This window comes from Macadamia integrifolia, chromosome 5, assembly GCF_013358625.1.
Source record: "Macadamia integrifolia cultivar HAES 741 chromosome 5, SCU_Mint_v3, whole genome shotgun sequence".
Classification (NCBI taxonomy): Eukaryota; Viridiplantae; Streptophyta; class Magnoliopsida; order Proteales; family Proteaceae; genus Macadamia; species Macadamia integrifolia.
In genome coordinates, this window is record NC_056561.1 from 21,898,031 (window position 1) to 22,004,882 (window position 106,852).

At 38.1% G+C, this 106,852-nt stretch overlaps 2 protein-coding genes and 1 non-coding gene across 7 annotated transcripts; 2 read left to right on the plus strand and 1 right to left on the minus strand.

Moving 5' to 3' along the window:
* Nucleotides 1-5,441: 5,441 nt before the first annotated feature.
* Nucleotides 5,442-57,105, minus strand: LOC122079291 (phenylalanine--tRNA ligase beta subunit, cytoplasmic-like). 5 transcript variants are annotated; one of them, XR_006140406.1, is made up of 21 exons: nucleotides 56,946-57,105; nucleotides 56,779-56,834; nucleotides 56,581-56,678; nucleotides 56,286-56,415; nucleotides 56,075-56,190; nucleotides 53,228-53,294; nucleotides 49,202-49,243; nucleotides 38,764-38,805; nucleotides 38,447-38,523; nucleotides 37,883-38,009; nucleotides 37,605-37,772; nucleotides 36,736-36,861; nucleotides 36,547-36,648; nucleotides 24,138-24,272; nucleotides 17,988-18,062; nucleotides 14,321-14,428; nucleotides 8,499-8,594; nucleotides 8,325-8,408; nucleotides 7,542-7,631; nucleotides 7,347-7,433; nucleotides 5,442-5,605 (listed from the first exon to the last, which is right to left on the minus strand). XR_006140406.1 is itself a non-coding variant. In XM_042645645.1 (20 exons), exons 1-19 carry the CDS (start codon nucleotides 57,001-57,003, stop codon nucleotides 7,563-7,565), a joined length of 1,776 nt encoding a protein of 591 aa, XP_042501579.1. In that variant the 5' UTR covers nucleotides 57,004-57,105; the 3' UTR covers nucleotides 7,071-7,433; nucleotides 7,542-7,562. The 5 variants fall into 5 exon arrangements, 1 of the variants encoding a protein (XP_042501579.1); XR_006140407.1 differs by lacking the exon at nucleotides 5,442-5,605 and adding an exon at nucleotides 5,744-5,858; XR_006140405.1 differs by lacking the exon at nucleotides 5,442-5,605 and adding an exon at nucleotides 6,350-6,994.
* Nucleotides 57,106-86,450: 29,345 nt separating this feature from the next.
* TRNAH-GUG lies at nucleotides 86,451-86,522 on the plus strand. The gene has a single exon. It is a non-coding gene; the product is annotated as a tRNA-His (tRNA).
* Nucleotides 86,523-86,931: 409 nt separating this feature from the next.
* On the plus strand, nucleotides 86,932-96,635 carry LOC122080399 (H/ACA ribonucleoprotein complex subunit 2-like protein). Its single transcript, XM_042647360.1, has 4 exons — nucleotides 86,932-87,153; nucleotides 87,383-87,452; nucleotides 90,728-90,833; nucleotides 96,224-96,635. The coding sequence occupies exons 1-4, from the start codon at nucleotides 87,027-87,029 to the stop codon at nucleotides 96,383-96,385; spliced, it is 465 nt and encodes a 154-aa protein (XP_042503294.1). The 5' UTR covers nucleotides 86,932-87,026; the 3' UTR covers nucleotides 96,386-96,635.
* Nucleotides 96,636-106,852: the final 10,217 nt, after the last annotated feature.

The following is a 106,852-nucleotide window of genomic DNA, read 5'->3' on the forward strand; positions in this document are numbered from 1 at the left end:
GGGATTCCGAATTTGTATACCACCGCCCTTTGGAAGAAGTCCCTTATGCTCTTTTCTGTTATCGTTGCTAGGGCTTCGGCTTCCGCCCATTTCGTGAAGTAGTCGACTGCCACCACGACGAACTTCCTTTGCCTCGTGGCCAAGGGGAACGGGCCTAAGATGTCCATCCCCCACATGGCGAACGGTACTGGGCTAGATAGGGACGATAGCTCGGTAGAATGTAGCCTGGGCACGGGGGCGAACATCTGGCACTTGACGCATTTCCTGACCAGCGATTCTGCGTCCTTTCTCATTGTCGGCCAGTACAGGCCCTGCCTTAGTACTTTGTGCGCCAGGGCCCGGGCCCCAAGGTGTTGGCCACATATCCCCTCATGCACCTCCCGGAGGGCATACTCGCCGTCGGAAGAATCCAGGCACTTGAGGTATGGTGAGGTAAACCCTATCTTGTATAGAGTGTCGTCTTTCAGGAAGAAGCGCGCTGACCTTATTCTTACTTTCCTTGCTTCGTCCCTGTTCTCTGGGAGCTTCCCCTCCTTGAGGTATTCTATTATGGCGTCCATCCAGCTTCGGCCGTTTTCACCTACGGGTAACACCTCGTGGGGTTTCTCGATGCTTGGCTGTGGTAGTACTTCGAAATACACCGCTCGTCCAAGTTCCGCGAAGTCGGAAGTGGCCAGCTACGACAGTGCGTCTGCGCTAGCATTCTCTTCTCGTGACACCTGCTTTACCTCAAATTCCTTGAAAGCCGCTGACCTTTCTCGCACCGTGTTCAAGTATTCGGCCATCCTCTGCTCTTTGGCCTCGTATTCGCCATTCACTTACCGCACCACGAGTTGGGAGTCGCTATTCACTACCAGTTCCTTCACCATCAAAGCCCGGGCCAGATTAATTCCGGCTATTATCGCCTCGTACTCTGCTTCGTTGTTGGAGGCGTCGAAGCCGAACCGTAGGGCGCATTCTACTTTGAAGCCTTCGGGGCTTACCAACACAATTCCAGCGCCACTTCCATCGCTATTGGAAGGCCCATCCACATACAGCGTCCAAGCCTCCTCTGCTCGTTCCTCGGTAGATTCCTGCGGGTCATCGGGGATCGTCGTCTCCGCTATGAAGTCTGCGAGGGTCTGTGCTTTAATTGCGGTTCTCGGCTTGTACTGGATGTCGAACTCTCCCAGCTCTATGGCCCAATTTACCCGACGACCGGACATATCTGGTCGCTGCAGTATTTTCTTCAGAGGCTGGTCGGTGAGTACGCATACTGTATGTGACTGAAAATATGGCCTCAGCTTTCTTGCCGCCGTCACGAGGGCGTATGCCACTTTCTCCGCCTTTCGGTATCTTGTCTCGGCATCTAAAAGGGTTCGGCTGACGTAGTATATTGGCCGTTGTTGCTTTCCTTCCTCTTTCGTCAGTACGGCGCTTACAGCAACTGCCGATATAGCAAGGTATAGTTGTAGGACATCTCCGGTGTTCGGCTTTGTCAGCAGTGGGGGTGCGGCCAAGTACTCCTTCAATTGCTCGAAAGATCTTTCGCACTGCTCCGTCCACTCGAACCTTTTAGCCCCTTTCAGCGCCTTGAAGAAAGGAAGGCATCTATCAGCAGACCGAGACATGAATCTTCCGAGGGCGGCCACCCGACCCGTCAGCTCCTGGACTTGCTTTACGTTCTGGGGTGACCTCATGTCCCGAATGGCTTGTATTTTGACTGGGTTGGCTTCGATTCCTCTTTCTGAAACGATGAAGCCGAGGAACTTCCCCGAGGCTACTCCGAAGGCACATTTTGCTGGGTTCAGCTTCATGTCGTACCGTCATAGCACTTGGAACGCCTCTTCCAAGTCTTGGATGTGTCTTTCCGCCTTCAGGCTTTTCACGAGCATGTCATCCACGTACACTTCCATGGTCTTGCCGATCAGCCCTTTGAAAACTTTATTCACCAACCTCTGATAGGTGGCCCCCGCGTTCTTTAGTCCGAAAGGCATGACCTCATAGCAGTACAACCCTCCTTCAGTTATGAAGGATGTTTTCGGGACATCAGCCTCGGCCATTTTGATTTGGTTGTACCCCGAGTATGCATCCATGAAACTCAGCGCCTCGTATCCCGCCGTGGCGTCGATGAGCAGGTCTATCTTTGGTAGGGGGTATGCATCCTTGGGGCAGGCCTTATTCAGGTCGGTGAAGTCGATGCAGATCCTCCACTTCCCGTTTGCCTTCGGGACCATCACCACGTTAGATATCCACTCCGGGTACTGGATCTCTCGGATGAACCGGGCCTTCAGCAACTTTTCTACTTCCTCGTCTATCTTCTTCTGTCTTTCTGGGGCGAACGTCCTTTTCCTCTGCTGCACCGGCTTCTTCATGGGGCTAACATTCAGGTGATGTTCTATTACCTCTCGGTCGATCCCGGGCATGTCCGATGCCGACCAGGCGAATACGTCAGCGTTGCTCCGTAAGAATGAGATGAGTCTTTCTTGCTGCGACCTTGGCATGGTAGCCCCAATCTGGAATTGCCGTGTGTGATCTCCTTCTTCAGCTTCAACTTGCACCAAATCTTCGGCCGGCTCTCCTCGTTGATAACTGGCATCATCACGTAGATCCTCTATCGGGAGCGTCTCACCCGCCTTTTCCTTTCCCCAGAGAGTAGTGGCGTAACATCTTCGGGACGTCTCCTGATCGCCCCGACACTCCCCGACGCCATTCTTGGTAGGGAACTTCATTTTAAGATGGGGGGTGGAGACGATGGCCTTTAACAGATTCAACCCGACTCTTCCTAGTATGGCATTATACGCTGATGTAATGCTCACCACCAGGAAGTTGATCATCACCGTCACCTGGCGATCTCCGGTGCCAGCCCGGACCGGCAGCTCAATCAACCCTTCCACCTTCACCGGGACGCCAGAGAATCCCTGCAACGGGTGTTCGACCTTCTTTAATTTTCCTTCGTCGAGGCCCATCTTCCGGAAAGCTTCGAGGAACAGGATATCAGCTGAACTGCCGTTATCCACTAAGATCCTCTTCACTTTGCAATCTCCTATAGTCATGGCGATAACCAAGGCATCATCATGCGGGGTCTGTACCCCTTCCAGATCATCGTCTGAGAAGGAGATTATCGTCCCCGTCTTCGCCTTCTTGTTCGACCATTCTGCCACATGTACGCTCCTCGTGTAAGGCCTTCGCCTTCCTGGCAGAGACCGAACTCTCTCCTGCGGCTGGGCCTCCACAGATGGTCGCTATAACTCTTGTTGGGCTCTTGTTCTCCTCTCGGGGTCGGCGTTCATCTTCCTCTGGTGTCCGGTTCCTCCGTTGTTCTTGATTTCCTCTGCGGGCGAGCCCCCTTCTCTCATAACGACCTCCGCCATCTCTCCGGCGATTTTCCATCCGGCCATTGCCTTCTGGAGCCCGCTCCTTCTCCCGGTCTACAAATCTTCCTAAGTATCCCCTTCTGATCATTCCTTCTATCTCCCCCTTGAGATGCCAACAGTCCTCGGTGTCATGGCCGTGGTCTCTGTGGAAGTGGCAGTATCTATCCACATTGCGTCTTTCGGGATGTCGCCCCATCTTTCCTGGCCACTTCATGGCCCTGGCATCTGGAGAATCTTTATCTGCATTAACACCTCTGTTCGCCTTCGGTTAAGGGGTGCATACCTCTCAAACTTCCTCGGTGGACTTGGGGCCCGACTGCGCTCGGACTTTCGTCTTTTTCCTTCTTCGACGGGTTTGTCGTCAACCCTTAAGGGCCTCTTCCTCGCCGCCTTCCTTTCGACTTCTTCATTTGCCTGGAGGGTTTCTTCCATCTGGATGTACTTATCGCATCGCGCCCTCAGCTCGGTCAGATCTCTAGGCGTATGCTTCGCCAGGACCTCTTCAATTCCTTGTCCTTGACGCCACCTAGCAGGGCCGTGAACTCCTCCTTCAGGTCTAGGCCCCTGATTGTGATCTTTTCTTGTTGGAATCGCTTCATGTAATTCCGCAGCGATTCCCCTTCTTGCTGCTTGACGTTGGTTAGGTTCAACGTAGTCTTCTGGCGGGGCTGGCTACTAGAGAACCCCTTCACGAAGAAGTAACTCAGGTCGCTGAAGCTGTGGATCGACTTCGTCGGTAGTCGGTTATACCACAGCCTCGCCGCCCCCCTGAACGTCAATGGGAGGGCCCGACACAATATTTTCCGAGACGCGATGGAATTGCATGGCGACCTTAAAGCCTTCCAAGTGATCGACGGGGTCCCCCGACCCGTCATAGGTGTCGTACTTGGGCAGGCGAAAACCGACCAGGAGCGGGTCCCTCATGACCTCATCAGCTAAGGCCGTATCATTGGTGAGGTCGGGCTCGCGGTTCCCTGTCTGGTTTTCTGCCACCTTTCTGATTTCGTCCTTCAGGTCTAAGATCATCCTCTTTAATCCCGAGTCCTCGGACCTCTGTTTGTCTCCTTGGTGCTGATCCCCATGCGGGTCTCTGGTGGCTCGTCGCGTCCTACTTCGGGGTGCGGGACTCTCCCTTGCTCGGCTTCGAGGGTCACGATCGGCCCTCGTCGATCCCGTACTGCTTCGGTCTTCTTCTCGAGGCCTCTCAAACTGGACGTGGGGACCTGGGGGTGCTCCGCCGGTCCTATGGGAGACAGCTTTGGAGACCTCCCTCATAGTCTCGGCCATCCGGTTATATTTGTCCTGGAGGTCTTCGAACTGCTGCCTTGTCACGTACTCCTGGGCCGCGGGAGGCTGATGGTCGCTGCCTTCGCATACTGAATATCCAGCCGACCGCTGGTATCTGACGGACACTTCCCGGTTGTCCTGGCCCCTTTCTCGTCCAATCTCCACCGAGGGAGGAAGCTCCCCTGAAGGTTCTTCCCCCATGTCTATGTTGGACGTCGCTCTCGTCCTTTTTCGGTTGTAGGTTCTCCCCACCATTACCGTCGTTCCCACAGACGGCGCCAATCTGTTGCTGCCAAAAAACCCCGCTAGTCCAACCTACACAAACACAGACGATGGAGACCCGGAACTTAGTCCGGGGTTAGTCCTCCGACGCTCAAGTCAGGGTTGGCCGCACAATTCAATAAAGGAGTAATGGTGAGGGTATCAGAGCTTACCTTCCCCTTTCTTCCGTGCCTTCTTATATAGCTCTCCGGCCTTAGGGTTTTTTCCCCCTTCTTCCCTCTTAGAGTCCTACTCGAATATGTCCACCCTTCTGGGGGGAATATTCCCCTCATGCAGACGACGTGATCCCGCGTGATTCTGCGGGCGTGCCTCGGTGATTGAGCGTGCTCGAGTGTGAGTGGTTTCTTGGAGCCTTCGTCTGGCGGAGGACACGTGTCTCAGAGTGACACGTGTCCTTGGCCCCACCGAGAGGTTATTTTGGCTATATCAGGTCGAAGCCATCGAGGCCGGATTAATTGTGTTACAGATTAGTAGCCCATTTGACTCATCTTGTGTTCTGTGGCATTGAAGGGTAGAAAATCAAACAGATAATAAAGAGAACACAAAAGACGCCTAAAGAAAACCAAATTTAGCAAAAGTACTGCCTGCTGCAAGCAACACAGATTCAGATCCAAACATGAAATTGAAAACGATTCTAAAATTTGCACTGAATGTACCAGGTAGAACCATAGTTGTCATGGCTGCAATAACAACAATAATGAAACGGGTTAAGTCCAAATAGTCCCAATGAACAAAACCAGCATAGAAAAAAAAAATTCTAAAGATGAGAACATTAACTGCAGATGAGATTATGTTTTTACAGCCAATTTAAATAATTCTTGCCCGTGTAGCTCACAAAATCCTTGTTTTCTTCCTCTTCTAATTCAGAGATGACTTTATTCTAACTTTGAGTTTGGTTGTGCGACTCCACAAGCTGAAACATTACTTGGGTATCTCAGAGAGAGAGAGAGAGGAGAAGAATGGGAACAAATGAATGGTCTCTTAGACATTTCTCAAATGGGGGCATTTTGGAGAATATAAAAAAATATAACCTGACTTAACAGCGATTTCTAACGGTTGGTGTCGTTAGATAGAATTTTTTTCTTGTAGGGGAGGTGAGTGATATTTTCAAAAAAGTGAGGGACCAAATTGATATTTTGCCATAGTTCAGGGAGGGAAGCGATGTTTACTCTTTATCTTTTGGGATCCCCTATAGCCTAAAGCCCAGCACTGCCCTCGGAGTCCCATCCAATTGCAATAAGGAGAAAAAATTTCCATCACCACATCCATAACCGGCCAGATAATCTTATTTATTTACATCCTCGTCATCAATTTTTCTACCCATCAGGAGTAATTGGAACAATTACTCATTAACGGAATATATATATATAAATATATATATATATATATATAAATATATAAATATATATATATATATATATATATTAAACCTGCACATTAAGCTTGTTTTGTAAGAGCTTTTAAATATTAGTAAACCCACAATGCAAAATTGCTTACAAGAAAATGTTGTGCCCCTCATTTCCTCATTTACAAAATTGGCCCCATTGAGCACCCAATCTTGTTTAGACATAAACACCCAAAAAGTGACAGTACAATGTAGTGGGAGTTGAAATCGAGAGGCTTCATGATAGATAATTGAAACCTTGTCTATAGTAAATAAGACGATACCATCCCCTTTTTTTTTCTTTTTTTTTGTGGGTGGGGGTGGGGTGGGGTGGTGGTGTTTCTAATATTTACATTTAGAACAAATGTAACCGAATAATAGTTTTGTTAGTACACGTTTGTTAATAAGCTGAAACATCAGGCAACATGTATAGAGAAACCATAGACTTGATGATCTAGAATTATGGGAGAAATACAGCTTCCCTAACTACTTCCCTGACTATAGCAATTCTCTAACTAATTACAGCTTGCGAAGACGAAAGGATGGAGCATTGCACAAGCTTGGAGTAATTCAGAGGAGTCAAGTCATCTTTTGGATAAAAAACCCACATCGTAGCCTTGGAGTGTCGCTCCTACTTTTTTGGACGTTTATGAACTCATACCACTAACTACATTTCTGCTCAAGCCTACCAATGAAGTGGTCTTGTTTTTAGCTCATTTGACTTATGCATCTATGAACAGGAAACAAAATATCATCGTCTCTAACAACAAAATGCATATAAAGTTTTATTTAGTATTTAATTTCTTCTTCCTATCAAAAAAAAAAAAAAATCCTTGACTACTTCCTGAAATCACTTCCCTTTTGCCAGGATGAAAGACCATTGTTTAGTCCAAGTATACATAATTTTGTAACGCCAAGACAAAAAATGCCCTTCTAAATTTTCCATAGTTGTGTTAGTCCAAAAAATGAAAAGCAGAAAAGAAAAAAGAACTCCAAAAGTTGGTCCATGAATACATAATATATGTAGTTGCTCTCACCAGATTTCATTTATGTTACTTTTACTCTCCCACAGACTGCCAGAATTCCCATTCCAAAAAACCTGTGATACAACAGTAGCGAACTACCTGCAATTTTCAACATTTTTTATGAGGACGCAAATGCAGAGGAAAGTGTATCAATTGTTATAAAGTAGATAATCGGATGAGAGAGAAGGAAAGAGGAAAGTAACTAACCTCCAGGGCATGGAGCTTATCCTACAAGAAGGATTCAATGTTAACCTCCATGAAGGAACATGGGTCTGGGATGTCAAAGTTACTCGAGACCTAAACCACATTAAAAAAAAAATAATAATAAAATAAAATCGAGGTATTGGAATAACATTAAAGTGATACTCCATTTAAAAACACTTGCATAGAAGTTTCTCTTGATCTACAGGTTTGTCCCATACAAACCTTAACTATAATAAGCAAGGATATCATTTCAGTCAAAGGCAGCAACCTAACAAGTGAACATGAACATAATGCCAAAGATTGAAAATTTACAAAGAAACATATTTTGACCATCATATTTGAGAAATTGTGTCAATAATATGTGAGATTGGGTGAGGGAACATGCAAGAAAATAGTGCATTCACATTCAGTGGTAGAATTATTCGAGTTCATAAGTTGAAGATTGTATAAGATGTCTGTTGGATTGTTAGAGCTCAAAAAGAAGTATACAGGTCTCTCTTTTCCTAACCACAATTTTGGTAAGAGGAAGGAAAATGTAATGCTTCCTTCTGAACTCATGTTCTCGACACGGATCAAGACAAAAGACTAAATTTTCCGATGGAGCATCAAACCCATAGAAGCAAATTATCAGGACATGTTTAATGTGTAGGAAGCTGGAAATAATGACAACCACCCTCCACCTTTTTTCAACAATCCAAAATATGAATCTCTGGATCTACACACACATGCTTGAATTCAATCAGGATAAATTACTGAAGGTGTTTTTTGTTGTTTAAAATTAAATACCTCTGGATGCACAATGCCAAAGGTTCCGATGTGCTTCCCTTTGAAAATTATGCTAGCTTGTCTACCGGGAAGAAATTCAGGCTCCTTCAGTAAAAATTAAGACAATTAATATTGCATGACTGAACACTCCATAGGTAACAAATAGAAAGAATAGAAAGCTAAATAAATGCTTACATCTGACAGCCTAATGTAGTAACCTGTCTCATCTCCAATAGGAACAAAAGGTGTCCCAAGTACTTCCATGATTCTGTCCACCAGGGAATGAATCAACTGGAGAAATAAAAAAGAAGCGATATGGAGATCAAAAACAGCACAACCTTCCAATCAAATATCAGTAGAATGACCAATTTTTTTACGAATGACATGATATTATCCGAGAGATTAAAAATGAAAAAGAAGAAACAAAATAAATACACTGATATCCTACCAGGAAACCACTTAATATGTTTTCCCACTGTTGTTGCATTCATCAGATAACTGTAATGCATTTTCTTGCATGCAAAGGTTCCAAACGACAACTTAGACAAATATAGACTGCGACAAAAGGACCCACTTGGGAGATTGGTGAGGTGTCCCCACCAAGAATACAACAAGTACCAGTGGGGTTTGGGAGATCGGTGAGAGAGTGTAAACTTTAGTCCCACATCGCCTAGGGGGAGATTGCTGAGTTAGTTGATAATCTCTAGCCTCATTAACATGGCACAACACATTTTAAAACCTCGAGACCCATGGATCAAAGAGGACAATATTGTACCAAGGTTAATGAGGCCGTGGCGTTACAGATGGTAACAGAACGGATCCCACCAGCATATGGGGCCATAGCAGGGACGTTGTGCCCAAAAGGGTGAAGAATGTGACACCCAAGAATACGGCAAGTATATCAGACCCACCTAGGAGATTGGTAAGGTGTCCTAACCAAGAATACGACATGTACAAAGGGATTTGGGAGATCAGTGATAGTATGAAAACTTTAATCCCACATCGCCTAAGGGGAGTTTACTAAAGTAGCTAATAGCCTCTAGCCTCTTTAACATGGCACAATGTGTTTTAAAGCTTTAAGGCCCATGGTCCAAAGAGAACAATATTGTGACAAGGTTAATGGGGCCGGGGGCATTACATAGGCCTTGTAAAAAAAATTGTAAAATAAAACACATTTTGATTACATGATCAAGCTTTTCTCAACAAGAAAACTACTTCCCAACTAACTAGGGAGTACTACTTGATGTAGATAAGTCACTTAATGGGCTTATTTTATTGTAAATAAGCCTTAGGTTGGGTTATGTATGTGTTGGGCCTTTGATCCATGGGTTTTCTTTGTAATGGGCCACTTTATTGGGGCCTAAAATATGGGTAGAAAGTAGGAAAACGGGATTTAATTAATTAGTTTAGTTAGAGTCCTGGTTTGAGTCTATTTTCTATGTTATTTCAGTTTTCTAGTCAGTTTAGGTTTCCCAGATAGTTACGGATTGGGTTAGGCATTTTCTTTTTAGTGTTTGAGTCAGTTTTGAGTCTTCTATATAAGTTTGTAATAGGCTACAACATTGAACACGAATTTATTGATTAAAAAAAAAAAAAAGATGGCTTATGCTATTGCGCTGTGGGATGCAGTTGGGTGAGATGCCCTAGGTGAGATGCCTAAACCAGAGGGTGAGATGCCCATTCACTAGTTCTTCTTTCCCTTCTCAACCCTCCATCAAATTCTCTTTCTTTTCTTAATTCCTTTTATTTGTTTGTTGTGAGAGAGCATTTGAGAGCTAGAACCAAGCCTTTGGAGGACATCTTCTTTATTTAGCCAGAATTTCAAATCCTTCCTGGGATTAGGATCAGTTGTGATTCTATCTTACTACTGCTTAAACAACAAAGTTCCACTTGCATATGGGAAAGATAAAAATATCATAAGAGGCAAACATAGCCCGCTCAAATGCACAAGTGAAACCATATACATGATATAGCAAAAAAAATTCTAAGTAGATATTGCAACAAAAAAAATGAGAAACCACTCCTTTTCCAAAGTAAACTACATACAGATCACATTTTACTTAGTGCTATTGTCATTGGTGATAAATAATTGGGTAATTTATAGCACCACCCCTTGGAGAATGCCACAATTATAAGACCACCGCTTCTGTTTCACCAAATTAGACTCAGACCCCCTACAATCACTGTTAAGGAATGCTATGAAATTACGCTTTTGCCCTTATGAGTAAAACACTAGGAAGTTATCCATTTTCATTATCCCAAAAATACCCCTCTTCACCATTTTACCATTTCATTCTCCTTATCTCTCTCTCCTTTTCTCCTTCTCTCCATACCTACGACCAAGGGTTCAAACAAGTTCCAGCCGAGTACTGCTACTTCTGTTGCCAGCGAATACTTCTCCTTTCGTCTCCGACAAAAAGTGTGGTCCCATCGCTGTCGTCAACCACAAAACCATATACTAACTTACACTAACTAAATAATTAAATGGGATGGCACAGTAACTTCAAATCAATACAAAGAACCCAAATAGAACAACATGCCTATCATAGGGAGATTGTAGTCCAACACATTCAAGCCATAGGAGTCGCAAAAACTGTGAACAGTGGTTGGGTGGTTTGATGGAACTAGTGGTTTATAGGTTATTTCTCCTTGGACTCCAACAAAGCAGGTGGAAGAAAACGGATTTTCCTGTTCAGAGGTTTTCGAGATGAAAAACCCACGAGGACTTTGAATTCCAGCTTCTTGTCTTGCCATAATCTGTTGTTCTAACACCATTTTTCTGATTGAATCATCGGAACGGAGTTCAACATTTTGAATCACGGGAATCTTGGGTGCTAAAGAGTGGGTTGAAAAGAAGTGACCAGAATTCTTAATTCTGGCCAAATGGGAGACAGAGGACTCAGTTTTACACAAATGATCACCCAAACCAACGACCCCGTTCATGCAGGTTTTCGTCTCTGTTTTACCTTCCCTGGGAACAACCACGGTTCCCACATTAGGATTTCCCAGTTCAGAGCCAAACCCAGGTAAAGAAGAATCAGTGTTGGGACTTACATACCCGTTATCGTTGCAGACGAATAGCCAAAGAAGGCGAGGCTTGCCGTGAGACAGGAGCTTATCATACTCATCGATCATGCACCTAACATCCTCATCCGTGGTGATTAAAACCAGGTTCAGATTTTAGGTAATTCATATTTAATAAGGGCATTTTGGTATGTAAAATAAAATTTAATTGCTGACATCAGCATATAAGATATATTCCTTAACTGTGACTGACGGTAAGGGGTCTGAGTCTAATTTGGTGAAACAGAGGGGGTGGTCTTATAATTGTGGCATTCTCCAGGGGGTGGCGTTGTAAATTACCCTAAATAATTATTTTGCATAATGAAAGAAAAAGTCATAAACATTATCAGCCATTTCAAGCTGCAACATGACAGTATTTCTTGGTTCAGTATCAACTGCATGCTTTCAAATTTAATTACTATTATTGTTGTAACTAAAAAAGCTCTATTAAGGAAGAAATGCAATGTCCTGAAACTGGGCGCAAGCCCTTCCAAGAGAGCCGTAAAGCAGATCCCACTCATTGAATGATTCTTGTGTACATAAAAAAATAATTCATGGCCATCTTCAGCCTTGTTAAATAAAGCTGCAACATGACTAACATTTCTTGGTTGTCAGATGAAATGTTTCAAACTTTCAGCTCTATTTCGTTAAGTAAATAAAACAGTTTTTCAAAGAGGAAAAGCAATCCCCTGAAAAAGACAGTGAAGCCTTACTACATTATACATGCCTTCCAAGAAAGCCTTTAAATCTCAATAAAAAAAAAATTATCTTAGAAAAAATAACAAAAGTAGCATGCCCTCCGCCTATTTATACCCAAAATTTCTATAAAAACTGACAAGTCCCATGCCTTAGAAGCAACCTAATGCAACCCCAAGTTCAAAAACCCCAATTTTGGTCGCTATTGCCCCACAAGTGACAAATTATTCAAATTGAATGAATAGTGGCAGTTTCATAAATATCCAGAACAGTTCAGGACCCTTATGGTAAGGTGAATCAAAGGAACAGTATATATAATCGGGCAAGTAAGTGTGCTTAGATCAATTACAAAATACACGAATAAGAAGTATGCTACTTAATTATAATAGTTGCGGCTACTTGGCCTATTGGGAGCTTTTTTGTCATGGTGGGAGGTTTCAGAAGTCACTCTGCAGGTCAAGACCGTAGGAACAGAAAAGAACTAGGGAGAAGACCTTATTTAGATGGATTGGTAGTGCAGGTGGCCCTGACGAATGGAGTTTGGGAACAGGGACCAAATGAGAAATAAGCTTGAAGGGAAGGATTCAATGGGAATTTCAGAAAATCCTGGAATAAAACAGAAACCAAATATTGAAGGAAGTGGCTTTGTGTAGTTATGATGGATTCTGTCCTTACTGGTAATTTAGGGAACCATCCATCTCCAACCTCACAACATCACTCCCTAACAGTAAACCAGACTTGATTTCGAATGGGAAATTTCACTCATATGACCACAGATTAACTGAGATTTCGGATAATGAATCACAATCCATAGACCACACACTAAGTTTTTTCTTTGTGACTTAGTCATAAAGTCACAAGTCTATAAGCAAGTTTTAAGGGTATGAATATGATCAAGTCTTATTCAACTTGTATATATTTTAACTTTTTTTAGTTGGGATAAAGCTATGTTGTTGTTTATGTTTTACCCTTTTCCATGAGATTCTGCTACACTTCTTGCAATTTTCTCTTTAATTTTGGGGCATATTTTGGTGCCAAAATGTCCCTGTGTAGTGATAGGCAAGTTTCGAGGATAATCGTGTATTTTACAAGTCACCTATTATGATACTCAGTTGAGAACCTAATATTTGTTCCTTTCATAAGTTTGGTACTCAATCAACCTATACAGTATAGGAAAAAGGGGGAGGGGGCCCATATCTTTTTACTCCCTTCTCTATCTGGGAGTTGAGAACGACTGGCCTTACATTGACGAATCTGAAAGACTAGAGAACCAAATGAAAAGAAAATATTGTACTTGTTTCTATACTTGCTTTGGTCTAATAATTAGTCTAGAATTCTAGATTGTGTTACTCAAATCCTTAACAATGGGCAAAGTATAAAAATGTTTAAATTTAGATTTTCAGTAAATGATTGTAGATCCTAACCTAGATGTCTATATTTTGGTAGTTCTTTAGATACATGTGGAGGGTTCAAATAAAGATCATTGGTTCTTTAGAATTAGTATAGACAAACTTGATTTTTTGAATTACAATAACGGTCGTTGGTTCCTGGTTTTTATTTTTATTTATTATTATTATTATTATTATTAATTTTTTTTTTAAATTAGCCCCCCAAATTGGTGTAGGGTCAAACGACCAAACAATGATCTCTTACCCATTAGTTTTAGTCAACACAATATTTGCCGCAAGTATTGTGCTTCCCTGTATCATTTGTTGAATTGAGCATGGCCTCTCTTCAAATCAGATTCTACTCTCTTTTTATTTGTAATATTTTTTTCTCTTTATATATATCTATATATATATGTATATTGAACTGTTCATAACATAATCAGTTAAGGCAATTTTCCACCAAAACAATAGCATTCATGATATGACAACAACCAAAGATCATTCTCATAGAACAAAATAAAAAAGATCACTTCTGTAACAACATGTTCATAAATATTTTAGGAAATTGGAATGGTAATGGAATTTTCATAACTTTTTAATTATGGCGACATGAATGCTAAATAGCATTTACGTAATTTGTTGGGTTAACTGTGATAGTAATGATATTTCTGTAAATATTCAATTCATTGTATATTTAATTCAGTTTGTTACAAGGGTTAGTTATTAAAGGATAAAATACAATTAATATATATATATATATATATATTTCTACCAGGTAGGCAATAATCAATATATTAATTAGTGAAGGTAAAATTTTCATAGGATAAATAACCACATTAAACACCTCTTAAGGTTCTTACGAAGTAATACCTCGAATCCTGAGTTAGCACCACAATATAGTGCAGCAAGTTGGCGACGATTTCTTGCACCAACGTCTTTTGCCTCATCCAATACCACCACATCACCCACTTCAAATATCTAGAACCCATAATCAATTATCCAAAACTAAGAACACATAAAATGTTATTAAGCATGTTCAACTCAAAACCAATACCAGAAGTAAGAACATGAGCAATTAATTACAAATGACAGTTCAATATAAAATACATGACCAGAAGTGAGATCATGAGCAGTTAATTACAAATGACAGTTCAACATAAACACATGGACTGATAAACAATACACTAGAAACAACACATAAGATGGGTTCCTGGTAAACAATGGACACTTGACTCAGTTACCCTAATCCAATCCAATATAAAGTGGATTATCAAAAACAAAGAATTGCACATTATAATGAACGTGTAATAGAACAAGGTTTTAGTTGGGATAAGGCTGAGCTGTGTTGTTGTAATAGAACCAGGTTTTATATTGAGAAGAAAAATCAAACGAGTACCCCCAGCCAAAAGGGCGAAACTTATTACAACAATCAGAGGCAATGATGGCTCCAACAAGGATAGAATTATAAATGATGATACCATTCCATTTACTGAGATGTTACCTAGACTTATAAGTCTCAAGCACACAGGGCATGAGAAGAACCTGAAAAGGTCCCGTCAGCATGGAGAACGGGATGGAGATTTGAGGTTTGTTTGCTGCCTTCTATGATTGCAATTTTTCCTAGAGGTGTAATGTGAATTCCTCTACGTGGTGGGTGTGGAATGGATTTTTTTCAAACATCATGCTTCTGGTTAAAGAGCATTGGGAAGGATGTCCAGCAGAGGATAAGGCCACAATCATTTGGAAGTTGTCCATTGGCTACCTGGTGGAGTATTTGGAAGGAAAAAAATTTCAGAAGATTTGAAAGCTATGAAGGAAGAATCAAACAGGAAAGTTAGGAGAGCTAAGAAGTTGGCCTCTGGTTGGCAGTCCATTGTTCCAGATATGGGGGTGGTTCTTTCATTTATTTATTTATTCGTGGGGGGTAATACATGTAGAATATGAGATTCTAAGGATGAAATTGTACATGGGTGAGGGATAGATTTTTAAGTTATGTAAAGATTGTGTTTGTTTTTTGTAGAGGGTCCAGCTTGGACTGTTTTTTTATAAAGAATTGGAGTGTACAGGTGACTTTTATTCCAACTATATTAATGAAATCCTTACCTTTTACCCTAAAATAGGAGGGAGATAGACGGAACCTACCATGTGCGAAACCCGTTCCCCTACCAAAAATCATTAGCTACAAAAACCAGATTGCCAACCAATAAAGCAGCAAAACAGAACCCCATTGAACTAGACAGCCCCCAAGAAAGCCCCAGAAGTAAGAAGGACAAGAAAAATCAATCCCCACCAGTGGATCCTCCTAACTGCAAGGTCCACAACATAAATTTGTAATAAACGACCTCAAAACAAGTAAGATCATTAGGCAACCTCACACTACCCATGCTCGACCTTCACACGGCCTCTGCTGCAAATAGTTTCTAAACCCCCTCCCAAAAGTATGAACCTAACTCCTTCCTTAGTCCTAACCACAACTGCATGCTTCTACAATATTATGTTACTAGTCCAATACAACACCGATTTTTCCTGCTACTAATATTGATTTGTTTTGCACTGTCTCAACCCAAATAGTAATTTTCTGCATTCAAACAAGATTTCTCAATTCATTTTCAAAAGGGGACAATCAATCTTACATCCCCAAAGATTTTTTAAGTCCATACATCCTCCTCTCTAGAGGACGGACCTCGGCACAACGGTAAGGTTGCTCCATTACGACCTAGCGGTTGTGGTTTTGAGTCGGTAAACAGCCTCTCCATGAAGAGGGTGTAAGGTTGCGTCAATTATGACCCTCCCCAACATTGCAATGACAGGAGCCTCGTGCATTGGGTATGCCCTTTTTATACATCCACCTATCTGATGTTTATTAACTACCAAAAAGCAACATTTTAAAGTAGGTTAGTAAGTATTCTCGCCCCAACACTGGCTAAAGAACTCACTGAATGAGTACAAATGATGCATGGAGGATTGAAGCTAATAAAGATCATTGAACTGCATTCTCCACGTAAGATGAAACAACATCCAAAACCTTATCCCAACTTAATGGGGTCGGCTACATGGAGATTCCAAGCAAGGACGAGCGTGAGGATCCATGCAAAAAGATGACGGGTTATGGCTAATTATAATAAGTTCTAGCCGTCAACCTAACGCACCACTACAAATCAGCCACATGCTTATAACGCAAGACGAAAGCTGAAGGAAATAAGCAATCCAAAATGTAGTTGCATATGATTCCAAAGATAGATTTCCATTGAAGGTCCCGCAGGGAAAGAATTCTACAAGGTCTCTCCCCACCCTTCCTGGGCCATGCAAAGGAGGACTGGAAGGCAAGAAAGATTACAACGGAAAAATCAAGGGCAATTTGGAAGAACTTGGAAACAGTTTTTGGATCTCCTCATCCTAATTAGTACCCATTTGGCGTTTTGGTTAGCTGGAGATCCTAATCAGTACCCATTTGGCGTTTTGGTTTGCCAGCTAACCATAAGAAACAAAATAAAATAAAACAAAAACTTACTATTCAGGAATGGCTTCAGTATTTGAAAGGCCAGCAAAGATTTCTGGAAATTTGGTTTAGGAGGAATAAGTTTCATTACGTGTCAAAAGATGGTGCATCCAATATTCCAATGTCCCCAATATGAAGGCTAGACATTCCAGACAGGACACACCAGAAAGATAATCCAAACTTTAGGGAACCGAATAGTGAGAGAACAAAAATTGTAAATGTATCCAAGGATTTCTACTTAAGAAGTAAACCTTTCCTATAAAGTCCAGACACATTCAGTGCTTCAATCCGCATAAGCCTCTTCCTTTGTAGTTAAAAGTGTAATTCAATCAATAGCCTATTGTCCCTTTGGTGAAAAAGGGTCATATTTTAGGAAGTTTCACATAGTTTGCTATGTTCTGGAGGTTGTGGAAGGAATGAAAAGAAAGATATTTCAAGAAAGAAGAGAACATTCCTATTAATTTACAAAGACACAATCCGGCAGATCTTGGACAAGGGTTTCAAAGCAGCCATCATTTAGACACCTATTTAGAAATGCTTCCATAGATAAATTGGACAGTCATGTTTTTGAATGAATTTTTCTATGTGCTTTGTGGATTTAATTTTGTCAGAAAATGTACAAATGATTACACCAAACAGTTTTCTACCCCCAAAATTTCCACAAACTGCCTCAGTTATTCCATAAAAACAAGCCATGTGATAAAGCAGCACGCCATATCCATCCCAAAGAGTGAATGATGGTGCAATGTGTTTTCCTGAAATGAAGCCCATACATTCAGTTCAAACTACCCACAAAGATGTCAAAGACTCGACAAATCCACTAAGTTCAAGCAAACATTAAAAAAGACAACATTATGTTTGCTAAAGAATGACTAGTTTTATAGATTTGAAGCATGATAAAACACAAACTAAGCCAAATGGTCGGAAAGAATTTAAACAAAATAAAGGCTATTAAAAAATGTTCAAAAAAAAATTCCACACAGGTAAGAGAAGGCATGTGTCACACCATAAAATAGAATCCTGCATCTTATAGAGTACCTTTATGGGCTTTGGATGGTCTTTGTTGTGCCCCACAGTTTTCAATATGCCTGGCATGAGACTTGTTCGAGACATCTGCAGAAAGCAAAGACTTAGCCGAGCCACAATATTTTCAATACATGAAGCAAAACTTGGTGATACAAACAAAAATTCACACTTACATTCATCCATAGTTGTCAAGGGGCTAGGCGACCCAAGGTGGTTTTGGTGGGGGGGGGGGAACCAAGGCGCCTAGTCGATGCCTTAGTCGCCTTGCTGGTGCTGCCTGGATCCCCCCCGCCCCCAAAAAAAAAATCACCTTGGTTCACCTAGGAGCCGTGGCAACTATGATTACAAATTTGTAACCACGACTTAATGCTGTAATATGGTGACAAGGGCAGAGTTGTCATAGGGGCATTATTGTACTTGTACTCATATATCATCTATTATAAATAAAGGTGGGTTGGTGTTGGTTAGACACAAGTCACATTTCCCAAAATCAACATGTTATCAAAGCAGAAATCCCATTCTGGGTTTCAAGCCTACCGGTTGCCAAAACCCTCTCTCGTCCCTCTCAACTCTTCTTCTTTTGGGCAGCAAGCCCTTCTTCCCCCTTGGTGGTGAATTTATCCCACTGGGCGCCCCTTTCTTGTTTGCTGTTTTATCCCTATAGGTCTCTATGCATCATCAGATATGAAAATTTTTGGTTCAGTTCCATTCTGCTACACTTGGCGTAGCATATGATTTGTTCCCTAAGATTGGTTCGTCCATTCCTTTTAAGATCAGCAAGGATGGTGACTTTAGATGATATTACCGCATCAACCGTTTTGGGTGTAGTGAGTCGTGGTACTCATGGTGACTATCCTTCGTTCCCTGCTAGCTCCATCAAGTTGGATGGGAGCAATTATTTGATGTGGTCTAGATCCTGTCAATCAATTCCCGTGGTTATTCCGGGTATCTTACAGGTGAAACTGAGAAGCCTACAGTTGTTGGTTCTGTTCAGAAGAAGTGGAGCTCTGACAACTCCCTGGTTATACCACTCCTATGGCATTTGATGAACCACATATTGCTCGGGGTTATTTGTTGATGTGTATGGCTTCCTAGATCTAGAAGACGCCTAAGGATACTTATTCCCAAGTAGGGAATGATGCACAGGTCTATGAGTCGAGGAAGAAGATTCATGAGACAGAGCAGAAAGAGTTTACTCTCTCCCACTATTACTCTGAGTTGCAAGGTATGCGGCAGGAGTTGGATTTTTACGATGATTTTCAGACCATTTTCTCTACTGATGCTACCGCCTTCAAGATGCACGAAGACAAGCTTCAGGTGTACTATTTCCTGGCTGGTCTGGCTGTGGAGATTGATTAGATTCGGGCACATATCCTGAACCGTGACCCCTTCCCATCTCTAGAACAGGCCTACTCTATGGTTCAATCTGAAGACAGCAGTTGTCCTGCCATGCTACAGCCTTTAACACAGGAACGATCAGCCTTATATTCTGGTCAGCCCCATCAGGGTAATGGATCTCAGTCCCATGGTGCTTCTACGAGGTCTGGTGATCAATCTACTGCTGAGAAGGACCCTGTGAAGTGGTGATTTTTGTGGCAAGGTGCATACACAAGAGAATTTTGCTGGAAACTTCATGGGTGGCCAGCCAATTCCAGGGGATGCGGTTGTGGTCAATCCAACGAGTCCCAAGAAAGCCAGACTGAGACATTTGCTACTGATTCTGCTACCCCATTAGTGCTTCCCTATAACAGGATGATTTATCTCTTCTGCATCGTCAAATGACCAAGTTGGAGCCCTCATCTTCATCTGCTGTTGCTTCTGCCTCTACGCCGGTTACATCCAAGTCCTACTCTGCTCACTCAGGTATTTCCTTGGTGGTCATTGTGCATTTATTGTATTTCTTCTTTGGATAATTGACTCTGGTGCAACAAATCATATGACTGGTTCTCCTGGTCATTTTTCCCAGTATTCTCTGTCATCAGGTAAAACTAAAGTTAAGAGTTGTTCATGGTTCCCTATCCTCTATTTAAAGAAAGGGTACTATTCAATGCTCTCCCTTGTTATCCTTCTTGTCAATGTTGCATGTTCCACTAACATGTTATCTATTAGTAGCATTACTAGGGACTTGAACTGCAAAGTTACCCTTTTTTCCTTCCCATAGTATTTTTCAGGACTTGGTGACAGGGTCAACGATTGGCAATGGTAAAGTGAATGGCGGCCTCTACTTGCTCGACAGTGACTCATCCACAGTTTCTTCTACTCAGGCTCAGCACACTGATTCATCTTTTGCCTTATCAAAGTTACATCATTGGCATCAGCGTTTAGTACACCCCACCCCCCCTTTGGGAACTTTATCTAGACTTTTTCCTGATTTATTTAAGCAGTGTAATCTGAACCAGATTTTATGTGATGCTTGTGTTTTTGCCAAGCAAACTAGAAGTGTTTACCCCAGTTCAGATAACAGAAGTAATGTGATGCTTGTGTTTTTGCCAAGCAAACTAGAAGTATTTACCCCAGTTGAGATAACAGAAGTAATGTTCTTTGTCATTAATACATTTTGCTGTGTGGGGCCCTGCCCATTGTGTATGGATACCGATGTTTGTCACATTTATTCATTGTCATACTCAGCTTACTTAGATCTATATGTTTTGCCATAAGAATGGATTTTTTCATTGTTTTCAGCTATTTCATTGCTTGGTTCAAAACTAGTATGATGCTATAGTTAAAATATTATGCACTGATAATAGTAAGGAGTTTGGATGTTCAATCTTATTTTGCTGATCACGGCATTGCCCATCAGACCAGTTGTGTTGATACTCCAACATAGAATAGAGTGGCCGAAAGGAAGAATCGGCACTTGTTGGATGTTGCCAGGTCTCTTACGCTTGAGACGCATGTTCCAACACAATATTGGAGTGAGGCAGTCCTAACTATTACATATCTTATTAACCGGATGTCGTCTTGGGTCTTGGAATCCCACTGTCCTATTGAGGTGCTTGTTGGATCTTCCTCTTTTGTGGCTCCTCCCAAATTATTTTGGCTGAGTTTGTTATGCTCACAACCACCACCTCCATGCAAAGCTTGATCTGTGGGGTCTTCAGTGTATTTTTATTGGATACTCTGCCACACAAAAGGGTGAAAGAGTTATCACCCCCTGTCTCAGTGTTTCATCAGACGGAGGCCTATTACCCTGTGTCAGTACCTCTTCAAGGGGAGTTTGAACAATAACGTAAGATGCAAATGGTTGTCTCCATTGATCGCAGCCCAACTATTCAGGAAGAGGAGAACTCGGCTGAGAAGGGGATGATGCCAAATAGTTCTATTCATGGGGAGCCAAAATCTGTTCAAAAGTTTCCATTGTAGGTGTATTCTCACTGAAAGAAAAAAAGTTGACACCCCTACCAAAGTGCTTGGGCAATCATCCTCTGATCCAGATTCCAACACCCTATTAGGTAACCTCGTCCTTCCTGATGTGAGTGATCCTTCTCTTGATCTCCCTATTGTTGTTCGTAAAGGAAGTAGGACTTGCACACAACATCCTATTTTTCCATATCGTATCATATAATTCCCTATCGCCTTCCTATCATGCATTTTTGTCTTCTTTGTCCTCTGTTTCTAATACTCAAAACTGTCAGGAGGTTCTTGCAAATCAATGATGGAAAGATGTTATGGACGAAGAAATGAGGGCACTTGGGAAGAATGACAGGTGGGACTTGGTAGCTCTTCCACCATAAAAGAAGGTTGTGGAATGCAAATAGGTGTTTACAGCCAAACAAAAAGCTGATGGTACAAAGCTAGATCTATTGTCAAATGATTTACTTAGACTTATGGTAGTCTGATGTAGATGCACACCTATGGACCAATCCAAACTCATCTGGGTATCCAAACAGAGTTGAACCGGATCCAATATGGGTCTTTGACTAGTAGGATCTTTTAGGATTTAATTTCTATTTTCATGCAATCTTTTATTTTTGGTAGCTTAAATAAGAGAAAGCTATTAGGATTTAGTTTCCAATTAAGTTGAGTTTCTAAATTAGAGTAGGTTTGCTTTCATGTTGGATTTCTTTTACTATTTATATGCTTGTAACCGATTAAGAAAGATAGATTGTAGAATGAAGTAATGAGTTGATATTGTGGTGGGTGTCTGCGGGCTGAGTGTGTACGATTCCCTTCTCCCCCACCCCCCACTTCTTTGTGCGACTCCTCTCCCACCCTGCAACTCTGAGCATCTCAGGGATTTCTTCCCTTCCCCTACCTTCAGCAACTTGATGTCAAAAATTCCTTCCTCCATAGTAAGCTTGAGGAAGAAGTGTGTCTGGACATCCCTCCTAGTTTGTCTGGCAAGGACACTAAGGGAAGGTATGCAAACTGAAGTAAGCATTGTATATGCTAAAGCAATTCCCAAGAGCATGGTTTGGTCATTTTCACAGGGCTATGGTATCAGTGGGATATAAACAAAGTACGGCTGGTCATACTCTATTTATCAAACAACTTGGTGATCAGGTTACTATCCTCATAATATATGTTGACGATATTGACGTCATTGGGAGTGATTCTACTAAAATAGCTAAATTGAAACCTTACCTGGGCAAGGAGTTTGAGATTAAAAAGATCTGGATAAGTTGCAGTACTTCCTTGGTATTGCAGTGGCTTGTGTCTACTAGAGGTGTAATTCTCCCTCAATGAAATTACACTCTAGACCTTTTTGAGACCAAGATGATAGGGTGAAAGCTGATTGATACTCCCGTTGAGGCCAATACTCGTCTCAAGAGCAATGGTAACCCAGTTCAAGAGGGTCAATACCAAAGACTAGTTGGGGGACTTATCTATTTATCCCACACTAGACCAGACATCACCTATATAGTTAGTTTGATGAGTTAGTACACGCATGATCCCTATTCTTCTCATATGGAGGCAATGTTTCATATTCTCCACTACTTGAAGTCAGCACCAGGAAGGGCATTCTGTTCTCGCCTTATGATCATATGTGTGTAGAGGCTTATACTGATGCAGACTGAGCAGGTTCCCCAAATGATCAACGGTCCACATCAGGATATTGTACTTTTGTTGGTGGCAATTTTGTCACATGGCGTAGCAAGAAGAAAGCGGTGGTGGATAGATCTAGCACAAAGGCTGAGTTTCGAGCCATGGCGCATGGTATTTGTGAGTTACTCTGGCTTCAAGGTCTTTTTCATGATCTAGGTGTGCCTATTCCAATGCCTATAATGCTGTACTCTTACAGCAAATCTGTGAGATACTCTTGCTTCAAGGTCTTTTTCATGATTTAGGTGTGCCTATTCCAGTGCCTATAATGTTGTACTCTTACAGAAAATCAGCTATTAGCATTGCTCATAATCCAGTTCAGCATGATCGCACGAAGCATGTAAAGATTGATAAGCATTTGATCAAGGACAAGCTAGAGTAGGGTATTAAATGCATTCCTTTTCTAAAGTCTGGAGAACAGTTAGCAGATGTCCTTACGAGATGTCTTAGTAGTAAGGTTTTCATCCTATTTTGTGCAAGTTGGGCATATGTAATATCCATGCACCAACTTGAGTGGGAGTGTAGTAATTGAGTATAAGGGTAGTATTGCCTACAGGGGCATTATTGTACTTGTACTCATATCTCATCTATTATAAATAAAGGAAAGCTGGTGTCAGTTAGACACAAGTCACAATTCCCCAAAATCGACACTTGTAACCCCCCTTAATTGCTGCAAGGCTTAGGTGGACAAAGACGTATGTGAACTTTATTTCCAAATTTCTCAAAAACTGTACAAGTGCAGAATCTATGGTCTTATTTCTTAGAAAACTGTAGTGACTGTGCATGTTATTTTTACAAAGTTCAACCTGTACATTAACCCAGGCACTTGTATTGCAAAAACACCAGAAATAATTGATAACCATCCATTTCTTCATCAAATCCTCCCAAAATCATTTCAGAAGACACCAAAAACATCTGGCGAAGCAAGGGGCATTAAGAAACATACAAAGAAATAGATTGAATGAAATTACAACGAGCTCAGAATACATCAGAGGGTTCAAACAAAGATTACAACATACACTTGAAATTAAGATTGAAATAGCCAAGAGAGTTGTTCACAGGGAAAATCAACTTGTGAGAATTTCACTCTTTGCAAAGGTGCGCAAGCAGTAAACTAACCTCGAAATCGGCTGAACGAGGATTTGCAATAATTGAAGCTGTCAATTGGTCATCCTTACGGTTCAACATGAAGAAATTCTCTTTGTATGAGCACAATATCCATGTTAACACCTCTGTATACCCATTCATTGCAATCTAGTAGGAGAAACAAGAAGTGACATGGAATAGAATATCAGAGGCTGCTGTAGAAATGTAAGAAAAGCAGGAAAATATTCTCACAGAAAAATATGACAGAAATTTCATGAGGATGTTCTAAAAACTTAGGACATGTCATGTCATAACATCATCAGGGTTTAAAATTTCATTTAAAGTATAAAAAGAATAAACTGATTGAGAAGCACAAAATTTCTGAATTACAAACTCATTTACACCAAATTTTCTGTTTAGCAGATAGGTGCAGCAAAAGGCTTCTGCCCACCACTAAAAGTCAGGCCATTAGGGTGTGGTGTGATACTCCCAATTGTTCAAATTCTAATTCTCTTAACCCTAGTCGACCTGTGAAAAATGCATTGCCTTCACCAATTTTACAATGTAACTAGGACTCATACCAGCAGGGCAAGATGGGTGGGTATTTGGAACTGGTGTGGCATTGGTGAAACTCACTCCATTACCATATAAGAAACTCAAACTTACTGGGAGACCGGAAAGAAAAAGATAAAGAGGAAAAGAATGACAAAGTGAGAGAGAGAACTACTTGGTCTCTTAAGTGTTTCATAATTGTTGACTGGAAGCATTGGAATGGCTATATACTATATAAAACTTCATTTTGTAATTGAAATCCTCAAAACAAACTCTGCAAAGAATTTCAAGAAAAAGAAGAGCATACTCTCGCATGTAGCGCATAGTTGTCAAAGCGTCACCTAGGTCTGATTTATCATCACTAGATGAATTATGTTTATGGTGTAAACAAAGATGATGTACTTTGCATCTGAAATTTTTGTGGACGGCTGGTTTCGTTTTGATCCCAATGCACATATGGCTTGAGAGGAATTCAAATATGAGGGAAGAGCTCGCCAACAAAAATCCGTTACGCAAGCCAGTCTAAAGGACAATTCTAGATGCTAGTCTGAAATGGAAATGCTCTATCAAATCAGAGGACAAATTATTTGGTATCACTTGTTTTACCACCTCCAATAACCGAATCCATGGTTCAAAATCTCGTCGAAATTTTTGTTTGGCCGAAACGAAATAAGGCCCAAAATAACATTTATACAAAATTTCGGTATTTCAGTATTTCGCCTGTCTTGGTACATTCCATATGTTATAAATATCATATCTCGGTCGAAATTTCGGTCGAACCGAAATTTCGACTCTGTCTCAGTGGTTTCGGTTCCATTTGCATATTTTGAAGGAAAAACACTTCAACAAGCCTCTAATTAGCCACATCATCACACATTTTGACTTCCATTGGACTTCTACAAAGATCTACACATTCAAAACTTAGGAAAGGTAAAGTTCTTTCTCCCAAACTAAGTAAAATTTTCAAAACAGTTCAACGGTTGCTGTCAAACAAAGGTACAACTCTAAAACAATGTCATGTCCTAATATTTTTGCATTTTTATGTTCTAAGCATGTTTATTAACCTTAAAATAAGTTATCCATCAAGTTTCAGGTCAAAATAGGTCCGTTTAACCACCGAAACAATCAACTGAACAAAAAAAATACACCATTTCGGCCAAAATGAAATGAAATTTCGAACATTGACCAAATCACAGAGTTGAAATGATTCCAGATTGGGGTTGGACAACATAAAATATAGATGGATGTTCATGGGGTGATTCGGGTCATGCAAGTGCTGGGGAATCATCAGAAACTCCGATGGTATACCAAAAGGCAGCTTTGCTATTAACCTTGGGATATAATCCAATTATGTGGCAGAATTTTCAGCTTTGTTAATTGGTTTGGAATCTGCAAGAGAAAAAGGAATTCACAGGCTTATTGTTGAATATGATTCCAAAGTTGTGGTTTTGGAAGTATGGAGTCAATCGATCCCATGATGTTTTCATCAAATATGGTGTTATCCATGGTTTGAAATATCGCCGAGATACCGGTGATATCTAGGTCATTTTGGCTTTTTTTTTTTTTAACCAAAACGAAACAGGCTATGAAACAAAATAAGGACATTGTTTAGGTCAAAATTTTGGCATCTCGCCGAAATTTCGTGTAACATTTTGGTATCTTGCCGAAATGTTATAAACACATTCTATTTAAACATCATCTTGTGAGGAGTCATCGAAATTTCGACTCCAACTCGACTGTCTTGACCCATTTCGACTCCTCTTTGCTGTAATTTCACAAAATCAGTGCATTGCCAAGTTTTTTGCCACATCATTGCATCTACTCCATTGAAGATTACTCCAAGTTAAAGATCTACACATTTCCAAGTCTTGGAAATGTAAACATTTTCCCTAAAACCTTTTTTTTTTTAAATAGAACATAAATACATGTTGTTTAAGGATAGATTTTATATATGTTAGACACTAGAGGGGTTTTTGTTCCAAAGTTGCCACCAGTCATTTTTTCTCTCGAGCTAAAGTGGAAATCGAGGTTGGGAACAAGGATTTTACATTTATGGGACAACTACAAACCTTGGATTCTTAGTGTGATACTCTCAATTTAGTGTTTATGCATAATAAATGTTATATATAACTTTTTTAAACTATTTTTTATGCAAAAGTGTTATAAAAAATGTTTCCTATACATTTATGTGCGTATCTCTGACACGATACGATACCCTCTAATACGTATCTTAATCTTGACTGACCGATGCGGTGACCGATACCGATACTTTAATCCTTGCCCATAGGTACAAAAAAAGGGTAGCAAGCAACGTAAGATAAAAGGGATGTGGACTAATATGAAGGCTTATGTTGGGGAAGCTACATCAAAGTGGATGTTATCTCATAGCATCCTAGCAAACACCACTACATGTCCCTACTACCAGCCAATGCTTGATGTCGTTGTTGAGGCCAGAATAGGGTTAAAGGGGCCCACAACATACGAAGTGATGAATGTGTATTTGCCACAGGAGAAGAAAAAATTGAAAGCATATATAGATAATTGACGGTATTATGGGAGAGCTACAGGGTCACCATAATGTGTGATGGTTGGGCAGGGCCCATGAGAAAGTCCATTATTAACTTTATGGTAGATTGTGATGGTAGGACAATTTTTCTGAAATCTGTTGATGCATCCAGGGGAACAAAGGATGCAAAATACATCTACAAACTGTTGAAGGAGGTTGTGCAAGAAATTGGGATAGAGTGCGTTGTTCAGATTGTGACATACAATGGAAGCAACTACAAGAAAGCCCGTCAGAAAATGATGAACAACAGCAGATTCCAACTCTTTTGGACTCTTTATGCAGCACACTACATTAATCTGATGTTGAAGGACATGGGGTCTCATAAGATCTGCCACCAACTATGTTGCAGTCAAGAGTTGTGAGTCGAAGAAAGTCTTTGATCCATGTATTAATCTGAGGAGTGGTTTGGGTGGAGGGAAGCAAGATCACCTGGTGGTAGGGCAGCACAACAAAAATTTCATCAAGTGAGTTTTGGACACAACTACGCAACGTAGTGAAAATATTGTCACCAATTGTTGGCATGTTGATGGTGGATTCTGCGTCAAGCCCACCTTGCCAAGCTTGTATGCTGGTGTGGAAATGACGAAAGAACATGTCTACACTGCCAATCCACGTAGAAGTAAGAAATTTGAGAACATAATAGAAGAACGTTGGGAGCGCCAATTCAAGCATCCATTGCATAAGGCTGGTAAGCAAAGCTGAAGACATTCTTTTATATGATGTATAAATGCATTAATGTTAACATTGAGTCATAAACAATAATATTTTTTGGCAAATTTCAGCATACTATTTAAACTCCAGGTATCAGTATAGCCATAAACTTGCATTGAATCCGGAGCTTCTGGAAGCAATGAAGCAGGTGGTTGCAATGCAACCAAGGCCCGGTCTACAAGCCACAACCAATACTGAGGTGAGTTTTGTAGTATAATAGGAATCTAAATTTCAGTATAATGGTTGTTAACTATTTCCTATTTGTATATTTGTTATAGGCGAAAGAATTCAGGGATGCATTAGGCAGTTTTGGAGCCCCCGCCGCACTTGAGGGTCGTACGAATACTGATGCTAGTATGCAATCCAAATTCCAGTATGTTACTTATACAAGTGTCAAATGTTTTGAGATAAAAATAATATTTTGCACTTGTTGTAACTTGTAATGCAGCTGCATGGTGGGTGTTGTATGGGGGTTTGGCACCGGAATTGAGGAAGATTGCGATCAAAGTACTCTCACAGACATGTTCTACAACTGGTTGTGAGCGAAACTGGATTACATTTTCACTCATTCACTCGAAAAGGCGGAATCTATTAGGTTCAGATCGTCTCACTTACTTAGTGTATGTGCACTACAATATGAGACTAAGGATGCAGCTCATACGCATGGGTATGGAGAATGATAAGGGCTAGATCGAGCTTGCTGACGCTTTTCAAATCGACTCAGATGAAGAGGATCCTATAATAGACTGGATGAGGGACAGAGGCGAACCGTTGATGGATCAGCCAGGAGGTAGGCCGAACGCATATGTAGTGTAAGAGATGGCAGTCAATGTGGATGAGTATATAGCTACAGAGGAAAGGATCACAAACACCCCCGACCATTCGAGCCTGCACCTGGTAGGGATGATTCAGATGGAGAAGATGATTAGTCCACTTACCTCATGTGGTCGTACCCAGGCTCAGACTCAGACACAACATCATGCACCAAGTTGTGATGAGGCTGATGGTGATGGTGATGGTGATGACGATGCCATAATGGTGGAAATGATGATGATGGTGATGATGGTGATGGGGATTGGGGCGGTGATAGATTTGAAGGAGTTCGAGAGCAGTATGAACATGTCGAGCCAGAGCTGGAGCCAATGTGATTCACTGAGGAGTGTCAATTTCAGCATGCCACACAAGATATGGATCACGGTACACATCAACCGAGTGGCAGGAGGAGTGCAGGCTAGCTACACTAAAGGGCCTCGTAGCTAATTCGGTGCAGATGAGCAGCAAGATGGTATGAACGTTGATAGTCTATCTACATCTATCGGCAGAATGAGTTTGAGTAGAGGGGATAGTCATCCTCATAGTCATAGTAAAGGAAGTGGGCATTGGCATGCCCCCAGCATTTACTGAAGAGAGCACCTAATCAGAGTACAATGTTGGTGGTGATTATAGACCCTATGGTCAATTCACTAGGATAGGTTATACATCTAGTTCATCCATTCCTAGTATTGACTATGGCTCCCAGACCTAATCACATACTGGTGGCTTTGTGGACAACATATTATCCTACCCAGCCCAGTCGTACTTGCTGCCGAAAGCATCAGTTGACAGTAGCTCAATGACGGGTTCTTCTTCTTAATACTATGGTGGTTAGCCTGGAATAGGTTACCTTCAGTATATAAATGACCAAGTTTTTTTTGGCAGCTGTGGAGGACTACGTTCAATTCTTCTCTCACAATATGACGTGGCACACATTTGTGGAGCAAACAGAGGAAAATGCACGTCGACTCCATCGTACTAGGCATGGAATCCAGCCAGGCCATCATAGTTCTTTCCAATAGAAAGTTTACAATTAGTATTGTATAACTGATATGATTGGCACTTAGGATATTGTCATTTGGGACTTCGAAACTTCAAAGTAAGACAAGAGAGGAGGACTTTAGCTGGGAGTTCGGAGTTAGGGAGTTGCATACTATTTCTCTAGTACTCTAAATATTAGTTAATTAATGTTGAGGTACGTTTTGATCATGGCATTGATGCATTAGTTACTTGTTTTACTATCATATTATGTCTTCTTCTAGTAATATTTCATAAAATCTCCTGAACAGTTCAATGGTTGGTGTCAAACAAGGGTCCAATTCTAAAACACCACCATGCTTTAATATTTTTGCAAATTTATATTCTAAACATGTTTATTAACCTTAAAACAATCTCCCACCAAGTTTCAGGTCATAATAGGTACGTTTGACCACCGAAACAGGCAACCGAATTAAAAAAAAAATGCAACTCACCGAGATTTCGGTATTTCAATGGTTTTGAAACAACAGAAATACCGAAACAAAACGAAACAAGATTTCAAACCTTGGTGTTATCTCAATCAATATCCCCTTCATTTCCTAGAGCATATCTCACTATTTCAGGGAAACAAACTCAATGGAAGATTTATTGGCTAAGAAAAGTGCCCACCTACAAACTTCTATTTCCTAGGCTGCTAGTTCCCCCTTTGTGCATCATGAAATTATCTAGGATGCCAAAAAAGGCCTCGATACAGATTTGATTAAGCTATAGTCTCTTTTATATTTGTGCTCTCTTGCAATGTAGTGTTTGTTGATGGCCATGCCAAAGGTGGACTCTACTTGCAAGTAGATTTCTGGTTGATTTGCTCCCTGTTGATGGCAATGCTGTGGGGGAGTGAAATCATCTTATGTGTACATCTGGATATACCGAGACTCTAATCTTGGACTTCTATCTTTTACTATTAATATACTTTTCTGATTCATAGCAAAAAAAAAAAAAAAAAAAAAAAAAAGGTCATACTTGATACTATGGAGTAGACAATAATCCTATACATCTATTCTTTTACCATATAATATACTTTGCTGATTTGTAGCAGAAAAAAAAAGGGGGTGTCATAATAGATACTAGACACAAGGTATGCATGTCTTAGCACTTCTCCTAGGGTCGTTTTAGGCCTGCCTCTTGCTCTGTTAGTTCCTTCAATCTGAATGAAATCACTTCTTTTTTTTTTTTTTTTTTTTTTTTTTGTGAATAAAAAAATAAAAGGCCAAAACAGGCGGCAACAACACCAACGAAATGGGTGGAGAAAGGATAAAGGGGGGAAGGCACCAAGAGACAACAATAAGCCTGTTCCTTAGGAAGTCTCTAATAGGGTGGGGGGATCGAGTTAAGCATGGAACTAACATCGAAGTAGAAGTCTTTCAAAATCTCATCAAAAGACCGGGAGTAAGGAGTCCATCTACGAAGATTTTGTTCCATCCAGATTTGATTGATAGTAGCATTGAAGCTGATTTTTCCAGCAGTATCATAAATTAAAGATCCAACAAAAGTCATATCCACCCAAATCCATTCCCAATGAAGGGGAAGGATGCGTCTCCTACCAAGCCAACAAAAGGAGAGAATTCTTTTCCAAAATGGAGGAAGAGTAGGAACAACTGAAGAAAATGTGGTCAGAGTCTTCAATACTATACCAGCAAAGAAAGCAGTAAGGAGAGACATGAATATGTCGATGGAGGAGAAAGGATTGGGTGGGGATGCAATTGGAGAGGACTCTCCAAGCAGCAAAACTGTGACGGAAGCTTGTGACCAGAAAACCAAACAATCTTACACCAAGGGGTAAGAGGATTGTGGGAGCGAATGAAATCCCAAGTTGAGGACGAGCTAAAAATGCCCGAAGGAGAAGGAGACCAAATAACTCTATCACCTCTACCACGGTGACAAGGGGAGAGGGGCAAGAGAGGACCAGAAGTCTAAGGGGGGAAGAAGCAGGGGGACCAAGATCCATTGGAGATGATGGAGGCCACCGAGGTTCTCTATGTAATCCAGAGGAGTAGACAATCCTAGGAGACCCACTCTAAGGAAAGGACACCCAAGGGATGCATCACTCCATATTATTGGAGCATCCAACGGCCTCCGTTAAACATGATCATGCCACCTCAAATGACTCTCTCGTAGCTTGTCATGCATTGAAACTCCTTCCAAATCAGCTCTAATATGATCATACCTTATTTCATCCTTTCTAGTTTTTCTACACATCTATCTCAACATCCTCATCTCCGCTATACTAAGTTTATCGACATGATGCTTCTTAATTAACCAACATTTCGCACCATACAAGTTCAGTTGCAAGCCTAAGCCAAGAAGGTACGAACAAAGTGACAGGCCTCCTTACTCTAATTCTTATAGGGACGGCTTTCATTTGATTAGAGAGGAGGGGACAACAGATGGAATAGTCACATCTGGGATTAGAAACTGAGAATCGAATGAAGCAAGAGCAAGGAGAGATCAATTGAACTAACCAAGTAGTTTTTAAGGAATACATGGATCACACAACACTCCGGAGTCCGAACGCACCTCTCCACTTCATCCATTCTATTTTAATTCTTTGAGAAACGTCATAGTCTATATCACCTCTTTATTTATGAATGAGACCAGATACCTAAAATAATCACTTTGTGGAATCTCCCTCACCAATTTTTACCACCTCATTATCCATCCTAGTGTAACTAAAGTTACACACTATATACTTTGTCTTCATTCTGCTAATCTTTAAACCTTTTGATTCCAAGGTTGATCCCCATAACTCAAACTTAATCCCCACTTTACTTGGCATTAATCATTTAATCCTTGCTTTTGTCTTATCCACCAAAACCTTGCTTTTGTATCATCCACCAAACCAATATCATAAGAAAAAAGCATACACCAAGGAACCTCATATTGAATGTCTATGCTTAAATCATCCATGATAATAGCAAACAAATAAGGGCTTACATATAAGGGCTTAAAACTGATCCTTGATGTAATTTGTAATTGGGAATTCACCGGCGTAAAATCAAATTGGTTCTCTGTGATAGTAGATTTTTGTCTCAGGTGGGTTTTAATAACCCTATTCCATAATTTTATAGTATGATTCATTTGTTTTATGCCTCTATAGTTATTGTAGATCTGAATATCTTTATTTTTGTAAATTGGAACCACAATGCTTCTCCTCCATTCATCTGCCATTTTTCTTGTGCTCATATTCTTATTAAATAGCTTAGTTAGACAAGATAAACCATTGATTCCTTAGCTCTTCCACACTTTTAACGGGACCCCATCTGGGCCTGATGCCTTGCCGACTTTCATCCTCCTTAAGCTTCTTTGACTTCGGATACCCTAATTTGCTGTACATACAATGACATGTGGTGTTTTAATGAGTAATGCAATCTTCAGGGACACTATTACTTGAAATGTCCTTATCCCTTATTAGTACTTTACTAAAATAAAAATAAATAAAAAAGGCGTACCAGGTGCACGAGGCTCCCGCATATGCAAGGTCTGGGGGGCAGAACTACACATCCTTATTAGTAATTTACTATCTACACTTTTAATACATCTAACATGGTTAAGATCTCCACTCTTCCTTTCCCTCATTTTTTTTTTTGGCTTCCTTTCTTCTGTTGCAGCTTTTTTTCTGCTTTCTTTTCCTCTCCAAGTTTTTTTTATGAATATGCAACTCCTTGGTTCTGGTTTGCTGCTGGTTATCAATAATGATTGTGTATTGTAGCCTGCATAGTTGTCACGGCGGCAATTAGGCGTCCTGATATTTTTGAGAGGGCAAATCGATGGACCGGTTAGGGTCACCTTCATTAATCAACCGCCAAGGGTTGTATGGCTTCGCCAAATCGTCCATGGCGACGATTTATGACGTTGTATACATAAATCGGTCGCCATTTTGTTTTTTTGTTTTTTCCTTTTCTAAGTTATTATTGTATAATTACTAAATTGATTCTCTTCCTAACAATGTTATTGGAAGGTGTAATTGAAGTGTACAAATTAATGCTACATGGGATAAAAGTGTAAATTAACTTATACCAAAGAAAAAAAAAAGTCTAATTTAAGACCAAAGAGACTAAGTCGCGACTCCAACTCTCTTCAGCCCTTGAACCCTAAGTCTCAAAGTGAAGACCGAAGACTCTCTTCAACACTTCAACCCTTATTTTGCTCCGGCAATAGCTGCTCCTACTCCGGCGTTGCTGCTCTTGTGCTCCGGTGAAGATAAGTATGTTCGAGTCTTCTTCTCTTCTTCTAACCTTCTTCTTCTCGTCTCTGGTATCGACTCTTCTTCTCTTCTTCTAACCTTCTTCTTCCTTGCCTTTGATATCGACTCTTCTTCTCCTCTTCTAACCTTCTTCTTCCTTGCCTCTGGTAGTCTGGTTTGTTCGACTCTTCAGAGTCTTCGCCTCTTTTTTTTTTCCCCTTTCTCTACTACTAATCAGTAATCAGTCTCTTCTCTTCTTTTATTCTTCTAATCTTCTTCTTCCTCTTCCTTAGTTCACTCACACAAAACAGAAATCTTTCTCTGTTCTGATTTCCTTGGTTTTCTTCTTCTTTTTTTTTTTTTTCCTTTGATGCAAATTTTTCAGCAGGCATGATTGTGGTCTTCAATTACCAGATTTTCCATGATAAAGAACCATGTTATGTATTGCGGATTGTATTAATATTAAGCAAGGTAAGTCTATGTGCTGAGGGAAAAAGCCATGGTAATCTCTGGTTCCCAATATACTTGTGTTAATTCAATGGATCTTTTCTAGTTCTCTTCTGTTGCAACATATTTTAACAATGTTTCCTGTGATATATGTTGGTTCATATAATTTTTTTTACAAATTTATGATAATGTCTTATTGGTTCATATTATTTTTTTTTAACAAATTTATAACACATGGGCGATTTGACCGCCATGGCAACGCCATAACGAGCGATTCATCGCCAAATCGATTAGCCACCCCTCCACCGCCTTGAATCGATTTGACGTCGTGACAGGTACGGTAGCCTGGGTATTATTCTTTTGATTATCAAGTATTGCTTTTTGTATCTGGTAGTTTTCTGATTTATTCTTCGTGAGATGGTACTGCTGGATATGGTATTATGGCTTATTCTGCAGCTCTTTGTTTTTTTTTTTTTTTTTTTTTTTTGGGGGGGGTGGGGGGTGTGGGATGAATATGCAGCTCCTTGGTTCTGGTAATCTAGTTTGATATTCTTGGCTGTTGGTCATCAATATTGATTGTGTAATTATATATTTATATTATATGCTATGATGATGATTGATGAATATGTTTATTCACTTTATTGATTTGTTTTTTTTATGGATATCTTGCATTGGCATGAAGTATGAAACTTTAATCCTTATTTAGCATATGAGTAGTACTATATAATTTTTAATATGTCATTAGAGCCAAATAGAATGGTTACATAAAAAACAAAAAATTAGAACACTTAAGGTGATGCCTTATGCCCGCCTTATCGCCAAAGCGCTCCGAAAGACCCTCAAAAGCCTCGGTCGCCTCACCGCCTTAATAACCTTGCTCAAACTATAGTAATCCATTAAAATAGCCAAATGGTGACAGGTCCAAACCAACTAATCAGTAAATAGGTCAGGTACAGACCTGGATCAAGACCACTAAAGCCAGTAACTAGCCAATCAATCCGACTGATTCCAATAAAAACCAACATGAAAATCCATGAACCAATTCAAACGATTAGAAAAAGGTCACATTGGGTTGAGCTTTCGTCTGTATAATCATTGGTTGGCCCAAGAAGACCCATTCCCATCACTATTTGTAAATGACTAATATTCAGAAATAAGGCAGGCCCCATTCATTTTTTGAAATTTTGAGGCAGTTGATACATAAAAATTTTCAAACCAAACAACTGAATAATCTTCACAAAAGAAAGGTAAAACAAACTAATTCTGCATCAACTTTCAACAATATATGCTGTCAGGTTTACTGCCAAACATGGAGGAAAACCCCCCATTGTCTCATTGTCTGCCAGTCCATATTTTTGTATGGGATGCTAGTTTCTCAACAAGTGAATTGAACAAAAGGTAAAAGAATTCTGCCTATTATAAAGGAATCAAATTGCAAACCCTGATAGGCCCAACCTGAACAACACCAATCAAGAATAGAGATTAGCAGAAGGATATCAACATTCACTAGGTCCTCTTTTAATTAATGCTTATTCCTAGAGAAAAAATGTCAGAAAACTAGAAATACACTAGGATTCCTAAAGCTCTGACTAATAAGCCGCCATTTATCCAAATCATTCACCCAAAGAAAAAAATAATAATAAGCCGTCATTCGCTAGTTGTACACTTGTACCAAAATGGTAGCTACATTTTTTCAGTTACAGATCGTTACCTTAATAAGACATCAAAATAAAGTGTCCCACACCTGGATCCTAATGCAAGGCCATTTTGGTTTTTGACAAGTTTGGCAATCCCAACCTTTGGGTAGATACTTTTTTCCCCTTCGGTATAAGGCTAGCTAATTTAATTGGTCTTTCAAATTTTTCTAGTTTCCCTCTTTGTTCCGATTTAAATATATTCATTAAGTTTCATGGGTGGGAAATCCTGTTCTTGTACCCAAGGTTTTTGGAGCAAGCTAAGTGGAAGAAAGAAAAGAAAAACAAAGGTTTCTGCAAGCAGCTTGAGATGAAAACAAACATCTATGGTTACAAAGCAAACTAACAGACTTCAACCTGAAAACATATCATAGTCAATAGTTAGAAAATACCAAAAAGAAGCCTAAAGAAAATATTAATGCAGTATTACATTGTCAGTACCTCCAATCTGATAAGCTCGCTTATTTGATTCAAAGCAACTGACATCAAAGATGCAGGCTTCCTCTTGGGAATTTTATTGAACCCGTACGCAATCGCAACATCCTTCAAAGAAAATATGTCAAGTTACTTACAAGCAAATGAAGTAACCAAAGGTCCAAGAAAAAAAAAAACCTATATATAAAACTATACCTCCATTACATCACAAGCATGGAGAATATCACTTCTGGTTGGAGGAGCAGATACAAGGATACTGCATTCCTCTTTTGTTATAGATTTTTCCGCATGTAATTGCATCTTGTTCAATAAACTACAGACCTGAAAGAATGTAAGAATTGTTTCAACAAGGCACAAGCACACGAGAATATCTAAGCAACAACATCAAATTTCAAGTTCTGCCAAAGATAAATGCACTTCGAGATAATACTTAGTAAAGATATACAGGTCTTGTAGTACTACATGGCATATTAAATGCTAATACAAAAGGGCTTAAGCAAGTAATGGAGGTTCTGGTTGGACCAAAAGGTCTCCACTCTCCATCCTGTTTTTTAAACTACACAACTATATTCCTGAATGATGGGAAGCTAGAACAATTCAGAACTTTAATGGGTGTTCTTGAATCAACACAAGGCAGCCCATCTGGTCAGGACAAGAGGATATGGAGGTGCCAACCTGAAAGTTCTTTCACAGAGAAGCCCCATCTAGGTTGTACCAGCCAACTTGCAACTTCATTAGAAAATCGAGATAAATAGAGAAATGTTAAGCATGCCCTCAGTGACCATTGTACGGCCCAGATGTCCACCATTGAATTCTAATTCATGCATTTTAAATCCAGGACCAATGGTGAGCGCTTGGGAGGTACTATGGTCCAAAATCCAAACAGCATTACTCATTCTTTTTTTTTTTATTTAAAAAAAAAAAATAAAGAAGATCAACAAGTGGATTACTCGATTCATGGAAAGTCTCACAATTATTAAACAGTATTTGGCATCGAATGAATTGGCATACTTCATGAAACAATTAATGGGCATGCAACAAACATGACTCAGAATCTGTAATACCTGGCTAGCCTCCAAAGAAACGCCTACTGAACCAGTGATGTAAGACAAAGGAACCTCCAAATCATAAAGTGAGAGATCAGGATAAACACATGACTTCCCATCAGAGGACACCACCTCAACAGGTTCAACCTCAAATTTTCTTTCACAGTACACGGAAAACGTTGTGACCTAGGAGGGAAAAAGAGAAATTGCTCCAATGAGGAGCCATGATACAATTTTCATGTACGAACTACAAAGTTGACTAGCAAAACATGCAATGTTAACTTCTTTTTCCCTACCATTGTATTCAAAACAATCTTGGCCTTTGTTAAATCAGTTGCTGTACATTCAATAAACACATTCTTTGTCTTCAGTGTAATTGCTGAATGTGCACCATTAATAATTGGAGGCAAGGATAACACTGTTCTGCAGAAAGAAAGCCCAATCATCTTAGACCAGTAAAGACTTCGAAAATGCCAGAAAATGGAAAAGGAAAGGGAAAAAGAAGAGACTTAGTTTGTATTGGGCTATCCAAACTTTTTTTTATTGTTAAAAACAATTTGACAGGAACTAAGACTCTAAGAACAAAGATAATGACATCAAAACCTTCAAATTTCTCAAACCACCATGCATAAGATGCCTAATAAGCATTTAGGTTAAAAGCAAAAAGAAGGGTGAAGTGGACATTTTTCCTTCTTTTTTTTTTTTTTTTCAGCAAGGAAATTTGCTAAATGTAACTTTCATAAACAAATAGACTTCAAATACTCAAAGTGCAAACAAAAGATAACTGAAACTCTGAAAGTCAACAAAATAGGAAACACACAAATAAACATATCAGCAGTGAGATTCATACACCACATTACCTGTTGCAGTCGTATATGACTGGGAACACTGGTGATTTCTCAATTATGTGCAAGAATTTCTTCAGTTTCAGATCTGACTGGCAAAATTTTTGATAGTAAATTACATATCAAGAAAATTGAAACTAATGATTTCCATGAAAAAGATTAATGCAATTTTACTTGAACAAATCAAGTGAATTCTGCAGAAGTGATGGAACTGGAAATGGCATCATCACTATAAGTCAGAAAACAAGATTAATAAATGAGGAAGTACATCCTTATGTTTCACAATGCAGCTCAAAGATGAGCAGCAATAAAATCGTAGAACAATAACTCACTTTGTAAAACTCCATTAGCTCGTCCGCCCTGAATCTTTTCACCTAGAAAAAAAAGCCACAATAGATCAAAACAAGCATTATCCTTATCATTTCGGCTCCAATTGCTTGCAAGGGAAATAAAGGGGAAGAGAAATCAAATTAAATCAATAAAAAAATGTAACTTTTGTAATCAATTACCTCATGAACTAACTCCAAAACATACAAAAATTTGGTTATTAAATTTCACTTTACTTTAAGGCTCTGCTAGGCGACACCAAGGCATTAAGGTGGTATGGGTAGACTAAGGCAGTCATGCGCTTTATGGGTTTCATGTAAGGCGCAGTAAGGAGATGACAATTGAGAACTATAGGATCAAGTCTATATAAAGTCAAAAACCACATTTGTGGTTGAACAAATCACAAATCGCCTTCCTCCATCAATTCCAGCTCTAGCGACTCTCCTCCTGTGATTCTTCCTCCGGCGAGTCTTCCTCAGGCCATTCCGGCTCCAGCAAGGTACTCTTCTTCTTCTTCTAGTTCTCTATTATTGAACAAAGATTTTCTCATCTGTTTTTACTTCTTGCTTTCTATTCCTCTTCCCTTAATCCCTGCTTCTTCTTCACATTCCAGCAAGACTTCCCTTCTCTTCTTTCCTGGTTTTCTTTTCCCATTCCAGCGATACTAATTTTAGTTGGATCTCTAATTAGACTGACAGGAGTAGAAATATAGTGAATGACCTTGGGCTCTCCATCCTCCTTACCAACAGGAGAGTTTCCTGAGGTAGAAATCCGGGATCAATTGGTTGGAGCTGGGTGACTCTAACACGGCCTACTTCCATCGATTAGTTAAGGGTAGAAATAACCTCAACTCTATCCCAAAGTTGGCAACCCCGGAAGGAAATCTGGTCTTTAAAGTGGATGAAATTAAAGGTGTTGCAATTGATTATTTCAAGAACTTGTTCAAGCTGCCCCCTACTCCTCCTTCTGCCATCCTTGCGTGTCTTCTAAATAAGTTCATTCCTGCTGGTCATGCAAATATGCTTAAGGCTATCCCCACTGCTGATGAAATCACTACTGCTATCCACTCTCACAAGGCTAGCAGCCCCGGGTCCTGATGGATTTAGTATGGGATTCTTAGCCTCTTCTTGGGATATCATCAAATAGGACCTAATTAAGGCTATCATAAGCTTCTTCTTCAATCCAAGTCAAATCAATTGAGTAGCCATACCTTCCTTTGCCTCATTCCCAAGAAAGAGGGAGTCAAAGCTATGACTAACTTCAAGCCAATTGCCTTATGTAACCTTCTGTACAAGTTTATAGCCAAGACCCTTGCCAACAGACTGAAACTTGTGATTGATTCTCTTGTCAGTAACAGCCAACCGGCCTTCATCCTTGGGAGAAGCATTGGGGACAATCCTTTGCCACGAGATTATCAAAGGGTTTGATAGAAAATCCCATTCTCCCGCATCTCTCATGAAGATCGACATTCATAAGGCTTTCGACTCCATCAAATGGGATTATATTGTCTCAATCCTCAACAGTATAGGTTTCCCACCAATCTTCTGCAATTGGGTATACCACTGCATTGCTTCTCCTCGCTTCTCTGTCTTAGTGAATGGTAGATCAGCTGGTTCTTTCTCCTCTTCTGTGGGAATTAGACAAGGGTGCCCTCCATCCCCCTACATTTTTGCCTAGCTATGGAAGTTCTCTCTAGAAAACTGCAAGTGGCTACTGATCAGCACCTTATTTCTCCTATCCCTATGTGTAAGGCTGTCAACTTAACTCACCTTGCTTTTGCAGATGACTTGATGATATTCTCCAAAGTAGATCCTTCTTCTCTTGAAGCCATTCTGCTCTGCTTGAACCAATTTGCCACTATGTCTCGGCTGCGTATCAACCCTGCAAAGTCGCTCATCTTCTTGGCTGGGATCCCTGACTCCTCTAAAGCTTCTCTTCTTGAGCAGACCGGATTCTCCTTGGGTTTCCTCCCGGTTAAGTACCTTGGGCTGCCTCTCATTCCTACCAGGCTTTCAGCTCATCATTGTACTCCTATGCATGACCTCATCAAAAAGTGTCGCCAACTATTAAAAGGAAAGCTCCTCTCCATTGCTGGGCGCCTAGAGCTTATCAAATCTGTCCTCCAAGCTTCCTACATCTATCGGTCAGGCATATATGAGTTGCCTAAGCCCATCATCACTAAGCTTGATTCCATGTTTGCAAAGGAATTTTATATCATACCATAAGTGCCAGAACTATTTATAGTTCCGGTTTAACCAAGCAAGCACTTGTAGCTGATATATTATCCTCTTAACAATTGGTCCCCCCCAAACCCAATCCCTGCCCTAGATCGATGACATTTGGAGCTCTTTGCCGATCATCTCAGAATCCCAAAGGCAGAGGCAAGATTCTATTCTCTGGTTGCTTTCCTCCTCCAAGCTCTTCTATCAAAGGTTGCTCAGAAGTTTCTCAGAAATCATGGTCAACCCTCCCCTTGGCACAATCTCATCTGGTTCAAGCATCACATTTCCCACCACAGCTTCACGACTTGGAGAGTTTTCACAAACTCCTTGCCTACTCACTCATTCCTCATTCCTCATTCTCAGAGACATCCAATTGGACCCTATGTGCATAGTTTAAATTATCGGTACGTATCGTACCATATCGGCCGATACGTTTCTGTATCAACCCTTTCCAATATGATACATGGAATTTTTTAAGTCCTTTTGTATCAATATGATCCTATGATACATACCGATACACCACCGATACGATACGCATTGATATGCATAGTTTAAAGTATCTCTGATACCGATACGATACCCTCTGACACGTATCTTAAATTTAGCTAACCGATACCAATACTTTAATCATTGATCTTTAGCATATCTTAGCATATCTCTGATACGATTCAATACCCTCCGATACGTATCTTAAATTTAGCCAACCAATACGGCGACCGATATTGATACTTTAATCCTTGCCAATACGTACCGATACTCTATGAAAAATTAAAAATTGAGGTGAAATGTATGTTTCGGTATGTATCAGTGCGTATTGGTGCATATCGGTATGTACCGACCGATACGGTGCGCTAAGGTCATACAATGGCCAAGATGGGTCATTTTTCATTAAAAAAACACGATTTTTTAATGGGGTTTTGTTCCACCTTATTGCCATCCATTTTTTTCTCTCTAACTAAAGGGGAAATCAAGGTTGGAAATAAAGATTTTACATTTATGGGACAACTGCAAACCTTGGACTCTTAGTGCGATACTCTCAATTTAGTGTTTATGCATAATACATGTTATATATAGCTTTTTTTGACTATTTTTTTATGCAAAAGTGTACAAAAAGTGTTTCATATCCATTTATGTGTGTATCTTAGTGCATCTCCGATACAATACGATATCCTCCTATATGTATCTTAATTTTGGTCGACCGATACGACGACCGGTACCGATATTTTAATCCTTGCCTATATGCACCCTATGCAGCATGTAACCTGAAAGTGTTGAGCATCTCTTTTCTGCTTGTATTGTCTCATCCTCCATCTAGAAAGGGATCCTTGGCAAGTGTTGGCCATCCAACAGAAGAATTCTCCCATTCCATAGAGAATGGATTTGGGTTGATATGACTTTTCAGGGAAAGTCTATTTGTGATACTGTGGGAAAGCTCGCCTTTTGTGCAACCATAATCAGATCTGAATGGAAAGAAATCATAAGAAATGGAACTCCAATTCTCGCTCTTTGGATAAGATTTGGGGTTCCATCTCTTTTGATGTCAGGGCCAAGATTTCTCATCTTTCATCCACTTGTAGTCTCTCCACTAGAAACTATCACATTGTAAATTATTGGGAGCTCTCTATTTCCATTATCAGGAATAGCTCCCCCCCCCCCCCGGGGGCGAGTGTGGGGTTTTGCTCTTTCTCTCCCCCTCCCCTCTATAGGGGCTGCGTATTTTCTTCTGTTTTAGTAATGAATTTTTTTCTCACCCAAAAAAAAAATATATATTTCATATTCACCCAAAAAAATTAATAAATACTTGCATATATTAACAGCCTTTTTTTCTTTATATATATAATGTTGTTTCATAGTTATATTATATGCTATGATAAAGATGACCTTAGTTAGTTTATTCACTTTTTATTGATTTGTTTTTTTGATGAATTCCTGCATTAGTATGAATCTTTAACCTTTATTTACCAAGTAAGTAGAATTATGTAATTTTTAATATGCTATTTGTGCCAAATAAAATGGTTAAATAAAAAAATAACACTAGAATGCTTTATTCGATAAGGCGACGCCTTATGCCCACCCTATCGCCAAAGTGCTTCGGAAGACCCTCAATCACCTTGATCACCTTCCCGCCTTAATAACTATGATTAGTAATCCTAGTTGCATTAAGAACAGTCCCACAGCCTTGCGTGGGGGTAGTTTGTTCTAGATATTTTGTTTGTTTTAAATCCCTTTTATGAATTGACTTGTTCCTATTGGCTGCTGGTTATCCTGTGGCCATCATGATACAATAATACAAGTCGCTACATTCTATATAAAATGTAAGGCCTTAGAGCCTAGCCCATGATTTTATTAATGATGAAGATGGCTTTGGCATTGCAGCTCTTATTCTCTAAGATTTTTAGAATCTAGTTGTGGATTCAACCATTCCATTGGTGAGGTACTAATACTGCTGGTGGGACTCGAGTAAGGCTAGGTGAGAAGCCTGGTCATATCCTCCTCTTAATCACCTTCTTCATTGTTCAATCTCAACAAACAGGTCAGTACTTTCTAAGTTACATTTTAATACTACAAACACTAAATTCTAAAATTCTCAGTTTCTTGTTTATTTCTGTAGATATTCCAATTTTGAACACGGAATTTACAATCGGATCTTATCCTAGACCTATGATGTAGATAAGTCACTTGAGCTTATTTTATTGCAAATAAGCCTTGGGTTGTGTTATATATGTGTTGGGCCTTTGATTCCATGGGTTTTCTTTGAAATGGGCCACTTTAATGGGCCTAAAATATGGGTAGAAGGTAGAAAAACAGGATTTAATTCATTAGTTTAGTTAGTTGCTATGTAATTCAATAAAGGCCCATTAGGCCATTGGTCGGTTGTAAAGTCCTATATGGACTATTAGTTAGTTAATCCTACTCCATGTTGGAGTCATAAAGTCAAGTTTTAGTCCTATTTTGAATTCCTAGTTGTAGTAGGAGTGTCTAGTCCTATTGGGAAACTAGCTCCTAGTAGTAGTTTGATTGTTATTCTCCCCTCTATAAATAGAGGAGCCTATGTACTTATAATTGCAGACTTGAATGAATAAATTATTGAGTAAATACTCTTTAGCTAAAAGCTGTTGTTGAGAGGTGAGATGCTAAACCTTTGAGGGGTGTGATACCCAAAACCTGAGGGGTGAGAATAGGGGTGTCAACCGGTCGGGCCGGTCCGATTTCGGTCGGGCTTAATCGGGTTTGAAGACTTTCAAAGGCTACACCGTGTCCGCCCATTTAACTAATCGGGCTTAGTTATTGAGGGCATGGTACACTTTATATTCGGTCGATCGGCCTCAGGCTATAATCGGGTTATCTTAATCGGGCTTTAGTCGGGCCTTAACCGGGCTACGGACATGTTTAATGTTAAACAGGCTTTAACCGGTTTTTAAACGGGCCCTCTTTAAAATGTGCTCTTACATTCCGGCCCACTCATGCAAGCCCAAAAAAATGAAAATAATCAATAAATAATACCAAATATAACCATTATTTAAAATGTGAACATGTCTTTACTTTTTAGTTTTTATTCTTTAATTTGGGGGGTAAAATAGGTATTCTACAATCATTAAAGGGTCGGGCCAAGTCGGTGCACAATAGGCCGGTCTCGATCGGGCGTTATTCGGTCGGTCTCGGTCGGGCGCCGGACGGTCCAAGTAGCAAAACCGAGACTGACCATTTATAAACGGGCCGGGCTCAAGCCCAACACGTTTAATAAACGGTCCAGGCCGGGCCGATCTATAAACGGCCGGTCCCGGTCGGTTTAGTCGGGTCGCGCCACAATTGACACCCCTAGGTGAGATACCCATTCCTTTATTCTCTTTCACCCTTCTCAACCCTCCATCGATTCTTCTTTTTTTATTTTTATTTTCTGTTTATTGTTATTAGAAGTTCAGACCTGTTAAAGCATACAAAATCATAATCAGCCAGCCAAAGAGTTCTTGTTCTTAAAGCCAATCGATCCTCATTGCTGCCTAAGTTTGAGATCTGATCTGCAGATCCTTTGGAGGACTGGTTCTATACTCTAAGAAGATCAATCAATCCTCTCTTGAAGGTTATCTGAAGAAGACAAATTGTTGTTCCTGTAGAATTCTTCACATTCTCTCTCCTAGGTCTGAAAATCAAGAAAGTGCATAACTCCATAACCAGCCGTTAGAAACCTTTCATATTTGGGGTTTTTTGTATCCTCTTTAGGGACTATCTACACCCAAAAGTGCAGCTCAATCGGACTCCCACAGACCTGGCCGCATCTTTCTCTCACCAGCTCTATAGAAGGTCTTTCTCTCTCCTATCGGGTTCGATTTTGGGCTGGTTTTGCTCCTATATGGGTATTGTATCTTTTGGGATTTATTTGATGGTATTATTTCTTTGTTTCTTACTCCTATTTGTATTGTTTGGATTTACAAACTGTGGAGTTAGTTACTTGTAATCTACTCCTGCATTAAGTGGTATCAGAGCTATGGTTGAAGAAAGCTCCAAACAATCTATCAGAGCCTAACCGAAGATGGTTCTATCAGTTCGTTACTTTGATGGACAAAGGGATACATTCTACATCCTTGATTGGTTAGATTCTTTGGAGGAATATTTTGACTACTATAACTTGACAGAGACACAAAAGATTCAAGTTGTTTGCTTCTGGTTAATTGGTCATGCTAGAGATTGGTGGAAAGTCCATGAAAAGCGACTCCGAGTTCGAAGACATGAGCCTAAGACTTGGGAAGAGATGAAGTACAAGTTAATGACACAATACCTCCATGTATATTTCTAAAGAATGCTCTTCCCTCCACAGGATTCCCATCAGAATACATCTACTGCTGCCCAATCTAATGATCAGCCACGTTATTTTCATGGGGAATTCCTTAAATGGATGCATGAATTAGACATGTACTTTGACAACTACAACTTAACAGAGACACAAAAACACCAATATGCATATTATCAGATGAGTGATTGTGTTCGAATGCAATGGAAAGTCCATGAAAGGCAACTTCAAGCTCAAGAATGTAAACCTAGAACATAGGATGAGATGCAATATGAGTTGGCAGGCATGCACCTATCTGAGCATGAACAAAACATGTACTTCCTTCCACCAAATGTCCAAAAGCCACCCACACTTGACAATAGCATGAAGGAATCATCGGCCTCTATTACGAAGGAGCAACAAGAGAAGACACCTCTGACCAGTGAACTAGAGTCAAAAGTTGAGGTTAGTGTTAAAAATTTTTCAGCCATTCCTATTGCTGAGGAGGAACTAGTCATTGATGTTCCCATCAACGAGACTCACGTGGGAGAAGTCGAAAGCAACAAGGTTGTCACAATGGACAATGAGGTTGAGACTAAGGAACTTGACACTACAACAATTGTGATGATTGTGAACAGCTACGAGTAAGATCCCAAAGAGTTCAAGAATGAAGTTGTATTTGAACCATCAATGGAAACGGTTGGGAACCATCAGGTAGATGAACCAAAAGAGCTTTATGTTGCATTAAAGTTAGAAGATATCAAAGGTGCATATGTAAATGACCCTATGAATACATCCAAAGATGTTGAAGTTGAGCATGTGGAGTTTGTCATCCCATTAAAGTATCTTGAAGATCGAGCACCTCACATTCTAGACTACATCTTTATTATCAAAGAGCTACCTGAATTTTTCTACGGCTTGAAGAGGGACATGCACCATGATATAACCACCCTCACACTCTACAATATTCAAGGACGAATTTTTTCTAAGAGAGGGCGAGTTGATGTAGATAAGTCACTTGGACTTATTTCATTGCAAATAAGTCTTGGGTTGTGTTATATATGTGTTAGGCCTTTGATCCCATGGGTTTTCTTTAAAATTGGCCACTTTAATAGGCCTAAAATATGGGTAGAAGGTAGAAAAACAGGATTTAATTCATCAGTTTAGTTAGTTGCTATTTAATTCAATAAAGACCCATTAGGCCATTGGTCGGTTGTAAAGTCCTATATGGACTATTAGTTAGTTAATCCTACTCCATGTTGGAGTCATAAAGTCAAGTTCTAGTCCTATTTTGAATTCCTAATTGTAGTAGGAGTGTCTAGTCCTATTGGGAAACTAGCTCCTAGTAGTAGTTTGATTGCTATTCTGCCCTCTATAAATAGAGGAGCCTATGTACTTATAATTGCAAACTTGAATGAATAAATTATTGAGTAAATACTCTTTAGCTAAAAGTTGTTATTGAGAGGTGAAATGCCTAAACCTTTGAGGGGTGTGATACTCAAAACTTGAAGAGTGAGATACCAATTCTTTTATTCTCTTTCACCCTTCTCAACCCTCCATCGATTCTTCTTTTTCTATTTTTATTTTCTGTTTATTGTTATTAGAAGTTCAGCCCTGTTAAAGCATACAAAATCAGAATCAACCAGCCAAAGAGTTCTTGTTCTTGAAGCTAATCGACCCTCATTGCTGCCCAAGTTTGAGATATGATCTGCAGATCCTTTGGAGGACTGGTTCTATACTCTAGAAGATCAATCAATCCTCTCTTGAAGGTTATCTGAAGAAGACAAGTTGTTGTTCCTGCAGTATTCTTCACATTCTCTCTCCTAGGTTTGAAAATTAAGAAAACGCATAACTCCATAACCAGCCGTCAGAAGCTTTTCATATTTGAGGGTTTTTGTACCCTCCCTAGGGACTATCTACACCCAAAAGTGCAGCTCAATCGGACTCCCACAGACCTGGCCACACCTTTCTCTCTCTAGCTCTATAGAAGGTCTTTCTCTCTCCTATCGGGTTGGGTTTTGGGCTGGTTTTGCTCCTATATGGGTATTGTATCCTTGGGGGTTTATTTGATGGTCTTATTTCTTTTGTTTTTCCTACTCCTATTTGTATTGATTGGGGTTATAAACTACTGGGATAGTTTCTTGTAATCTACTCCAGCATTAACCTACCTATGGAATTAAAATCTAAGCCCGAATTCAGAATATCAGAATCCTATAATTACTATGATTTCTAACTTATGAGGCTTGTTACCTAATATCTGATTGCTGTTTTGACCACTATTTCAGTCTCTAAGAACAGGATATTGCTCCTTTTTAGACCTGGATTCCAAACTGTTATTGCTTAACCTGGGTACATCTGTTTTACTGTTTGAATCTTTCCAATTACTTGCTGATATCGACTCAGTTTGGGAAGTCCCATCTCAAGTAGAACTCTTCTGAAACTGAAATCCGACCCTTGGATTAAGTTCATTTTCTGAAATTCTGTTCCTATATCAGAATAAAGTAATCCATTGAAATTTGTTTTAAATCTGAGATCCAGAATACTGTTTATTACTTAATTCTTTAATTATGGCCAGTATTTATTCATTGCGACTTTTCAACTGATTTTCTGAACCTAATCCCTTAGGCTTCCAGAAACCCATCACATTGGCTAGTTGATAGCAAGTCGTGCTCATGTTGAAGGCCCCCTGACCCGTTTGGCAGCTAGACGTGAACAAGCCAAGGAAAATACAATACAATACGAATTGGAAATGACAAATACCCAACCCACTGTCACCATGTCCTCAAGCCTCCTTTGAACACGGCCATACCACCTCAAACGGCATTCGTAGAGCTAGAAGAGCTAGGGGCAGGCCTAAAATGGCCATAGGCGAAGTGGTGAGGAATGACATGCATAGTCTCGTTCTTGTCCCAAGTATGACCATGGATAGAGCCTATCGGAGGGCAAGGATCCATGTAGCCGACCCCCATTTAGCTGAGATTCTCTTGAGTTGTTGGACTGTGCCTCTTTCCTCTTACTCTCATCTTTCTATCCACATCTTTTCTTTTCTCACCCTCACCTTTTCATTTCTTCCTTTCCCCCTTTCTGTTTGAACTTTTTTTTCCAATTTTGTTTTGTATATATCCATGTAGCTGACCCCATTAAGTTGGGATAAGTCTGAGTTTGTTCTTGTTGTTGTTGTTGTTGTTGTTGTTGTTGTTGATGTTGTTGATGTTGTTGTTGTATACATAACATGGTTCTAAGTTTACGTTAAATAAACAAGGACAAAGGAAAAAATGGAAATCCAGTCTCCCCCAAGAATACATGAACATATCGACACATGCTACCAGAGTGCAATGCAACCAAAGTCCACCAATCAAAAGGAACGGAAATGTTAGACAGCTAAAAGCTACACATAATCAGTTGCTCATATAAAGAGACAGAGAAGTAAAAAATCTAAAGTAAATGATTTACCTGTTTCAGTGGCACAAAGTTTATATCCCGAGATGGCAAGGCCTGGGGGGAAAACGTAAAATATGATGTTAAAAGTGCTGCAAGCTTATTTACAATCACTGAACTAGTATGAATAGGTTGCTTCTAAAATAAGAGGACAAGAATTATTACAAAGTCAACATCCCATCAGAAGAAAATATTTCCACATCAACATAAGCACCAGCAATACCCAACATAATTACCACATTATATCTTGATAATTTTTTCAGAAAGAAATGACTCCAAAAGATTAAATACACCTTGGTCTGAGTGACTAGAATCCGCTGAATAAGATGGCTGGGAAGTCTATTTAAAATTGATTTCTTGAAAACAAGTTATGGCACTATTTCTAGCCTACAGCCCTACTTATTTCTTTATATGTTAGGACTATTACACCCCTGTAGCTAGTGTTTTAAGTAAGGTAAATAAACTTTTTTTCTTTGTTCTTTAACATATTTTCTGTGATGTAAGGTAAGTTCAGCCTAGGCAAACAAACCCCAATAGTAAACAACTCACAACTAATCACAGATCTGAACTCAGATTAGAGAATTCAAACAGAGAAAAATAAGACCCAAAAGTAGGGCCGAAATAAATCTCAGAGAATAGAGAACTAGAAGCTTCACACCTGATCAAATTAAGGTCTTGAATAGGCCTGAATATCCCCCAAATATAACCTCTAGTAGGGCTGGAAATAGTTCAGCAGGTGAAGGAACAGCCAAAAAGCAACCCAGGCAGAAACAGGGTTCGCAGGCTGTTGGGAGAAACCCTGCGGCTCCTTCAGCTGGTCTCCAAAAGGGCTGCTGTTGAGGTCGAAGATCCCTCCTTGGAGCACAAACAAATCCCAAAAAGGCCTCTTAGATCAGATTTAGGGTTGGTGAGAAACATGAGAAGTCAATCAGGTTCTAAAACCCTGACACAGGCTGAAATCGATCTGGTAACTTGGTTGATCTTCAATCTTCAACTGTGGGGGCTGCTGGTACTTCAATTGATGCTTCAATCACTCTCAAATCACTCTTTCACAAACACAATTTAGAAGAAATAAGAAGAAGAAGAAGAAGAAGAAGGAGATATATGGAGTTGCGATACATGTGGGTGGGATATGGCTATCTCAACCTGAGCCTCTCACCCAAAGCTATCTCAGCTGTTGATCCATCCTATCTCAGGAGGTTTTGGAGCTACAATGGCTGCAATTCATCAAGTCTTCATTAATTTTAAATTAGTACAGTAGTCTCTCTTTTGTAGAGAATACTTAGCCTTACAAAATAGAAACAGTTCCCAAATAGGAAAGTAAAATAAAAAGGAAACAAACAGCTTTAGACTACTAACGACTAACTTGTAAAGTAAGAAAACATAAGAGACAAAAAGAGTCCTTCTAGAAGCTAACTTGACTTGTTCAACTAAAGCTTGACCAGTCAAACACTAAAAGGCAAAATACAGCTGCATGGAAGAAATCGCAGACAGCAAGAGAAGTTTCTGGACAGCTGAGTCAATGGCTGCTTTGGGTGGCTGCTTGGGCTCTTCTAGAAGACCAATTGAGGAAATCAAATATGCAAAATCCAAGGGCATCCTATGCTGGTTCGATGGCAGCTGATGTGGCCAGCATAGGGACAAAAAAGTGAGGACCAACTGGGCTCAATCAGCCCAAGGGCTGGCAGGTCTGGCTGACCTTCCTCCTTCGGTAATGTAGGCCAGCATGTGTAGCTGCATCATTCTGTTTTGAGTAATTTGATTTAAGTACATTTAAATCAAAGGTGTTTATAAAGTTCATTAAAAAAAAACTTTTATATTTTTTATCATTTTTAATAGATAATTGACAGTAGTTTGCCCTTTAGAGTTTCCTCAAACATTTTTTCAACTTCTTCTGACTTCAGCCATACAAATTAATGGAATTCTGATGGTGTATGAAATATGAATGCATTGGTGCTTCCACAACATTACTATCTGATTTTACACAGAGACACACCAACAAAAAAAAAATGACATACAAGTACATAATGCCATAATTCTTTTCAAGTTCTAATACCTGTAGACCTTCTACCTTGTTAGGGTGCGCCACCAACACCACTGAAAATGGAAAAGATATGTTAGGCAGAAGCCAACTTGATTAAGGGTTCACTCTTAGTCATGCACCTTTAACTTTATGTCATCTAACTTTAGCTGGTACATACCAACCCCAATTTGTATTGTTTGAATCTTTGAATCAATTTCATCATGTGATTCACAATAAGGATGACGTAGACACCTATGCTGGATTACATTATAGAAGAAGGAAGAAAGAAGCCAGTACCAGCCCAAAGTGGCCCAATTTCGTCCGGTTCTAGTCCCCTACAGTAAGGCCATCAAACCAGCTATTCTTCCCTAGTTTCCTGCAGTATTTTGGTATTCAGTTGGTGCCTTCTAGAAGTCTTCCATGCACCCATCGATCCAGCCAACAGCAGCCTTTAGAAGCTTCCTTTTTCTTGCCTGCGAATTCCCTCTACAGCTGTATCTTGTCTTCTAATGGTTTGACTGGTCAACCATGGTTTTGAGTGATGTACAAGTCTTCTAGAAGGGTCCTTTATTGTCCTTTACTATTTTTTTAGTGAACAAGTTAGTGTCTTTTACTAGTTTATTGAATAAATCAACTAGTTTCTATTTTATGTTAGTTTCCTTTTTGGGATTCTTTCTATGTTTTAAGGCAGCAACCTCTACTATATGAGAGCAGTTGCCATAATCGATTAAAAATTAATGAATGAATGAAATTATAGCCATTGTTGCTGTTTGATTCCTAAGAAAGGATGCTTCAACAGCTGAGATAGCTGCGGATGAGAGACTCAGGACTGAGAAAGTCCACCCCAACCACATCTATCCCATCTTTGTTCTTTTCTTCTTTGTTCTAACTTTGTGAGAGAGTGTTCGAGAGTGTTTTGCTACTTGTTGAAGACCTACAGATCAGTTATCAGATCAAATTGGAAACGATCCAAGAACGATCGACTTCAGCAAGTCCATCAAGGTTTTTACCTTGATCAACCTTGATCAGATCTCCCCAACCAACTGTCCTTTTGCAAGGCCCTTTGGAGGGTTTGAAGAGCACATCAGGGGGGGCCACTCGACATGCTTTGCAGCCCCACCTGGGCAGCCTACAGCCAGCCGCAGGTTTTCTTCCATCTGCCCAGTAAAGCCTATTTTTCTCCCTTGGGTTCTTTTCTGTATTGCTGCACTTCTACAATCTAGTTTAGACCAAACTTGGAGGACCTCTTGACCTGATTCTAAGCCAAACTTGACCAGGTGTGTTGGTCCATTGGACCCTACTTTGTGAAGTTACTAATTTTCTCTTGGTTCAGCTCTATTTCCAGATTTTGTGGTTTTCTTTTGGATCTTTAATCTGTGACTCAGGTATGGAGTTTGTTATTATTTGGGGTTGTTTACTTAGGTGAACTACCTTACATCAAAGTAGGGTCCATTGGACCCTACTTTGTGAAGTTACTAATTTTCTCTTGGTTCAGCTCTATTTCCAGATTTTGTGGTTTTCTTTTGGATCTTTAATCTGTGACTCAGGTATGGAGTTTGTTATTATTTGGGGTTGTTTACTTAGGTGAACTACCTTACATCAAAGAACCACAACAATAATCTTCGCCAAACTCATGAGCTCAAAATAAACAAAAGCAGATCTATGTTGAAATTATCATTTCATGACCAAGCCACTGAAACAAATGGCACAATGGGGCAATATAGGGCAGCATATTACGATGGTCTCTCCAAATTAGGAAGAACATCCATAATCTTGAGGAGATTATAAGCTCCTCAGCAAGACATAGGAACAACTACACTATAAAATATTAAAAATATGTAACATGAGACTTTTTTAGGCGAACACTAGACCTCAAATCATATTAATGAGAAGATAAATCAAGGGAAGTTTCTCCCTAAACCAATGGAGTCACATCTTTCCTCACTCTTAATTGGATTTAAACAGGTCGAAGCAATCATATTACCAATCATAAAAATGGCAGTAAAGTGATCATCTACCTCATACGTGAAAGGACCTTGTATTGTATCCAAATCATGAGTGCCAATAGCAACTAATGCCCTCCGCCTAAAATTTAAGCATCAATATTATCATCCTGGAGAGAATATCATAACTTTGCAAAGGCTTCAAAATTGACAAATATATTCAAACATATGGCAGCACAAGTAGCATGGGCAGAAAAAAATCTACAAATATAAAAATAAGGATATAACTACATCCAAAAATCCAATATGAGGAAAAAGACGGACAGGATGAATAAGCTTATAAAGAAATTTTGGCAAATCCATCAATTTGTTACACCCCAATTGACAAAATTCATAACACAACCTCATAGAATATTGATGATTATATCTCAAAAAGATTATCCCAAACCTCAAGAGAAAGATTCTTATAAGAAAAAAAATAAAAAATAAAAAAAGGCGTACCCCATGCACATAGCTCCCATCACTACAAGGTCTGGGAGGTCATAATGTACTCAGCCTTACCCATGCTTCACGGGGAGGCTGTTTCCTCACTTGAACCCATGCCACTCAAGAGAAAAGTCATATAACAGTCTTATATCTTCTGGTCAAATGGTTTTTACAACCACACTTCCTCGTGGAGTACTGAAGATGCTTCTTCCCCAATTTTTGAGACCTGGTGTGGGTAAGAGGCTGGAGAAAAATTCCAGGAGGACAACGGTGGGGAGGAAGTTCGTTAGGTAGGAAATGTCTAAGATTATTTTCTCTTCTTTGAACTGAAGATAGGAGTCTTTGAGAAGTGTCTCTCAATCATTGAGCATTATAATTCAGGAAGAACAGTCGTAGTGATGATGCACAACCTCATCTACCCTTCCCATACAAGTTATCTAAAATATTGATGCCCCTTCCCAAATTACGAGGTTCTAGCATGGAATATAATCAATGAGAAATTCAACGCCTATTAATTCAATACAACCAACAAAAAAAATTAGTTCCTTGTTACCCAGATCAGCAAGTTTGGCTAACATCCTCTGCTAATAGAAAATCAACAGACCATTTTTTATCAATTGTACTTTTGCAAGAAGTCTAGAACCTCAACCTTCATCCGCCTGCATTCCTCGAGCATTTCCACTAATGCAAGGTGGACGGTTGACACTCCTTGGTCTTGGAGGGGAAAACCAAACCGAGAATCTCCATTCTGCTATGATTTTTTGGAGCATGGGAGGACCATCAGATTCAGAATGAAGGATCTAAAGAGCTAGGGGCAGACCTAAAATGACCTTAAGAAAAGTGGTAAGGAAAGATATGCATAGCTTAGGCCTTGAATCAAGTATGACGTCGAATAGAGCTGATTGGAAGGCAAGGATCCATGTAGTGGACCCCATTTATTTGGGATAAGGCTGAGTTATTGTTGTTTGTTGCTATATGGGAGGACCATCAAATCTCAGCATTCAAAACCTTCTTAAGCTCTCGTTGGAAGTATTTGACCTAATTAAGGCCAGAGAAGTGAGTTGGGTAACAAACCTAGATATACTAAAGTATTTCATTGAACTCCATATTGAGGAAATGAAGTGAAGTTAGCATCCACTCCTTTGAGGATGCACCCTAGGACTCCTCCTAGGAGAATGTCACAAAGCTAAATGTTGATGGCAGTTCCTTTGGAATACAGGCACCAGCCACCATGAAAGGGCCTTTTTTATTTGTGAAGTAGACATATTTTGCCATATTCAGGTAATAAAGGAGTTTTATTCCAGCAGAGCTGAGCTGGAATCAATCATTTTTTGTTTGAAATAATTGGCATTGGAGGCTCACAGGACTTATTCATACTGCTAGATCCCAAAGAGCCTCTACAACACCCAATTCCGCTGAGATCCTAGATTTACTAAGCACACTAACTGTTTTACATATGAGCTACATAAGAAGAAAGGTAGGATGCACAGAGGTATATAGTATGTAGTGGCTGTGCTTTTGTATGTTGGATATGGTTTTGTGTTTTCCTCAACAAGTTGATCTTAGACCATATGTAGGTTTATCTGATCCTGTGAAGCTCAGACCATGACAAAAAAAACCACAATCACACATCTCATATTGGGAGAAATCGTGATCTCAAATGACATTTCAGGTGATATCTGATTTCTCCCAATATGACACTCTAACACCATTGCCACATAGCACAATCACTCTCATTATCACAAGTGTCAAAGATAACAATAAAAATCTATCTGCATGGACAATCTGTTTTGTTTTCCAAGGAAAATGCATCTCATGTGAGGCAAATTATGTCTTGACAAGAAAAATTGGTGAGGCGGAGGCTCCAGGGCTGCTAAAAGGGATGACAAAGGCAAGGACCATGAAGTGGAATGTGGACGTTGTATGGAGTGATGCTGAAGAACTTAGAATGTTTTTTGAGAAGAAATATGAACAATTGCTAACGGTGTGGCCAAGGACTGTAATATTATTATATTTAGAGATGGATAACCATCCTCCCCCCCCCCCCCCCCCAAAAAAAAAATTTGTATTAAAACTAATAGTAGGTGTGTGGGAGGACTCAAATCTAAAGCCAAGGAGGCTATAACAAAACAACAATCCATGTATAGGACGGATATGGTGTATAATGTACATAACTATGGCTAATGAACTGTCTCTCTTTTGGCTGATAAAAAAAAATGACATTTCAGACCTGATACCAATCACAATAAAACAAAAAACGAGAATGTATAGCTTAGTTAGACTTGGATTGAATCACAAGATTTCCCTCAACTTTGAATCATGTCAGCGTGAAAAATATGCAAAATCAGATATTAAAACACAGATAATAAATAATAAATAAAGCCAAGAAATGAGGAAAAGCACAAACTGTAATGAATGCATAGGTTGTAAGCTTACCGGCAAATATTTTGATGGAGTCTATCTTGAAGGTCAATAAAGCTATTATATCTCGCTTCATCAAAAGTAACTCCTCTTAAAACAGCACAGACAATGAAGGGGCGAATCTTCGAAGTCTGTTAATAAGAATGTCTTCAAATGTAAGAAAAAGTGGCATGTAGCACTGAAAACAGATCGTAGAACTATTAAACTACTATAAAAAAAAAAGTACCTCTGGTTTTACATGCACTTTAAGCATGGAGTCACTTAAAATCTTGGACAACTTATATTTGGGTAACTCATCGAGCCCATTGAAAATGCGGAGAGCTTGCACAAGCCCTTCGAGGCAAAGCAAATCATATCTGCTCAGATGCAAAATAAATGGGTGATAGCTGTTCTTCTTCAATTATTTTTCTCTATACATTTAACGATGAAATTTGCAGTTTACAATATTCAAATTCGATTTTTTCCGTTATGAACCAAATAAAAATCAAAGAGGAGTTATAAATTATAGTTCCAAGAAATACCTGTTCGCAGGTACTTCGATTTTGTATATAACTTCCTCATCCTCAGTTGCTTCTTCGTCGAGATGCTTTTCCTTCCTGATAATAGCCTTCTCTGTTGTCTGCAACAAGAAGTTTGATTTAATAAACTTTATCAACTTCGTACACAATTTTTCTTCATCTCTAAGGAGCATTAGAGTAGAAGGAAGCTGGAGTGCTTACAACGTCGTCAAGCTCGATTCCAAAATCGAAGCAAAGTTCTTCGAACTCTTCTTGTGCTGACATTCAAAAAGAAAAACACAACAAATCTCTCAGGAATTACTTGGCCATAAACCGAAACGATGCGGCTCGAAATATGAAATGAAAGTGACTTCGCTTCTGAAACGTACTGTAGGTCTTCCCCAAGCCTGCAAAGAGACGATCCCTCCCAACGCTAACAGTCGGCATATCTGCGAATTGGTTGGAGTCGCTCTGTAGTCTCTGCAACTGCACCAGAAAACTATGCAAACGAGAATGAAGGAATCAAGAAACCTAAAGAGTGTCTGATAGCATAGACCCAGGGTATAGCTTTAATCCTGTAGACCCCGACCAAAAACCGCTGCCACGATTGGCAAATGACTGCAGATTCGGGAGTGTCAATCCCGAGCCGCACCGATTTGAAGACCGGCCTGAACCAATTATTGTGTTTCGGGCTTAGGTCCGATCCATTTATAAATAGATAGCACACGATGTGAGGGTAAACCCGACCAGCATCCGATCTACTTAGCTCCTTTACAAGCCCGATATACTTAGCCTGATAATTTCATGCATATTTGAATTTTTTTTCTTTTTTTTTTTTTTTTTTTTTTTTTTATAGAAATAGGGTATACATTGGTTTTTATTCAATTTTTGAATGTCACATATTCTCGACATTATTGATGATTTAAAATATATTAAAATATTTTAAATCTAAGATAATTAAAGATTGTCTAAAGCCCTTCTCAAACCCTGTAGTAGCGGGAGCCTTGTGCATTGGATTATTTTTTTTCTCTTTTTTTCTATTTAAAGCCCGATTATAACCTAATTACGAAAAGCCCAATAAAAGCCCAAAACCCGACTAAGATCAACTCATTCCTTCAATAGGTAAGTCACAGTCAAAGGTATAGGCCCGACCTAGATCAGCCCAGCCCGACCTATTTGTGCCATGCATTTAGCATGGACTTGAAAATGGTTAATTAGAACAGAATCTTTCGTACAACTCACTTCAGACTTCTAAGAGGATTGGGAATTTGGGACCATGCAGCGTGAATGGACACCATTTCCTATACAATTGTAATAAAATTTTTATTTTGAATTTGTATATACCTCACACACACAAAATTTTTATTTTGAATTTGTATATACCTCACACACACACACACACACACACACACACACACACAAAAGGAAATGCCATGAGGAAACAAAAATAAAGGCGTTATTTTTCATTTCACGGGGGGCAAGTTTATCATTTCGCCCTCCCCATGTGTCTGGCATAGAGGCCACACTTTCCCCACAAAAAATATTAAAAAAAAATAATTTGAGGGTTCCTGAAAACAAGCACGCGTGAAAGCATCAATAGGAGTGGAATTTACCCCTTTCATGAAAGGGGAGGCGGCCATTTCATCCCTCTCTGTGGATGTGCGCAAGAGTCGCGTTGCCTACACTTTCAATCATAGGAGAGTTCAATCCTTTGAAGTGACCTGGACCCAGCAGCAACCTAAAACCCTAATCCAACCTAAAACCTAATTGTACTTGAAACTCCATTCTGGCCCAGAACCTCTACATAGCTAAATCATGCAAGATCTCATAGCACCCGACATTAGCATGTTATATATTGACAAATCGAATCTAGTAACTCTCCAATGGTGTGGGAACGATATGAACAAGGATTACCAAATATCCCAAGGGTGCAATCGGATAAGAGTCCTTCTTTACAAATCTAAAACTTTTTGAGCTAAAAAATGGCTTGAACCTTCTACCATTGGATAGTGCTTGGAAAGACGATTCTGATGAATATGGTACGCAAAAATTGGACCACTGAATCTCATGGAATCATGCCCATAAGTCAGAAACCCTAATTAGGGCAGACCATGCCCATTTTTAGTCAAAGATTCATGTCACGCCATCCAATTTCTCAAAAGGATTTTTTCCCAAAGGTACAAAATGACCATTTTACCCCTACCCATTTCCAAAAGCCTATACATAGGGTTCATTCCCCATTTCAAGGAGACCAAAACAACAAAACTTGGGGAGCTCCAAGATTTTGAGGAAAATCCCCTCTTATCTCTCCCTACCTTCTCTCTCCTCCCTCAGTCAAAAATTCCCTCCAATTCCCTTAAATTTTCATGACTCAACTAGCGTGCTAGAATAATAAAAATTCCAAAAATCCCCCAAAAGTCCCAAAATTTCCTAAAACCCTTAGGAACCCCCAAAAATTCCTTCATAAACCCACAGATTCATCAAATTCCGTAAGATTCTCTTGTCTCAGTTCTTGTGCCCAAAAATCCTAAAAATATAGAAATATTACCTAGCCCTTAAGAAGTCTTTCTATTGTAACAACCCAAACTCAAAAAAGGGTAATAGGTACTGCCCTCACGGGCGATGGTCAAATGATTAGAAAAATAAAACTAATATCTCATAGATTATCCATACAAATTCATAAATTTACTACATAGACTAAACGAACACAACGGAATGCGTTCATAAATAGGAAATTAAACTAAAATCCATAATCCATCAACTTACAGATTTGGATCCTCTATGGCGCAACATGGTGTTCGACGTGCATCCAATGCCTAGAAATTCCTTGGGCTGTGTGCGACCGCCTTGGGCTTCTTGCCAAGGCGTTTATGACTGTTGGATGCGCGCCTAACACCATGTTGCACCACAGAAGAGTTGAATCCTCAACTGACCATCATGTGTTTGGTGGCTACAAATAAAACCTCAATAAGTCTATTACAATTGTTTTTAACACAACTACTAAAATAAAATAGAACTCGTCTTCTCTTCACATTCATCTCTGCTCCATCAACATGTGCTTACTAATCTGTAGAGGAAAATGGTGTGTGAGCTTAACAAGCCCTGTGAGGGAAACCATGTCATATCAAAAAATAAAAACATGCATATTGGTGAAAATATAATATTGGTGTAGTCATGAAATACATAAAACATAGACATACTTCCATTCTAAGATATGTAAATGCGGATAAAAAAAAATCTGAATCGTTCATAAATAATTTCACATGGTCATTAAAAATCATGATATAGTCATTTATACTCTTAAAATCATAAGGCAAGTCAATTATCATATGAACTACCTAATGCATCATGATAGTGAGGACACACCGCTGATCAACATAGTTGCCTATCTCGAGCCCTTTGACGAAACCCCCAAGTCCTTTGATGGGGTTGATCGGCACCTCTTATCCTTTCTAAGCCCTTTGATGAAAATCTCAAGCGCTTTGATGGGAACCCCGAGCCTATTTAGTGCCTAGCCTCTACTAAAAAGTGTGGAGTCATATAGGGTCCTTTCTACCTCTCATTTTTTTTTCTTTCATTGATTTCATTTTTAGTCCATTTTGTCCTTCCCAAGCCCTTTGATGGGAATTCTGAGCCCTTTGACGGAGTGGACATAGATGGACCTTCAGTTTTTCTTCATTCTCTATCACTCATTAAGAGTATTGTCATTCTTTTGAGGTTATTTCATCATTCATAATATTTTATAAATTTATGTATTTTATTCCTTAAAGAAAATCATGAGGCGATATCATTATATTCATAAGTTCATAAAACATAAATGCTAAACACATGAGATGTTATAAATGCTTATGAGTTGCATATAAAACAATATCGTCACATTAATAAACACACAAGCATGTCAAGATATGAAATGCAGTAAAAAGTTGATGATATGACAAAGTTCCACTCACCTGTGTCTCTACTATGAACAGGATCCTGATCGATGTCTCGCTTGTAAGGAAAATTATTTAAAAGAGTATATTCCAATGATTAGGCTTTAATTTGCTCGAAATTTACTTCCTTCGTTTACTATTAATAGTTCCCTCTAAAATTTGTATTTTAGTTTTATTTTAATTAAAAATCTTTCTTACTTTATAGTATTGTGTCATTCACTAAAAATCCTAATTTTATTTAGTTACTAAAGTAGCATTTTAATAGTTATACTGAAACACTCAATAGCTTTACACCTCAAATTGCACTACAAATATAATCATCCTATGTGTTGTAACTTCTATTTGTCTCTTCTTTTGCATTTCAATTAGTGCACAATTAGAGTGCCAATATCCTAAAAAATCCAAAAAAAATTAAAAAGTCCCAAAATTTCCTAAACCCTTAGGAACCACAAAATATTCCTTCATAAACCCAAAGATCTGTCAAATTCTCCAAGATTCTCTTATCTCGATTCTCATGCTCAAAAATCTAAAAAAAAAAAAAATTACATAGCCCTAGGAAGCCTTTCTATTGTAACGACCCCAACCTAAGAAAAGGTAATAAGTACTACTCTCACGGGCGATGATCAAATGATCAGAAAAATAAAACTAATATGTCATAGATTACCCATACAAATTCATAAATTTACTACATTGACCAAACGAAAATAACGGAAAGCATTCATATAGGAAATTAAACTAAAATACATAATCCATCAAATCAACTGACCATCATATGTTTGGTGGTTACAAATAAAACCTCAATAAGTCTATTATAATTGTTTTTAACTCAACTACTAAAATAAAATAGAACTCATCTTCTTTTCATATCTATCTATGCTCCACCAACATTTGCTTACTGATCTGTAGGGAAAAATGGCGGCTAAGCTTAACAACCCCTATGAGGGAACCATGTCATACCAGAAAATAAAAACATGCATACTGGTGAAAACATAATATTGGCGTAGTCATGAAATACATAAAACATAGATAAACTTCCATTATAAAATACGTAAATGCAGATAAAAAAAATTCTAAATCGTTCATAAATAATTTCACATGGTCATTAAAAATCACGATAAAGTCATTTATACTCTAAAAATCCTAAGGCAAGTCAATTATCATATGAACTATCCAATGCATTATAATAGTGAGGAGACACCACTGATTAACAAAGCTGCCTATCTTGAGCCTTTTGATGGGACCCCTGAGTCCTTTAACAGGGTTGGTTGGCACCTCCTATCCTTTCTAAGCACTTTGATTAAAATCTCAAGCCCTTTGATAAGAACCATAAACCCTTTGATGGGATGGACATACCCTCATTAAATACCTAAACCACTACTAAAAATGGTGGTAGTTATATAGGGTTTTCTTTCTATTGCTCCTTTTTTTTTTCATTGCTTTCCCTTTTAGTCCATTTTGTCCTCTCCAAGGCCTTTAATGGAATTCGAAGCCCTTTGACTAAGTGGACATAGATGGACCTTCAATTTTCTTTCATTCTCTATCATTCAATAAGAGTATTGTCATTATTTTGAGGTCATTTCATCATTCTTAATATTTTATAAATTCATGTATTTCATTCTTTAAAGAAAATGATGAGGCGATGTCATTATACTCATAAGTTCATAAAACATAAATGTTAAACACATGGGATGTTATAAATGTTTATGATGTATATAAAATAATATCGTCACATTGATAAAAACACAAGCATGTCAAGATATGAAATGCAGTAAAAACTCGATAATATGACAAAGTTCCACTCAACTGTGCCTCTACTAGGATCAGAATCCTAATCGATGTCTCGCTTGTAAGGAGAATTACCTAAAAGAGTATATTCCAATGGTTAAGCTTTAATTTATTCCAAATTTACTTCCTCAATTTACTATTATATTCCAATTATTAGGCTTTAATCTGTTTCAAATTTACTTCATCCGTTTACTATTAACGATCCCCCCTAAAATTTGTATTTTAGTGTTATTTTAATTAAAAACTTTTCTTACTTTTTAGTATTATGTCATTCACTAAAAATATCAATTTTATTTAGTTTCTAAAATGGCCCTTTAATAGTTGTACAAAAACGCTCAACAGCTTTACACCCCAAATTGCACTACAAATATAATCATCCTAGGTGTTGTAACTTGTATTTTCTCTTCTTTTTGCATTTCAATTAGTGCATAATTAGTGGGTTAAATCTCTGTGTAACTGAATGTCTTTCATTTAATTAAACCCTACCTTAATCCTCTCTCCTTCTTTTTCTTTCATACTCTCTCTATCTCCTAAATCTTCTCTTCCATTAATTTACGTCTAAGTCTCTCCTATTTTGTATCTTTTTATTTTATTTCTCTTACACACAATTACAAGATAAGGTCTTAAATCTCCTATTTGCTCTCAAAAAGTCTTATTTATTCTCAGCAAAGAAACTTCTTAAGAGCATATAATTTCTGTAAACCTCCCCAGATATTAGGAATTTACCTGCTTCTCTAATCAATGCTCCCACAGTTTATGCATGCTTCTAATTATTATTAAAATTATTATTATTATTAGTTGTAGCAGTAGTAGTATTTAGTTTTTTTTTTCTAAAATGTAGGAGGTCCTCCTTTTACTCAACCCCCCCGTGATACCCTACTTTTTAAACCCGGTCTAATTACACGGTTGACCCGATTTAACCATGCAGGACCCGAACCGGAGAGGGTTAATGCGGGTTCCTTATGGACCATGATGGCAAGGGTGACTTTGAACACAGGTTGGCCAGACAAGTCCGAGTCAGTGCCAGAGGAGATGGGTGTACCCAAGCCGTGCACATGCACATATCATAAGGCCATGTCCGGGTAATGCCGGTATGTAGCCGTATCCTAAAGTGCATACGTAGAATATACCTTGTGCCGAGAGTGAGATATGCGCTGAGAGTTGAATTCCATCAAAATCCCACTTATTGGCAGATTTTCGGCTCTCAGGTGGGCGGTCACAGGTGGGCGCATCCGCCCACCTGAGTGACCCACCCATGTGGTTAGTAGTTGTTTTAGAAAAGTATAAATAACCTTATTTTGTGTTTTTCAATATCTCATTTATTACATTTAAAAGTTGGTGAGAAGATTAAAGAGGAGAGAGAAAAGAAAGGAGAAAAGAGAACGGAGAAGAGGAAAAGGGAAGGAAGAGGAAGAAGAAATGGATTTAAGCGGCACCAAGGTTTGATCTTCCCATTTCGACGCTGAAAGAGTGATCCCCAACACGAGGTCTACGATTAGAGGTGAGCAAAAGCTATGTTTCTTAAACTTTCACCAAACCCAAGTAAAACCCTTGATTTAGGCGGAACTCTTGAGATCTTGTAAATCCCCCTTGGAATGATGAATCTAAGGTTTGATAGATGGTCTATGTGTTGATTTTGAAGGATTTGAAGAAGTGTGTACAAGGATGGAGAAGCATGGGTGATTTCTTGAGCTAAGTAGTGAGTTGGGGTTTTGAAAGAGTTCTTGAGCAAAGAAGGTAAGATGGCTTTCCAATCCTTAAATCTAACTTAGATCTAGGTTAAAATCATCTTATGAGACCTTGAATGTGTGGAAAATGGGTTTGGAAAAGCCCCATTTGTTTTCCCAAAGACTGGGGAAAGTTTCAAGAAAAATGGCATTTTTCCACCACCTCAGGTGGGTTGAGACCGGTGGGCCAAACGGCCCGCCTGAGGGCACCCGCTGGAGAGGGCAGGCCCTCGGGGTCGACCGGTGGGCCCCTATCGGTGGACCAACCTGCTCGTCGATCAAGACCGGTGGGCCAACAGGCGGGCCGATCGATGGGCCGACCTGCCCGTCGATCCTAGCCGACCCTTGGCCCCCACCGACAGGCCGATCGGTGGGCCAACCCGCCCACCTGTGAAGACCTGTGGGCCGTGCTAGGTGGGCTGTCTAACCCACCCGAGAGGCCCCCTACGTGATTTTTGTGTCTGAATGGACCCAAAACGAACGTACGACCTTCTTTCATGATTCTAAATATGACTTTGTCATCAAATCTTGTTAGTTTTGACCCCAAAGTGGTGAAATGCTAACCCCATTCACTTATGATAGGTTCACCAAAATTTACGTTTCTCGCGTCGGATCTCACCCGTACCGGGCGTGAGTCTTTGTACACTACAGGTAAGTGGGGAGAGGACGTTTGGCTTTATTTTAAGGCTTTTTTGACATTCATTTAATTGTATCTAGACTAGCCATATCATCATGCAAATTATGTGTAGCTTAGCCGTCCTCATATGATTATAACATGTGTGTTGTGTTTTACTTTCTCAATGCTAAATGATGATGAGCTTATGTGGTGAATGATGGGATCATTGTGCATGATGCATTATTAGACTAGATACCATAGTCAGCTTGGAAATGAGTGCATTGGTGGCCTGTGGAATGGGACGCGGTGGCACTATGCAATCTTACTATGTCATATAGGAACATGCGGCTTAGGATTATCATCTTCCCGTGCTACGACCCTTCCCAACAGGGGTTGAGGTGTTGGGTTACCATTTGGGGGGAAGCAGTGGTCGCGGTTGTAGGGTCACTGTGGCGGTTAGACATACACCCAGCTGGTCATTAGGACAGCCGGCAACCTCGGTGGTATATTCAAGAGGGCCAATCGTACTACTTTTAAATTGCTGGAGTCAGCACCTTTAATTTCTGTCATTTACTTTTATGTTGAGAGTCGGTAGTCAGCATGCTTTACTTTTCTGAGTACTCACGGTGGGCCTTCTCCGACAATCCTATGGGCGTATCACGGGATGGAGTTCGCGGCTCGTATCCGGAGTATATGCGCACTGTGATTGTAATAGCACTAAGCCAAAGACTTAATAATGTTGTTTAGGTGGATGTGATTAAAAATGAATTGCATAGCATATAGTGCATATGGTTGTGATTGTTGTGTAGACTATTGTGTACTCCTTCTTTTCACTTATCGAGCTAGTGAGCTCATCCCACGTGTACACCTCTTTTAGATGATTTTGCAAGTCACCAGCCGGAAGATCAAGGGTCGGGCCCCACAGTTGAATTTCCCGAAGAGGATTGGTGGATTCCCGAGGAATATGAGTATGGCATGGATTACACGTGCGAGGGCTGTGCTATGGGACCGCAGTATTGATGCCGTGCAGGGTTATACTTTTTTATTCTTTTAATGACCCATTTTTCTGTACTTGATACGTGAATTGTTATTATTTTTGTGTAAATATCATGCCTGTGGGCCCACATGTATTTATCTATATACTACAATTTGGGTATCAAGTATATTGGGGTATTTACAGGTAAATTAAGTCTTCTGCTGAACTTTTTGAACATTGATCTTAGATGTGTGTATGTTGTGGTTGGGTACTGTATTAGATGATCCTGGCAGGTTTTGGTTAACCGGAATTAACCTGGTCACCGGTCCGTTTCTGTGTGAACGGGGTGTGACACCCCCTCTCTCTCTCTCTCAATTTTTCCCTCTTCATTTATTTTATTTTTAATATCCAAAAATTATTTGAAGTGTAGTTACATATGCACACTCCCTTCCTCTATTTTCTCTCTCCCTCTCAGTTTTCCTCTGTTTCTCTCTCCATTATCTTTGCTCCCTACTTTTAAATCTCTCCCATTAAATATAAATCCTAAATAAAAAATGGGGAAGAAGAACTACCTCTTGAAGAGCACAAATCCTCTCTTCTAGCTTGGGCCCTTCACTCCTCCTTGCTCCTAGCTTCAAGCCTTCCTGGACTCCGTTTGGTATCGTTTCTATTCCAGAAACTCTGTTTGTGTCAAAAATGGAAATTTCAGTTTATGTGTCAAAACTCCATTTTTAAACGATTTAAGGCTATTTGGTGAATCTGTTTTTGGAACAGTTTCAAAACAAAAAACTGACAGTTCTACCTTTTGGTACTGCTTGTTTTAGAAACATTTTTTTTTAAGTCAATAATTACATAAATAACCTTAAAATAGGTTTAGAAATTACTAATCCTTTGGGATAATAAAGTATTACATACCAAAAGAAAAAAAAAATGGTTTCAAAAGGATGAATAAAGTACAAAATTAACAATGCCTTGTCCAAGTTCATTATTTACATAATTCTCCAAATTTTCACTTTTTGTCCAAGTCTAAAGACTTGAATGCATGGAGGATGTCTTTCATCTTATTTGTTTGGTCCTCTAATCCTTTAAGTGTCCCTTATAGAGATCCTTTCATGTATTCATTTGAAGTGGACGGTAGTGTGGATGATGTTGATGTTGAGCTTTCTGAACATAATGTATGTTATATGGTAGAGATATGTGTTTCATCTTTCAATCATACAAATATACCACATCCACAGTTATCAGGCTATATCAAATAATAGATGTGATTAGGGTCGTTGAAATCTAACATCGAATTAAAAAAAAATCTAAAATTATCTATAGATATAGATCAATCGTAGAAATAAATTACCCCAGTTGAATTTGGGCAACATAGAAAATATTGTCCCTTCTTTAGGCCTTTCATCGCAGTTCATACTTTGCATTGACCTTTACCACATCTACATAGATGTAGTTGGTCCACTCACATGAAAAAATTACATGAATCTTGACACTAGAAAAATTCTCTTCCAATATTTTTACCTTACTTAGTTGTATACTTAACACAACTCTTCCTGCAAATTTGACAATTTGCTATTATGAGTGGGGGTAAAGAAGAAGTCAGCTGTAAGAGTAATTTAAATATCAAAGAAGTTAATATAGCATCCAAATATATGACATTCATAATAATATATTAACTTGTACCACATACATAAATGTAACATAAAACAAGTATTACATCACTTGAAACATCAATTTAGGTTTTCAGTTTTGTCAAAATAGTTATTGATTTTAGTTTTCAACTAGTTCTGGCATCCTTTACTGTCTAACCATTGCATTTGTAATTCTTAGCCTAGTGGCATTCATCTCTTTTGCCCTATTTCATTGAATTGATTGTGTTGTAGAATGATCAACGAAGTCTTCATATAGCAGATTCAAGTCATCTTTCGTAACTTTTAAATCATCACTCATTCCCACGAATTCAGCATCAGTAATATGCTCTTCTCGAATATAGTTGTGTAGCCCACAACATGCTAGTACGATTGATGCCTGAACTTTCACTAGGAACTGATTCATTAGCCTTAAAATTTAAAATTTGTGATTTAATACCCCAAACGTACTTTCAATGACATTCCGAAGTGATGAATGCCTATAATTGAACAACACTTTTGCTATTCTTGGGGATCTTCTATGCTCTTTGTAGTCCGGTAGATGGTATCTCTCACCCCTAAATGGTGTCAAAAATCCAAATTGGCTAGCATACCCAGAGTCGACAACATAATACTTTCCTACAGACGAAAAATAATATATATTATTACGTATACACTCAAATTTTAATCTAATATACTAGAATAAAGTTAATATTTGGAGGTGGATGTGGAAAACTCAATCGAGGATCACTCTTTGCCTGTTCAATTACTCGACAATCATTTACACTATCTTCCCATCTCGCATACACATATATGAATCGTATGTTAAATGAACATGCACACATCACATTTTGAGTTGTGATCCCCTTTTGATTCCTATATCGAGTTTGATCTTCTCTTGGAACTACTGCATGGATGTAAGTACTATCTATGACGCCAACACAGTGCTATGACATATAGTGACAATTAAATGGTCACTACATATAAGAACATAAATATTCATATATTTAATTACAAACATGTATCATATTAACATATTAACATATTTACCTTGAAAAATGATAGTATTTTGGGTTCTATGCAATCTCTGTCAGTATCATACTGACATTTGGTGTTCTGATTTTCTCCTTAGCCAGGCATTACATTGTAATCAAGATAACATTGAATGTTCGACTAACTGTTTCTCCTTAGTGGTTGAAATGATTTTGGGTGTCCCTATTACTTGAACCCTTTCCAACAATCCATAGGAACATTCCAAGTTGTTCATCCACTCGGATGTTGGTCGTGTCCTTCAACCACCCCATATGTCTAACATAATCACATAGGTTGAGGAAGACATGGTGTCTCATCCTAAACTCTTCATAGCATCTGTTGGCACGCCCATTCAATACCTCATGCATCATAACAGCACCTAGAAATACACTATCCCTACATGGTTCCTGAATATATACAGTCTCACTCAGTAATTCCATTCCCATGTGAAGGATCATATCTTCTTCATCACTAGAATTTTCACATAATGCATTTGACATAACTGTAATAAATTTACAACTACTTATTAATTTCAAACAAATAACTGTAAAACATAACAATCTGACACATCATCTCAACCCAAAACACATGTTCAACATTACACACATCAATAAAAAAAAAAAAACAAAAGAAATAAAACACAAGTAGCCATTATCGAAAATATTGTCCTGAATCCAAAATGATCAAAAATAGCATTCAAATACAACCATCATAATTAGTCTCAATGGTAGAATCAGACAAAGGGCCCATTGCCAACTACTCCAAGGCATCTAAAAGCCAAGTCCTCTTAACAGGCTCTGCACAGATAAACAACTCCCTCCAACTAGGATCAGCACACATACGACTGGTGGCCTTTAAGTATGTCTCCTTTTATATATCCGGTATGGAGGATAATACCGCCTCACATGCACTCACACTGAAATCTCGAGGATGAGATGCACCTTCCCCATTATAAACAAGAGATATAACCAAAGTACTGAATGCTTTCTCAATTTTAATGGATAAATACTTCCCATATAAGTCCTTAACATGGCTATCTCCTTATTGGCGCTATTTTTTCTTTGTTCCATGGGTGTCCTATCAAGATTTCGCTTTGCGGTGGTCGGAGTTGGAGTAGGAGTATTTTCATAGAAGGGATCAGTCATGCCTAAATGCATTGGGTAACTAGGAGATTCAAAGACTTGCTCAATATCAACATTATTATCAACTTCGATGTAATCCAAATCTTGAGCGCTGTCAACCCCTAAGTTTCCTCTAGCATAGGCATCCCTAAATATCATGCTTAAATCTAGCCAGTTGTTTAGTCCATACTTCTTGTATTTCAACCAACCTGGATTTGCCTGCATAAGCAGTCATTGTATCACTGAGATTACTATTCATTGCAATCTAATTTTGAAATAATTCAACTAGCTAGTGAGATCTATTGTACCTGTAGTGCCCTATCCCATACGGACTTATCATCAGCTGTGACTGATTTTGTCATTGACTTCCACCCAAATCCAGTTGTGTCGAATAGTCTCTTGAATTGTTGGCACTCGTGTTTCAACTTGTTCGTCTTGTTGCATAATTGTTCTCTCCTTACTGTACGATTTAAAGCCTTCTGAAATTGCTTTGTAATGTCCTCTCATACAGTTTTGTTAAATAAATTACCGGATTTGTGTCCATTTTTTACAGCTTCTTTCATTGCCTCAATGAAAATAGTGGTCTCAAGTTCTGACCATTTAACGGCAGGGATACTACATAATAGCTAGACATTATAAGTTAGCGTAAAAAGTTAGCATACTGGGTTAAAAAGACTGAACACTAAAAAAAGAAATAACAAAGCTCATCTTCTGAATATGATACAAACGTTTGTAAATAAAACTTATTACATGCATATAGAATAACAATTTCTTGTACTAATTCCAGGATGCCTCTGTTTGTAACCAAGACTTTATAATCGGACTTTTATACCCTCTATATATAAGTGCAGAGAACCTACATTCAGTTACCCATTAACTAACAACCATGTAATGAATATTAAATCAATAAATACCATTAACAGATACCATGAGACCGTGAGAAGTAAGTAGAATGAACCATGAATTCCAAACAACCACAAACACAAAAAAACCACAATTCTAATAGTAATATAAAATTGTGATGTTATCCTATTCAACAATCTATTCCTAGGATGCTTTCCATTAACACCCCTAACTAACTTCATTATTATTTAGTCTTGGAGTTCTCCAAGGCCCTGTTTATTTAAGTATGACACTCCCTCCAAGTAAAATTTTGCTGACTCCATGTAAATTTGTCCTTATTTTTGAAGCTCATCCTTCCCAATTTACGCCAAAACAAAACCTTGTTTTACTTTACGCCTCTTTTATGTGGAAGCAAATAGAGCATGAATGTTATAATGTAGAAGTTAATGGCATAAACTATAAATTTTGTTTCCTCGCTAGGTGCTCTTCATAAATTACCTTCAACTTCGAACGATCCAGAAAATATATTGTAGCCATCTCCTAGAAAATATATTTACATTGTACTAAAAATTAATTTTTGTTAGAAAAAAAAGGGAAAAAATAAAATCAAATCTAGAAGTTTGATCTGTTGAACAATCTACGGCTTAAACATGTTCAACGGATATGACATATCAGTTTAGAAGATCTAATCATGTAAGGGTTAATTTGGCCTTTCTTAAATGTATTTTTTGTACTATGTATCTTATACCCTACAATATAAAGGTATTTGGTACTTATCTACTATATAGATTAGCTATAAATAATATCTATTGAGAGTTATCATAAGTACTTCAGACATATCTACCAATAAGTTAAAGGCACTACTTAGAGCACTTTACACTAAGTGCATTGTTTGGCAATTGTATCTGTTGAGACTCTTTAGTTTTAAAACTCAAATTTGATTAGGCACCATTTTGAGTGGTTCATCCTTTAGATCATCAAATTAGTATAATGATTCATTTTGAGATGGCCTTGGAGAAAGAATTTTAGGACCAATGGTTTACATGTTAAAGTTAAAAGTGAACAGAAAAAATTTAAACATTATCCTTGGGAAGTACACTTAGAAAACCTATACTCACCCAGTACAACCAATCACTAATGATCCATTTGCTCTTGAACTCTTGACCTCAATCTACATTTTCTAGTTTGACCCCTTCTCAATCAATTAGCTACCTATTATTTGTTGCTTCCTAGCTTCAATAGCTCCTGTTTCTAATTCCACTATGAGTTCCTTGTTTATACATTAGCATTTCATTTGGATTTTTTTGAGATCAGTGACTTCTACATTAAATCCCTCAAAAACTCTGTAAGAAGCACCTTCAAGTCTGATGATAGTTCAGAAGACCATCAAAATAAATTTTCATTTAAAATTGCAGAGATTGCATTCAAATCCCACCCTATTTGTTCCCATACACTGAACTATATGAGAGAGATGTTCTACAGAAACCAATATCATAACTGATGGCAAGGGACAAATTATCTCTCCATTAGGTCCAAGCAATCAAGCCATATCTCCTTCCAAGGAGGTTCTGCAATCTTCCCTTGATTAGTAGAGTTTCTGACCCCTGAAACTAATTCTCAGGAATAGAGAACAATGGAGAACCTCTGTTAAATTTATGTTGCAAGGCTTGGATCCTATCTCGTTTTATAAAACAGAATTCCTAACTCAATTAAAGGAACAAAGGCACCAGATCCGAGTAAGAGAGAGAGAGAGAACTTCATGACAGAAATAAGCATGCCTATTTGAGCAAAAACGAGCAGAGATGAGTCTTCACAGATGAGATATGAGACTTCCAAACGTGATCGACGAGCCGAGACAAGCAGAGATGAGCAACGGAGTTCTCCTTTGAGAAGAACGATGAGAAAATCTGGTTTGTAAAAAATCCAAAATTTTTTTAGGGTTCGTGCGAAAGAGAGAAGAGCAAAGAAGAAGAAGAAGAATGAAGATGAAGAACAAAGAAGAAGAAGAAGGAAAGGGAAGATGTACCTACTGTGCCGAGGATTCAAGCTTTGATCGTGTGTTTAATCCAGCGATCATTTTCTTCTTCTCCTGCTCTGTGTGCACAAAGGTGAAATGGTGAGAGAGAAGCGAACAGAGGAGAAGAAGAGAGAAGGAGAGAGGAGAAGAAAAGAGTACACGAACAGAGGAGAAGAAGAGACAAGAAGAGAGAAGAAGAAGAGTGAAAAGTTACCTGCAGATACTCCTCCCGCTCCAACTATTGGGAATGATAGTTCCAAATTATGGATTTTGAAACGAAATGTCATAATCGGAACTCGCGTTTGGAGTTTCGACTTTTGACTCATTTTCCCTTTTTTAAAAAATTTTTATTTTATAAAAACTGAAAACAACCCCAGCATACCAAACAGTTTTTTGCTTTTTTCTGTTCCAATAAAATGAAAAAATGATAGAAACGTTTTTTAAGAACGATACCAAACAGCCCCTTGATCTTCAATTTCAGTCCTAAAATCCCTTCACAAACCCCTGAAATCACCCTTATTATCTATTTTTCTCTCAACTCTCTCAAGTTCTTCAAGTCTTCTCCAAGACAAGAAAGGGAGAAGACTGTAGCTTCCCTCTTTAAACCTTCCAGCCATGCTCCTTTCATTCGTATTAAACTCCACCTAAAATGTAACGCACTTTACTTCTATCCACCTCTCTTATCTAAGGATTTAGTGATCGGTATCAGTATCGGTATCGGTATCGGTCACAACCAAAATCAATATGATATAGATTGATATCGGTAAGGATCGGTCAAGGATTGGAAATCGTCTAGTTTTCCGCATCGGTCAAAATAAAAATAAAAAATAAAAAATAAAAAACTAAAAAAATTCAGAAAAATGAGAAATCCAAAAGGAATGAAGGAATATATATATATATATATATATAACCTAAAAAAGAACCAACAGAAAAAGCAGGGGAGAGGGAGTAATGCAATCGGCTTCATATATTTGAGAAAGAGGAGATTTGTTAATTTGTTCCCACCAGTCCCCAATTCATAAATTTCTTGCCCACCTGAATAAGATAATTGAAGATTCAATTGCTTGTTTCCAAACATGCAACATATGTGCTCAGTTTAGGCCTTTCTCATTTTTTTTATAGGAATAGCGACAATTCTCCTCACATTGAGCATTCTACATGTTACATGATACAAAACCATATTTCTTTAAGCACATCCAAGAAAAAAGAGATAAATCCAGAAAATTTCTTATCCTCCCAAGCATAACAAATTCCAACATTACCACAACCAAAAGTCAATTAGAAAAATCCTTAATGGGCTGAAGAATGTAAATAAACCTGTGTTGTAGTATTGGGTATCCAGTGGCAGTAATAGTGAGTGAAAACAAGGTATTCATTCTAGTCCTGGAAGGAATCAGAAGCATAATGAAATGCTTGTAAACTTTATTCTTGCGATAACCTCACATAACCAAGTGTGAGAGTGACTTCTTTTTTTTTTTTTTTAACTTAAGATCATAAATGAGATATCATTAGAATGAATGAGAGAAATACAATCCCTCTTTTTTCGGAGAACAAAATATGCAAGAAGATTTCCATTGAAGAGCTGAAACATAGATGTATAGGCAAAAGCTGGAGCTTCTCACATGGACCTTCAAGGAGACACATTAAAAAAAAAAAAAAAAAAAAAAAAAAAGAAAAGAAAGAAAGAAAGAAAGAAAGAGGTCACATTTAACACCGAATAAGCCAAATAGAACAAATAAGGATGGTTTTGCAGTGTGCTATAGCCGCACAGACAAACCATTGACATGGAGAATCAAGAGAAATAGAGAACCATCAAATAGAAGATTGATAATAAAAAATTAGCCACCTTCAATAATAACAATTCAATGAGAAGAACCAGCAAAAAAATCAAAAGCATTTCTAAGAGCTTTCATCTGATCAGCTACTTCAGGAGAAGCTTGAATCATTTCTTTGTTTGGTCTAGCTGCAAAGAACATTATTAATCAGATATGGCAGTAGGAAGCACTAGTCGAGTACCTTCAATGAGCATATGAATTGAACAGACTGCTCAAATAGATAGGAATGAAAATAAGAAAATTCAAAAGCGGGTTTCAATAAGTAAATTGTTTTTCTTGTTGTACATACACCACAAAAAATATTATGTTAAAACAATAGAAAATGGATAAAGTATTGAAATAAGAAAGAAATTACCTCAAATTATTACACTACCAATTGTGGACTGAATGTCGTGGTTCATCATATCGTTGATTGTTGTTGCCATCATCCCATCCACTTTGGTACTGTTGAATCCCATCCATCGGTTGCGGTGTAGGCTCGATAAATCCACATTGTTGGGTAGACATCCATGGGTTCGGTTCCTGAGTCTCAGAATATGGAATATGCCCCCCTCTGCTGCTCAACAAACCAATTATGAATATCACCTAAGACACGCTGGGTGTTAGCACCATATATATGTCCCGCAGACCATGCAAGCTATATATGTCCTTCTAAAATGTTGTCATTAGTCCCATCATCTAAATCTTCATTCACATCACCACCAGCTTGATCTAAAGAAGCAATCACTATCTCATCATAATCAATCTCTTCCTCCTCCAATGGTATCTCTTGATCCTCATCTATCGTTCCCTTACCATGGCAATGGCATGTCTGTGATCTCATAGTTCAACGCTCTGGTGTCTTAGTCGACCGTCGATGCCTGCGTTGTTTACTTCCATGACCACTATCATGCTTGCTATGTGTATGACCACTAGGCACCACGATTCCTTCACTACTACCCAAATGAACTGTACGCTAACCACTCTCTGTACGGCCTCTTACTCCACTACTATGACCTTGCAAATCTTGATGTCCACTACGTCTACGCAACTGAAGATTTGTCTGTTCTTCAACCTCTTCTCTATTTGGGACCTTTGGGTCCAATTGAGTAGGAGCCTCATCACTACGTTCGTAGTAGTTATTGTGGATTTGCTTATAAATCTCATCAAGGTCTTGCATTGTGGGCTCATATTGGGTAGACTCACCTAAAAGCTCCCTATCCAACCAAGATGTGTCACCATCAAGTAGAGGCTCAGTAGCTTTAATATCCATATGCACATGTTGATGCATCCATGAATCTATTGGATCATCATAATCATAGATGTGTGTAAGATCTAATGAAGTATGTTGAATATTTTGCAAGTGCAAATTACAAAGATGAAGTTGCTCGTTGTAGTGGATGAAGACAAGCTCATGTAGAGCCTTTAGCTTCAACCGATTTCGTGGCTTAGTATGAATAAGGCTGAATATACTCCAGTTTCTCTCACATCTTGATGAGCTACAAGTTTGCAACAATACTTTCATTGCCACATTTCTTAAATGTGGGGTTGATACACCATACATCTCCCACCAATAATGTACATATAGAAGTTAACAGTCGTAAAGGGATATGTTACTTAATTAACATGTAAATAAAATCTTCTATTATATCATGAAAAAAATGTGATACCTGGTGTCGTGTTATGGATGGCCCGTTGAGATAGCGAAGAACCAAAATCACCTATCTTTCTCTCATAAATTTATATCTAGAAGTATAAATAAAAAAGAGCAATGTAAAAGTATAACCTAGATTACATTTAATTTTTTCACCTCATTGATACATATGCTCTACTCATCAAGGTTCTTGACCAGTCTTCTTATGACTGTCATCGTATCCATTTCACATATGCTTGGTTTCGTATGTTGCCACCATACATGTAAGTGGGTTTTAGAAACTAACTTGAAAGCATAGGTAATTGTCAATAATACATTAAAATTTTTGGAAATGTAATATCAAACATCAATAAAGCATAGTAACTATTTATACCTATAACATGCATCAGATGTGCCATATTTTCATCCCACCGTTTTTGTATCTTTTGCCAGTATTTCTCACCCTCCTGAATATTGTTCAACATCCATTCTTTAGCCCGAAGCAAGGCATCATAGATAAGAGGTAGAGTAGCTCGTTGCTTAGTATTGACAACCTTTTGTACAACCATGATGGGCTTCCTGATTGCTAAAACTCTAGCCCCCCATCCCAGAACCAACTACCAGTGATGGTATGTTGCATCCACATAACTCTATCTTTTCTTTTATTATCATTTTGACCAAGGGCTATCAAAAAAGTTTCATCAATAAAGGCATTTACTATCGCTACCCTGTTATCCCATAAACTCTACAATAATATATACTCAGTGGCAAACATTGTAGTCCTAGGTCTACATAAATCCTTGCCACCAGTAAATATCCTCAACCGGTTAGTAGTAATAGGAGAATTATATATCTGTCTACTAACAGCACGCCCAATCAATTGAATCTCCCTGATCTCATTGAAGGTGCTAAGCTCATGTAAAACAAGATCTAAGCAATGGACGGCACATGGTGCCCAAAAAAGGTGGTGATGATCATTCTCCAACAACCTCCCTACTGTTTTGTATGAAGCCTCATTGTCTGTGACCAACTGGATAATATGCTCTTCTCCAATGTCCTGGATGACTAACTTCAATTGTGCAAATATAAATGCACTTGTCTTCCGATCATTTGATGCATCAATGGATTTATGGAAAATAGTGTTCCCATTGTAGTATATCATGAAGTTAATAAGTGATTTCCTTATATTCGAAGTCCACCCAACACACATTATGGTCACACCCCTCTTCACCCAATCAGGCTGAAGGGAATTGATATACTCCTTCAAATCCTAAACCTCCATTGGAAGATATTTATGTTGAATCTCCCATGGGGTAGGGACCTTTACTTCCCCCTCCTCTGCCACTACATCCAATAAATTTTGAAGGTGTTTACTCTTAATAGAATTAAAAGGCAAACCATTGAAAGTTAACCACCTTGTTACCGCACTACAAACTTTAGTTGTTTTATCCAACAACTTCCCCTTGACATGATCTGATATCTAGGTCTATCTTGCAGATGCTGCTCTGTAGTCAGCAAGTCTACCTCTTGGTGGAATAGTCTTCCCTTTAGCCAAGTTTGCTAGGTCCTCAGCCATCTCATAAGTTGTTATCTCTCTAACAGTTGCAGACCGTTGAAAGGTTCCTGTACTAGACAGCTCAATATCAGTGAACATGAACCTTTGCCTCATCTCATCATATGATCCCCCAATATCTCCTCCTCCAGCTTGGCGAGATGACCCACCACTGATGGCAATGGATCTATTTCTCACTGCATTAGACTCTAAAGAGGTCATGCTAGCCCGTATAGCATAGTCCATATGAACATCTCCCTCATTTGTGTCTACATAAGCATGGCTACCTCCAACTGCCAAATTCTTGTATGCAATGTCCCCTGATCGATCGATGAATCCAGATGGATTACTTCCTTTCCTAATAGCCTTTGTTTGGCAATTTTGGCAATTTTTGTCTCACGTAGATATTCCTGAAATTGTTTCATCAATGTAACTGAGACAGAAGTGCAAGGAGCCACTTGCCCTTTTTTGTGAGCAAGGTGTTGCTTTAATCTAGAAATCCCCCCTGACATTTCTTTCCCACACAAAGTGTATTGCACCGTCCTATCACCTTACCAAGGAGTCTAATTGTGTAGGCCCAACCTCAATCCTTTTGGTCACCCATCTGTTTCGTAGAAAGACATAAAAACAAAAACCACAAGCATTAGTGAAAAATGCTACATTATACTAGTTACCTCTTCTCAGATAAAAATTATACTACATTGTAACCCAAATTGATGAATATTTGTACATAAAAGATTAAATATTCAGTTGAAGTAGTGAAGAAAACATTTGTTTTTATTGGTTATGGATAAATCCCCAAAAATGAGTTATGAAACATTCTTTTGGGAGGTGGGTTATAATTTTAGTTGTCATTATTAAGAGAAATACTAGGAAACACTTGGATCATTCTATAATACAACATTCACAATTTCTAACGTTCTTAGGCCACAAGAGGAGATTATGGTTGCTGGGAATCCTATCACTTACATTTGTGTGAATACGGCTGCCTTGGCTCATGTAAAGCTTCCAACATTTTTGCTTTTTTTTTACATTCCTTATGTTTACAAATTTATAAAAACACCCCGCCCCCCCCCCCAACACACACACACAGAGTGTGTTACAATGCACATGGTGAGTTACGCAGGGAATATAAGCTTACTATCTTATCAATGGTGCAAGCAATTACAAGGCACATGGTGGGTGAGTTATGCAAGGAAGGTGACCTTACTATCTTATCAATGATGCAGGCAATTACAATGCACATGATGAGTTATGCAGGAAGGGTGGAGATGCAAACCCTTGTGGCAAAAGAAATCATTCCCGACCCAAAGGTTATGGCCAAATGTTTTGAAGTTGCATTGCTTGAAATGAAGGATGTTGGTACCACCTGCACTAAAGTCCAAGAGGGAAAGGACTCTTGAATTACCATATATTGAGGAAGAGAATATATATATATATATATATATCTTCAATTATCAATTCAAATTGTAATAGAAAAGTTCTAAATGATGTGATTATTGATTTCAAAACAACATTTTGGATGTTACTAACCTTTAAAAAAAAGATTGATTGCACAACCCCCTTTGGAATCAATGATCTCTCTCTCTCTCTCTCTCTGGTCATTAAGTCTGAATCAGACCAAATAATAAGGTTGCCTAATATTCCCAAGGTGGGTCATTTGCCAAATTCAGAGGCCATGGGCCATTGGTATTTAAGCAAAATGCTTTCAATATCTAATAGTAGATAGAGCAGAACCTATTAAAGATCCATACTGTTTGCCACCAAGTTTACAAATCTCTCTCTCTCTCTCTCTCTCTCTCTCTCTCTCTCTCTCTCTCTCTCTCTCTCTCTCTCTCTCTCACGCACGCATATAAGTAAAACAATGGTTACAGAAGTTTGGAGATACCTGTACCGAGTTTGAGAGAAAATGACGAAGAAAAAGAGCTTACTTTTGCAATTTGATGAAGAAGAGGTGTTTATTTTTGCAGTTTGATGAAGATGAAGAAGACGAGAGAATGATGAAGAACATAGTTCATTTCTCCTTTTTCCCCATTTTCCCCTTTTCCCTTTCTCCGTTTCGCCGTGATTAAACTTTCATGTCTTTTCTTTGCAGGTCTGCACCTCTAGTCATACTTTGTGAGTTTAATTTTTAAAAATATATATCTATTTTTTAATGGACAGGGTCGGATCGGCCGATCCAGATCGGTATCTGATACCTAGGACGATGTCGATACCCATTTTAGGATTGGTCAGGTATTGGGATCGATCTCATCCGATACCAATCCGATACGGCTGATCCGATATCGATACTTGATTCCATGCTCTTATCTCCTCTTCTTTCTCAACCACTCTCCTGTTTTCTCTCACCCTTGTCTCTTCCTTATTAAGTACTCTCAACTTGAGATGTGAGAACCTGTTAGACTATTGGGCAATAGTCTATACCATGAGTTGGAGGGTTTTTTTTTTTTTAACGAAATGAAAGTCAAGAAATGGGGCTTTCACATAAAGGCATTGAAAACTTACCTCCCCACATGTGAGACTGAATTTTGTTTTTAGAAATGAAATTCAAGAAAAGTTATGACTCACCTTCTCATCTCTTTGGTTTGTTGTAAATATTAATGGTGAAGAAACCGAAGAAAATATTTACCTAAGTAATTAATGGCTAGAAACTTACCTTCTCACCTCTTTGATTTGTCTTAAATATTAATGGAGAAGCAGCCAAAGGAAATATTTACCTAATTAATGGCTATTTAATACAACTGATGATGAAGAGGATAAACGAAAGAAATGAGAAGAGATGGTACATGCCATGGTCAGCAATAACCCTTTCCTGTTCAACACCTTTAGCACACACCATACACAAGCATACATCATATTTACTCTCTCTCTCTCTCTCTCTCTCTCTCTCTCTCTCTTTCTCTCTCTCTCTCTATATATATATATATAACACAACATATACTATGATGTACCTACCCCACCCTGCTATACTAATTGTCTACACTTTAGCATTGTCATTAGGGCCTACAAATTTTTGGGTATTACATTTATACTGTTAGAAAGTCCTAAAAAGTTTCATATTTCCCAGATTATCTAAGATTCCTCCATATTCTCCCGAGTTCTCGTAACTTTGCCAAAATTCCAAAAAATACCTAAAAAGTTCTGAAAAATTCTCCAAAGTTTTTAAAAGTCATAATAAGGTCAAAATCTCCAAAGAATGAATGCAAACAATCAAATTCACCTTTGTATGAGTTGGGGACACTCACCAAAGTTCGTGTCCGCACCAATAGGGACCCACCTCTCTTGACCCGAAATAGGGGTCGAGCAAAGATATAGCCTTTAAACTCAGTAGGTAAAATATAGACTTTTAATTCATATGTGGTAGTGTACATAGTAGTGTAGAAAATGACACAGCCATGTATATAATATATGATTAATTAGGAGAGAATGTTTGTTCTTAAGCATCAAGTAAGAAGACCAATTCAACAGGGTGGAGTAAATGCCTAATACCTCTTCAATCCATAACCTGATACTTACCTTCATCTCTAAACCAAACCATTTTTTGGGCTCCAAATCTTATATTTCTCAATCTCAGATAATGAACCATTATTGATATTCCTTTTAGAAAATACCCTAAGGAAAAGAGAGTAGCCGCAAAATAGGGCCCCATGTATCTTTGAGTAGGGATACAGGGATACAGGTCCTGTGGATGCCCGAAAGAGGGTTGAACTCCTGTCGTTACCCTTACAGTAGTATATTATCATTTGCAATTCATACAACAAAGAAGGTTTTATTGAATTATGTGTCATTTTGTTTGAAGGAATTTCATTTAATATATATATATATATATTTAGTTCCACTTTTAATGCGATGTTAAGATTTCTAATTTTGGAATTCTAAACTTTTTTCTATTTCGAATGTTTTCATACTGATATCTTATTAGATGTTGTACTCTTTTGATTGACTTTATAATATTTGATAGAAGAGTGTGCTAGCTCCCTTTGGGTTCATTCATTGTCATGGTTGGGTGTCATGAAATGAAATCTTCACATTGAATTCTGATGATATCTGTTAGTTATGAATTGTGATGGTTGTTCTTATTTAATTAAAATTCTTCTCATTTGCTTTCTTGTATGTGAGTCTTTAGATCAAACAGGTAGAGCGCTTAAAGATTCTCTAATATATAGTGATTCCGAATCCATCAAGACTCATTGATTTTTTTTTTTTTTTTTTTTTTTTTTTTTTTTTTTTAATTCTAGTTGCATGAACTAGCTTAAATGACAATATTCATGCATATAACACCAAAAGGGGTATATGTACGCTGTCTTACCCTTTACTTCGTAATATAGACCATTTCCAAGTGTCAAACCTATGACCAACATATTGCAATAGTGTAACTTAACCGTTACACCACGACTCACTCACTCCTCCTAATTTAATCAAAACCACTATTTGACCTAATTTTCATAAGTCTAAGAACATGTCTTAACTTTTACTTAAATATGTCTAAATTTTATTCAATTTCATCAAATTAGATTGATATATTGCAAAATTGACAAAAAAAAAAAAAAAAAAAACACAAGCTAGACCATGATTATCAAATATTATGGATTTGATAAAATTATCCCTATTCAAAAAAAAAAAAAAAAAACCAGTAGGCACTAAATGACCATAAGTCCTCTTTGGTATCATTTTTCTTTTTTATTTTTGCTCACAAAAATGGCTTTGACTGCATTTGGTATCATTTTATGGATCTTGTTTCTATTTAAAAAAAAAAATTGATAAAGTACAAAAACCAAAAAGAGATCAAGAGTCATTTATGTGTTTTGGCAAAAAATGATTTTCAATTATTTTTGCGTTGAACTTTAATGAACAAGTGCATAAAGTCCCAATATGGAGGGGTAAAGTAGAATTTGCTTTGTAATTAGAAATCTAAGCCCCTTGCCTCCTCTTTTTCAATCCAAAGTGGAGAAAAAGAGTTATAAAAAAAGATGGATTAAGGGAATCTCTTCATCAATTTCTTCAAAAAACTATTTTGGCAATAAATATACCGAACTACTTTTCACAAAAAAAGGTAAAAATTAAAAATAAAAATCATGCCAAAAAGAGCTATAGTGTCTCATGTTTGAACAAGGCACGCCAAGTTTGACAAACCTAACGAAATATTTATAATTTCATAAAGATTTTTATCATTTGAGCTAATTTTCACAAGTTTGACCAAGATGCCCAACTTTACCTAAATATGTATAATTTTTCTCTAGTTTGACTAAGATTGACTAACATATCATAAAGTTGACAAAAAAAAAATAAAATCATAAGTTTGACCAAAATTACTAAATATTTTGAATTTGATCAAATTATTTATATTCACAATAGAAATATTACTAGTTTACATTAAATAACCATAATATCCCATGCTTGAACATAGTATGCCATTACACAAAATAATAATAATAATAATAATAATATGCCCAAGTTTAATAAATTTTAAAAACTTACTATCACTTGACATAAATTCACAGGTTTGACTAAGATGTCCAAACTTTATCTAAATAACCCTAAATATTCCTCATTCTGACCAAATTGACTATAAAATTCATTTCTCACATGGTTTCCGTTCTGTTTTGATTCTTATTCTGTTCCTATACGATTTGATTCTGGTTCCTATACTCAATTTCTACTATATATCTAACAATAATATTATACTATAAATTAATAGTATTGTAACATATAAAAAATAATACTAGTAATGTGCATTATTAAAAATTAGTATTATAGTGTATTAATATTAGTATTATATTATTATTATAATATATTATACAATATCGGTAAGCAAATTTGCTTTGATTTCAAATCTAACCGTCAATTCTTATGTTGGAACAAAATGTAACCAAGTCTTCCCTTAGTTCAATTCCCTAATTCCGAATTGTAACCAAATTCTATTTGGTTTGGTTTGATTTATGTGGTTCAATTTCGATTTGGTTCCGATTTCAAATTGACCCCTTAGAAAGAGGTAATGGGGAAATCACAAAAAGGACTTTGCATAAAATAAAAGTGAGAAAGAAAAAAAAATAAAGGACAACAAATGAACAAAAATATGGCCTTGCTACAAAAAATGAAGAAAAATATAGCCTTGCTACAAAAAAAAAAAAAAAAACTTAAACCCTCATTTCCTCATATTCGATCCCTAATTCCCTATTCCCATTTCTAATTTCCCTCATCTTCGGCAGCTATTACAAGACTCACAACGCTAACCCTAGTAAGCCTATGATTCTGCTCCCTCTCTCCTTAAGGTATTTGAATGTTCAGTATATGTTTGCAACCGAGTTGACCATACATCCTCACCTTCATGATAAAACAAATCTCAAATCACTTAAGGTGCATTCCAATTAGTGACGCCAACATGTATGTCCAAAAATAGTACTCAGAAATTCAAAGAAAACAATGGACAAAAGTATAAAGCAAATGGCCAAAACACTTGTAGAGAATAGAGAACTTGAAACTCCCAAGAGTATGTATGTATTTCGTACACTAACTAATATACGATAGGATTTTGTAACTTTTAAATAGAGCTTGAGTTCACTATTTATAGACAATGGGCCTTTGTATATGAATGGGTGCACCTGTACAGTTACCTAGGTAGATATAGATATGACTCTATGCATGGGTATAGGGTGTCAAGCGGTCGGGCCTAGTTGGGCTAGGATAATTTCAAGGGTTGCACCGTGAATGCCCGTTTAGCTAAATGGGCTTAGCTAGCTCGGACATGGTATGGTTAATAATTAGGCCGGTCATTCTTGGGCTTTAATCAGGCTATCATAAACGGGCCTTAACCGGGCTATAGACCTATTTAACTTTAAACGGGCTTTAAAAATGTCATCTTTAAAATTAGTCTCTTAAATATGCTTGAAGAGAAATACCAATAAAACAAGGCAAATATGGGCATAACAAAGAAAAATATCTCAAAGTTAAAATGAACTAAGCAAAAGATGCGCAAAGTAACTAAATTACAAAAGTACTCGATCTTTAACCCACGAAACTCAAATCAATTAAACTAACCTACATAACCCAAGTTTAGTAAGTTTAAATCAATTAAACTATGCATAAAAAAGATGAATGTTCATATAACAATTTTTTTTTAGGTAAAGAATATTCATATAACAATTTCCACCATCTCAATTGTACATATCACATACTCTTAGGACTAAATACAAATAGTATTAAAAGGGTCGGGCTTAAAAGAGTCAGTTCAAATCGGGCTTGTAAATGTGTCTGGCCGGTTGGACACTTGTGGGGCTAGGTGGTTGTACCGTGTACTACCTATTTATAAATGTGTCAGGCTTAACACGTTTATTAATCAGGCCAATCTAGGACGAGCCATAAATCTGTCCGGTTCGATTGGGCCTACCGATGCTGGCTTGGAATTGACACCCCTACATGGGTATGTGTAATTACAATGGATACATATATGTGTTCTTGTACGTAGGCAATTGGGCTCATACAAGGACACATACCTCCCTTAATTTATAGGACAAAATGTGTAAGGGTGTGCCTTACAACTTTGAATTTGAAATTTTGGATTTAGAGCTCATATAGGATTCTTTTTTGATTGCACCTGCACTCAGCCTGGGTTGGCTCGCTGATACATGCGATTCAAAAGCACTCTAGGAGACCCCCACATATGAGAAGAGGAAGCGACCCTCTCCAAAGGGGTTGTACGCTTAGGAAACAATTCTATATGTATGTCAAATGTTTTTCTCCTTCCCAAATCAATGTGGGACTAAACTTTGTGAGAAGTCTTAGTCCATTACAACTCCATAAGTGTTAATGATAAAATAGAAAAGACACTCTTTAGGGGAAAAGCCAAATTCAAACAGACCATTTGAAAAGACCATTTTGACACTAGTTTGAAACTTAAATTCCAACATTGAGAATGGAACCGAAGAAGATGAAGGGGGTAGGGGGCTTAATAAGCTTTCTTGAAGACTCGCCGACTAGCTGCCTCTAAACTAGATCGAGAACAATGGCAGAGATGCAAAAGGGGGCAGGGTCTAAGGTTCCAAGTCTTCTTTTCTTATGTCCTTCCTTGGGAAGGGCGAGCTATTTGGGGATTTTAGTTTATCATTTTAGTTTTTAGTTTTTTTGTTTTTTAATATATATATATATATACATATGTATGATACATTTACTTTGTGCATTCTACATGTTAAATACGTGTCCTATTAAAAAGCACATATTTATCCATATCAATGTCAACCAAAAAAAAAAAAAAATCCATATCAATGCAATTATATATGTAAATTTTCATTCATACATACATATATGTGTATTTACTAGCTATGGTCACTAAAAAAAAAAAAAGAATTTATCAATTTGACCTTTACCTTATTAAAATCAATCATGCATCAAGGTAAGACATGTAATATTGAAAGTTAGCACAATATGAATATACTCAACGTAGCACACTAATGAAATTTATGGTTAGATGTATCTTCTCCCTTTCTTGCTGATCAGTTATTTACATTACTATTTACTGTACTAAATTTTTACGTATTTCAAGTATTTCACCTGAATATTTTATCTTGTATCTAAATGTGGTATTTTCTTTTTCTTCTGTCTTTTTACTTATTTGTAGAACACTGTTAGTTAAAACGCGGTTGCATTTTTTTGCTGTTTAAAACGTGTTTTCCCGTATGCTATTATATAATACGGAAAAAAATGGAAATAGCAAAAGAATCCATTTTAAACGTGTATCCGTTTTTTAAGAGTAAAATAGGAAATTTATTAAAAAAAATTAATTAAAAAAAAAAAAAACCTATTAGTAAAAGTGAATAATGAAGACAATATGGTACTTGGTTTTTGTAACTTCCATATTATTTATAGGAAAAAAATCTCATCTTCATATAGCCCATTGAATAAGGAGAAGCTAAAGCTAGCAACATCTCATCTTCTTGTAACTCATTGGGCTATTTTATCTTAAGACTCTCAGAGCTTTTGGAATATTAGATGCATGTATACATATAATAATCTCTCAAATTGCATGAGTATACTACTATTTTTTTGAAAACTACACGTTTAATACTTGTACCGTTTATTTTCGCTCGCTTGCCATTTCCTTTTTTTGACTGTACTGTTCATTATTTTTATCTGTTTAAGTATCATACGTTTCTTTTTTAATGTTGGAAAAATTCCCTGTTGGAACTGGTCACATTATAAATATAAGTTGTTATAGCCAAGTAGTGGCTGTAGTTTAGTGGTAAGAATTCTACGTTGTGGCCGTAGAGACCTGGGCTCGAATCCCAGCAGCCACAATTTTCCCTTTTTCCCATCTCTATTATGAAGCGGTAATCTTAAGCTTTTTATTTTTTTTGTGTGTGAGGGGAGGGGGTGGGGGGAGTGGGAAAAGAGCCGTAGTCTTAAAGTCTAAACCTAAAGATTGTCTTCTACCAAAAAGAAGAAAACCTAAAGATTGTCAATTGGTTCGGTTTATAGTTTAGATTTGCTTCGGCTTGATTTATATGGTTGTATTTTATTTTGTCCGATCCGATTCAAACAAGCGCTTTTCAATATGAAAGTATGAAATCGAAATGAACTGAATGAACATTTCAAAATAAAAGTAAACCATTTTCCGGGTTGGTTCAATTCGTTTTTAAACGATCGGGTCCAATCTCGGGCTTCAGCTACGGTTCCAGATTGACACACTCCTTAAACCCTTTTCTCTCCTCTTTTCGTTTCTTTTGTACCTCACATTCCAGCGCCACTTCCAGGGAGCCCTTCCTTTCCAGCGCCACTTCAGAGAGAGAGAGAGAGAGATAATGGGAAGTGACAGCGAAACGGAGAAATCGCAGAAAGAGAGGAAGAAGATGCTGGCTCTCGCACCCATAGCGAAACCGCTGGCCGGGAAGAAGCTCTGCAAGAGAACTCTCAAGCTCGTCAGAAAAGGTAGTATTTATGCTAAAGCTTTTCCTTTGTCCTTTGTTTTACTTAGTTTCTTTTAGTCATAATCTTCAATGGGTAGATGTGTTCCTTTGTTCCTTGTCTGCTTTATTGTTTTCCTCCACAAAGTCCTCGTCTTTGTTACTATTGCAAGAAATTCTCGGTTAAATGGTTGATGGGTTTACTTGGTTCCTTCGTTGGTTGTCCTAAACTTTATTTCTGTGTTCTTTGCCAGCTGCTGAACACAAATGCTTGAAAAGAGGAGTGAAGGAGGTGGTTAAAAGTATCCGGCGTGGTAACAAAGGGTTAGCCCCCACACCCCCAATTTTTTTTATTTGAATATTGTTCTTTTGTAATACCCGGATGAACTATTGGTGACTGTATTCTCTCTTTCTCTCTGTAGTGCTATTGGGTGATTCTTGAAAGCTCAAAAGTTTAACTTAATGGATACTCTCTGTCACTGTACGGGGAATAATAGGAGACCATACTGCCATACTGGGCAGTGCTTTGTTTTTGTGAACATGTGCACAGCTTACAAACTGTTTAGTAATTGCGCCTATCAGCAAAGAGGTCAAGAAAAGTCTGTTTTGCATATCCTTATGAGGTTGCTTAAAGTGTTATTTGACCACCTTTGAGAAGAACAGAGAAAGGGGGGGGGGGGGGGACTTGTGGGCAGTATTCACTTTCCGTACATGATACAAAAGTATCTGGGATCTATTTTTTCCAACTATTTTTGAGAAGATCCTAGTTTAATAACATCAGCTTATTATCTGGAAAAAGTATCCTCCTAGGATGCATTGAAGTTAGCTGAATCAACCCCCATGGAATGATACTGATGTGAAACTTATTGAGAAAATGAGAGATACCAATAAACATTAATTGGTTGAGCTTGTGGTTTGATTTGGTGGTATTATCATCATGCCCAGTGATATGCTTGCATCTATTTGATACATGAAACAATAAGAAGCATTTGCTAATTCTTTTTGGAGTTGATGTTTATGAGTAAAGAACTTTTTAGTTATTTTCTTCAGAAATATGACCCTATTAAATACTTTTTAGTTATTTTCTCATATATCTCACCCACTGTACGCCACAGCATGTTTTATTATAGTAACAAGGGCCTCAATACGAAAGCCCTTTATTTTTATATGTAACTAACTATATGGAAACCACTGTGTGAAAATGGTTGTCGGAGGGCATGAGTGCATGACTACTGTTACAAGGTGCTACCTTAATCTCCAACCCAGAAGTCTGGAAAAAAAATGCATGTTTGGGATCCTTTTCCACTTTCCCATGCACTGTTTATGCTTCTAGCATGGTTGTTCTGAAGAGATGATAAGGTCTGATGGCAAATATTTGGGAAAAATAATTTATTTAGCAGGCAGCAATTTTTTACTGAAATAAAAAATTTCTGCAAAGACTACATCTTAGGTATTATTACCTTTGAATTGATGACTTTGGCATGTAGAGGTCAAGAGTTCCTTGATATTCCTAGGGAAAGCACAGGGTGTTTTGTGATTCCCTTAATTACTTATATGTGCTGACATTTACTCTGACAGCATGGGATTTTTGTCAATGTTCTCTCGATGTGGTGTAGAGGTCAGGAGTTCCTTGATATCACTAGGAAAATTAGAGTATTTGGTGATTCTCTTAATTATTTTTATGTGTTGACAATAACTCTGACAGCATGGGATTTTTGTCAATGTTCTCTCTATGTATTTTTAAGAGTGTGTACAACAGTAAAGTGCATATAGAGAATTCATGAATTCCTTAGAAGACTTTGCCTTTTTTTCATATATTGTATCATTTTGTGAAATGTCTGTAACTTGAGGTGCACTTCCCAAGCAGAACGGTGTTTGAGATGTCAACTTTTAATCTTGAGATTCAGCTTTCTGTATGCATATACATTTTGACGTAATAAATCCATACCCAAGTACCCAGTGTCTCCATGAATTTGATCAAGAAAAACCACGGATGCAGAATCTATTATCTTGAGATTCAGCTTTCTGATTGACATTAACAACTGTTTACGTATTTCCACCCAACCTAATTCGTTTCTTTTGTATAATGTTATGATCCCTTACCATGCATTTTGTACTGTTGATATATGCGGTTAAATGATGTACGATCAGTTATTGTATGCATTAATGTATAAGATTATATTGACAACTCTACATGAATTCTGAGTGTCCTTTTTAACTTATAGCATTCAGTGAAACATCAATTGGTGCATGTTTTGTGGTTGGCAGTTCAAGGGCATCTGATAGCCCTTGATCTCTAACCTGACAAAATTTAAATTAAATGAACATGTTTTAGCATTTATTTAGTACATTCGCAGTTTAATGGTTGATCAGTCTGGTAATCTGGTTCCTTGTCTTGCTTGTGGCAAAAATTCTACTTTGCTTGCTTCTTTTACTTTGTGTGTGAGTCCATGCATCATTAGGTTTCCTGATTGTGATGTAATATATCTTCTTTAACAGGATTTGCAAATTTGTCATGTGTTTATCAACGTCAATGATTTGTTGTTACGTGTTTGAATGCCATGACATGATTATTTGTCCAAATTCATTTATTACCGGTGATTGCTCATGAATCTACTGCTTTTCTTAGCTAATCTAGTGCCATTACCTCAATAGATGATTAATGAGGTTGGGGCCGGAGTTATATGGATGCTTTGTACTTGTGACCTCTTTGTAGACACCTCATTTTGTCACATTGGTAACGGGCTAGGCGATGATGATCAAGGTGTTTTGAGATGTTGCGGGACCCCTTTTTAATAGCTCTTGAGGTTTCTCAGGACCTTGGTGATGTTTCAAATCCTTCAAATGGAGTTAGGATTGAAATGACAAAAAGGAGTTTTTATATAAATATTGAAAATGGAGTTTTCATGCATAGATGAAACCTGGCCCAAACCCAAAACCAGGCCCAGCCTTTGCCCAGGGTAACTTGGTCCAGGCCCAAACCTAACGGATTGAAGTCCGGTTCAACTGGGTGGTTGAGGTGCTTGGCACCTTCCTTGGTTTGCAACTTGACACAAACCCGACTTTTGGTCAGTTTTTTATTTGTGGGTCTTAGACCCTAATTTAGGTGGTGACTCTATGTCACTAAGACCCAAACTTTTTTGGTTTACTGTTTTCAATCTCTTTTTGTCATGTAGTTCATATTGTGTTTTCCTAAGCTTTATGGGTTGGTGTCATTGTTGTTGTTGTTGACACAGACCTTTTCTGTCTACTGTTCTCACCCTGTTCTTGTCACGTGGTTCATATTGTGGGTTCTCAACTTTTGTAGGTTGTTTTATCTAGCTTTGTATTCCTTTCTTCTTTTCAATAGATTTTCTATAAACAAAATATTGCCTACTAACTGAATGTGAGTTATTATTGTTTTCGTTGTTGTTGTTATTATGTTTAAAGTCTGTTGTTCCTGTATATGTTGAGTAATGGATTGACATTGCTTAATTTTGAAGACTGGTGAGGCAATTGCTTGCAAATGCACACCACCACATCTCTCTCATATTATGCTCTTGTCCTTATTACCTTGAATTCATCCAGCTATATGATTTCTCTCTATTTGGTGGCTGCAGTTTATGCATTATGGCTGGAAACATCTCTCCTATTGATGTTATCACACATGTTCCAATCTTATGTGAAGAGGCTGATATTCCATATGTATATGTTCCCTCCAAGGATGTAAGTTTCAACACTCTCATGCACCTATCTATGTTCCTTTCTTTTTGTGCCAAGATCATCTTTGATTTTGATTTTTTTATTTCTATCTATTCTTCCGCAATAGCATTGTTATTAAGCATTTGAAGGATTTGTCATCATCCTGTTTTCTTCTTCAACTGGCTTTCCATCACTCACTGCAATCGGTGATTCACGTCATTTATGTTATAATTGTGAAATAGGCTTCTCATCTTTTCTCATGGCCAATAACTTATATTTATGACATAGGTTTTAATCTTATTTTTGACTATTACTTGTACAAAAAGATTCTTTACTGGACTGTCATGATAGGTCTGGTGGGCACATAGTTTGGATTAAGGATTATTTGAGTGGTGGCCTGGCAGCCATTGGTTTTGTAGGAATTCTTGTATTGCAGGTTGTGCTTATGTTCAGGATGTAGGGTAAATAAATGGACTTCTTTAATCAATCAATATTCAACAGTAGGTCGCATAGTTGTCAAGGCGTCGCCTAGGCGTCCAGGCGGTTTGCCTGGGGCCTAGGCAACAGTCGCCTTATTGCAATGCATGCCGCATTGTGTTTTGGCACTTATTTATGTCAAATATCATTTACGTAAATGCTTAAGATGTTGTTCATAAATAAGCAAATACCCCCCTATTTGAATCCAATAAAAATAGTTTAAAAATCAAATTCCAAGAGGATAAAAAGTCAACCCCTTAGTCCAAGAAGAAAAATTGGATTTTGGTTATAGGGGCGATTTTCAACTTTTAAATGCTGGAATTTTTCTCAATTATGAAAATTTTATAAATTCTATCATATTAAAACATTGCTAAAAATCAAAAGTCCGGTAAACTAATTTTTTGTTTTGATATCCATAAAATTGTTTTCATTCAGGCGATTTTAACAGCATTTGCGCACTTAAAAATAAGTTTGACGGGAGCATAACTTTGTCATTACAACTTAGATTTAAGTAATCTTAGACTTGCTAGAAAGCTGGTTTTATATTATAACTGATACAAAAAGTCTCATGTAAAAATAATATCATTTGACCAGTCAAACTTATTATAGAACCAGAGCATTTTGCAAAATTTTGATTTTTTATAACTTAATAAGACTTAATGTTAATTTTTTATGATTTAATATGGCTAAATGTTGATTTTGAATGACTTGATGTTGTTTAATCTTGATTTTTTATGATACAAGGTATATATAGTTTACTAAATAATGTTAAAAAATAGGAAAAATAAAAAATAACAATTTGTCGCCTTGTTCGCCTCAAGGCGTGCGCTTTCTCGCCTAAGCGCTTAGACAACCCTCCACCGCCTTGGTTCGCCTTGACGCTGTGACAACTATGGTAGGTCGTAAAATCTAGTCTTCCAATATGTTTTTTAGCTATTTTACATTTGATACTTTTTCTTTGAAATTTATAGAGAAAAGGCTGTACACACCACTGGTTTGTACCTTCCTCACATTCTTTCTCTTGACACACTCTCTCCTTGCCATGTGGTCCCCATGTTGATGAACCGTGCGGTGCTTCCTCCCATGTCCCTATTGTTTGGGCTTGGTGATTCCATTACACGCCAGCAGTGTAGATCCCCTCCCCTAATTTAATTTTAGGGAGAAGTATCTCTGAACCGCCTGGGGCATAGGGTAGCTTGGCGGCTTAGAGAACCCTTGCACTTTATATTGTTATGCTTTTTATCTATTATACGCCATAAGGCCTTGCATTGCCTAATGCTGCGTGTCCCTATCTGATTCATGTGGCTTTTTCTTATTCTGAGGTGCCATTTCACACACAGTTGTCATTCTTATTCCATGCATGCGGGGGTAAAGCTTCTGCCATTTTGAACTAACTATATTATGTTTTGCATGTTTCTTGTTTTGTTTTGGGGGAGGTTTTCCGATGCCAATTGTGAGGGAATCTCTTACACCACATCAATCGGGCTGCAGGAATTGGTTCCGTTATGGGGGGGGGGGACATGGTCAAGGAGAGAGAGTGAGGGATGTGAGAGGGCATGGGAAAGTATCCCCATACTAATGGTGTGGGGTAAACATAACTTAGATGAGTTGTTGATTACTTGTGAAAGCTTGGACCCCATTTGAAGGAAGGGCAGCACTTGGGTAAATTAGGCATCACGAAGGCATAAAACCATGTGGATTATAGTTTCTTTCCGAAAACCTTGAGAATTATGGGTGTGGAGTTAAGCGGAAGCTTGTATTTCAAACTCAACCCCCCCCCAACCCCCCAAAAAAATGTTTTTTTTTGGATAAATGGTACACCTAGTTAGGAGCTTGAGTGTAAAAGGGGGATTTGTTGACGGGATCATTGGCCATTTGGACCCATTGATATTTCCATTTGTGACAAAGGTATTTGCATAGGATGATTAATATGTGGGAGAGTTCTGCTCTCATGGAGGTTGTAAAGGTTGTTTATATACATTGTTGTGTTCCCATGCTATCAGCCTGAGCTTTTCGGATAAGCGGTTGTAATATGGTATCAGAGTCAGGAGGTTGGGTGTTTGATCCCTAGTAGGTGCAGGGGAGTATGTTGCTGTGCCCCCGCACTCTGTACCTTTGGTGTCACGTGCAGCACCGTGTATGTGTGGGCCTGCACATGTAGGGGTTTTTGATAATTGATATACATTGTTGCGTTCTCTTTCCAAAAGTTCAAGCTGTTGGGATAAGCATTGTAACAAAGGCGACAATGGGCCTTGGATATCCCATCTGCAGTGTGCAGATGACAGAATTATTTTATTGGGAACAGAGTTGGTGAGATTGAAAATTTCAGGTTGATTTTAGGATGTTTTCATGCAATATCTGGGCTTGAGAGTGAATCTACAAAAAGTCTCTTAATTGGGTTGGTGAATGTGGGGGAAGTAGTTGAGGAAAGTGCAAATAAGATCTGCTGTTAAGATGTAAGATTTGCCTAAATGATTTAAGGATTTTATTGGGCCTCATTCCAGTTGCTTCATAGTACCACGGACGTTGATGGGAATGAGAAAACTATTGTAAACGAGTAGGTTTGGAAGAAAAAGCGATGCATGCAAGGAGTATATTGCAATCTCCCAAAAGCGATGCATGCTAGGAGTATATTACAATCTCCCATAGGAAGAAGAAAAGCCAGGTCCAGCTCGATGGTGGCTAAGTCCAGCCCAATCATGGGCTTAGTTAGCTAGTTATCCTTCAGTTTAAGTTGCTGATATTAATTAGAACTCCCTAACCTATGCGTGAGCTAATTGATTCCTTTTAGAATTCTGATTCATATTTATGATATGCTTGCTATTAGCAATATAGTTTACTTTCTTAGTTAAATTACCTAATCCTAGGTATAAAAAAAAAAAAAAAAAAGAAAAAAAAGAAAAAAAGAAAAAAAGAAAAAAAGAACTTAGCCTTACCCAGCTTAATGGGGTTGGCAGTTAAATTAGGGCTGTGCTTGCTCATGATTTGATGACTAGAAGTTTATTTATCTGCTATGGAGTGCTGTGCGATTCAGTAAGGTGGTGTGAGATCCTTGGAAGACAGTGAGATTCTGATTCCAAGTTGGTGGGAAGCCATTAGTTTTCAGTCCTTCTCATACTCTGTTTTCTCTTCAATTAAGCTACTGTTCTATATTCTTATTCAACTGGTATTGCTGATCTGTGTATGATTCTCTGTTTTGTGTTAAATCATCCTTTAACAGTCTATTATTAATCCTAGTATTCTGTTGGTAATGATTTGTTTCGGAAGAGCCTTGATTTACAACTTACGATTGCTGTCTTTAGAGTCTAATCTCAGTCAGATTTGAGTCTCCATCTGGGTATACCTGTCCATCAGATCTGGTCAATCTTTGAGGCATTCAAGGCCTCCAAATTCGATCAGGGTTAAGTGCTGATTTGACCTTCAGATCAGGTTTTATATAAAATCTCCTGATTCTGCCTGTTTTGCGAACCAGACCTGAATATTGTATTATTACTTTGAATCTAGCCATTAGATTTGAATCTGCTTTTGGGGATTGAATTAGCCAGTTAAGATTGACATTCTACCCTACTTTGAGATTGATCTGAATCTTGGATTTTGTGCAATTGGATTTCTATTATTTCCTGAATTTTAGTTTCAGATTTAATAATTCTATGATTGTGATTAATCCAATCTTTTGATCATTTCTGTATTTTGGGGATCATCTATCTAATTATTTGTGAGTGATTGTCAAAGTTTGACCGTCAACTGAGAAGGTTGATTTTTGTTGATTTTTCTGTTTTGGGTGACTTGGTATTTTTTTCAGAGAGGTGTTTAGTCCGAAAACAATGACATTGTTTCAGTGGATGAGACTAAAGTAGGGATTAATGCTCAGTTGGAGCTATGTAGATCGACCTTGGAAACAAGAGGTTTTAAGATTAGTAGATCGAAGACGGAGTATATGATGTGTAGCAACTCTGTCATGGATAATGAAATGATGAAATTGAGGAGAGAGTTCCATAAAGTGACTATTTTAGATATTTGGTGTCAACTATAAATAAAGAAGGTGACATAGAGGATGATGTTTCATAGATATTTAAAGTGTGTTGAATGAAGTGGGGATGTGTGTCCGGAGTGTTGTTTGACCGACATATCCGTTTAAAGCCTAAGGGAAAATTCTATAGGACTGTTGTGCAAATAGCTATAATGTATGAGACATAATGTTATACCGTAAAGAAGTATCAAATAGAAAAATTATGTGTAGCTGAGATGAAGATGTTAAGATGGATGTGCGACAAAACTAGGAAGGATAAAATTAGGAATGAGCATATTAGAGCTGATTTGGGAGTTGCCTTGATCAACGACAAGCTTCGTGAAAGTCGTTTGAGGTGGTATGGTTATGTTCAAAGGAGGCATGAGGACAGTAAGGAGAAGTGACCTGATTTAGATTGAAGGAGCTAAAAGAATAGGGGCAGACCTAGTATGACCTTGGATAGAGTCTATTGGAGGGCTAGGATCCATATATCTGAGATTCTTGTGACTTGTTTAGCTGGGCCTCTTTCCTTTTACTTTCATCTATCAACATTCATTTTTCTTTTCTCATCTTTTCGTTCCCCCAATTTTATTTGGACTTTTTTTCCTTTTTTGTTTTGTATGGATCCATGTAGCTGACCCCATTAAGTTGGGATAAGGCTGAGTTTTTTTGTTGCTCTTTTCGCTTGTTTCCAATGTCTTGCGTTATGTTATATATATATGTGGAGATCATGTTACTCTTATGATAACATTCATCAATGCCACGCACGTGTCTGTGTAGTTTATATGATATCCTTCATCAATGCCACACAAGTGTCTGTAGTTTATGTGTACTGCTGAAGTTTCGGCTTCCTCCTGACGTGCACTCTTTGAATGTGGAGTCTGGTGCTATTGTTATTCAGTTAAAATTATTTATATTGACTTCCCAGGATCTTGCTATTGCTGGAGCCACCAAGAGGCCTACTTGCTGCATTTTGGTACTAACAAAGCCCACCAAAGGTGAGCTGGCCCAAGAGGAACAAGAGAAACTGAAGGGAGATTATGACCAAGTTGTGTCAGATGTGACTGAGCTCGCATCTTCTCTCTTCTGAAGACTGCTGAACCAAATCAACCACATTACTTAGTGTTTCTATTTATTTGATCTGTGCTTGGTTTTTGGGATTTGGGGTTAGAGGGGAAGCTGGGCAGCCTTTCATTATTCCTGTCGGTAGTTTCAGGGTTTTGACGTTTGTGTATTTAGGAGCCAAATCAAGACAGGCTTTTAAGCAAGACCTGCTTTTGGAGGGAAAAAACAGCAACCGGAGCCATGCAAAGTAAATGGTAGATCTTTTCTTCTGTAAATTTGCTGCATGCTTAGCAATATTTTCATTTTGGAAGTCTTAAGACTTTCCCCCCTTCCATATCCCTCTTTTACAGGACTTGTCCTCTCTTCCCCCACCGCATCCCACCCCACCCAAAAAACAAAAAGAGGTGTAAATGACTTTTCTTTTTAACCTTATTTTAGATAATCAAGTGGAGTTTCATAGTGATTTCTTTTGATCTCCTGCCCACGTCATCCTCAATAATACACCCATTTCATGTGTTTTCTTAAGCTTATACATTATATGGCCCGTTGATGGGCTGAGGCGGTCCCCTTTTTCACAGATCTTATGGCACCCCACCCCTTCTTGCAGATACACGGGCTTGTAGAATTTGGCTGCTGCGTGGGTTGCAGTTATTTACCAGTCAGGGGAATGGAATCTTAAGGATAGGGGTGAAGAAATTCACCCAAAGTGGGTATTTTCAAACCTTTCTCTGGGATCCATTCCCTTGGCTTGGCTACAATCCAGGCAGCAGTGAAATTTTGTCTGATTAATTTGGCTACTCCGAGATCAGGTGTCTAATATAAGGGTGTCAAAAGTTGGCTTGCAACAGTAGGCCCTACCTGAACTGAATGGTTGAAGTTTGAAAACGGACCATATGTTGTCTGATTAGCTCAATTTTTAACCTATTTAGTCTGATTATATCCCGTTTAAGTTCTGTTTTTATAACCCAAGTAGTTAATTAGTCCTTTTAAATCCCGATAATAACTTGATTAGCCCAATTATCTTGAGTTTGATTATGGATAGAAAACTAATTGACTGAATAAAATTGTATTCATGCCCTTAGCTTATGAGACCCAATTATTACCTAAATGATGAAAATTGTGGGGAACTTTAAATTGGTGGGACTGATTAGGTCCAATCAAAACTGACTAAACCTGACTGGTTGACGGACCTAATCTAATCTGACCTACAACATGCAAGGATTCAGTACTTATTATTTGGAATGCCAGGGAGGTGGCATTGCATCAGCCCTCTTAGTGGAAAGGGCTAAATGGTGAAGGTAATATAGTTTTGAAACCAATTTGTTGAAAATAAGAGGGGGAAATATCTACATATGTTGGGCCATATAGGTGAGATTATGGAACACCATACTACTACAGAAATCGATCATAAACTAGCTACTACCCAAGGGGCAGAATGGACATTGGGTAAAGTGTTTCTGTATGATCATAAATGGTGCAATCCTTTTGATAGTATCTTTTTTTGTTAAACTAATCATTGGACGGGAATGTCCCTATAGATTAGTCACTTGTAATTTTTGGTCCTGTCTTTATTATATGGCCATCATGAAAAGAAAACCTTTAAGCTGCTATACATGGTTGAATATAGTTGCCTTAAATATGCCAAAGTATTCTCGATCAATTTTCAAGCTTTCTTATGTCCACGTGGAAGAATTTAATTACTTAAAATTTTCACAATACATTTTTTTTTTGTAGATTTTTACACAATATTTAAACACCAAGAAAACAAAGTTCTTGGAAGATCTTCCCCACAATTATTATTAAAAAAAATGGTTTTCGACTGAGATGGTGATAGAATGGCTTCTAAAATGGATAGTTATTTATGCTGTATGAATGAATGATTGAATTGACTGTTATTCTTTGGATTGGTCACATGTCAAATTTATTAATCTTCTAAAAGTAACACATGATATCTAATAGCATTCTTGTAATTTTGTTGTTTTGCTTGCTCTGATTCCCATTAAGGACACTTCCCCAGCTACATATTTATAATTGAAAATTGACCAATAAAATGGGTATAAGTTGTTCCCCTATCATACGTACCCAAGACAAAATTTGTCGCAATGAAAGTTCACCAACCCTTATGACCCTTGACAAGATCTAGTTACTTTAATTTAATCTTCCTCTCTCTCTCTCTTTCTCTCTCTCTCTCTCTAAGGTCTTTGGATGAAGAAACTTGATTAGTGCCCCGTTACATATCTTGAAATATGAGAGAAGGATACATTGGTCGTATAGGAGCCGCCTCCTCAAACAAGTTGTTTATTAGGTTTAAACTTCATGCCCTGGTAGAGTTGGACTTCCATTAAATAGTAGATAGTCGTAGAAGTTGAATGAGTTATAATATTTAACCACATATACGTGCTCACATAACTACACTCCACATGTAACTCTCTAACTTCCCACACAATGCATGCATGACTCATGGTGGGCGCATGTAATATCATGACATGTACCAAAACCCAAAGGAGTTTGAAGAGTGGATTAAGACCATGATAAGTTTGTTTCGAATTCTTGATCTGTTTTGAAGAATGATCTGCTTTGACATATTTTGGTGGTCAGATGAGATTTTTTTGATGGAAGCAGATCGACCGTGACCCGCGACTTGGAGGAGTATATAATATACTATTGTGTTGTTGGGCAAACAGTTGTAATTTTGGGAGGGGGGTTTCAAGCTAGGGTTTCAGAGTTAGTTTTTTCGCTGCTGTTTGGGTGTAATTTTTCTTCTACATAGTGAAACATCTTCTTCTTTGCCCGAGGATGTAACACGCCACATCGGTGTGTGAACTTCGTTAAATCTCTGTGTTGTGCGGATCTATGTTTGTTTATTTTCGTATTTGTTGGTGTTTACTATAACAGACCAAAATGCAGAAATTTGATTTTAAAAAGGAAACTTTTTGGGTTAAGCCATCAGGAAGGAGTTGTCTGGCTGATACCAGAATGGTGTATACATGATGGTGGCCCTTCCATCCATAGTGTGTGACCTGCACGCATGGTTAACAGTGTCAGAGAATAATACAAAAGGATACACAGAAGACGGCTCTGCTTGAAACAGTTCTTATTGTTGTCTTGTGTTTGAAGAACTAGAATTGTGTAGTAGTAGTAGTAGTATTGTAACATGCTTCATTCTGCATAAACAATCCCTTCTGTAGCTCCTGAAATTCCATTCTTACTGTTACATGCTTATCAATGGTCTGGCACTAAGCCCAAATGAATAAGACTATTCATAAGAAAGGGGGGGGGGGGGGGGAGGGAGGGGGGAGATAGTGGTGGAGTCTCAGCAGACAAAGCCTTTGAAGAGGTTTGTGCACATATAATGGGGTTAACAAGAACAGAAGACAACATCATATTCTTACACCTATTGTGACAATTTTTTTTATCAACTTGTGACCCTTAGAAGTTGCTCCTTATCTTCTCTATGGTCTAGTCATTTTCAGGGAATTTGAAGTTACATAGGAGAGGAGGGGTGGAAAGGGGGGGAGAGGGTGGGGGGGACCAACTAGCTAGAGCCAGCTACACAAAGCCAATAAGCAACATCACCACCACCATCACCAAGACCCAACACAACTATGAATTTGTTTGTACTCTATCTACATAGATTCATGATTTTACATTTTAGTAGGTCACTGTCTTGGTCCATGAATCCTCCTATGGACCTGGTTTTATGAACCAATTTGATTGAAGACATAAAATAAAACCGGCTGATATTAATTTTTTATCGGCATTTATATCCGACAATAGGCAACGACAATGATAATTTCGGAAAAATATTATTATAATTATTATTGTCTCATAGTGGATTCCGATTTGAAGCATCCCAGGATGTAAGGGTGTCGGCCATATATAATTAAAAAAAATTACAAGTCGTTAGTTTGATTCACTCTGTTACACTAGTGGTAATGAAGCTTTTATGAAGTTGTAGTCCACTAGCTTTTGCTTATGCTTCTAAAGATATTTCAAGAAAAAAAAAAAAGAATTTTCTCTTTAAGTATCAAATTAGTGATATCAAAATGACAAGCTTCATTTGAAGGCAAGGATTCTCTTTAAAAGATAAAAGAAATGAGAAATGATTAGAGAAACAATAAAAAGAATATCTAGTTACAGGAGTGGGGGTCCTGCCCATGACCAAATTATTGAGATGTGGAAAGGAGTTTGGGATCCTTTTAAAGCGTTCAACATCATCCATCACAAAGCAAAGCAAAGGAGGTGGGACATATGTCTCTTGTGACAAAATACACTGTTTTTTTTTTTTTTTTTGGTACTATCTTTGCTTTTTGGTCCATGTGAATGGATGGGTCACCTTCTCTTGCAGAATCAAATTTGGGCTATTTAGAACTAGAAAACATTGGAGAAATAGTAGATGGCTCCATGAAATACTAGTCTGTGAGAGCTACTATCCTTGCTTTTTGAAGTGCTTCTTTTTAAAGGGGAATATATTCGAACTTCACATTCAAAGAAGATTGAAAAGACTTTCGAAAACTGATTAAGAGAAAACTCTAGTGTTTAGGTCACTAAAATGTCCCTATTGTGATACTTGCATGGATACAACAAAGAGAAAATAGGGATTGAAAAAAAAAAAAAAAAAAAAAAAAAAAGATGAGAAAAAAAGATAAGGTTGATTTTACTGACGAAGCTATAGCATCTTGACTTAATTTGGAGGTTCGTTCACCTCTACTCAGTTAAAACAATTGTCAAGCAGAAGGCTTAGACATTCTTATACATGTCAGAAAAAAAAACAATTGTTTATCTTTTTCGAAATCCCCTCCTTCCTATTTCATTATTATTATTATTATTTTTTTTTTTTAGGGGGTGGGGTGGTTGTGTTGGTGAACTGGAACTGGTGATTGGCGAAGGAACAAATACAAAACAAAACAAAATTGAAAAGGAAAGATAAGAGTTTTTTTTTTTTTTTGGGGGGGGTGTGTTTTGGTATAAGACAGTTTCTTTCTACAAGCTACCAAAGTGGAGAGAATGCCAGGGTGGAGGAGTGTGTCATGTGAAATGGAAGGGACAAGGGTGGGGTCGAAAGGGTGTCAAGTAGTTTGGATGCTTTTATAATGGTCTCCCTTCTTTCCAAGTGGACTGTCACACCACACATCATGTGGGGTCTTTACTAAATTTGTCAAATAGTAAATAGTACTATCTCTTCTCTCTATTCAAACACACAAAACAGTAAAACAAAAATCATTATTTCCTACTCATTAGGTTATCACTAGTGCATGTGTTCTTTCTCATTAGGATATTCTTTGGTCAAATTTTCCCATGCACCCACCACTTGTGTACGTTTGACTCACTTTTCCGTCCAACGTTCCCCTCACACGTTCAATACGTCAATTGTCTTCTAGATAAAGAAGCTTTGATCATCAACCTTTAGTTGTGAGTTATATATAATGAATCATATTGATTCCCTAATTGCCTTCCAAATAAGTGATATTCTTCACTCCCCCATTCATAAGGTTATGGTTATATGATTATATCTATATCTTCATTTGGTTAACTAATATTTTGTCTTTATAATCATCCTCACATGTCAATAAAACAGAAAGAGAATCTGCTTACCTGATGAATAGAATAGGAATAGAAAACAAAAAATAAAAGGTAATCAGTCCCATTAATCAAGGAAAAAGGCAGAAAAGACATGACATCTAAGACCCAATTAAGGGAGGGTCGAGAAGAAAACAAAACATATCTCTGTTGATTGAATATCTAATGTTATTATTCTAAGAACCCAACAGTGGAGGTGTTACTGTTAAGTATAAAACCCAGTCCTATGCTTCAAGTGGGGATTGGTCTTTACACTCTATTTTGGAATCAAGGCAACTTTAAGGAAGCCCTAAAGTTTCTTTTGGTTGCCCTAGATTCCAAATAAGAGGTTGATCCCGTGGACACCGCTTTCAAGGCGGTTCCCTTGGCGTTTTCTTTTATACCTCAAGGGGTAACTGTGCAGTGAAAGATAAAGGTGGTGGTAAAGAGGGGGGGGGGGTCAGATTTGTGCACTGTGACAAAATCTTGTGCAATGGTTCAAATAAGGTGCATGAGGTAATAGGCTTATGCTCGGCAGCCAAAGGGTGTGGACAGTTTTAACACCTTTTCTACTATGTAAGAATGAAAAAAGAAAAGAAACCCAGATGATTCCAGGGTAATGTAAATGTATATATGAAAGGCCTAGAATAGCTGGGGAAATAAAACAAGAGAGGAGACTCCCCTACCTCCATTTGGCTTCAATATGTTTCTAGAGATCGTTGTCCAACTCCAGTGGTCTGGCTTGTGTGTGTCTCCAAAAGTTACGTCGGTCATAAAATGGTTTTCGCTGTCAAGCCATAATCCCTCTCCTAAGTAACCCCCATTGTGATTTCCCATTTGCCCTTATTGCTACATGCCACGTAATGTTTTGAGCTTTATTCGATGCATGATCATACTTTAAACATTAATTTTCCTCAATATTAAGAGATAGAAATTCTAACCTATGAATCATGGAGGCGCATTTGTCCAGTATGTAGATCACTCATATCCATGTATTAACAGCAACTGCTTAGAGCAGTTGATGAGTGGCATGTGGTGCACAAGAAGTCCATCCACACTAAGAGGTCTCAGTTCGAACCTCTTGGCTGGTATCCACTTCCCCTCCCTACCTATCACCCAAAAAAAAAAAAAAAGAAGAAGAAGAAGAAGAAAGAAAGAAAGAAAGAACTCATATCCATGTATTAAAATGAGCTATCATTTCCATAATGAGCCTTTATATGGTTCGTTTCATCTTTAGAGATCATTATGTGGATAGTTTCATCTTTAGAGAATCAATCCCATAGTTAATTCTTAATTAATATTATGGTCAATTCAAGAGTCAATCCTTATTGCTCTATATACTTCACAGGAATATGTCATTTCTTCTTTTTTTTTGCTAAAAGATCATTTTATTAAGAAATGAAAGAAATACATCAATAAACAATCAAAGGGACACAATAGTCACCGCCAGGACAACTTGCAAACTCTACTTTTGGTATGACCATCAACAGAGGGAACAAGCAAATACCTATCATAATAAATGGTGAAAAACTTAATTTGTGAAAAAAAAAAAAAAAAAAAAAAAAAAATGGTGGAAAACTTACATTTCACAAATTATTTTTTTTTTTGGTTACGGCGGGTATCCAGGCCTTTGGCCTAGAGTATGTCATTTTTATATAGTACCAAAATAATGAAACAACTTTTCATGACCTTAATGTACATTGATCAGTATCATTTCTCTACAAAACCAAAAAAAGTAATTTGGTGTCAATCTTAAGGTACCACTATCTAGAAGTGAATTTCAATCCATATATGGATCTATTGAGCTTGTAAACTAAATGATCTTTATTGTATAACTCTTCCAAATGGTCACTATACAAGGATGTCATCTTGATATCCATCTAATGTTGTTTAAAATCAAAATGAGCTATAAGAGCCATGATGTTTCTCAAAGAATATTTTCTTGAGATTGTTGAAAATGTTTAATTATATATTTAATGAACTCTATTTTATAAAGAAAGAATGCTACTTAATTGCATGTACCAGTGCCAAGGCATAGTGGGTGCGAAAAGATGGTGCTTCCCCACTTTAAAGATTTTCGCACGTGCACTCCCATTAACCACGGGCGCTGGCGTACACATGTGCTATTGGTTAGCGTTCTCTTGCCCTATTTTTTTTTATTAAACCTTTCTCCCCAAGTTGGGTCATGTATCTCTCCATGTTGCCATTGGAATTCCTTTTGATTGTATAAACCCATTTACATCCTAGAGTGGAGGAACCCTTTGTCAACTCAACAAGATCCCTAACTTGGTTCTTTGTTATAGAGTCTATTTCTTCCTTTAGGGTATTGATATTGGATTTGCCTCAATTCAATCATTAACATCACATTCTTAGAGGTAAACATGGTAATTAGAAGAAATTGTTGCTCTTTTGAGTCTTGAGGATCTTTTTTTCTTAGCTACAACCATAAGCATTAAAGCTATGAGACAATCTTGCATGCTAAAAAAAAGAAAAAAAAAAGAAAAAGAAAATTTAGTCAAATCTATAATGTGGTCTATCTTAGGCATCCCTTCTCAAATCTTTAGCTATATACCCCGGCTGAGTGGACCATACATTAAAGCTATGAGACTTTGCAACATTTTTGGCTGACCTCTTTGTAGCATACTGTGATTCTTTAACTAAATCCATTAAGAAAAGAATTGTAGAACCTCCAATTTTATGAGTTAGAGGAATAATAATAGGTAAAGGAATAAGTAACTCACTTCCATGTGTGGGAAATAGAATATGAACTAGATGTTCATTAAATTGAAAGTACAATATGTAGAATAATTTAGAATAAAAAAAGTTTTAGATATTCAGATAAGACTACATGAAACATAATTTGAGTAAAACTTGAAATATGTACAATAATTTATGCATTCATTTGTTGGTTTCCTTTTTTTTTTTTCTTACTCTTATTATATTATAAATAAAACACCGTAACATGGTATCCATTTCCTTTGGTAAAAATCGTAGGCTTGAAAAAAATATTCCAATAGAGTTAACAATGTAATTGAAAGATGCTTTTATACCACATAAAATACCTATTATAATAGTAAAAATAAAATAAGAGAGGAGTCTCACTACCTCCATTAGGTGCCAACATGCCTTCAAATATTAATAACCAGCTCTGAAGATCTCTGAATGCTCTGTTGTAATTTCCCATTTTCGAACATTCATTAACAACACAAAAATAAATAGGGATGGATTACTCTATGAGAGTCCTCTCTTGTTTTCCTTCGGTAAAAACCAAAGGCTTGAAAAAACTTTAGTAGAGTCAACAACATAACTAAAGGATGCTTTGATACCACATAAAAGGCCTAGTATAATAGCAAAAATAAAACAACAGAGGAGTCTCACCTACATCCATTAGACCCCAACATGCCTCCAGACATTGATGACCAATTATGGTGATCTCTGAATACTCTGGTGTATTCTTCCATCTTCGAACATTCAACAATAACATAAACACAAAAATATAGGTATCAATTACCTTTGACCAAGGTCTTTTTGATGGCAACTCTATTTGTATAGGGAAGTCTTTAGTTGCAATATAAATAGTATTAACAAAAATAGTTACAAAATCTCATTTTCCTTAAACCTTATGAATGTTTCAATAAGTCTGGCAATAACGTAAGTCTCTCAATAGAAATTTCATAAATAAAATATATCATGAATCTAAAAAAATATTTTGTGTCACCAGAAACCTTTTATTTGACACATAAGTCCCCAAAAAATACCACAATATATGCACAAAAAACATAAAATAACTATAAGTGGCTATCATAACATTTTGAATCATAATGCGGGGTGTCCAAAGTACCAAAAAATGGCTAATTGTAGTGCCCTTTGACATTGAAGAACAAGTTAAAATACTCCGGATTGGCTAAACAAATCACGAAAATAAGAAGTGTATGACATGTTAAATAAAGAAATAAAGTTTACCATAGTAGAACAATATAAACATAATGAGCGACTAGAAAATTATACTCCTAGGTAGGATATTATTTTCATGCATTAATGTAATAGAGTGATAGGACACAATTATGTCCACCAATAGTGTCACATGCCATAACTTGAGAATAAGGAAGCAGATCGTTTTAGAACCAAACTAGACCTAATTCAAATGATTTGACTAGTCAATGATGGTCTGACTTGAACCAAATGGTTTGACCAGTTAATGATCAACGAAAAAATTAGGCCAATGAGTTCGATCAAATGGGTCAAATATTTAGGTCATTGGGTGGACCCGACCTATTAGTGTAACTTAATTAGAAATTTAGGTCAATGCATGTTTACAGAATACCTAATCTCACGTTAGCAACAACGATGTATGACAACTATTTAGTATCCAACACACATTAGCAGAAGGTATACTAGGGCAAACAAAATGCTATTAACAAAGCAAATATGGTCTCCCATTCCACTGGAAAAAAATTAGAGGCTTAGAAAAAACTCTAGTGAAGTGAATAACATGTCTGAAGGATACTTTGATACCATATGAAAGACCTAGTACGGCAATAAAAATAGAAAAAGGGAGGAGAATCATCTACCTCCATTAAGATAAAAATCATTTTCAAACTCTTGCGATCTCTAAATGCTCCTATTAGGGGTGTCAATTCCTAAACCGAACCGATAACAACCCGGACCGAACCGAACCGAAGCCTTATTGGTTCGGTTCGGTTTCAAGTATTGTAACCCCAAAACCAAACCGAACCGCACTGAAAACCGGATGAACCCGAAACCAAACCGAAATCGGCTCAAAACCCGGACCGAAACCGAAACCAAACCGGTAAGAAACCGAAACACTCCAAAATTCATTTAAAAAATTAAAATTTGAATAGTTTTATATACATTTGTATGAAAAATCGAATTCAAACTAGACCAAAAATCAAAACCAACCCGGTTACAAATC

What these genes read in the sequence shown, in the direction of transcription:
- LOC122079291 (XM_042645645.1), bottom strand. Translation starts at nt 57,003, where the DNA reads ATGCCGACTGTTAGCGTTGGGAGGGATCGTCTCTTTGCAGGCTTGGGG. An exon ending in AAGGTCCTTTCACGTATGAG is followed by an intron (nt 49,244 to 53,227) that starts GTAGATGATCAC and finishes TTTTCCCCCCAG; the next exon opens with GCCTTGCCATCTCGGGATAT. An exon ending in GTCATATACGACTGCAACAG is followed by an intron (nt 38,010 to 38,446) that starts GTAATGTGGTGT and finishes TTCTTTCTGCAG; the next exon opens with AACAGTGTTATCCTTGCCTC.
- LOC122080399 (XM_042647360.1), top strand. Translation starts at nt 87,027, where the DNA reads ATGGGAAGTGACAGCGAAACGGAGAAATCGCAGAAAGAGAGGAAGAAG. An exon ending in ATCCGGCGTGGTAACAAAGG is followed by an intron (nt 87,453 to 90,727) that starts GTTAGCCCCCAC and finishes TGGTGGCTGCAG; the next exon opens with TTTATGCATTATGGCTGGAA. An exon ending in TATATGTTCCCTCCAAGGAT is followed by an intron (nt 90,834 to 96,223) that starts GTAAGTTTCAAC and finishes TTGACTTCCCAG; the next exon opens with GATCTTGCTATTGCTGGAGC.